Below are 114,404 nucleotides of genomic sequence, written 5' to 3' on the forward strand. Positions count from 1 at the left end.
CATAGGCATGACAGGGAAGCAGAGGGAGGGAGTCATAGCAAAGCTAGAAAATAACAGCATCAAATTCTTGACTGTTTCACTGTAAATGTCAAGTAATGTAAAGATTGAATTGAGAATGTGCTGGTAAACTTTCCCTCCTTCTGAGAAACAAGATTATAAAGGCACTACTCAAAATCTGTGTCAAGTGTACCTGTTCCAAACCTACTCTCTCATATTGTTCCTTCAATAATTGTGTCCAAAGGCCCCTCCCATTGTAGTTCTCCCAAGTCGATGGAAAAGCAACAGGACCCTAGAAAGGATCAGGGTTTTGAAAATAAATGAAAACTATCCTGTTGTATAAATTTTATTTATAAGTATAGATGTAAGAATACTAAAAAGGAAAAAATAAAGAATCAACAATACGACACCAGCAATGTACAAAATGATGGGGATACACTGTGATCAAGCGGGATCTCCTCAAGAGTACAAACCCAGGCTGGAGAGATGGCTCAGCCACTGTAAAGCCTAGGCTCACAATCTTATAACTATAAGAATACAAAGCCTCTAACACTTTGGAAAATTCTAGAATGACACCAATCAAGAGGAAATATTAAAGGAAGTAAGTCTTATAAGTTTTTCTTGGGAACTTGATATTACCCCAGAGAAAATTTGTTAAGAAACTCAAAGTTCCTGAGTTTATACTAAGGTTTACTCAGAAAAAATTTTCTTTAAAAGGCAAAAACTGAACATAGATTGCTTTAAGGGTCAGATTTTAGTCAGTTTTTTTTTTTAAAAAAAAATTATTGGCAAGTATATGAACGAATTCCCAGAAAATTTAAAGTTATCAAGGTTACCTTAGTTTCTAATGAAGACAAAATAAAAGCATAAAAACAAACAAAACCTTCTGAGGACAGCTGTCTGCTGTTTCTCCTTTCAGTCATCATTACTTTCATCTATCTCCTTGCTCAGGCCCAAACCACAGGGGTTAAAACAGAATATGGAGAGCATACTCATAGTCCCACTATGTAGGAGGATCATCACAAGTTCAAAACCAGCCTGGGCTACATAGTCAAATTAAGATCAAATCAGCCTGGGCTATAGCAAGACCTACCTTTTTTAAAAAGTAGGAGCTTTAATCCTAGCACTCAGGAGGCACAAGTAGGCAAATCTATGTAAGTTCGAAGCTAGCCTGGTCTACGAAATCTAGTTTCAGACAGCTAGGGCTACACAGAAAAACCTTTCTCAAAAAAAAAAAAAAAAGTAGGAGCCCCCATATAACCAAGTTCCAAATAGTTCATCAGCTACCTCCAAATCTACCTGAAGTTACTGCTTCCATCATTACCACCCCACCCCAAACCACTACTATTTCTCTTTAGAGTCCTAGATACTAGTAGCATCCATATTGTAGTAGCTGTGAAAAACCAGAGTCTCTCCAAACATTGCCAAATGCCATCTGCAAAATTAGGATGCACAAAGTCACTCCATGTCTGCATAGGTATTATTGCCCATTACTTTTACTAGTCTTCTTGTTCCATTCTTCCCCTTCTATAATCTGTACCTCTTATGGTAGCCAGAATAATCTTACTTCAGTTGCAAGAACCCTGAGAGACCAGTAGTAGCCAAGTACAGTGATTAGATTTGTCTCTTGTGGGAAAGAACTTGTGTGGTAGTGAGATGCATAGATGTGCAATCAAGAATAGCAGAAAATTGGAGAAGCAGGAATAAAAAAAAAAAAAAAAAAAACAAAGCTTTGGGGTTTGACAGAATGTTACCAGTTCTGGCTCTGTCATTTAATCACCCCAAGGCCACCTTGAACAAGCTCTTATGCTCCTTGGATTCTGGTGTTTATATTTGTGTGATAGGCATAATTATTCTTACCCCCAGGATGACAGGAAGATTAAATAAGACAACATGTTAAAACACTGCCTTGTGCCTGACACGCTGTAAGCAATGAGTGATTGACACCTATTAAGATGTCTGAGGTTGCAATGGTAAAGTTGAGAAAAGAGGGTAAACCTCAGAGATGTCAGGGATAAGCAGGCTTGGAAAACACTGACAATTTTATGTTTGGGGATAAGGAAGAAGTAAAGCACAACATTTAGATTCTTGACACTGGAAGCTTTGTGGGCAAAACAAAGCAGACACTGAACTTTCTGAAGCAGAAGCAAAGTCCCTCCCTCCATCTCTCATAGATCCTGTTCCCCACCGGCCCATCTTCCTTCCATCTCACAATGGACTTTGTGTCCATCGATCTCCTCAAGTGGTACATAAGTCAAATGTAAAGCTGTGCTTAGAAAGAAAAACTACAACTTTAATTTCACTAAACTAAATCTAGTGTTTTCACTGATTGCCAATTTGGGGAAAAGAGAAAACTACAGAAGAAGCTAGCCTTACCTATGATATGGAAAGTACATTTTGGGGTTGGTGAGATGGCTTTGCAGGTAAAGGCACTTGCCACAGTCTGATGACCTCATGTAGATCCCCAGCACATACATGATTGAAAGACAGAACCCAAATTGTTCTCTGATTTGGATGTGTTCATAGTAGTCTTAAAGCCCCTCAAATAATAATTTTAAAACTACAAATCCATTTTATATTATTATGAAGTTGCCACAGATTTCTCCAAATAACCAATTTTATGAAATTATAGTTGTCTGTATTTTTCATGTAAACATTATTGAAGGAGCCCCTAGATATCTCCAAGTGTATTTGACAGAAACAGGTTAAGACTTCCTGCTAGTTCATTACATAAATCACTCATCTTTTTCACTCCATTAATTTGTTGTTGTTTGTTTCTGTGTACTGCTGCCCTTACTTTTATCCATAAGCCTCAACTGTCACCCTATGTTCCTCCAGGGAAAACACCCACATGACTTTAACTGTTTGTCAACTGGTCTGACCACTCTTTGGACCCTTTACTTTTTCACTAAGTCTTAAGATGTAAGATTGATTCAAATGCTGTCCACTCACTTTTCCAACCCCACCAATGTTATTGAGCAGAGGGTACTATGCTACATGGCTTGCTATTTAGCATGGAAGCTAGCAGAAGTTTATCACTTGAGGGTTGCAGGAGAGAGAGAGAGGGGGAGGGAGGGAGGGAAGGAGGGGGAGAGGGAGAGGGAGAAGAAGAGAGAGAGAGGGAGACTTGTGGGGAAGTTGCCAGACAACATGGGAGTTACTTGGCTCAGGATAAAGTTTTATGGCCTGTGAATTCCCAGAGATTTGTCGGGAGGTGATACTGAGAAGAAGGAAAATTCCATTAAAGATTGAGTTTGTCAAGATTGGGTAAGTAACGTTTGTAAAGCTGTTCCTGGATTTTCTAACAATCTTTGAAACATTGGACAGAGTAAAGCATGTTTTGTTCTCTATCTTGATGTCTTTAGCACACTTGATTAGACCAGGAATCAGTGGGATATTTAGGATATTTTCATTCCTTCAGTCATTTGTGTAGAGATAAAATGTTGGTGATCACTGTAGATATAAATATTCGGCAAACATTCACTTTAAAAGCACTTTGTGATGAGTTATTGGTTTTTCATAAATGAATGTCTGACACCTGCTGGCTGATTGTGGAATTTTACTTGGCTTCTTGAAGTGGAGTTTGTGAATATTCCATACAGTGAAATCCATCAACTGCAAATAATTCTATGTGTTTTGGTCAGCGGGAAGGTAGATGCCTTGTCAATACACTGTTCCCTGTTGTTCTATTCCCAGCTTGTTTGAGGGCAACTATACTGTGTTCCACAATAGCCATATTAGTTGCATTCCTATGAAAGTGCTAAGAGCTCCAGTTTTGCATCCGTGTGTGTGTGTGTGTGTGTGTGTGTGTTTGTATTATAACAAGCCATTCATTGCTTAATTTTTAAATCAAGATGAGAGGATTATCTCATTGTGGCTTCGATTTCTTGGTGATGCTTACATTTTTTTCATACATTTACAAGTCACTGGGGATCTTCTCTTTGCAAAATGCCTATCAGATCATTTGCCCTTCTGAAAACTGGATTGTTTGGCCTTTTGGTGTTGAGTGTTTGAGTTTCTCGCACTATCAGAATAATTTTCTCCTACCTAGCAAATTGTTTGTAGTTCTCCCTCTCTTTGTATGCGGTCTTTCACTCCACAGTAAAAAGATAGAAATGTTTTTTTTCTTTGTTGTACAGAAGCATTTTAGTTCAATAAAATCCCATCGGACAATCTGTATTATTTTTAAATATATTTTTCGAAACATACACATATTCATATATGTATGTATGTATGTATGATCTCTGTCAGCCTATTTCTTAGTCTATAAAGGTATGTCAATTTTACCTTTTTTTTTTTTTTTTTTTTTTTTTTTTTGAGGCAGGGTCTTACCATGTGGTCTTAGCTGGTCTGAAACTCACTCTGTAGACCAGGCTGACTCATACAGTCATTAAAGGCATTGTGCCACCATACCCAGCTAAAACTTAATGTCTTGGTTTTGTTGATATTCATTTTTTTTTAAGCCTCAACTTCCTGTATTTACTGTGATCTTATTTTTTTGCTTCTTTGAGTTTTGGGGCTTAATTTTCTATTTGCTTTAGTCGTGTTGCTAGCTTGTTCATTTGAAATATTTTTACTTCTTTATTTGGGATAATCTTGAACTTCTGATCCTCTTTCCCTCACCTTCCAAGCACGGCACCAGCCTGCCCAGTGTATGTGGTGCTGGGTATTGAACCCAGGCATTTGTGCACACTAGGCAAGCACTCTGTCAACTGAGCTATTTCTCCAGCCCCAGAAGAGGCAGTTACCATACACTTTCCTCTTAGTGCCACTCCAGCTATATGACATAGCCTTGGGGATGATGGGTTTCCATTTTTACTCGATTCCAAAACATTTTTAATCCTCCTGTCATTTTCTTTCTAGAAGAATTTTTATTTCTTGAGATTATGATATAATTACATCATTTTCCCTTTCTCTCTCCAAAGTGTTTGTCAGAATCTTTGGATTCCTTCAGGGTATTGTGCTTCCCAGCTGTCCACATTCCCCAGCCACTCCAGCTGGAAGAGGGTTGTTCATTGATGCAAATCCTTTCTGGGGGACAAAAAGTGACAGGCTGCTCTATTCTGTCTTGATCATTCCATATCTGCTTTCAGCTCGTTGTGGCTATGAACAAGGTTTCGATAAACATTTGTGTCTTTATGTGCATACATATCTCTGTACGTGCTTGGTAAATACTTAGGCCTTACTTATAAGATGAATGCACATTTGACTTTACAAGAAACAATGTCTTCTACTTTTCAAAGGTGATTTTTATACACATTCCTTATGGCAAATGCATGTTTGATTTCTTTGTGTACTTCTCTTTATTTAATTGTTTTTGAGACAATGCTCTCCCTGTGTGACACTCAAGCCTGGAATTTATTATGTGTCTCTGACTGCCCTTATGACAACTCTTCTGCCTTTACCTCTTGAGTGCTGGAATTACAGATGTGCACCACTACACCTGGACACATGACTTACTTTATAGGAAATGTTTACTTTTGCTTTTCAAAAGTAATTTTACCTGCCATACCACCCAACTTTATCTCTGTTCTAGCATGCTTCTTCTGTATCTCATATCTTTGTTATAGAAATTCGTTGGGCAAATATATCTTTAATTTCATTTAAGACTCACAAGAGAGGTTTACTCGAGATTGTCCTGAATTAACACTTAAGAAGAAATGGGCTGTCACATAAAAGGAAGAGGGCAGCCTTGAAGCCGGCAGTGCGATGGTTGCACACACTTATTTGATAAACAAGTTATTTCTATGAACATCATCAGTTACTGTACCCTCATCTTGTGGATGGTACAAGGATCTACATTGCAGGCTTGTAACAAAAGGGATAAGTGTAGACTGGGACCAGCATGTAAGAGGCGATACTCCTGCTGTCTGTCATTAAAGTTAAAACTCTTGCTGTGGTGGGGCATGGAGTTCATGAGGCCCTGCCTCTAACTGGGAGGTCATGGCTGCTAGGGGAAGTACATTAATTTTCTTCACTTGTGTCACTGCCTACAAGTTTCTCAGGATCCAGTAAATAACCCTAGAACCAAGCGCATTCCAGCAGTTCTAATTATACTCAGTGGGTTTATTTTATTTTATTTTATTTTTTAAAGGCATGGAGGTAAGAGGGGGAAGAAAAGGATTCCAGAGAGTAGAAGAGGGGAAGAGACAGGAGAATGTGAAGGGGTGACGAGTATCAAAATACACTGGATACATGCATGAAATTGACAATGAGTGAACACTTATTGTGAAAAATAAAACTTTTGCTAAAAGCGAAAGGCTGCATTCTAAAAAGCAAATGATAGCCCATGATTTCGGTTTTATTGTTTGTCAGAAAAGTGTTTTTACAAGACTTATGCTTGCCAGAGATAAATGAATTTTTGTTCCTACTGTTTGAAATGTGAAAATTTTAAAACACTGTCCTATTCTGATACTTTCTCACACAGAATTTTGTGCTTAAATTATGCCTTTGACTTAATTGAGAAACCTCGTTGTCATGTAAATTATGTTAATGGATGCTATAGCTTATTTAATATGATCAACCTAGGATAGAATTCATTATAAGTTAATAACGCATTTATTCATTAATTTATATGTTTTCTATAGAAGAGGGCATGCATGTCATACTATACAAGAAGTGATCAGTGAACAACTTTAGGTAGTTGGTCTTCTCCTTTACTGTGTGGTTTCAGGATTTGAACTTGGGTCATTGGTCATCACGGCAAGCATCTTACTGATTGAACCAATTCACTCGCCCTAACTTAATCTCTCTATAATTTCACTGGAGAAGACCTTTGTAGCAAAAGCAGGAACAATGAGTTGATTTTAACAACATTGTTAATAGAAAGCTTTGCCAAGTTTACTGGAAGGCCGCTAAACAGACAGAAATCTTAGTTTATTGGGCTGCACTGACACCTGCTGGTAAGAAGGTTAATTTCTAAAAATCAAGTTTTATAAGTAAAACCTTACTTTAATCTTCAAAACTTGGTATTATATTCTAGGCTTAATACATTAATGACTGTAAGTAGAAATTTTTGATTCACAGTTAGCTTGTGGCAACTCTTGGTGGGCATCTTATAAACCGGCAGCTTCCAACCTTCCTAATGCTTCGACTCTTTAATACAGTTTCTCGTGTGATGACTCCCAACCATAAAATTATTTTCATTGCTACTTCATAACTGTAACTTTGCTATTGTTAAGAATCTTAACATAAACATTTGTGTTTTCTGATGGTCACAGTCCCCTGTGAAAGGGTCTTTTGACCCTCTTTGGGGGTCACAGGCCACAGGTTGAGAACCACTGCTATAAACAGAAATGATGTTAAGGCGTAAGTATCCTCAAAGATAACCTCTCCAGATCTACTTGTCATCATGACATTCCATCCTCAGACACTAGGGCACAGGACAGTGCTTAAGTCAGAGCCCACTCTGAGATACTGCTCCAGATAGATGGGCCTAGGCAGAGTGAGGGCACCTAGTTTCAAGAGGGAGACATTCTAGGGTAGTATTTTCTCTTGCCAGAAAGGAAAACATGGCTGCTACTGCTTTTGTTTAAGACAGGCCTTCACATAGTCCATGGGAGCCCGCGACTTGCCATTTAGACCACAATGACCTTGAGGTCCTCCTGACCCTCCTGTCTCCACTTTCTGTGTGCTGGGAGTGTAAGTGTGTATGGTTTATGTTGTGCCGAGGATTGAACCCGGGCCTTGGTGCATGCCAGGTGAGTACTCCACTAACTTAATTATATGTCCAACTCATGACTGCTACTTTTTAAGACCAACTAATTCAATACTCTGATTTAGGGCCATCAAATTTTACAATTGGAAAGAAATTTACTAATCATTTAGTTTGCCCCTCTCTTTCATAAATGAGGAAGGGGAGAAAATAAATTTAAATAACGTTGGTACCTGGAAAAAAGAAGCCCCTTCTGGTATCATTCACTAGGTGTATATTGCTTGTGTCTTAAGCCAAAAAAAAATTATCCATGTCAACATGCTTTACAATTTATATTTAGTTTTTCCAACTCCTTTATGCCAGCTTTCTCAAACTCGAGATACATTATTTGAATACACAGTGTATTATGTAACATTGCTATCTGGTACTTCCAAAACATGCTTCCCCCTCCCCCAAGTCCTTCTCAAAAAAGCAAGCACTATTGTGTATTTTTTCAGATGTGAGAGGGAGAGAGGAATGTGATCAGAGTGGGAAAGTCGGGCAGGATAACATTTCGCTGGTGGTCTTGTGGCTTTCTGATCCAGACTGTGCGTGCACCATCACGCTGGACGTCTTAGCAAACACAGTATCGCATTTCTCCTTGGATTTTTCATTCCACTAGACATCTTCACACAGGAAACATGTCAGAATGCAACTTAGAAGTGGGAAAGCACGCTGTGTAGATAATTAATAACCAAATGGCCTATGAAATGATGCCTTTTTTTTTTTTCAGCTTTGTTACTGTCAAATCTGCCCTGCTTGCTTGTGGATACTCAGCAACATTAACTTTAACATACCAGAGGTGAGGAGCATCTCTCTAGTTGTAACAACCAAGAATATTGCCAGATGTTCCCTGTAAACTGCACACACACATACACACACACACACACACACACAGACACACACACACATGCATGCACAGTTGGGTTAGGTTAATATCTGGTATAAAATAGGGATACCATAATAGAGGGAGCCATTGTAGGTTTGAAGAGAAAACTGACTCTAGAGAAATGTCCAGAGTCCTACAAGAATGACCCCAACTAACAATCTGAGCAACAGTGGAGAGGCTACCTTAAATGCCCTTGCCTAATAACGAGATTGATGACTAACTTATCTACCATCATAGAGCCCTCATCGAGTAGCTGATGGAAGCAGAAGCAGACACCCACAACTAAACACTGAGCCGAATTCCTGGAATCCAGTTGCAAAGAGGGAGGGGTGGTAAGAAAAGGGGTCAAGACAAGACTACAGAAACCCCCAGAGACAGCTGACCTGAACAAGAGGGAGCTCATGGACCCCCAGACTGATGATAGCTGCGAAACCAGCATTGGACTGACTCTGACCCCCTGAATGTGGCTCTCAATTAGAAGGCCTAGGCAGTCTAAGGGACCTCTGACAATGGAACTAGGATGTATCCCTGGTGCATGAAGGTACTTTGGGAGCACATTCCCCATGGAGGGATACTCCCTTAGCCTAGAGACAGGAGGGAGGGCCCAGACCCTATTCCAAATGACTTGACAGATTTTGATGATCCCTCCTGGAAGGCATCACCCTCACTGTGGAGTGGGGGTGGGTAATGGGATGGAAGGGGGATTGAGGAGCATGGGAGGGTGGGAGGGAGAGGGAACTGGAATCCATATGTAAACTAAGGAAATATATATGTGTATGTGTGTGTGTCTGCTTTCTTGTGATAAAACAAAAACAAAACAAACAACAACAAAAAACAAAGCAAAACAAAAAAGAACTACTTAAAAAATCCCAGTCAGGCTTTAAAAAGCCCAGAGAGATGGCTTAGAGGTTGAGAGTGCTGACTGCTCTTCCAGAGGATCCAGGTTCAATTTCCAGAACCCACAAGGAAGTTCACAACTTTCTGTAACTCCAAGATCTGACACCCTCATACATACATACATGCAGGCAAAACACCAATGCACATAAAATAAAAGCAAATAAATTATTTAAAAAACCTTAATCATGTATTTAATTTTTTTCTTAGAAATAAATGAAATGCTGAGATACAAAAATAGGTTCAGGAGTCTAGATAAATACTTCATTGAATTATCTCTTCTGGAGCCAGGCACGATGCTCAGGCCTATAATCCCAGTGACCAAGAAGAGGCTGAGGCATGGAGACTGTAAACTGAAGGCTAGCCCACACGATACAGAACTGCCTAGACTACATAGCAAGCGCACCCATGCGCGCGCGCGCGCGCACACACACACACACACACACACACACACACACACACACACACACGTTTGCTGTAATGGGATTATTAAAGTGTATTGTGGTATTTTCAGGATTCGGTTGATACAACCATACTTCATAACTTTAAAATTAACCTGTTGGTTGCATTGCCCTTTTGTTCCTGTGGTGCTGTCAAGTTCCTTCCCAAACAAGCGCAACATGTAAAGTCTCAGGGCAGGGGTATCATCCTCACCCTGCAGGAAAGAAAATTAAGGAGGGTCAAGTGTGTGTTGGAATATAATGTTATGTTGTGAGAGACTTTATAGAAGGATGGGTGGATAAAAACCAAGTGTGTGGGGGTGGGGGGGAGAGTGGGGGGAGAAATAACCAAGTTAGGAGTCTTAGTAAAACAAAAACTGCGATAGGATAGTGAACTACGTGTCTACACAGCAACCTTGAAATCGTTCCTAGGAGCCTTTCCAAAGCTTCCTGAAGCTTCTACCGACCTTTGAGCTGTCATTGGATAGTTCCTGACCACCCTTTCAATCTTCTCAACACAAAGTACTGTGAAAGAGAAGCCTTTAAGATCCTGTAGCACTAAAATATTTTATGTGGAATAAGTAGATGACAGGAAAATTGAAATGGCAAAGTGGGGAAGGCTGATGGGAAACAGGTGTGCTCGGAGAGGCTATTAATAGTGTCGTCATGACAACACTTCTGGAGGAATCTAGCAGTATGCATCAAAACCCATGAAAAGATGAGATGAATACTGGTAGACAGATGCAGGTATTCACTTTTGTTGGGCTTCATGTTAAGCAAGTAATCACAGGATATGCTCAAAGATAGGTTTGTGAAGTAGGGTTGCCGATCTATCCCATTATTGTAGAGTAAGAAGTTAGCACGTGACATGGGAGCACGCTAACTGACTACAGAATCATGGCTTACTCAAACAGTAAAATAACAAGAACATGGTGCTATTAGAACAACCATTCAGGTCTGTCGAGATGTCTTAGTGGGTATAAGCACTTGTCATGAAGCCTAAGAGTCTGATACCTCTAAGCTATGTGGTGGAAGGAGCTAATTGACTCTGGGAAGTTGTCCTCTGACCTTCACATCACACACACAACACACACACACATGTGCATACTATATATATATATATGTATACATACATACATATATATATATATACACACACATACATATCTTACTTGAAAATCATTATTTTGCTGACAGTAGAAACATTTTTATTTGTATTTAAAATATACAAGACTCAATTTCTCAGGCATAGGTAAAACTTCATATATATATATATATGTATATATATATATATATATAATTTTTTCTTATTTTACATATCAATCCCTGTTCCCTCTCCCTCCCTCCCTGCCATGCCCCCCACCCCCTCCCATCCCATCCCCTCCACACTCCACAGGGAGGGTGATGCCTTCCAGGATGGATCATCAAAATCTGTCAAGTCATTTAGCTTAGGGACTAGGCCCTCCCTCCTGCCTCTAGGTTAAGGGAGTATCCCTCCATGGGGAATGTGCTCCCAAAGTCCTTTCCTGCACCAGGGATACATCCTGGTTCCACCGTCAGATCCTGAGTTCCTCGGGAAAATGGGAATTAGTTTACCACAGGACCTGGCAATCCCACTCTTAGGCATATACCCAAATGATCCACATCCATGTGACAAAGACATCTGTTCAACTATGTTCATAGTAGCATTATGTGTAATAGCAAGAACCTGGAAAATCATTTTTTAAACCATATGCTCAGAAAGATCTATAGGAATACACATAAAGATGGCATTGTTAGTTATATAGTCATTTTTGATTCTGTTTTCTCAAAAAAAATCTCTTTAACACACACACATGTATACAAATATTCATATATATCAATACAGGGTCTTACTTGGTAGTGGGTCTGATCTTCACAGGAATTATCCTTCCTCAGCATTCCAAGTGCTGGGATTACAGATGTGAGCCACCATTTCTGTACCTTTAATCTCTTTCCACTGCTGCGTGTAAGGATTCAGGCATTACGCTGGCCTGCCCCTGTCACCTGGCAGAATGCTCTCAGGCAGTGCTCTGGTCACCCCAGGGTTGGAGGCAGGTGTAAGGGACCCCTTTAAAAGTCAGACCCCTGTCCACTTACACTCTTTTGCTTTCTCTTTTGCCTTCCAGCTCTGTACTCTCTCTCCTCTCTTTTCTTCTGTTCTCAGTGTCTCTTCCCTTCTCCCTCACTGCCCTTTCTAAATAAACCACTCATTTACGCTCTATCTGCCTGGCGTGTTATTCCCTCCTCCTCGCTCACCTCACCTGCTATAGAACCTGCTATGCATTCTCCCACGTGGTCCCTTCTTGGGACCCCACTCACTTGGGACCCCACTAGGGATCACCACCCTCTCCTTCTCCAGCTTTTATTCCTATAACTGTAACAAAAGAACAACACTGTGAATATTCCATAATTGGTTAGAAAAAATATGTATTGCCTTAATGTTAAAAAAAAAAAAAAAAATAAAGGCATTTGGCCTGATGTGATGGCTCATGTCTGTAAAACAGCATTTGGGAGACTCGGGCAGAAGGGCCATGAGTTTGAGGCCAGCCTAGATTATGGAATAAGACTCTCCAAAACAAACAAAGCAATGGAAAAAAGTATTTGAAATAAAGGAAAGTAATGAAAACAAGAAACAACCCCCCCCCCATGGTTCCCACACAGTGTGCCACAGACAATGCTCTGTATATCGCTTGGTGGACGGTAGATTTTTCTAGTATTAACTTTAATGATCACCCTAACAACTTCTGAAATGGGAAAGCCACTGTACTCTATCCAGGCACACCATCTTAGTCTTTAAATCCAATTACCAGTATAACCACGAATATCAACCTATTCTGAGCTTCTGAAGTTTGAGTATATATAGACATTATTTAAGAAAACTGAACAACGATTACACTTTGATGAGGAAATAGGCTCAGAGTCTAAAAGTTAAATAATGAGAAGACTAGCAAGGATTTGAGCTCAGAGTCTAAAGGTTAAATAATGAGAAGATTAGCAAGGATTTGAGCTCAGAGTCTAAAGGTTAAATAATGAGAAGACTAGCAAGGATTTGAGCTCAGAGTCTAAAGGCAGAGCCTGCAGTCTCATGCCTGAGCTATACATGTTTTGTGGGTGTAGTGCAAATGATTTTGGGTCATGTGGGATATGAGTAGACCAAAATGTATTTTTGTTGACCACTCTATAATATGTGAAACATTTTCTTTCTTTTCTCCCCGCCCCCCTCTGCCTCTCTCTGTCTGTCTCTCTCTCTCTGAGACAAGGTTTCTCTGTGTAGCTTTGAAGCCTGTCTTGGAACTCAGTAGACCAGGCTGGCTTCAAACTCATAGAGATCAACCTGCCTCTGTCTCCCAAGTGCTAGGGTTAAAGGCATGTGCATCACTGCCCAGTTCAAAACAAATTTTAAAACACCAATAGGAAATCAAATATGAAAATATTTTCTCGATAGGCAACTTAGTTCTGGTGAATATATCAAGTTTTCAATTTCATTGTCAGTAGTACTTTAGAGTATGGAGAAATATGTAAGACACAACAAAAACAGCCCGTTCGGTTGTTAACATCTGAAGAGCTGAAGTTTATTTATTTGATAGTAGACTACCAAGAGGCAAAAACGTACTGTCAAATTTGGAGAAAGACAACTGACATGGCATTTAATGAGGTCAATTTTAAGAAAAAAAAAATACATATGATTGCATTAAGACACACACAGACACTCTGTTGTCAGACAGACAGACCAACATTGAACCGACAGCAGGGAGATCTTAGAGTGGAACTTCAGCTGTCACTACTCTGCTATTTTCACACCTCTGAAAATGTGTAGGCCTCATATGAGGAAAAGAAAAATGACACACAGAGTCCCGATAGAGTATTCCTATTCAGTAGTAGTGAACAAGGACAAACTACAAAAACGCTGGATGGGACACAGACACTGGTTCCCATAGCAACGGGAGGATAATGGTAATAATGACAGGGAGCAACTGTGGGTAACTCCAGCCTTCCCACACGATGGCTCAGTTCTTTTATTAATTAATTAATTTTTCCTGAAAATATGTAATTGAAATTTTATCATGATGAATAGTGCCTTGGGACTTACAAAAAAAAAAAAAAAAATCCCAACAAAATCCAGGCTTCTGGATACAAACATTTTTTGTGAGACAGTTATTAAATATCTACAAGAAAACCTATGCTGTTAATAACAAAGGTCTTTGATACTAAGGTTTTTAATTTCCGCTAGCTTCTACTTAACCATTCTTTCAGAAGTTCTTTTATACTATTTATTAAACACATTCTGTAAAAGGTTAAGAAATAATGTACATTCTCATGGTCATACACAGTGACAGATTGCAGCAACACTTTTTTCCTAGCTGTATACAGGTTGCATATGAGAGACATGGGTTGCACATTTTAGTGATCCATGCAGTACAGGCTCACAGAAAAACCAAGCAAAACAAATTACACACTGGTCAGCCATGAAAACTTACCCATCCAGTTACAACAGGCAAAATTACCAGCACTGACAGCTTTGTTGAAACCATGCTGGGCAAAGTTAATTCTCGTTAAAAGAACCATAAAAACACTGGCAATGAGGAATTTTCCTGGTTCTCCACATGGGGTTCAGACTAAGCTCTCCTTACATGGCTTTCCCCTATCCTGCAAGCATTAGCTAAAGAAGCATTTCAGGCTTCAAATAAAAGCAATCAGCCTTCCGAAAAGCTGGAAACTGTCACTTTTGAGTCTCCAGTCCTGGAAACAGCTTGCTGTAGGTCTTTAAAGCAAATGCCAGGGATCAAACAAATTGGAATGCAGTTTGGAGATGTAAACAATACTATCACAAGCAAGGGTTACAATCTTGGACAAAAGGTTTTCACTAACAGGCCTGTCTGGGTAAGACGGACTTCTTGGCTTTTGAAGTTCATGTGTTTTATATACTAGAAGTACTGCTTTTTTTTCTTTTCTTTTCTTTTTTCTTTTCTTTTTTTTTTTTTCTTTTTTTTTTTTTTTTTTTTTTTGTAGAGACTTATGGACTAGATCAAAATTCACGGTGTTGCTTAAAAATAAAAAAATAATAATAAAAAAAAAAAAGCACAGCATGGAGAAGCCACTCAAAAACCTAGTAGTGTTTTGGGTTTGTTTTTGTTTGTTTCCTGTTCATATTTTACTTATGTGGTTAAAATATGGAAAACCGAACTGGGAAATCATAATGTTAGAGTATTTTAAGGGCATGCCATCGTAGATAGTAACAAGCTTATTTATACAGTAAGATCTTTGCAGGAAGTGCTCTGCCCGATGCCACATGCCAGAATGGCCACTGGTTTCTTTATCCAAAAGGGCCATGTTTACAGGTTTCACAAATATCCCCGAAGACTTCCCTGTGTGCTTGCTGATGATGAAATTCATAGCAATGTCATCGCAGTTTTGCGTCTCGTCTATCATTGCATGGACGGCTGTAGGCTGCCTCTGGAAGAGTTCAAGGTATTTGCTGTTGAAGAAGGAGACTCCAATGAGCACCATGGAGTACTGGTCACCGCTTCCCGCCCCTGGAGTCTGCAGTACAAAATTTCCATAATTGTAGACACCGGACGGAGTAGAGATGTGTTTTCTAGGTATAAATCCTACGATCTGGTCAGGAAATTGCTGAAAAGTAGGAGGAAAAGAACAATTAAATGTGGCATTTCTTCAGAGAAGAAATAGACAAAATGTATTTATTACAGAGGATCTGACTAATTGGTCAACTTTTCCTTATTCCTTACTTCTCCATTTTCTTTAAGTTCACACCCTAATCTCTTCTAACTGTAGACAATCTTATAACTTTGTCTCCTGGTAAGTTTATATTATCTTACAAACATTCTCCTAACATCTGGTCTAAACAAATTTTAGTCACCATGGAGTCTAGTCCTTCCAAGTTTACTATAAGAAAAATTGATGATGATAGGTGTGGTGGCACATACCTTTAGTTTCAGCACTAGGGAGGCAGGGGAAGGTGGACCTCTGTGAGTTTTAAGCCAGCTTGGTCCACAGAGTGAGTTCCAGGACAGGTAGGATTATACAGAAAGACCCTGACTCAAACAAATAAAACAAACCAAATAAACCAAAAAATATCTCACCCAAAAACAACAAAAATCCAAAAGACAAAAAGCAAACAAGAAAAGTTGGCCACATGAATATTATTATAGAAGATGGAAGTGATCACTTTGAAAAATTCTAATCCCTTAAGTATATATAAACCTATATAATCCATAGAGCTGACTTTTACTGCTTTTCCATGTTGATTTTTTCCCTTTGTTGATTTTAATGGTCTTGAAAGTCACTATTGATTTTAAATAATTTAAATATTGTTTAAATTTTAAATTTTCTGCCCTTTCAGATCGAGATACTTCCTTTTCAAAAATACGAATTTAAACAAGTAAATACAACATTAATTGCACATTTTACATATACATACAGGCAAGACAAAAGACAAGATCTTTGAAGGAACAACAGATAGTAGCAAAAACATTCATATTGAGGAGGAACAAAAAAAAAACAGCAAACAAAAGAAATCACTAAACTTATAGGATCAAAAGGGGTTTTTCTTTTTCTTCTTTGCTTTGATTTCTTTCTTTTTCCCCTTATTTTACAGGATCGAAAGTTTAAAAGTTTAATTCATTCTTGTGAATAATGTGAATTTCATCTAGTTTGAGTTTCATCTGCCAAGGCAAAGGGGCACGTTTACACGCGCACACACACACAGTCTAGGCTGAATTAAATTTCACTTCAAAGAGCTCAGAGTACAATGAGGGTATTCACACTTGTGAGTGGGGGTTCCCATACCCTGACCAGTCAGACAGCTATAAAGGTAGTTGGGTAAGGCAGATGGGTGCGTTGAGGATAGTGATAACTATGGCTGAAGGCAGACTGGATATTCAGGGATGGATGGATGGATGGATGGAGGATAAAGGCTAGTGGACTCCAAAGAAGAACCATTTACATCAGCCAAATACTGAAAAGTCTCACACATTAGAGAAAGCCAGCAAAAGGCACCAAGGTGGGCAGTGACAGGCATGTGTAGACACTGGGGCCCATCTTCTCCATCTTACTTGCATACATACCAAATTATGAAGAGATGCAGGACACTACCACACAATCAGATATTTCTGGTCAATGGTTTGAAGAGGTTTTTGATATTTTATGAATAAAAATTAAAATATCACTTGTTTTTCTTTATATTTCTACTCAAATTGTTCTAACTAATCACATTCTTTATATTGTACCTTATGCTATCTTAATATTTAGGTTGGATTGATTTATTTTTTAACCCTTAAATAGAAATCCCATAGCTGAAGTATTATATTAGAACTTCTTGCCTAAGATTTTATTTACATGGCAGGAAAAAAACAATTATAATGTAGAAAAAAGTATAATTCATTAATCAATATGTGAGGAATGAAATTAAAGCTGCAGCTGCTAGAAGTCTGGTACTGACAGGGCACAGTCACCACCTGCCCTTTACATCTCATGCAGCTCTTAGGGAGGACTTACTGTAAATCTGACCATCTAGGATAGTATAGTGTTTAATCAGAAGATCCGGCACACAGTTCTGGATTTAGGTAATTTGTAATGCAGCTTGCAAAGCCCAGCTATTACCAGTGGGAGAGCTATCCAGCAATTTATGCCTGCTCATTCAAGCTGGCATTTAGGAAAAACCAAGCCAAAATAAACACCTGTCACCTCACTCACTCACACACACACACACACACACACACACACACACACACACACACACAATTATTGCCTCTGAATTTTTCAACATGGTTTCAACTAGGATACAGTTTTGTCCAGGCAATAAATGCTTTCTTTTATTACAAGTTTCTTACATTGCTAATACACAAATACATTTTCCATTTGAGATACAAATGGTCTGAGGGAAACTTCTCTACATTGTAGTTTGGCTTTGCCAGATCATTTCATTGTTCTTGGGAAGCTAATTCCAATTTTTCTTCCTACGACACCAATATGTTAAGCCAACTTTCATGTTGTCTTAAGCTCAGAAACTCTTGACTGCCCTATGGCAAATGCAGCTATGTTTTAGACACTGCCTATACTGTTTGAGTTGCCTCCATGTTAAACTAAGCTGCTCTGGTTAGGTATTACATAGATAAAACTTTACCCATACAGTATCATGAAAGATATAGCAACATTACCTGCCAGACTGAGAAACCAAAAGCAAGGTCCTGAGAACTAATGAGTATGTCATCATCTATCATTAATACTGCTGCAATGGAAAGGAAAAAAAAATACATTGAACAGTTTGGAAATTAATGCAAAAATCAGCAAGATACAGTTAAGTCTATACAGACCATTCCAATGGAGGATTTTCAAACCCAGTTAGTATATTAAAAATGTATTCTTAAAGAGATTTGTTTACTAGAAAAAGAAGATTCTGCCTGAGGGGAAGTATCATGCAGTTAAAGTCCATCAACCCAGAAACTAATGATCCCTAAACAAAGCCACCCTGGAGAAACTGTTACATATGGGAAGAAGAAAGTGACACAAATATATCGGAAACTGTGAGGGCTGGCTTTATGTCAATTTGACACAGGCTGTAGTCATCTGAGAGTAGGGAGCCTCAACTGAGAAGATGCCTCTATAAAATTGGGCTGTAGGCAGGTCCTTAGGGCATTTTCTTAATTAGTAATTGATAGGGGAGAGTCCAGCCCATTGTGTGTAGTGCTGTTCCCTGGGCTGGTGGTTCTAGGTTCTATAAAAAGCAAGTTGTATAAACCATGGGGAGCAAGCCAGTAAACAGTGTCCCTTCATGGCCTCTGTATTAGGTCCTGCATCCAAGTTTTTGTCCTGTCTGAATTCCTGTCATGACTTCTTCCATGACTTCTTCAATGATTAACAGTGCTGTAGAAGTGTAAGCCAAATAAATCCTTTCCTCTCCAAGTCACATTTAGTCATAGTGTTTTATCACAGCAATAGTAACCTTGAATAGGAGAGTCATCTTTATGACTTTTTCTTAGTGAATAATATACACCATGTAAGTTCTATGCCACACAGCATATGTCTTAAAAATATTTTAACATTACCCGCCTTGTTATCAAGATGTATGTGATTTCCTCCTCAAGTGTTGCAAAGTGCTTTTTTATGATAACTTCCATGAAAGCTGGAAGTCCACCCACCCACCCATCCACCCACCCACACGAGACCTTGCCGACTCAGAACCCAGCTTTGACTCACCGTTGGTTTCCAGTTCAGGGAAGACCTGGAACCTATTCCTCATTCTGTTTGCTGTTTGTGATTTGAAGATGACAGGGACAGGATGAGGACCCAGAGAGTTCCATAGCTCCTCTGGTCCCTTCTCTCCCACATTGTTCCACACCACGATCACTTTGTGCAGGTTTGGTATTGCCTGGTAATGATTCAAGAGTCTCAGTAAGAGGTCTGTTCTGTTGTATGTCTGCATGATGAGAGTAAAAGAATCCAGGGCCGAAGTGCTCTGGGGCTTGACTTCCCTGCGTACAGAGAGCATCTTGTCTTCTTTGATGTTGGGGAGCAAATTGGTCAAAGCTCCAGCTACAACCAGTAGCACAAGGATGACCCCCAGGGAGAACCGAAGCACGGGAATCCCCATGACTCTGCCAGGAAGTTTGCAAATGTGGAAACACCTGGAATAGAGATCAGAATGCTCTTATCATGGATTTAAATTGATGTCTCTGTTCTTTCATAAAGTGATTTGCCTAATAGATTTTTAAATATAGTCTTACATTCTTTTATTCTTAAAGAAAAAACTTTTATCAATTCTTTGAGCATGTCATACAATGAATTGTGATCATATTCGCTTCCCACTCCTCCCTTGCCAGATTCACCTCCACTTTCTCATCCTTTCCTGTCTTCATTTTGTTTTTTAAAATAACCCACAGTGTCCAGTTTGTGCTGATCATATCTGCCTAAATTTGGGTCCATCCCTGGAGTGTACTGCACTTCCAAGGGCCATTCTCTTACTTTAAAAAACAAAGAAAGAAAGAAAAATCTGTCTCTCTCTTCACCCAGAAGCACCAGCCAATGTCGTCTCAGGGCCGGGCACTCAGAGCCCCCTCCCCCTCCATGTTAGAATGTCGGCTAGCTTGGTATTGTACAGGCTGCTTTTCCTCCTTCTCCTCTTCACCCGCCCCTTCTCCTTTCTCTCTACTCTTCCTTCATCTTTTTTTCTCATGTGATACTTTAGATGCTCACAAAGATTCTGTAACTTTTCTAGGACTATTAAACATTTTGAATTTTAGATCAGGAAAATTTTACCAGGCTGCTCATCACTGTGGGCTGTGCTGTTCTGCCTGAATTCACAGTAGGTTGAGGTAGAGGCTTGTGGTAGTTTGAATGAAAATAGCCCCCCCCCCCAGTCTCATAGTTGAGTGCTGAATTCCCAGCTGGTTAACTGTTTGCAAAAATTAGGGGTGTGGCCTTCTTGGAGGGGTGTGTGTCACTGGGAGTTTCAAAAGCCAACTCTTGGCCCAGTATCTCTGTCTCTCCCTGGCTTTCCATATTCGTCTCTCTCTCCCAGTCTGCTGACTACAGAGATCAGGATGTGAGCTCTCAGGATCCTCTCCAGCACCATGGCCTTCTGCCTGCCACCATGCTCCCCACTGAGATAATGATGGACTAACCCTCTGAAACTGCAAGCAAGACCCCAATTAAATGCTTTCTTTTGTAAGAGTTTCCTCGGCTGTAGTGTCTCTTCACAGCAGTAGAACAGTAACTAACTATGCTCTTCCACAGAATAGATCACAAGGCATGGTGCAATTCCAGCATTCAAGAGGCTGAGGCAGGGGGATTGCAAATTCCAGGCCAGCATGGCCTACATAATACATACTAAGACCCTACCTCAAATAAAATAAGACAAGTCTTCCAGAGCCAGCCAAGGAAAAGTAGGCGGGAACACATAACTAAAGAGGATAGCTTGGATATTCACGAGGCAGAAAGTTTAATCAACCTCTCAAATATATACGTGTGAAAGAAGGTTAAATCTTATTGTCAGATTTACAGCCGTAGGAATGGTTTTCTGCTCCCACACATTATCATTTCCAGGATTGCTACCTCCTGCTCTAACACGGATGGTTTTTAATTAGCCCTGCTTCTGATTCCAGACGATTTATTACTTCACAAACCTCTACTACACTTTTCAGACAAGTCCTTATGTTGTATTCTGGCAACTGTGTCTTGTATCCATTTTGTCAGTGTATGAATTCAGCTTGTCATAGCTGCAGCCATCTTCGGATGTAACCTCCACAGCCGTCCCTGAGTAGAAAGCTGGCCTTCCCTCCATAGTTTCCCAGCACACCATAAACAGATAAAACCATGGGAATCACCAGGCCTTACTACCAGACCCTGCTGTAAGCATGTACCTGAGTCTTTAATGTTATTTTAAGAGCTGGGTGATGGTGACACACACTTTAATTCCAGCACTCAGGAGGCAAAGGCAGGTGGATCTCTGTGAGCTCAAGGCCAGCCTGGTCTACAGAGTGAGTTCCAGGACAGGCTCCAAAGCTACACAGAGAAACCCTGCCCCCCCCCCCCATGAAAATAAAAATCAAAGAGAAACTATCTTAACATAAAACAATTACAATCTAGATTAAAATGGACTTTTTGTGACCCACACTTCAGGTGGTCTGGCTGACATTTCTGCCATCTAGTACCACACTTCCATGTCAATTTCCCAATAAATTCTGGATCTGTCTGCCTTTCTTCTTTTGGCCTCACAGCACTTGGGAACCTATTAAGTACAAAAGCCAGCAGTGGGGGGAAAAGGACTCTCCGAAGAAATTCACTAGATTAAAAACAAAACAAGCAACTAGGAATTTCTGGTCAACCTTATAAAAATACCTTTAAGTCAACAAAACAGATTTCTCAGCATCAGAAAGAATTTGAGCATCTGGGAGGGACAGCTCAGTGGAGGGAGTGTTTGCCATGTAAGTTTGAGGACCCTTAGAACCCCTGTGAAAAGCTGGGTGAGGCAGAAAACACTTGTAATCCAGAGGCAGGATGATTCTTGGTGCTTACTGGCTAACCAGTAGAGCTTACTGGGTGAGCACCACATCCCAGCGAGAGACCCTGTCTCAAATAATCAAGGTGAGTTAAGCCTGAGGCACATTACACCAGACGTTGACCTCTATCCTTCCTATATATAAGTGAACATGCACACACACACACCTACATCCCCACCCCTACATCCCTTACACACAGAGGAAAACAAACAAACAAACAAACAAAAACCCCGTAAGATTATTATTACCTGTTTTTTGCTTTGAGACAGGGTCTTGGGAGATAGCCCCAGCTGCCCTTGGGTTATGTAGCGCAGGCTAACCCCAAACTTGTGATAACTCAAGCCTCAGTTTCTTGTACTGTAACTGTTCATAATTCCCGATGACTTTGATCCATCCTCTACTCCCTTTTCTCTCCTATAGAAACAATCTTTCATTATTAAACAGGCACTCTCATTTGTTGCCCAGTACTGGTAGAAAAGGAAGACACTCTTAGGACTTCTCACTGAAAACCAACCCACAGCTAAGGCATGGCATCAGTACAGAGCACGGACATTACTCTTACTAACCAATCTGCCTTTATGTAGCATGCTCCATCTCTTTCCACCTTCGTAGAAAGGTATAGCAGTGTTTCCGCATGGAGCACATCTAGCGTCGCCATTTCACATCCATGGTTGAACTCAGGCAAGTGCAGTCAGGTCACTGTCTCACGGGAAACCCCTTAGACTAGTCTAAACAATCTTTCCTTCTGTGTATCAGACACCTTGCAGTGGCGTTGTGTTAAAATCGTCAGCACACACCCATGACCTTCGTTCACATACTGAAGTGTGTTTTATAATGGTAGACAGATTCTTCTAGTTCAAGGGCAGAGAAAAACCATATAGACTGGCTTTCACACCTCCCTTTTAAGCTTATGAGAAAACAGAACTCAGAGCATGCATTTCCTGATGTGACAGTGTGCTAAGACATGTGCAGCTTAACTTAGCTCTTTACTTTATGAGACAGGGTCTCTCTCTTTTTAGCCCAGGCGGACCCTGAATGTACAGTCCTCCTACCTCAGTCTCCTGGGTTCTCTGATTACAGGAATGCAATATAATGCCCACCCTTGGGAGTGCTTATTCACAAGGACAAGCCACAAAACCTCTCACCTTTCCAGCCCAGACTTGAAATACAGTATTACTTACACAGATTTTGGAAGAATTTTCAAGGGTATTTGTCTTGGACTATTTTCTGCAGTTCTGTCAAGAAAAGCAATTTTGTGTTTCTGCCTCTATCATGGCTCTATTCTAAGATATGAATAAAATTTGTAACCTCAGCTTTCATGTAACTATTTTTCATCAACGGTAACCTAAGGCTTTGGAGTACAACATTTTCATTCCACGTATTCTTTCAGTAAAACAACACATACTGGGGAGATAGTTGATCAAAGATAAGATGCAGAACTTTATAATCTTCATTCCAAGGCTTGAAAACCCTTCTAGCAGTAAATTTAAAAGTATGTCTCATAAAACATGCGTTCATTTCTGCATAGTCACTTATAAATACTCAGGGTAAAGCAAGGTTCTACCAACTACATTAAAGGACACCAGGGTTAAGAGCTTTGTACCACTGTATGGAGTTCAGTAGAAATGGCAAATTATAAAACTTAGAAGTGTTTCTACCCATTAACTACCTGGCAGTCTAGGCTGGAAAAAGGAATGGAGATTACTTACTACAGACAATGGTAAACTTTTGACAATATCCAATACACTCTGGCATGACAGCTTTATACTTTTAAGTTGGAACTTATTCCCTGTGCTGCCTTCACAAGTTTTCTCTTCCAAACAACTTCTAAGCTCCTACTTTACCTGTATCAGAAAGGTTTTAGGAGATCTAAATAATTTATATCTTTAGAAATAGATAATAAATATTTCATTTGGCATTTATTAAATAATGCACCTCAATTAAACTATGCAAATTTCTTAACTTGCATGAAGAGCAAGAGAGAAAGGACTCTCTAAACTTCAGTACAAAGGGCACAGGACATTTAGAGTGGCCAAAGTTGAGCACTCTTTTGTTGGCCCATTGTAAACAACCTTGATGCATTTTGGAGAATAGTTTCTTTTCTTTTCTTTTTTTTTTTCTAAAGAGGGAACCTGTTACCTAATCCGAAGCTTTGAATGGTACATAAAAGAGCACACCTGCAAGAGGTGAAGAAACAAGAAGGAAATAAAACTGGGCACCTTGCTCTTAACCTGGACTTTTCTCTGTTGTTTTTTTTTTTTTTTTCCATTTTAAAATCATGAAATCATGTCTGTGCAAATTTACTGCCACTGTCACTCCAAAGTGGATTTCATAGTTCCTCTCCTCTTTTTTTTTTTTTTTTTTTTTAATTTCTCTGTGTAGCCCTGGCTGGTCTGAACTTGCTATGTAGCCCAGAACGGGTGTGGACTATGAGATCTGCCTGCTTCTGCCTCCCTAGTGCTGGGAGTTCTCAGCTCAGTTCTCAGTCTATGTACTTTGTCTTTCTCTTACCCCCACAACCACATTAGATGATCGATAACTAACAAACACTGCAAACGTCAACACAATACAGCAAAGGTCCTTCTTTTCTTCATGTCTCAAAAACAAAACAAACAAACAAACAAACCCCACACAAACCGAGGTTCTCCCAGTGATTATTTCTATGTGCACCTACCTGGGCTCACATCTTAGCTCTGCATAGGTAAAGAACACATCCTTTTGGTTATTTTTGATAAACTGTTATTCCACACCAGAGGTTTTTCAAGCAGGGATGGTTGTACCATCCAGGGAAGAGTTGGCCAAGTCTGGAGACATGACTGATGGGGAGGTAACTATTGCTATCCAGAGAGCAGACGCCATGGGTACAGCTGAACAGAACACAATGAGAAAGACAGCACCCACAGCAAGGTATTACCTGGCCTACTATGCTCAAAGTGCCAGGGTGGAAAAGCCTTGCTCTGCGTTTTAGTTGCCTACTAAGATCCACTTGAACATGATGAGAAAGACTACCTGTGAGTTGTCTGCTATTTGTTATGCCCAAATAAGGGACAAAGATCGCCTGACATTTGTTCACCTCCCTGCAAAGACAAGTAAACTCAGAGCTGGACAGGAGGATTTTAGAGGTCCTTAAAGCCAACTTCTTCTTCCTATAGATCAACAGTGGGGAGTCCAGGAGAGTCACTTGCCTAAAGTCATGCAGCTGCACTAAACTAACTATGTAGCAGCAGCAGAGCCAAGACAAGCTTTTCTGGATAGCATTGTCCATGATTGCTCACTATGGCATGGCTGACACTAAAATACCTGGCAAGAAATGTAAAAATTGACTCCTTATGTATAAGAACATTTTCATAGCTTCAACGAGATGGTACATTGTACAAAATGCAACCATTTAAAGAATACAATTCAGTGTGTTCTTTTAATATATTCAGGGCTTTGGGAATATCATGATATTTTTGTTATTATTTGTTTGTTTTTAAGTTGACTGTAGCCCAGGATGGCCCTAAATTCTCAATCTTGTTGCCTCAGCACCCTGAGTGCTGAAAATGCAGGCAAGTGCCAAGAACTTCATTCATGACTTATTTTTTAAAACACTTTTGGTGTTCTCAAGTAAACTGAGACCTATGAACAGTACCTTCAATTTCCATTAATCTCATCCTTCCCTGGCCCCAGAAAACCACACATTTAATTTATGTCTCAACTAATTTGCCTATTCTAGACATTTCTGTGAATGGAACTACATAATAGATGGCTTTTGTATCATACTCCTTTTACTTAGCAAAAATATTTTTAATCTGCATCCACAGACACAGGCATGTCTTTTGACATGTACTTTGAATGTGGGTAGGCACATATGTATGGAAGCTAGGGGCCAACATTGCTTGTCTGCCCCAATCACTATCCACTTTATTAACTGAGGCAAGGTCTCCCTCTCTGCTTCTAGAGTGAACACAGGGGTTAGGGGGCCTGCCATGAGTGCCTGACATTATATTGGTTCTGGGGACCCCCCACATTTGCACTGCAAGCACTCAGTGTGCTGAAGCATCTTCCTCATGCCCCCCAACTCTACTTTCACTCCCAGATAGTGCTCTATTATCCAGCTATTTCACATTTGCATATCTGTTCATCAGTGGGTGAGCACTTTTACTGTTTCCATATTTGGGCTATTATCAATATTGCTGCAATGAACATTTGTGAGCAAATGTTTACTCAGACATTTGTTATCTTTTCTCTTGGGTAAATCCTAAGCAGTGGCATTGCTGAGCTGTGACGTGAGGAACAGTTAAATTTCTGAGAGAAATGATTTCTGGAAGATCGTTATTCGTTATTGGAAACTTTCTAAATGCGGACATGAGATAAAGAAAGTAAACAGTACACAGTAAGTGAGGAGTGAGTCAGCAATACGTGTATGTATTTAAACGGAAAGGGGAATCTGAATTTCCCAAGACAGGCTACTTATTAACAGTCCCCAGAAGCAGAGGTGCTGAATTCTTTTCCAGGGGCTATTTTCTTCAGACTGGAAGAGCAATCATTAGGCAGAGAGAAGCTGTAAACAAATATGTCAGAGTGGAGCAGGAACAAAAATAATGTCCTCTGGCTAGTCAGGTAGAAACACAGCAAGCAGCTTGGCACCAGACATTGCAGCTGTCCTCTTTCATCTTGATGCCACAGATGGTAGAAGAATGGTAACTATTCTGCCATTTCGCTGCAAGATCTGCCCAATATGGCACAGACTGTTTCTCTTTGGGCTCATTCTCCAGGATATGCACTGGCATAAAAACTGATGATTATAGACTACAGATGCTCAGAAAAAGGCGTTCATCTGCCAGCCGATAAAACCCTCCCAAGGTGGAATGCAAATTTTGATTCAAACCACGGGGCTTCGCTCGGTTGATCCGCCAAGACATGCAAGAGTGGGAAGAGACAGCTGCCAATTGCCTAGCAGTTTCTGGCCAGGTACATTGCATGCAAATGACACTGTTCAAATTGAGGCAAAGGGGCTGGTAACATACAGCAAGCTGATCTCTGACTCCTGTATTAGCCATTTACTGACAGAGCCCATCTGAACAAGTCTTTCAAATATCACCCACTCTCTGCAACTTTCCCTCAGTGCCCTCCATGCTGAGTGCTCCTGTCAACTCTAGGCATGGAGATAGACCCATGGTTCCAGGTATTACAGCTGTGCCTCCAGCACCTTTTCCAGAGTGGATGTATCTCTTTTATTACATTTATTTATTTTGTGTGGGTGGTGGCCCTTGTCACACATGCATGGGGAGGTGAGAGGACTACTCCTGGGAGTCACTGCTCTGCTTCTAGCCATGTGAGTCCTGGGCACTGCTCTCTCAGGTTGACAGGGTTCTCAGTAGATGCTTTTACTTGTGGGTACCATCTCCCACTGTCCCACTGTGGGGCAACATTTTAAGGAAGTCTCTGGCCCATTGAGTCCATTCAGTGACTGTATCTCCTAATAGTCTAATGGACTTAGGGAGTCACATTGCCCTAAATTTTGTAACAGATGCCTCAAATGTTAACAGAATAAATTCAAATGTAAACTAGGTTCAATTAAGAGAGTTGCACTGAAAAAACTTTTCCCTACATAAAAGAGCTGGAGTATCACCATCATTAAGACAAAAGAGTCATAAATGTGACTTCAAGCGGGAGTCACACAGGCCACCTTTCTGCTTTCAATACCAGGATACAGACTTGCTTTGATTAGAGACTATAGATACTTACGGAAGGGGGTTTGCCTGCCAGGACATAAATCATCCCAAGGTAGGAAGAGAGGTCAATTTAGAACCCAAACTTTCATTCTATACATATACAAGATGCAGCCAAACTACTTAAGTAATAAACACCCCCAAATCTCTGGATGGTTTTGTAACTCCCCCCACCCCCATCTTTCTGGGGTAATTCCAAAGTGAAACATTTTTTTAATAGCCCAATTTCTATAGAAGCTCTTGGTGAAGCTCTGTTTGTCTTGGGAGAAAACCACTATCTGTTAGACACTATCATCCTTTTCAGTTTCCCCAAGGAGGTGGAGAAGGTAATGATAACCAGAAAGCCTTATAGGTCACAGACCTTCCTGGGTCCAGCAGATCTTTCTGCCTCCTGGCTGGGTTCATGCAAAAGCAGCAGGGTCGAGCCGCCATGCAATCACTAGCTGCCATGACTTCCCTGCAACCAGTACCCTCCCAAACAACAAGCCAAAGTGAATCCTCCCTCCATTAAGTTTGTTTCTATAACCTAGAAAGTAATGAATAGGTTGACAAGTTAAAATTTAGTTTGGGCTCTTAAAAGTGACAAAACTCTAGACTTTATTGCTCCAAAATGAGCTTTTTTATTAAATTTTTAGGCAACATAAAACAAAACTGAACTCTGAGGTGTTTTGGATTTTTCAAAGATTTATTTATTTTTATGTTTATGTGTGTGAGTGTTTGCCTGCATGGTATGTATATGTACCACATGCATGCCTGGTACCCACAGAGGCCACAAGCACATCACACCTCTTGGAGATGGAGGTACAGATGGTTGCTAACTGCCATGTGAGTGCTGGGAACCGAACCTGGGTCCTCTGGAAAAGCAGCCAGTGCTTTTACCACTGAGCCATCTCTCCCAACCTCAGGGTAGATTTTGCCCATATTCAGGGGTCCATTCTTGTCACTGTTACTTCAGAGATGTCACACTGCCCTTCTATCATTCTGTCAGCTCTGTCCTCTCACTTTCTCCCAGAGAGCCCATCAGATTCTTCTGTTACTTATTTTGCAAGTCTAAACGTATCAAAAATACTTAAAGTTATTCTGTGTTAATAATAAACTTCAAAAGGCAGGAACACACACATATACATGATACTTTTGCCAGTCTAAACATATCAAAAACACTTCACAGATCCCAAACTGACAGCTGGGGAACCAGCATAAGACGGAACCAGGCTTCCTGAATGTGGTTGTCAGTTGGGGGCCTTGGGCAGTCTATGGGACCTCTGCCAGTGGAACCAGTATTTATCCCTAGTGCACAAATGGACTTTGGGAGCCCATTCCCTATGGAGGGATACTCTCTCAGTCTAGATACGAGGGGGAGGGCCTAGGTCCTGCCCCAAATGATATGACAGACTTTGATGATCTCCCATGGGAAGATGCATCCTCCCTGAGGAGTGGATGGGGGGTTGGTGGAGGAAGTGGAAGGACAGGAGGGAGAGGGAACTAGAATTGGCATGTAAAATAAGATTATGTCTAATTTAAATAAAAATTAATTAAAAATACTTAAAGTTATTCTGTGTTAATAATAAACTTCATAAGGCACGAATAGGTACACATGTGCACACAAAAGATACAAATAAAAGGTCATGTAGTGCATAGATGTGCCTTATGATCTTGCATGTTTATGAATAATCAATCATACAGTGAAATGATTGTTGATCAACTAAGTCATAGACTCTTAGAGCTAAATCACCCATCTTTTACAGTAACAGTATACACAGACACACACAATCACGGACAACCATGTAAAACCCCATCCTGTAGAAGGCCTAGTTCTGCCTTTACTACATTTTTGCAACTATAGTTCTGAAACAGAATCACTAAAGCCTTATTGTTGTAAGTTCCACAGACACAGCATCACATTTGACTAGGTGAGTGTGGCTATGCCCGGTCATTCCTCAGTGCAAGCCATGAAAATATCATTTCTGCACTGATTACATTACATTCAAGCCCTCTGCTTTGGGGCAGCCAGGTTGAGTGAGCCATTTCGTTATGGATAAATCAAGTTAGGGGGAGTAGCACTGGCAGCATTTGAAGCAGGACATCAGTCACTATATAGCAGTGGGCCCATTCCCTGTCCTAATCTCCCCTGTCTGTCTATACCAAAAGCAGCTCATCAGTCTTGGGCTTTCAGCTCCTCCCTCTTCCCTTTCCTGCTCAAAACATCATATTCTCAACACAGCTCCAGGGAGCTGCTATCAATAACTAGAACTTATTATCATGGATTTATGGGGAAATAAAACATAAATATGTATAAATTGTTTATATGCACAGCCTGCCTCCTTCAATCCAGCCATTTATCACTGAGGCACACAAGGGCGTCCTCTCAACTTTCAAAGTGCACAGGTGTGAATTATCATAGCTAAAGGCTCTTCCCAGCCTTGATCCTTTCTCTTGCAATTGTCAGTTAATTACAGATGATTGTGCTGGGAGATGGCCAGTTCAATGGAAGCACACCCAAAAAGGGTCAAGAGTGGCCTTATTCCTAAGAGGAACACTGTGGACTCTGCAAGGATCCAAGGCATCAGTGGACACTAAGAACAAAGCTAGAAATAGAAAATTGGTTTTAGCCAGCAGAGTCTAATGCAAAATTCATTTGAGAACTGGTTCAAAAGCATGTTAAGTCCACACGCAAATCTATTGACTTTGCCATTTGAGGACACAAGTGCTTTTCGGTTGAACTTCTGATGGAGGATGTCCTTCTGTATATATGTTTCTCTTATTTGCTGATGAATAAAACACTGATTGGTCAGTAGCTAGGCAGATACGTAGGCAGCAGGGCTATGAGACCAGAAGGCTGGGGAGACGATGGCATAGACACCATGTAGCCACCAAAGGAATAACAGGTCCCGGAATTCTTGGTAAGCCAAGACCAAATAAAAATACATAGATTAATAGAAATTGATTAATAATTAAGAGAGAGCTAGCTAGTTAGAAGTCCTAGCCATCAGCCAAAATGCTTAATAATTAATATAGCATCTGTGTGTTTATTTGGGGCTAAATGGCTGCTGGACCAAGTGGGACAGAAACCTCCACCTTCAAACTTCTACCTGTTTTGGTAATAGGAAGAGGGGGTGGGGATTGTTAGGCCACAAATCCCTGGACTGTCTGGTGGAACTCGTTCCTTTCTAGTTGAAACTGGTTTTCAGCAGCTTCCAAAGCCACTTTCTGAAGAGAAACTGATTCAAACATATGTATTATGACTTATAAGTATTTTCAGATACTAAGCCAAAGACAGGAGAAGCACCAATTCATGTCAGCTTGCTCACTTTAGTGGGGGAAGGTCACACAATCCATGGTGCTCTAGCCTATCAAGAAATATTTATAGGTTCTTATCGTGTGTCCAGCACCGTGGGAAAGGAGAGGCAGACATAGCTCCTACCCTCCCCTAGCTTAGCTGCAGCAATGGAAGTTGTCAGAGCTTTCCTCTTGTCATGTTATAAAACAGTTCCAACTGACAGCACTGAACTTTTGCAGAGAAAAAAATAAGGTAGGCACACTACACTGTGTAGATGGGACAGCTGGGGCAGAACAGGAAAAGCATTTCCTAGATCCCAGATGGAGCGGTGAGCCAGACTCAAACTCCAGACTCACTCTTGAGGAACTCCATACTCTCCCCTTGTTTTGCAGAGGCGCTATCTTCAGCTTTACTCCAGACTACAAGGGTATTTCATATATACAGGTAATGGCGCTCAGGGTGTAGGCTCAGTGACAGTGTGCATGCTTAGAGTAAGTGAAACCACAGAATCAACCCTTAGATTAAACTGATTAAAAAAAAAAAAAAAAAGACACTACATTTGATCTTATACAAAAGGCCAAGTGGCTCATTTGTAGACAGACCTCCATCTAACTGAAAAAAGAACCTACAAGCAGTGATTTTTATCCTGGAATCTGGATTATGACTTCAGTGTGTTCACCCTAAAAGAGGTCTTACGGTATTTTCTAACATACATCAAATTCACAGTCTTCATGGCCTAGTCTCCCCGGAGCTGGGACTGCTTCCACACCAGAACTTTTATTTTCAAGAAAACAAAACCACCAATGTAGAAAATTTGAACTGAATTAAGCCAGGTATGGAGATATACGCATTTACTCCAAGCATTTGGAGGCAGAACCAGAGGCTGGCAGATCTCTATGAGTTAAGAGGCAAACTTGGTATATACAGTGAGTAGGTTCTTGGATAGTCAGGGCTATAGAGTGAAACTCCATGTCAACAAAACAAAGCAAAACAAAAATCCAAAGAAAAATAGCCTCAGATAAAAATAGTGGTATTTCACTATTGTCATAACATATTAAGAATAGTGGGGGGAAAAAAAGCCATCTAATGAACCCATCCATTTGAGAAGTGATATATACATACAATGGACTTTCTATTCCGCCTCCAAAAGGAAGTTAAACCGTGTGAAACAAAGACTAACACAAAAAGAACAACTATTGTACCATCTTTCTTAACAAATGAAATTCATAGAAACAGGATGTAGACTCATGATTGCCCCCAGCTGACAGCAGATAGAAGAGGCTAGGTTTTTTTTTTTTTTTTTGGTTTTTGTTTTTTTCCCCTTGTTCGAGGGTATAAAGTTTCAGTTTTACAAGATGAAAAAGTTCTGGAGATTAGCTATACGAAAATATAAAAATACTTAAGATGCCATAACTACAAAAATTATTAAGATGCTATATTTTGTTATGTATTTTCCCATATAAATTTTTTAAAGAAACAGTCTGTTACTCACCTCATTGTGTTACTGATTTTTGACAGCAGTATCCCTTATGGTTTCAGTGCTCCACAGGAACGGGGCCCTCTTGGTGCTATTAAAAGATATCAAAGAGTTTTCTGTGATGTTTTGAGTGACCTTTAAACTAAAAGTTGTTATTCTATGTTCTCAAAATTACATTTGGGGAATAAGCAGACAGTGTTTCCCTGCTGGTTGATGCTGACAGTGGCTTTTGTATTTAGATCTCTAAAGGGTCCAGAAACAGAATAAACAGAGATCATCCCAACTATCCAACACTGGCACACTTGAAATCAGAGCAAACAGACCACAAAGTGCATCCAGGGGCCATGCACATAATTTGTATCTCTACTCAGTTCCTAGATTTACATGCATCTTCACCCTCAGCCACTACTGTAATTCCTTTTGTCCACTGGCAGTTCACAGGACATTAATCTGAAGCATCTAATAAACCACATGTCTAAAATAGGGTTGTGGATAAATGCAAGCCCAGATTACTGAGGCTGACAGATAGTGTCCTTCTCATCCATGCTGTATGCTATTGGAAACGACCTGGAGCAAGAGGAGTTTCCATCCTTTAATATTCTCTGCTTTCATTTCTCAGTCTTCAACCACATGGCTAAACGGCTGCATTTTTAGCCCCCCATCCTGCATGTAGTAAGCACAACTAATCACAAGCAACTAATTGATGTAAACAAATATTTAAAAGTTCACAGTAGGAACACATTAAGGAAAGAACATTTATTATTGTATATACCTATTTTATAGCCTTCCCTAGCCATTTGATCTTATAATACATGGAGGAATTAAGAATTATGACTGGAGACTTCCTAAATACCTCATCTGGTTGGAGACTTGCTAAATACTGACCACCAAAACAGCTGAGGAATTAAAAACATTTTTCTCCCTCTTTTCTTTTTCTTTTTTTTTTTTTAAAGAAAACAATAATTCTGGAGGTAAAAAACAAACAAACAAACAAACAAAAAGGGTTAGCGTACAGAGAAGGACTCACTGAGTGACAGTCTCTGTTCACTGTTTCCAATTAACCTTGTGCACAAACACCTTCACTACTATATAATCCTAAAGTACTGGACAGACTTATCTTTACCTCCACTTCATCTCTTTACATCAACTTGTCCTCTCCAGAAAACTGTTTCAGAAGAACTTTGCCTTATCTGCCTTTGTAGCCCCGATACCCAACACAGAGCCTGATACATACTAGATAGTCGCTAAATGATTAGTGAACCAAAGAGTCAAATTTTGACCTGACGATATACATACGGTAACATGTACAGGACAGATACGATGTTGAGATTAAAAGGAGAAGAGGGGCACAGTGGGGACAATTTCTACCCCTAGAACTTTTCCTGATTTAAATAGTGCCCTTCTGTGCTTTATACTGCAAACAAAATTCCCTTAATGCTGAATTGGCTATTATGCTGCCCAGGACTTAAGGATGGATGCAAAGCAACACTGCTACTTTTAGAAAGAAGACTATCCCCAAGAGGGCATCTACCTTGTCTCTTGGAGGGAGGGAGCTAAATCTAGGAGCCTCTGGAAACCGATAGAGCTGAAATTAAATTTCCTTAATGTATTTCAAAACTATCCAATAACGGGTAATGTGGGCTTCTCCCTAAGCCAGATAAGCAATTTCAGATTTATAGCAGTGCAAGCCAGAATACAGAATGTATTTCCAATGGCAGAATAAAAAAAAAAAAAAAAAAAAAAAAAACTTATAGGCTCAAATTGCTGCAGACCTTGATGTGAAGGCCGGAAATCAGTTGCTGAAATTTGATTATTTCTAGGTACCATTCCCACTATCATACTGAAATAACTGTCTTGAAAGAAAAAGAAAAATCAATTGCAATGGAAATATTTAGCCTTAAACTATCTAGACTGCTTCAGGTTAGGACTTCCCCAGCAATGCAGTAGGGTAAGATTCAAAGACTACTCTAAACATGAAAGTATCCTTTAAAAAGTAAATGCTATTAATTGAAAATAGTCTCTTAAATTAAATAATCAAATATAACCCAAGAAAAGCAAAGACAAAGGAAAAAATATTTTTCCCGGAACTCAATATATAGAATCAAGCCATTTTTACCAGCAGATTTTAAAGATGAACAATTTTTTTTTTTTAAATTACAAGGTATAAGTTTCAAAAACCAAGTTACAGAATAAACCCCTCCTACACACAAAGTTCCAAGAACGAGGACAAAACAGGCATAGATCCCAAATGGAAGAATAAAATCGACGAAAGAGCATTTTAAAGTCGCCTTACCTCCAGTGCAGAGGATTGCAGTGGGGCCAGCAGGCTTATTTGCAGTTTGGTATCATAAAACGGAAGGGGAGTCTCCTTGGCTTGTCTTTTCCCCGCCCCCTTTCTTAAACCAGGCTTCCAACCTCTTGGCTGGTGCAATTGATAACCTAGGAAATGAACTGCCCACAAAGTGAGTAACCGGAACAGGGGACAGTCCCCGAGTGGCCACCCCTCCTTCCCTTTAGGTGATGCTCCACTTCCTGTGAGGCAAAAAAAGCATTCCCAAGAAGCTCGGTTTTGTAGTTTCAAAGCCACCCCCCAAAGCCAGACCCTCTTTCTCGGTTTCCTCTCCTAGGTAACAACTTTTAATCATTCACGTGACGGGCCAGCTGACCTTGTCTAAACAATTCCCCAGAAAGATGCTGGAGTGTCCCTCTACCCAGCCCAGGCCTGCAAGGCTTATCCCCAGAGTCCCTCATCCAGCCAGCTTGTGACTGAACTTGCTAAAATGCACCATAGTGACAGCTACTGTCCTTGGTGGTGGGGGGGGCGGGGGGTGGGGGAAGCGTGCTAAAGGGACGTGCGTGTTTGCGTTTGTCTTCAGGGTTGCAACCAATCGAAGGAGGGAGAAATAGCATGACGCCATAAGCCTCCACGGCCCGCTCTCTAAAATAATTCCTTTAAATACCTTAAAGTGTTTCTTTTGTAAGGCACCCAACAATCGCGTCCCGCGTGGCAGTTTCCGCGGGTGGCGTGCACTCCCTCAGCGTTGACCTCGCGAAGCCATGGTCGTGCATCCTGCGCACGTGGCTGCCTGGGTCCCTCAGTGTAGTATGTGCTGCCTAAAGCACAGCGGGGACTTGAGGTCCTTAGGGGGTTAACGCAGAAGGGGCAGGCGTGGGCTGCACTGCACCCGGGAACGTCGGTGGTGGGCGATCGGGGTGGCGGACAGCAGGCCTCTAAACACAGGAATCCAAGTCTGCAGAGTCAGCTGGGGATCTCCTCCGTGGGTTCAGGAGACGGGACCCCCAGCTAAGCTAGAGATGCCCGGCGCCCAGCGGCCTCGGCTGTCTGCATCCCTCCGCAGCGCCGCCTCCTCCCTCCGTAAGCCCCGCCCCCGCCCGCGCACCCACCCCGCCCCCCGGCTTTCCCGTCCCAGGACGCGTTGCGCGGCCCGGGCCGGAAGTCCTCGAGTTCCCGGGTGTGTGTCTGTGTCTGTGTCTCGCGGCGGTACGCCGCCGCGGTCAAGCTCCTAGGGGGTCGGCGTCTGGAGCGTCACCTCTGTCACTGCCGCCACCACACCGAGTCACTTCTAGAGGGACCGAGGCCCGGCCCTTCGCCGGGTGGAGAAGATGTTGCCCCTGTCCATCAAGGATGATGAATACAAACCACCCAAATTCAATCTGTTTGGCAAGATCTCAGGCTGGTTTAGGTGCGGGGTGCTGTGTCTGCGGGGAGGGGGCTGCCCGGCAGGACACAAAGCCGGGAGCGAAGGGTGGTCTGAGGTCCAGGGTGGGAGCGTCACCCTCCCGCGGTGGTGGAAGGAGCATGTGGACTGGGTGGGTCTTGAAAGGGGGTGGGGGGACTCGATGTTAGGGTCCCGGCACCCCCTTGGCTCCTGCCTGCTTCTAATAACCCCGTGTCGTGCTCAGGTCCATCCTGTCGGACAAGACATCTCGGAACCTGTTTTTCTTCCTGTGCCTGAACCTCTCTTTCGCTTTTGTGGAACTACTCTACGGCATCTGGAGCAACTGGTAACCAAAGGGGAAGATGATTGGGGCGGAAGCAGAGGGTGAGGGAAAGTAGCCACTATTTGCTTAGTGCCACGTAGCTCCTTACCGGTTCAGGTCTTACCTTTGCCACTACTACTTCTGCTGGGTTGCTTTCTCTTAACCTTCAGCAACGCGGAAGGGAAGGGATGCTTTTCTAAGATCAGGGCCCTTAAAGTACAGCCTCTTTGATTTCCTGCGACTCCATCAGACAGCACTGACAGGCCCCCTCTTCCTCGCCCCCCTACCACCCCCCCACCCCCAGTTAAACTTAATCTCTTCTCTAACTTCTTGTCTTCGCTTTACCTCAGGAAAACTGGGAGGATCATGTTAGCTAACCTCGCGGTGGGTGTGGTGTATTTTGGATTTTACCCTTAAGATTCTGAGAGGGGAGGTCTGAGCTACCCTGTTGAAATTATGATTATCTTTGAGTGGCTTTTGAAGAGGTTTGTGAGGAGATCTGCGGCAAAGCATATGTCCTTCTCTTTTATAATGAAACTGTTTCATTATATTGCCTCTTATCTTCACTGCAGTAGAAGATTCCCATACAGTTTTCTGAAAGTGCCTCTTGATTTGATGGCTTTTGGTGTCGTCTTTGGGTTTTTTGCTTGTTTCTATTTTCTATGTGATTTGGGTAGAGGAGAGTTCAGTGTGACTAAGGAAATAAAGTCTCTAGCATTTAAGTATTCCTGTGGAATAACTCCTGGGCTTGTGAAATTGCTCTGCAAATAACACTATCAACACACTTCTCAAGTGTGCTAACTCTATCTATAGGTATTATCCCCTTTAAGAATCTGCTGGGGGGGGGGGGCTGGAGTTTAGAGTGCTTGCTATGGTTTCAGAGGCTCAGAGTTTAGTTTTCTGGAGGCTCACAATGACTATATAACTCCAGCTTCAAGGGATCTGACACCCTCTTCTGAACCCCCACAGAGACACACACACAGAGACACACACATGTGGCAGACACACATGTAAACATTTTAAAAACTGTTAAAGAAAAAGATATAAATCTTCCAGAATCTTCGAGGGTGAGTTATATAGGGTCTTAGATTAGCCTGTGCCATTCATGGTTTGCTTTTTGTTGATTCTATTAAACTAACTTTTAAAATCCATTTCAGACAGGGAAAAAAAAATGATAGTCTTTGAGCTCTAGCTCTGTTGAGGTTGAATAAAAGTAGTAATCTTTCACCTCCTTGTGGTATGTCTTAATGGTATAGTTCTTGCCTACTATGTGTTAGGCCCAGGATTCAGTCCCCAGGACTGTCAAATGCACACACATACACACACTCAGGACGATCTCTGGGAGTTTGTTTACATGGTTCCAGGACAGCCAAAATTAAGAGACCCTGTCTCAGAAAATGAAAAGCAGAAACAAAACAAAACCTTCAGTGAGTAGTAGATTACAAAGATTATTGATTTTGTTATTGTTTGGGGTACAAAAGTCAAATTGACATTATTAAATCTTGATATATTTAGTAGCCATTTTGATTCCCCTGTATCTGTATATTTTGAGTGTACTCCATAACAGATATTTTTAATCTCCTAAAGTTTGTACCCTTCAATATATTGTATACGCGGAAAGCACTATAGTCTTAACTTGTATGTGAATTTAACACTTTAATCATTAATATATACTATTTTTAATATATATTTTCCTCTTTCTGAACTATGTAATAATTTTGGCACATGTGCTGCTTATTCTGTGACTACATTGTAGCTTGTATCACACATTTTACTAATTACTCTAGTAATCACACACACACACACACACACACACACACACACACACACACACAGAGCAAGACAGCTGTAAGCCTATGATCCCAGTATACTGAAGGTGGAGGCAGGAAGATCAGAAGTTAAATACCATCTTCAGCTACATACTGTGTTTCATTATGACCTTTCATTGGCATAAATCACTTCATGGATTCATATCTTAAGTGTCCGAGCCACTTATTTCATGGGAAGTTGGGTGTATGATACCTTTTTGATCATAGAGTTGAGTTGAAGTACGAAAACCATTATTGCCCAAACTGTTAGTATACATCATTGCATAAGGAAAATACTGGCAGTATGTGACTTTTTAATATGTCCTTAGGTGTTTTGCTCTTCTGCTTTTGGGTGACTTTCTGCTGTCCTCCAATGACTTGTTCTTCTGTACCCTAATTGTTTATTCTCTCATTTTGTTGCTAAATCCTTCAGACTTGACATGCAGCTTTATTGCCTGTCTTGCTGCAGTCGTTTATCTTATACCTAGGTATATCAAGTTATTCCCCAATTTTGATTTGTTTCAGTGGATATGAAACATAAATCATTTGGTGCTAGAGAGGATTTAGAAATTTGTTGAGACTTGTGGTATGGCCTAGTGATATAGTTCTTGCCTACCATATAGTAGGCCCTGGATTCAATCCCCAGTACTGCCAGATACACACACACACACACACACACACACACACACACACACACAGAGCAAGACAGCTATAAGCCTATGATCCCAGTATATTGAAGGTGGAGCCAGGAAGATCAGAAGTTAAATATAATCTTCAGCTACATACTGATTTCCTAAGAGCTAGAGCCCACTTCCAAAAGGAAAAGAAAAAAAGAGAGAGGATTTTGTTTTTAACTTAGATCTTTTCATAATGAGGCTTCCTATGTTATTTGGACACCAAAGTTTTCAGTTTTTTTGTTTTTTTTTTTTTTTGGAGTGGACATATTTTATGAGATTGGATTGTCTCTGTGCCTATTTCTTACCTAGACCTACTGTGTCTTGGTCATTTTTATCTTTGACTTTATTCTTTAAAAATAAGTTTCAGGGGCCCTATGTGGCTCAGAGGTTAAGAGCATTGACTTTCTTCCAGAGGTTCTGAGTTCAATTACCAGCAATCACATTGTGGCTCACAACCATCTATAATGAAATCTGGCATGCAGGCAAACATACAGACAGAACACTGTATACATAATAAATAAATCTTTTAAAAAATACATATTTCAGGTTGTTGAACCTGAAAAATCAAAAAGTTGTTTTTCCCAATGTAGGGAATTAAACCATAAATGAAACACTCCCCTCACAAAAAATGCAAAGAAATATTTAATAGAGTTGAAACAAATATTAAGTTGTTCTGATTTCATTTCCAGTGCCTCCGTTTTGAAGGAAGAGTTTAGCTTTAATTAGGCTGTGTGTCTTTTGGTGAGGAGGAAGAAGAACTCGGTTCTGCCCACTTCCCCCCACTGCTATCCACTCTTTACCTTGTAACTAATGGTCACTTTACTTAAAGCTCAGTATATGTGTCATGTGTTCTGGTGCCATAGTCAGGCATATTGGCACTTAGTACAGTGTAGGGGCTTATTTTGTGTTTGCTGAAGGAAAGAATGAATGGTTGTATGTGTGGATGTATCTGTCTATATTGATAACTGTTCTGTCAGGGGAAACACAAATAAACACTGGAAAGAAAAAGTTAACCTCCTTTGGTTCTTAGAAGTTGGGAGGAAAGTGTAGGGCTACTATCTATGTATCTGTGTTTTTTGTTTCCTTTGAGAATGCTTTCTTTCTGGTATTTTCTTTTCCTCCCCCCCCCCCTTCCTATTATTGAATATAGCTTTTTTTTCTTGTATAATGTATCCTGATTATGGTTTCCCTCTCTCTGCTTTTCTCAATTCCTCCTTACTTCTCCCATCCAGATCCACACCCTTTATGTCTCTCATTGGAAAACAAGTGGGCTTCTAAGGGGTAAACTGAAATAAAAGATAAGATAAAACAAAACCTAATACATTGGTATTGAACAAACCAAACCCACAGAAGGAAACAGGCTCGAGAGATGACACAAGAACCAGATACCCACTCATTCATTCACACAGGAATCCCATAAAAATGCTAAACTGGAAGCTGTAATACATACACAGAGGACCTGATACAGGCCCTGTTAATTTTCATTCATTTATTGTTGAGTAACTACATAGTGAAAGAATGTAGTTTTGTATCATCAAGGATAGTTTTTTCAAGTTACAGAAAAAAGCAAAGCCAATAATTGTTTAGACAGACAGTACCTTCTTCCACAGTCCCTTGACGAAGTTCCAGAGAGAACAAGGCAAAAAAAGAACAGAGACTTCTAAGACTTAATCTGGATGCTAACACATAATGCTTTTCCTCATACTTTTATCACATGGTCATGCCTAGAAGCAATGTGATGTATTCCACAAAATCATGTAGATTGATACGAGCCACAAGAGCATATGTACTGGAGAAACAGACCAACCCACAACATAGAAAGTCAAAGTGCAGTGTTTTTGTTTTCTTCTTTCAAAGTTCCAGCAAGGCTTCAGCACCTTTTATCTGACTTTTATGCTGATTCCTGCCCCCATATATTCTAGTATACCACTGTGTTTGGCTTTATGCATTTTCATGCTGTTCTGTTATGCGTTTACTTCATCGGTTTAAAAACTTAATTTCAATTGTATCATACACTGAAAGTGTTGAAAATAGTTTCACTGAGACCAGCGGTTCTCAACCTGTGGGTCACAACCCCTTTTTCAAAGCTCTTATTTCCAAAAATATTTGCATTAGATAGATTCATAACAGTAGTAAAATTACAGTAACAAAGTAATGACAAAATAGTTTCATGTTTTTTTTGGGGGGGGTCATCCCAAATGAGGAACTGTGTTAAAGGGTCACAGCATTAGGAATGTTGAGAACCACTTGCTTTAGACACTGAAAAAGCTTATGAAACAGACCGAAAGTTGATGTTTCTGTTTTCATAAACATTTGTTCTAGAAATGCTAATGGCTATATTGGAGGTTTTTATGTAATGGATATAGAAGATGTTTATTAATTGGTTTATTAATGAAAGTGCCCTCATCGTTAATCACGTATTTTTCTATTATAAATTAAAATTAAATGTTATCAAGCTGGGAAACTTGTATGACAACTCTTCAGCTGTGATGGAAGCCTTTGCCTTCTCACCTTAAAAACTTACATGAGTATTTCATTTTGATGAACATTAAGGATCATAGAATGTCATGGAGTTGTAAGTTATTTAACTACAGTTCATTAGTTTACTAACTTTACAAATGTCATGATCCTAACAATTTTCTTTTTTGTTTTTTTTTTTTTAATGTGTTTGTGTGTGATTATCTTTGTGTGCATGCATGTATGTGTCAGGGTACCCGAGGTCAGAAATTGAATTCAGTAGCATCCTAGATCCCTTCATTTTTGAGACTGATTGATCTCCAACCTAGTTTTCTAAATTTACACTTAGCCCTCTTATTACATGTTATGGAAATCAGCTGGACAGGGGTTTGTAGTTATAATGAACCCTTGTCTTCAATTGTGAATTAATATTTAACAACCATTGTGAGTACACTGTTAGCTCAGAGGCCTTTTTAGAAACTTTTTATAATGGAAAATCTTAAGCATGTGTAAAAATCATAATGAACACCTTGTACTCACCACACATCTTTACAATCCATTTCACCCATTTTGTCACCCCTGTCCCACTGCTGGATTGACTTAAACAGATACAAGAGCCAGTCTTTCATAACTGCTTATGGCTGATTCTTTAAAAGACAAGAGCCATGCTTAGCAGTTCCAAGTGCCTGATGTCCTTTCTTGTTTCATGTATTCTTCTTAACATTATAGAATGTTTGTTTGGCTGATAGGGGAAGATCTTACACCTCTTAGAACTGATAGCTTTTTCTTCCTGCCTTTATTTTTACAAGTGGACCGTAAATATTTTTTTCTTTTCTTTTTTAAAAGCTGGTCTTAAACTAGGGCAGTCTCAAACTTCCCAGTGCCATAATTATAGCTAGATTCATGCTGCCACTCCTAGTGTTAGGTAAAATCCTTCTCAAGAATTTCTTACCCTTCCCGCTCCCCTCCTTCCTCCTTCTTTACTGTTCTTTGAAGACAGGATCTTACACTATAGCCTATGGTAGCCTAATATGCATTGGGTAGTGATGGGAGATGTCATTCTGTATATGTTTCTCATACTGGTTAATAATAAAGCACTGTTGGCCAATAGGAAAGGAAGATAGGAGGGACTAGGAAACAAGGAGGAAATAGGAAGTAGTAGGGAGGAGTCAAGATGGAGAGTCTGGAGAGAGCTGGACGCCAGCCGCCTCCCCGGTAAGAGAAGGCCATGTAAAAATACATAGATCAGCAGAAATGGGTTAATAATTAAAGGCAGAGCTAGCCAATAAGAAACAAGTAACCGGGCCAACAGTATTGTACCAAATACAGAGTCTCTGTGTATTATTTGGAGCTGGTGCGGCGGCAGGACAATACCGGCGGCGGGCAGAAAAACCATACTCGTTACAGGGTAGTCCAGGCTGGACTCACTCATAGGGTTACTCTTGCCTCAGGCTCTTCAGTGCTGAGATTATTCTGTGAACCATGATTAGCTTCAAGTGTTTCTTTTGTTCGTAAGTGTTAGGATTTCTCCTATACACCAAAGGAAATTTCCCTTATTCAAATGTCTTTGGCTAGTCACATGGAGAAAGTATCTTAAAACTTTTTGAAAGAAATTAGTGTTTAAAGAGGAACCCAGAGCAAGTATGCTGATTGGAGGAAATACTTTTTCTTTAGCACATTTTACTTGATGTGCAAATCCATAATTTTAGGTAATATCTATGCCACCTGTATGTTTTACTTTTCATTTTTCAAAAGTTTATGTTACATTTTATTTGCCGTGTGTGCATGCATGCACATGAGTGCATATGTGAGGGACTACATGCCTTGGAGCACATGTGGAGGCCAACGGATACCCGGATGGAATTGGTGTTCTCTTTCTACCATGTGAGTCCTGGGTCTTGAACACAGGGCATCGGATTTAGTGTCAGGCATCTTTCCCTCTTGAATAACCTCACTAGCCCCTACCCTTAAGTTTTAAAGAACTTTGTGCCACTAGTCAAAGTGATAATTCATGATGGGTAACACTTGCTAGTACTGAAGATGAGAAACCAACGCCACATTTTCCCAGCAGCGTTTTCCCAGTGAGTTTGAATTCAAGGCTTTTCATGTGGGTTTATCTACTCATCTCTAGCTAAGTAACTTTTACATCATGGTCCTCAGTTCAGGGAGATGGCTTCATATCATCTGCTGTAAGAGAACATGGTGCTCTTGCATCTCAGAAGAGGAAGTAAATTTTCAGGTTCGGTTACATTTTATTAAATGCTAAAACTGCCCTGGGAATATGATACACCATAAAAATAAATACAAGTATTAAAGAGAATTTGATTGCTACAGTCTACAGGACTTACTCTTTTATGTTTCCCTTAAGGCAGTGTTTTGTATCCATTGAACATATAGAAGGCAGATTTGCTGGGGTTCCTGTAAAAGCACTACAAGTTAAGTGGCTAGCACATGAGAAGTTTCTAGTCTCACATTTGGGAGGGGATAAATCTGACTTCCAGGTGTCCACAGGGATTTGGGGAAGAATTGCCTAACTTCAGGTGGTTTGCTGGTAATTTTTAACATTTCCTTGGCTTGTAGAAGCATTTCTCTCATCTCTGTCTTAATGTTTCTTGGTCTCCTGTGTGTCTTCCTCCAAATTTCTGGGCCTTTTAAATAACGATACCTGTCAGGACCCATTTATGATGTCCTAACCAAGCATATCTGCAGGGAGCCTGTCGCTAAACAAAATCACATTAATTGTACAGCTAGATAGACAGATAGATATATGCATGCATGCATACATAAATACATACATGCATACTTACATATATGCATACTTACATACATAATGTGTGAGCAGTGGTGTCCCTCATTGCCGTAGTAGCAATCACAGTGTCTTGATTCACTTAATGAGGTGTGTAGCTGAGTCCAAGATGGCTGCCCAGAGGAAACTTCCTTGTATTAAAGAGGAAATAATTACAACAGAAAAGGGACCTAAGAATAACCCAGAAGGGCTAGGAAAGGAAAGGGAAGAAAGGATAAGTTGAAGTGTTGGCTTGCCACTTTGTATGGCTCTGGGAACTAAAGGTAAAGAGAATACAGCCTAGGCCTATGTTGGGAGCTCTTCCTGGGATCTAGAGCCTTGAACCTCAGAGGAAGAGTTGGACAGTAAAGAGGTAAAAGTTGAGGTGAAAGTGAGAGATGGTGGATGAGACCCAGTTCTCCAGGCAAGACAGGACCATTTTCACCGAGAAAGGCTGGTTCAGTAGTGAGTTTGGGACTGGACAGAGCATTAGTGGCTCTGATGAGCCATACTCTGCCTGCTGCTGTGGAAGGAGCTCTTGTGGGATGGAAACCAGGACAGTCACTTCTCTGATAAGGTGGCCAAAGTACTGGTGGGTGAGGCCTGCTGTAAGCTCAGTGTTGAAGTGTAGATGCATCCGTTTGCTGTTTGTGTGGTTGTTATTTCTGACATAAGCTTTTAACTGCTGAGCCATCTCTCCAACTCCCATGCTTCATGCAATAGGAAGTTTAAGGTGAACTTGACACTGTCTTGAATGAAGTGAAAGTGTAGCGTATTTGGGGACATATGTCTTCTGATCCCTTGCTCTTGTGTCACATGTACTGAAATGGAAATGGTGCCGAGGCTAGCCCTGGCCTGAACAAATGACTTACATCCATGAAGCTTCATTTACATCTAAGTGAAGGCTATGGCGTATTGTTTCGCGGGTGTGGGGTGCAGCTCAGTGAAGAGCATAGATTTAGTGTGTCTGAAGCATGGGTTCACCACAAGCACTCAAAAGGTTTTGGTCTTTTTATTTATAACCATCAACATCTTTCCATTTATTTAGGTCATCTTAATTTCTTCAGTATTTTTCAGTTTTCAGAGCATACGTTTTGTAATTTGTTAAATTTATCTTTTAAAATGTTAACTTTTCTTTTGAGTACTATTGTAAATGGAAAATTTTTAGTTCACTTTTGTTCTTTGTTACATGTAGGGGTGCAAATTATTTTGATGCTTCTTATTTTTATCCTGCTAAATTACTGAGTTAATTTACTAATTCAATTAGGGATTTGGGATATTCTTTAAGGTCTTCTGTATATAATACATCAGTAAATATATATAATTTTATTTCTTCCCTTATCTGAGGAATTTTGATTTCATTTCCTATTTTATTGCCTGGTTCAGACTCTCCAGTAAAATAAGTAAAACAAATAAAAAGGGACATAATTTTCATATTCCTGATCTCAGAGGAAAAAACAGCCTTTCACAATTAACTAGTCTATTAATTTCACCATTTACTGATGATATCAGCTATATGTCTTTGTAGCTGATGTAATACAGAAAGTTAAAGAAATTCCTTGTATTCAAATTTGTTGTGTATTTTTATCATCAGGGATGTTATATTTTATGCAATATCTTTCATCTATTGAAATATTTTATCCTTTATTCATATGATACATTACAGTGATCGATTTTCATATATTAAACCATCCTTGCATTCTTGGATTCAGTCACAGTTGGTCAGGGTATGTTTACTCTTGACGTGTATGTAGTACTGGGTGTGCTTGCTCTTGTCTTGTTGAGGGTTTTTGGATTCATTTTACCTCTGCATAATAGTTTCTCATAATAGTTCATCTGGCTTTAGTCATAAGGTACCACTGATCTTATCCTAGGGAAGTATTCTCTTATGTTATATTTTTTTCCCCAAGTGTTTGTGAAAGATTGGTATTCATTATGTTTTAAATGCTTGAGAATTAGCTAGTGAAGCCAGCATTGGAAGTATTATTGGAGCTTATTGTTGCTGGAACTTTCGAAACAACCAAGTCAATCTTTTCTCACCGTAGGCTTCAGATTATCAACTTTCAAACAGCTTTGTGAGATTAGTTGCCCTTTGGTACTTGTTTTTAGATAATTTGTTGACATATGGTCGATAATTTTTCCATATTATTACCTTCCATTCTTTAGGTCAACAGTATCCTTCTTTATTATTGACTTTTAGTAGTTAAGATTTATTTATTTATTTTGCCATTGTTATTTTAACAAAGATTCTCACTTTGTAGCCCAGCTGGCCTCAACTACTCCCTGAGCTTCTGAGTTCTGGCATTATAGATTCACAATGGTCCTTAAGTCTATTTCAAGGATCAGTTGATGCAAATGTTGCCAATTTCTTTGATCTTTTCAAAGAGTCAACTTTTGGTTTTGATAATTTTTTCCCTTAAAAAATATTCTCAGATGTCCTTAAAGAGAGTAGAGGCGAGCAAACTTCCTTCTTATGTTCTTTGAACATGGTGCCATATTATATTATGACTTGAACCATTTCCAGTAAGAATAATCTGTGACTTTTTGTCCTTTCTTCTTTCTCTTTGGTGTTCCCTGTAAAGTGTGAAAGTCCCCCTCCCCAGTGGGTACTCACTAATTATCCTGGACTGTGATTGGCTGGTCCCTCTTCCCAGTGCCAGTGGGTACTCACTAATTACCCTGGACTGTGATTGGCTTGTCTTTCAAGAATTTTGAAAAATCCTAAACTACCTCATTTGATTCCTTCATGTAAAGTTTCTGTCTATGGAAATTCTCCATTTGTTCATGGATGTTCCATGAATGCTCTGTACCATATCCTTTAACCTATTAATTACTTTTGTATTTGTTTTGGCTGTATGTATGTCTGTGTACCACATGCATGTCAGGTGCCCACGGAGGCCAGAAGAAGAAATGACTCAGTGGTTAACAGCTTTTGCTGCTCTTACAGAGGACCAGCAGCTCACAGCTGTCTGTAAGTCCAGATCTAGGAATCTGACACTCTTCTTTTGGCCTTCACAGGAATCGGGCACATGTGGTACACAGACACACATGCAGGCAGTCATGTACATAAAATAAAACAAATAAATCTTAAAATATAATAATGATAGCAGACTTCTTTGCCTCTAGATAACAGCCCATCCTCCAGCAACAGTGTTTTTTTCCAGCCTTCTTATCTTAAGAGCAGTTGGCCTTTGTGAGCAGAAAGAGAGCAATTTCTATTCTACAGGACATGGCTGTTTTTGTTTGTTTGTTTTATTGGTGGTGGTTTTTATTTGTTTGTTTTTACCATTTTTTAGGCACTAGACTTTTAAGTGAACAGGATCTTTCTGTGTGTCATATTTCAGTGCTGCCTTAGAAGGTAATTCCAGATGACCTTTAGCTTTTAGGGAGAGTGTTTTACTGTTTGCTTTGTTTTATAATGTACTGTTATATTTGTTCTTTTCCAGCCTAGGCTTGATCTCCGACTCTTTCCACATGTTTTTTGACAGTACTGCCATATTGGCCGGATTGGCAGCTTCTGTTATTTCAAAGTGGAGAGATAATGATGCTTTCTCTTATGGGTAAGACTTTAAAATACTTTTCTTGAACTACAAGATACACAGAAAAATATACAGCTCTAAGGCCATGAGTTTTTATAAGTTTGCCTGTGTGGTTTGAGCCTTGAAACCCCCCTGAGGCCTCTTACAGGTCCTTCTTATTCATCTCCCTCAGGGTTACCCTTTAACTTCCTGGATTAAATGTGTCTGCTTTAGAAGTATATAGAGGAAGGAAGGGAATGGAGAAGTGATATAATTGTACTCTCAAAATAAAAGAAAGAACTTTTTTTTAAGTATATGATCAGAATGTGTAATGTAACTTTATTCATATACAGAATCTTTTGTTTGGCAGATAAGCTCTTAGTTTTACCAAAAAGATTTAGGAGATACATTGTTGCTGTGTAAGGATTTTCTCGTAGCCTATTTTTCGACAAAGAAAGTCGTATGAAACTGATCATATTTTTTTTTTTAATTTTTTTAAACTGGAGATACTCTGCTATTATATATTTAAAATTATTTCATAAGATGGTCTTATTGGTCTTTTTAGCTTTGTTTTTATGTACAGTGATCTCTATCTCCCCGCTTGTACACTCAGCCCCATGCTATGCAGGAACCATTAGAGACCCAGATTAGAGGCAGAGTTGGCGTCCTGCCCCCATGGACTGGAGAATCAACAAGCTTTCATTATTTGACTTAAGCTTCCCTATTTCCCTGACCTGAGCTCGTACAACATTTCATGGTATAATTCTGTTCATGTGTAAGCAGAGATGAGGACTGATGTCCTTTCCAGCCTTCCTTGTGCATGCTAATTCCTTCCTTGTTTACCCCTGCTTTATCTCTTTTCTTAGTGCTTTCTCACAGCACTCTTTAGCTGCCCTTCCTCTTTCCCCTTGCTCATGCTCACCTTTCCTGGCTCTGCCTCTGCCGCCCCCCCCCCCCAATCTCTTCCTCACTTTTGCTTATATCCCTCATGTTCTCCTGTCCTGGCTTTCTCTCTGGCCCTACCCCCTCCCTCCCTCTCGGCCTGTTTCCTCCACACCTTTTCAGTCTGCATACTGCTGTTGCCTTGGCTAGTTGACACATGAGACGTGCTCAGTCAGTTCTACTTTCACAAACTACAAGTTCTAATTCTAAGACTCCCTCTGTTCAGGTAAATAACCATCTATGATCTAGCTTTCTTCTTCGCTTTAAACCTACAAGCAGGCCCAGTAACGAACTAACTAACACTAATCCAGCAGTTTATGAGAATGCATGAAACATATCTACCGAGCTAGAAATTAGGAACCAAAAGATTCCTAAAATATTTTCTTGCCTTTGATCTTGAAATTCAGTAAGGATGAAAAGCTTTCTGTCAAGCATTAACTATAGGACTAGAGGGAGAAAATGATCTGTTTTGAACAATAATCCTGCTGATTTAGTAGATAAACCCCTTTCAAGTATAAATTATAGAAAAATGACTGTGTATTTCTTGAGTTTAGTACTTTTCTCCAAAACATACATGCTTTGATGAATAATAGTTGAATTTAATTTACTTGTATATATTTGAAAATGGAGTGTGAAATTCCTGTTCTGTTAGATCTGCTTGATAGGATGAACACAAACGTAACTGGGGAGAGGACCTATAAAGAGTTTGTTCAGCCTGGCATGATCACACATGGTTGTAACCCCAGAACTTGGAAATAATTTGAAGCCCTCATAGGTTCCAGAGTGAGTTCCAGGGTGTCCTTAGAGTGTCTCTACATAACCAGAAAAGAAAATGTCCTCTTTACTTAAAAGAATGTTTTTATAACAAAAGTTTTGTGTAGCATTGACTTAGGAAGCTGGCAAAAGCATTTTTTCTTAAAGGCAGCCTCCTTATAAAGTTTGAGTCAGCCTAGAACTTATAACCTTCCTGGCGCAGTCTCTGTGCATGCCACCACACAGTGTCTCAAGAGCAGTTCTCATGTTTGCAGCGTTGGTGAAGGACTAGCTGGCGTGAACACACATTGAGCTAACGTTGTTTCCGTGGCCTCAGCCAAATATGCCTTATGGAAGCACGAGATCTCTCTCCAGTGCTTCTCCTAAGTAGGAAGCCCAGAGACAGGGATGGACACGTAAAAGTGGTTTTATGTAATGATATGAAGATCGAGTTAGTTCTAAAAATAAATAACTACAAGTTTAGGCTGAGTATATTAGTTTAGAAAAAGATAATAAACATAAATCTCAGGGTTTCTCTGATGTAATGCAGGGATAATTTAACTTTACTTGAGATGAGAGCTCCATTTCCTAAAGATTTCATAGCCATAAGGTACAAAGTGAGTTCTCAGGATAGGAGAATAACTACTGTAAAAACCCAGTTTCCTGGACATTTTCTCTTGCTTTCTTTGTCCCCTTCTTTGTACACTTGCCTGGTCTTGTCCTCTCTACAGTGGCAGCTTAAGATTTACATTTCTGTGGCTCTCTAAGCCTACTTTGTGTTTTGTTTCATTTGCTATCAAATGTAGTTCATAGTAAATTAATCTCTTAATCCATCTTACAGTATTATATGACTGTAAATATGAAGACTTTGCTGGCACTTAAACATGTAACATGGTTTACAGTCTCTAAAACATACATTTATTTGGATTTTAAGAAGTGTAATTCACTGTTTGTCTTGTTCTTCTTTAGGTATGTTAGAGCAGAAGTTCTGGCTGGCTTTGTCAATGGGCTGTTTTTGATCTTCACTGCTTTCTTTATTTTCTCAGAAGGAGTTGAGGTATAGTAGATAATTATTAGAGTCAGGAAATGGCTTTTCTCAATGAAAATGTTTTAAAGATATAACGGAGATATAACGGAAATAGAGATCTTTTCAACTGTCGTTTATTGAGAGAAAATGTATGTGTATATGAGGATTTATGAAGTAGTGGAAAATTACATATATATATACATATACATATACATATTCACACACATATATATATATATAGATATAGATATATATAAAGTATCTTGATGGGAAACAATGGAATGGTAGTGCTCTATAAACTGTGAATCAAGTCCTGCCATTGAGAAGCAGAGGTGCGGTTTGAGTAATGGGGTCCTGTGGGAATTGTCTTTAAAACACCTAGGAGCTGATAGTTTTGCTGCTCAGCATTTAATACTTGGTGTACATTTTCTAAGAGTAGAAGGAGAGTGGGAGGATTAGTAAACATAGAAACAGCAAGAGGAACAGGTGTAGAAACAAATATCACGCATATTTACATTTATTTAGAGACAGTAACTGTTACTTTTTTGGCAGTATGTGAATACTTGCTTTAGCTGTCTCAACTTTGGGCAGGTAGTTTTGAGCACTTTTACTTATGATAATGACTAAAAATTTTCATATCGCACTATACTGCCAGCAGTTTCAATCAGGAACCGTACCAATGCCGTCTCTTTGTATTGTGTGTTTTCAGAGGGCATTGGCCCCCCCAGATGTGCACCACGAGAGACTGTTGCTTGTTTCAATTCTTGGATTTGTGGTAAACCTAGTGGGAATATTTGTTTTCAATCATGGAGGTCATGGACATTCTCATGGCTCTGGCTCTGGTATGATGGTTAGAACTATTTGTTTCTTCATTTTGTTAACATTTATTTGGTGTGTACGTGCGTGCATGCGTGCATGTGAGTGTGTGTGCATGTTTGTATAGGTCAGAGGACAATGTGGGAGAATTGGTTTTCTCTGTCCACCAAGTTCTGGGGCTCGAATTCAGGTCTTCAGTCTTGGGGGCAGATATCCTGGCAAGTCCCCATTGTTTTCCTCTTCTTTTTACTATTTTGCTTGTTTCTGTCATTAAATATTTTAGAAAATCATTAATTTTAAAGTTGCAGGAGTATGATATCTAGATACTCAGAAATGTCTTCCTGAGCCAGCCCTTGTTCTTCTCCATAGCTCTGCTCCAATGCCATTCAGACCTCTTATGCACATTATCATACTGGTATGGACTTCTCCAGATCTATGTAGCTCATCTGCTTTATGTAATATTTAATTCATAATAAATAACAGGTATCAGAAAACCACAAATCTGGTTGCTTAAACAAATTGTGTATGTGCTTGTAAGTTAGTGTGTAATACATTTTAAAGATCCTTCCATTTGTAGATGTTGGTCTACTATATATTTATGAAATCACTTTAGTATAATGAACTCACAGAAAACTCCATGGTATGAAGCCAGGCCTGGTGGTGCATGTCTGCTACAATCTCAGCACTTGGGAGACAGAGGCAGGAGGATTAATTCAGCCTTTCCTGTTCTACATAGTGAATTCCAGGCTATCTAGGGTGCATAGTGAGACCCTTTCTCAACCACAAAGCTAAATAAAGGCCAAAACAAAACAAAAACACAACAAAAAACAGAGGGAACAAGAAAACATATGAAGCTGCAGTGTTGCCTAGTTCAGACCTAGACCATTTCCATCACTACAGATAGTTCTTTTAATTCAGTATGTTAATGTAGCAGTAGGATTTATAAAACATGGTATATGTACATTTTTAGTAGTACCCTTATTTTTTTCAAGTTGCCTTCTTGCAATGACAGTTATATCCAGAAGTAAATGTATTCATTTTCTCCCCAGACTATATCAACCTTTAATATTAGAGATTAAAGTGGTTTTGTTCACATTTAATAAAGGTGGCTTCTTTTTCTTGTCTCTGGTTAGTAGGGAAGTTGGACATTCTACTGGTGTGTTTCTAGGCAATAACTGTCTCTCTGTTTTTGTTTTTTGTTTTTTTGTTTGTTTGTTTTTTCCACTTGTTGCTACCTTTGTTTTATGTGTTTTAAATATCTTTTCCAAGTTGATGCTTTAAGTTTCATATAGAGGTTAATTTGTAGGTAGTCTTTGATGGTTAGCGTTGATTGTCGCTGACACACCTGTGGGCTCCTGGGGAGAAAGACTCAGTGAAGTGTTGTCTACATTAGGTTGGCCTGTAGGCTTTCCTGACAGGGACTATCTCAGCGTAGTTAACTGAAGTGGTAGCACCATTGCCTAGTCAGGGATCCTGCAGTTGAGTTCAGCAGCAGGTAAGTGAGCTTGATGTTGGACATAGTAAGAGTAGCTGGATGACGTTATGTCTTGACTGAAACCTATAAGTGCAATCTGAAATAAGCGCTTTTTGCTCCAAATTTGCTTTTTTTTCTTCCAGGGTATTTTGGCACAGCAATAGAAATGAAAGTACAATATAGTCTGATTTTTGTCTTACATTTTTTTCATATGTATTTTCTTCTCTGTTTCAATGATTTTTCTATTCCAGGGCATGAACACCAAGTCCTCTGTGTTAATGCTCTCATTTTGGGTTGATGGTTTCTTGTTACCCACTTTGTTTTTCCATCTATTTATAACTTTTTTCTTCATAATGAGTGAGTTTGAGATATTTCCCCTTTAGGAAAAATAAGCATTTTTCCAGTCATTCTCCTAAGAGAGTTTTTAGTGATTGTCTTGGGAACATCAGCATCTAGTTCAGATGCTTAGTAAATTAATTCAGTAATACCCCTGTCCCAATGTACTCTTGTTCTCTTCCTCCTTTATTGTTATTGGAATTCATATTTATAACCCATCATTTTAGTTCTGCACTAAGTGGTTTGTGTGCTATCTTTTCAAACAGAGTTGTGAACACAAACTGTCTTTGTGATTATCTGTCCATTGTTTATTTTTTCTTTGTGTGGGTTTGAACTACTCTTTAATCTCCTTTGATTTATCCTGAGAACGCTTCACTATTGGAGGGGACAAGCTTTTGTTTTTCTGGATTGCCTCAGTTTCTCCTTTATTTTAAAGGGAATTCTATAGATTATAGAATTTTTCAGTTTTGTACCCCACCACTGCCATTTTGATATCCATCCACTGCCTTTTGGCCTCTAGGATTTCTTTCTTCTGTTTGTTTCACTTTGAAAGAGTTTTTTTTTACTATGTGTATGTACACATGTGCGCATGTGCCATGGCATGTGTGTTGACAAAGGTGGCATTCGGCATTGTGGAGGAGCATCCCTCCTTCTGTTCACTCTCCATCCTTTTGTTTCCTTTCTCCTTTTGTTCCAGAAGCAACCCCCTTGGAGCAGATTGTAGGCAAAGCATCAGGCTACATATACATGTACACTTGCATGTATTGTGGGGTTTCAACTAAGACCCTGAGTCAGCTTGAGACCTATCTGTAATTCCAGCTATTGGGAGGCTGAGGCAGGAGGATTGTTTGTTCTAGACCAACCTGGGATACATGATGAGACCTTCAGTTCTTGGGCTTTGTGCCTCCCTCTAGAAGATCCACCTGAGTCCCTCTCTCAGTGCAATGTGCTGGTGTTAACTGAACCGGGAACTAGGAGACGACCCACCATGGTCTGGTCTCCCTGAGGGCTGCTCTGTGAATCTGGAATTTCTCTTGAGTAGTGAGCTCTTAGTATTTGAAGTGCCGGTGTATATCAGCTATGCAGCAAGAAAAGACCGTCAAGATTTTCTCCTTAGTTTGCTTTCATCACCTGTGATGTCTCTGATACGATTGCGTTTATTATACTTGGACTTTAATGGATTTCTTGACTGTATGGTCATCAAACTGGGCCAATTTTCAGCTGTTGGTTCCTATTTTTCTCCCCTCCTCTTGCTCCTCTGGCTCCTTTTTCTTTCTCTTTTCTTTCTGCTTTTGAGGACATGGTCTCTACTTACCTGTTTGTATAGCAGCCATGGTTGCTGAGTCCTTCTGGTGTCTATTTTACTGTTGTGCTTTAATTCCAGAATCTCTGGTATCTAAAATTTATTGTTTTGAGAAAAACAAAAAACAAAGCAACGACAACAACAACAACAAAAAAAAACCTTTGCTTTATAGTCCGTGCTAATCTTTTAATTGCTGCCCTCCTGCCTCTACATCCTGAGTACTTAACTGGAGGCATGAGCCCACAACCTGGTTTTATAACTTCTATGCTGTTTTTCTTGTTGACTTACAGACTTTAGACAGACTTACTGAGTCTTCAGACCTGGTTTCTTTTTGCTCATTGAATATGTTTATATTAGCTGGTTAAAATTTGCTTACCAAGTCTTTGGGGCCTCTTTAGAAGTATCTCCAGTTGGTGTATGGCACAAGTTCCTATACCTTTGCTTGGCTCATTCCTTGATGAGAGCTGGACTTTAGGTCGTGTATTTTGAAAACTCTGACATCAAATTGTGTCTTCCCTTTAGAGTTTATTGTTTCTGGTGTTTTGTTCATGTGTTACTTTTGAGTCTTTCTAGATTGGATGACAAATCATGTGTTTCTTGTAGGATGTGGCCATTAAGCGGTCTGATAGTTTTTACTTTAGGATCTTCCTTCTGTTTTTTATCCTGTCTGACTAGTAGTCATTAGCCTGGAATGGCTTAGTAGTCACCCAGAATTTAGTCAATTTCCTCAAATGGCTTGCTTACAAATCTCCCACTTTAGGCAAAGGGAGAAAGTACATCTTCCAACTCTACTTCAAAGTTACCAGAGAGCCCTAAGTTTTATCTCCTGCTAGCTTAGAAGTTGCAAGGTCAATGAAAGACGAATGGCAGTTCTTTCTTTTTCAGATTATCTTAGTCTGTGCACACCCTTTTACATTCCCAGGAGTGTGTTGTTATCTTGCAGACTTCCTTGTGGAATCTGCCTCTCTGAGGTTTCCTGAAGTTCTCAGAAATCTAATGTCAGCAGCTGACTAACTGCTGGGAATTCCCCACTATTACCTTAGTGCCTGCTGAGCTCTCAGCCTAGGAGTCTCATGGAAACTAGAGACTGTGCCAGTGAGTTGCACTGATGGACAAATACTAGCTAACCAGAAGGTGGTGCTGTATCAATGTACCAAAAGCAACCTCATCACCCTGTTATCTACAGCTTGGTGGCTTTGAGTTATTTTATTTTGCTCCTGGGCTGGGAAGGGAAGACTGTGTTCCTTACAAGGCCTAGTAGATGATGACTTTCTGTGTATTCTGTGGTTCTCTTCGGTTGGCCAGAGCTCTGACATGGTTGCTTTATTACTTGTTTTCTTTTTTTTTTTTTTTCTCCCCCTATAGTCTTGGCACTTAGGAGAGGGTTGAGATTCTCTTTGCAGTTGTCTGGAAGGTGATCTGGAGATCCTGAAGGATTTGCATTTTCTGGCCTTCAGAGCTTATTCCTGGGCTCTGTGGTAGAACTCAGAATTGTTTGAGTACATTGATGGTATTTATTAGAAGCAAGTGTTATCTGCATTGAATGTGGAGACAGGATTCTTCTAACTAGTATTATTGTAATCAGTTATGAATTTTTACATCTCTCCTGTTCTAATATTGCTTGTTTTCTAGGTCATGGACACAGTCACTCCCTCTTTAATGGTGCTCTAGATCATACCCATGGCCATGAAGATCATTGCCATAGTCATGAAGCCAAACATGGAGCTGCACACAGCCATGACCATGCTCATGGACACGGACACTTCCATTCTCACGGTGAGTGCAGCCAGGGCACCAGCAGAGGGCTAGCCTTCCAAACCAACAACATGTGTGAGGTGACTTTCCAAGCTGGAATGGTCTATTGAGAGGACCTTAGCCTCAAGTGACTCTGTTTAAATGGCTTCCAGTGTTAGTTTCTTTTTATTGTACTGTCATATGAAGTTAAGGCAGTGGATTTAATTTTTTTCTTTTTTTTTTTTTAGTGAATATAATAATAAAATGCTAGTCTTTTTATTGTGTAAATGGGAAACAGTTGACGTTTAGCAAATTAAAAACTATGATTATTTTAAGTCTGACAAGGCCTTTAGTATATGTTATAAAAATACTAAAGATTTTTCAATTTTTATTATAACTTTATGTTAACTGCCTAATATTCTGTGCTTCTTCAGAAATCTTTATGTAATAGTAGTAGATGCTAAATTACAATGTATTTATCAACATATTATTCATATGTTGAGAGTATAGATTAATAGGAACTGCTTAGGTAACAAAATCTACCCATGTCTTAAATAAATTATGCATTTAGATGTTTACCGGCACTGGCCATGCGGACAGAATACTAAAGCTTTACATATGAACAAAGTGAGAAGAGCCTTGAGGATTGAACATTCCAATTTTGTAGTCTTCCAATTTTCAAAATACCTAATTGAAATATGATTGGTAAACAAAATGCTGTGCATATTCAATGCTTATGCTTTGATCTCAGGGACTAGTTTACCCTTGTGGAACCATTACTTCATTATAATGTGTAGACCTCGTTCCCATGACTTTCCTCCCACTTCTTTATTATTTATTCATTATTTAGATTAGAGCACAGCATAAATCCTGCCGTCCTGACAGCTTGAATTATACAGTACAGTGTCAGCTATAATTACTCCAGAGTTGTCCAGCTCTCTGGGCCTTATGCATAAATAGTGTAATTTAACGTTTGTACCCTTCGACACGACACTTACTTCTCCCTAGTGTCTGGAAAGGGCCAAGCTCTTCTCTGTTTCTATGAGTTTGACTCCTCCAGCTTCCTCATATAAATGGTAGCTGGTGTTGAGTTTTTCTTGCTTCACATGTCTTCTGAGTTTATCCATGTTGTCCTGAACTTCAGCTTTCTCTTCTAGAAGGAGGAAGGATACCCCCGTCACCCATCAGGCACATTTAGGTTGCTTCCCTGTCTTCAGTGTGGAAAGTCATGGTGCAGTGAATGGAAGCAGGCCTGCATCTCAGGGTCTGGGTTCCAGCTCCTTTGGTTTTGTGCCCAGAACTAATACTGGTGCTCTTGCTGTAACCACTTACCACTTTTTGTAGTGGTTGTACCAGTTTATATACCAGTTTACATTCCTATTAATAGTGTATAAGGGTTCCCTTTTCTCCACACACTCGCCAGTACTTTTTTTTTTTTTAATAGCCATGAGTCTTCCTAACAGTTTCCTTGAAATTGAAATTTGTATTTGTATTGGAATTTCTCTGCTGAGTACTGATGTTAAATTTCTTTCTCTATACCAATGGGACATTTTTCAATCTGACAGATATTTTCCTTTGAGTTGTTTGAGCGCTTCATATATTTTGGTATTAACAGTCAGACATATACTTTGTAGGTATTCTCTATACTCCTAAGGTTACCTTTTCTTTTTGTTCTTTCTGGTTTGGGGTGGTAATCCCATAGGTCAGCTTGCATTACCTCCTTCAATCTATAATATGCTATGTTTTGAAGCAGTTACACTGTCAGATCTGAAAATTAATTTTTTGAACACTTTTGTTCACATGCATTATCCCAATATAATTTTGAAAAATTGCTTATCCCTCGCTAATTTAACATGATTTCTGAAATGTTCTTGCAGTTATTAATTTCTGGCACATAATACCTTAATTAATTAAACAAGTAAAATATACTTATTTGATTTGGCCTTTTGAGACAGGGTCTCAGTATGTAGCCCTGAGTGGCCTGGAATTCATTATATAATCCCAGGCTGATACAGCAAGTATACTCCTTGTAAATAATATTTTAAGATGAAAGTTCTATGTGATTCTTTTGGTCACTGTCCTAGTTTGCTTCCTATTGTTAAAAACACTGAGCAAGTCTAGCAGTGTAATTCCAAATCCCAAATCTTGTACCTAAAGTCTTGCCACCTTGGACTCACTATCTTCTGGGCTCAAGTAACCCCACTTCCCCGCCCCCCGCCCTCTCATCCACAGCACACACAGCTTGTCTCATAGGCTCAGGCCTGCTCTTCTTCACACCTGTTATTGTCCTTGTCAGATGTCTCGTTGTCATCTCCCATCTGCTGAGGTCTCTACAGGAACTGAGGTTGTACCTTCACTGATGGCCTAATGTTTCCTCCTCAGAGTCCACAACCCTACTGCATGGTGCCAAGGCTCAGCTTCATCCCATAACCCCTTGGGTCTTCATCCCATAAGTCCTTGGATCTTCACACAACTAAGGCCACACCTTCATCAATGGTCTCCCCTGCCCTTTCACAGTGCCAAGCCAAAGCTGCTCTCATCCATTCAGTCCTGTAGCTTTTGGTGTCAACAAAATCAGTATATGTGCTTACACATTGCCGAGTTTGGCAGTCAGCTGGAGAATCACAGCTGCACAGCACCATCTGTATGCTGACCCTGAGAAACCTTCCCAGAAGATTTCATCTGTGCTGCTGGTCTCTTGTTAGTCAAAGCTGAGTCTTCAGCCCTAGCTAACCAGCATCAGTTGTGCCAGTAAAGCAACAGTGCCAATTCCACAGACTATTAGTCCAAAATATCATGTGAATGGTCTTTATTTCCCACTGTAATTTCACAAGCCAGGCCTCCGACATCTGCACCTCTGTCCTCAATCTAACCTTCCAAGCTCCTATAACAGTGGAAGCTCTGAGCATCCAGCAGCCTTTTGAGCCCAGAGTTTCACAGTCCTCCCTAAACACGATTAAGCTGCAGTTTATATTCCAGTTTGTTTTCTGTGTCTGTGATAAATACCATGACCAAAAGCAACTTGGGAAGGAAAGGGTTTATTTTACCTTACAAGGGAGAGTTCATCATCAAGGGAAGTCAAGGCAGTAACCTAGAGGCAGGAACTGAAGCAAACAAACACAGTGAATTCTCCCTACCTTGGTGACTTGAGGCTCACTAGTCAGAGCCATAGATTACTATAAAGTTCCCATCATTGATTTCTCTTTATTGTTCCCATTTTCCTGCCTTTCCAGAGTTTCCTGTTAACGGAGTATGCTTGCATGCATTCTTAACTGATGAGACAGGAATGCAGGGCTGTGGATGGCTCAGTTGGTAAAGTGCCTGCTTCACAGGCACAAGGACCTAGCTTGGTCCAGAGTACCCACATAAAAAACTGGGGAGCAAGAAGTGGTGGGGTGCTCCTAGAGCTCTACCCCGTGAGCAGATACAGGTGGATCCCTGAAGCTCATCAGTCAGACAGTCTAGCTGAGTAGATGGGCTTCAGGATCAACAAGAAACCTTGCCTCTAAAAGTAAAGGTGGAGTGCGATGGAGGAATCATGTCAGCCTCGGGCCTCACACATGTTCACATCCGTGCTAATATGTGTACACATCACATACAAAAATTAATATAGCCAATAGATTAACATGAATACAAATTTAAATTTATTCTTCTCTGTGAACTTAATATTTTACATTCAGGGATTTCTTTAAACCAGAATTATTGGAGTCATTAAATACAAAGCAATTAAAGTAGTTTTGTCTCAAATTTTGTTAGTTATGAACTGTCACAAGATAACATTTTACTTGAAATATCTTTCTGAATTAAAGTTCTTTTTTTTTTCTGTTTTGTTTTTTAAAACAGGGATTCACTCTGTAGTGCAGGTTGCCCAGGACTCACCATGTAGCCCAGGCTGGCCTCCAACTCACAGCAATTCCTCCCTCAGCCTCCCAAGTGCTGAGGTTAAAGATGTTAGCCATTGCTACCAGCTTTTGTTTAAAAAAAAAAAAAATTTAGATAAATAATGCTGACATAAACTATAATTCTTACAATAGGATCTATTAGCTAGTCATTAGAATTTAACTGTGACACTAATATTTTCAAGTGACCTATTATTCTTTGCTCTAGTATTCTTTTTTAAATACCCAGTAGTGAGTCCATACAACTTTTCTGGTCACGATGGAGAAGGGTATGAGGTGGAGAATGTCTGGCCTCTGTGCCCATTCTCAGGTTGATTACTTTTACTGTTTCCAGCCTGGGGCCCATGGGCTGCATAAAATAGCTATTAATGTAGCCCAACACAAAATAGCAAACTTAAACTTTTTGTTTTCTCTTTTGGTGTGTAACTTGACTCTACGGTCCTGAAGTATGAATTTTACAGGTGTGAACATTCTGTGATAATGGGAAAAGGCTGAACATGCCTCATGGTCTATGAATTTAGAAGCTAAATTGCTTATGTGGTAGCACTCGTATTAACCCCCGACAGCTCTTTTACTTTGTGGCATCAGAGCTGTGGAATGTGTAGCATGGCCCGATCAAGTGACCAGGATAGCCATTGTTTATGGACCAGCATTGAAGCCTGTGGTAATGCAGTTGACGTCTATACTCTTGCTCTTCAATAGACTGAGTTTCTTGTGTCACACTGATTTTTGTATAAAACTCTGCACGGCTCTAGCACACAGAAGCAACTCATTAGATATTTATTAGGTTCCCATATGTTTACTTGTGTTTTCAATGGCTGGGTGAATTTTCTCCAGGGTTCCCACTCCTACTATACAGCAAGGCTTGAATACCCCTTATCAAAGTATCTGAACTATTTGGGTTTTCTCTGTATTTGAGATATTTGCAGTAGGCTGTACTAATTGAACATCTCTAGTTTAAAGTCCAAAATGTCCCCAAACCTGGAACATTTTGACTTATTAATCTGATACTCTGAACTCCAGGAACTTTAGAGAGAGCATTGTAGGTCTTGAATTGTGGCTTTTCAATCAGGTTTGAAAGAAAAGGATAGAAATCTGATTCTCCTTGTTAGGATTAATTGATTACAAAAAGGGTTATTTTTTTCCTAATTTACTAGAAAAGACATCTTGTGTTTAGATTTTAATAAAAATATATATTTTGGAAGATTGAGAAAAACTTTAAAAACTACTCAGGTTCATTTTGTGAGAGTTCAATTAATATTTGTGGCATTGTAATTATTTTCATAAGCATTCTAAGAACTTTATATATGTTTTATATTTTTTTCATCATCTATTGGAGGAGATAATAGCTGTTGTCCCTGTTAACTGAGGCACAAACAAATCATAGTAAATAATGAATTAAGAAGCTAGGATTTCTGACCAATGAGATGGCTCAATATGTAAGGGGCGCTTGCTGTCAAGTCTGATGACCTGAGTTCAAACCCACCTGGTGAAAGAAGAAAACAACTTCCTCAAGCTGTCTTCTCATTGCCATATGTGTGAGTGCATGCACACATGTAAATAATTGAATAAGTAAAACAGCTAGGATTTGAACATCAAATCATACGGTGGGGTATGTAAGAAAATGGGCCTGATTTCATCTTGTCTGCGACCCATATCCGTCTCTGAGCTTCTATTCTGTTTGCTGGAATGCAACACTATGAGGGAGCTGTGTTGTTTTGAAAGTGCTTACGTCAATGGTGCAGCAATCAGGAGCTTCCTTTCTCTAGAGCATTATGTCTGCTTCAGTCACCCAGTGGCTCCTCCAGTTCTCATGTTGACATTCTGGCGAACCTGAAAGAGGCTTGTATCTTTCACACTTTATCCACAACTCACCACAGCACACCCAACTCAAGGAAAGGAGGAAACAGTGAAGTTGTAGACTCAACAAGAAGTTTCAAAAGAAACAGGTTTGGAGAGCAGCTATCCAGCCAGCTTCTGCCACAGATGCCATGCAACCAAGAGGACTTTTACTGTTAACTTAGTTGGAGTTAGGTTTTATAATCATGTCATCAAACTATCCCTTTTAAAGTGCTGACATCAAAACACTTTTCGAGAGATACTTCGCGCATGCAGAAAGTTGGTGATTTGCTCAGGAGCTGTCAGTAGGATTTCTGTATCAGCTGCATCTTTCAGGAGAGAACCTTAGCACTATGGAATGCACTGTGCCATCTCTTGCTTTTGTGTCTTTGTTGCATATTGCCCTGCACTGTCCCAGTGTGATTCACTGTTGGCAATGCTCAGGCGTGCTTCCAACTGCAAGCCAATGACTATTCAGTCACCGTGCTTCACATTCACAAAGCTTGTCTGGTCTCCTTTTAAACAAATGCTGCCCACCTTTTGCCATTTATGTATCTTTTTGTTTCATTGCAAAACTAATTAGTAGTCTCTGATGCATTTAAGTATAGAAATTATAGTACTTTTATCTTTTCATCATAAAGAGAATTTTATTTCACTCTGCAAAAAAAGAATTTCATTAAGAGAATGAACACCCTCCCAAAAGTAACATACTAAACATGTCACTGCTTTAAAATTTGGGAATTTGGCAGCACATATTATTATGTCACATGTTATCCATTTTCCACCTCACCCTTTCCCACAAAATACTCTATGTTAGCAGTGAACATTACACCTTTTCAATTAGTGCTTGCTTGTTGACGTAGCTCACCTGCAGGCCTGTGGCACACTGCCTTTCTGTCCTTGGAGATCCAGGCAGGGTCCATCTGTGGCACACTGCCTTTCTGTCCTTGGAGATCCAGGGTTCATCTGTGATTGTAACTTTGCTTTTGCCCTGTGGACAAGGGGAAATGCATCAAGGTCACACGATAAAAGGCAGGATTTTAGTAAAGTGACTGTTTTCTGTACAGCAAGTGGCACAGTCATACAGATGCTGCTGGAAGCTGATGTTCCACGGTTACATTACCTTGTTGTCAGTTCTAGCTTTCATTCATGGACCTCTTCAAATGTTATTAGTACAATATTGGTAGATTTTCGTAATATTTTGAATTTCCTGTGATTTTTATTTATAGTACAATAAATTGCAAAATATTCTATACCTTTGTTACATTTCAAAATTGCCCTCTTTAAATTCGCCTGTACTTGATTACTCGGTTAAGTTAAAAAATAATTTTGTAAGTTTAATATGACTGTATACTCACACCTCCATCATACACTTGAGCAAAAAGGACTCTGAATTGCAAACATTTGGATCAGGAAGGGAAGTGATGTTTAAATAACTTAATTGAATTCTCCACAGATGGCCCATCCTTCAAAGAAACGACAGGACCCAGCAGACAGATTTTACAAGGTATGACAAACAGTTGTGTGTTTCTTGATTTCATGAAACTGACTTCATAGTTCTCAGTTGTCCAGAGTTGTCCTTAAAAAAAAAAAGAACTTGGTTGTAATCAGAGGTTTCTCTCCCGCCTTCCAGTTGCAGAGTAACTACTTAGAGGCTTAATATTACTTATAAATATTTGGCTGATGGCTTGAGCTTATTATTAGCTAGCTCTTACATTTAAATGAACCCATATTTTTTTAATCTATGTTTTGCTACATGGTTTGTGGCTTATTACTTTATTTTTTACATGTCTTGCTTCATTGATGGCTGCCTGGCATCTTCCTGACTCCACACTTGTTCATCTCCCTTTTCAGTTTGAAACTACTGCCTAACCTTATTCTGCCTCGCCATTGACCAAACAACTTTATTATCAACCAATGGAACAACACATATTCATAGTGTACAGGGTCCCACAGCAGTTGGTAATCATATTTAAAATGTTATCCCTCCTAGGAAATGTGTGCACACACAAACACACATACTGTGTTGGGTATTTAGCAGTATTTTGTCATGTGGCTGATTTCTCAGATCTAATTAAGAAAACAAAAAACTAGAAATTGGAAAACCCTGCTAAAGGTAAGTACTAGACCTGACCTCAGCAATTCCTGGTATGTTTGCTTTCCTAGGATTATGACGGTTTTTCCGGGAATAATGTTCAATATGTTTTGAAGATGTGGGAAAATTTAGAGCTAAAAACAAAATCAAAATCAGTGAGATCTTTGTCATATGTGAAGGCATCAATTAATGACACCTCAACAGAATCTTAATGCTGCATAAACAGTATCAGCTAGAGAAAACCGATCTGTCTATGAGCTCTGCTACTTTCCTTTGAGGGATGTGAGCCAGTCTTCCTCAGTTTTTGCTGAACTACATCATCCAGATTCCCAGCTTCCGGCTTCCTGCTTTTTTTTTTTTTTTTTTTTTTTTTTTGTTTGTTTGTTTGTTTTTGTTTTTTAATGTTAACCCTACTTTATTCTGGGTTTTGAAGTGGCCTTTTGATCCTTTTCTCAACTGTTTCTTGATCTAATTCTTACTTTTCTTACTTTTTGTGTTTCTCCATAGGGAAGATTTATTTTCAAAGGTCTTTAGGCTACCTTCTAGCCATCAACTTCTGTTTACAAAATATATGGAATTGCTTTAAAAACAGTCTTCACATTTTTTGATACAACGGTATCAAGTTCTATCATAATAATTTATATTTAGTTATGAAAAATTACTTTTTACATCTTTTGTACACGCTATAATGAAAATGAGTTTCTGTTTCTGAAATACATGAGTTTCTGGATCTCAAGACAGCCAGGAGGAAGCTAAAGGGCATCTGTGACTGCTAAAGGACAGCTGTGGCTGCCTGGTGTAAAAGCCGTCCTGGCCAGCTGCTCTGCGAACACGCAGACGTGAGCACTTTGAGCTAATGCAGTTTCCACTTGCTTGCTGGTCCTCAGTTTGGCCTCCACTATACTAAGTTTAGAGGTATTAGATCATTGGTGTGTTACAAATCTTGCATGGTTTCAGTTTTATATGAGTTAAACATGCTTTATATGTGTCTTTAGTGATTTCTTTTTTCATAGTTACTATAAAATAGAGTAGTTAATGATGTGTACTAATAAAACCCATTTTCTGCCTAGGAAATTATATGTAGGCAGGGACTTTCCAACCTTAGGAGAAGCAAGAACAGATTATTTCACCCCCCCCCCTTTTTTCATTGTTAGAACTGTTTTTATTTTGTTCCTACCAAAACACTAATGGAAGAATATAAAAGCTTAAAGCTATGTTATCACATTTCCGCACACATCCACACACAGGTGTGAAAATTTCTGCAGAGTAGTCTGCACAGATGAAAAGGAATAGGGGTGTAAGGATGGGTGCCATGTGCTGTGGCCGCTATAAACTATAGAAAAGACATTGTCTTTTCCCAGCAAACATTAAGATTTAAAGGACTAGGTGGTCAGAGTTTCAGCTGCTACAAAGTCTCTTTCAGTTTAAAAGGCACATATTTACCTTTTATTGTTCAGGGAACCCAGCATAAATCTCTAAGCTAGTCAGTCTGCCATGTAGAGCAGTCATTGATGGTGCTAAAGACTTACGGGTTTTTTTCTGAGCAAAGTACACTTAAGTTTAACAACTATTTTGCTGTGTGGTGAGTTTTGCTCATTAAGGATCTACATGTTGAGTGAGTTACTGTCTTAGGTATTTTCAGAAAGAATTGTGTATGCAATTTCTTTCTTGAAATTGTAATGGTTTTCCAGACAAATGACTCTTAACAGTATATTTGAGTTAACCAGTGACCTACTTAGTATTTAATAGTAAAGGTTCAATATATGTTTTCTAGTCATTTAAAAGTATTCAGATACCTGCTTTTTTTTCTGCACAGTGAATTTGATCATAGTAACAAATTTAGGTAGTGAAAACCTTTTGAATAATATCAGGTTAAGTAGTGTTAGGGCCCATATGACATTCTAGTCTTAAGGCAATATTTTTAATCACCAGCAGAGGGCAGTGTGTGTACATGTTTTCAAAATTAAAATGCTTTATTAACCTTTTTTTTTTTCTGCCTGATGCTCTTTTCCTTCCCAAGCAAATGTTTTAAACTTTGTGCTTTTTAAAGTAAAGGTAAATGTCATAAACAGTGTTTAAAATTAATTTTCTCTACCTTTCGTTTGTATTGTTCTATTAAAGTTGTGTATAATTATAATCTACCAGTTAGATGTTTACACTGGCGGTCATGAAAACAGTTATGTCAGTTCATAAGTGTTCTGCTATGCAGTTACTAGGCAGTCAGTACTCCTCTTGTTTTTTGTATTGATATGTAATGTTTTATGTATGAAATTTTGAGGATAGTCCTAAGGAATATCACTATTTTACAGTTTTAATTTTGATGATGCTTTCTTTCTAGGTGTATTTTTACACATTCTAGCAGATACACTTGGGAGTATTGGTGTAATTGCCTCTGCCATCATGATGCAAAATTTTGGGTTGATGATAGCAGATCCTATCTGTTCGATTCTTATAGCCATTCTTATAGTTGTAAGGTAAGTGGCATATTATGTTATTGTCTGTTAATAAAATGAGAGGGAGGCAAGTCAAAACTGTGTGATTAGAAATCTACAGTGCAGATTACCATGTGGGTTTTCCTTTGGTCTTTAAAAAAAAATTCTGTCCAGATTATCTTTTCATCTTCACATTTTCATGCATTTTCCATTTATATCTTGCCTGGAGTTTTAATGTTTCTTTTTGGTTTTTGACATTAAAACCTTTGATCATAGTTCAAATGTTAAATCATACACCATATCTATTGAAAAAATTGGCAATATAAACTACATTAACTAGAATGTTATAGTTTATAGCTACATGTAACAATGTCAAACTCTAGTATCAGTGTTGCCCCTGCTAGAACTATCTTGGAGTATACAATTCTGTTATTCTTTTTTCTTTCTCTCACCTACCATGGTGCTAGGGACTCATAGAGACACTGTAGGTAGAGATGTTCAGTCTCGGAGACTGTTTGCTATATAGTGCATTGTTCAGCTGATATTATTGTCATCTCAGACCCTTTGTCCTAAAGCATACTTTGTTGTTGGCTTCATTTTTATTTTAAAAATAGAAATACCATTCTTTTATCTTGCAGCATTTATCTTTAAAATTTGCATACTATGCCTTAGTTGGAGTGTTATCATTTCTCCATATGTCTGCTTTCAGTAGAAGCTCTTGTAATGGAAATGAAGACTGATGAGAAGTGAGGTTGTAATGACTGTTTATAACTCAGAGCTGACTAGGATCGATGTAATAGGTTGCAGTACTAAAGTTAGGAATGGTTGTTTTTCACTTTCTGCCCTAAAAATAGCATATTTATTTTAAACATGCAGATTATTCTTTAACTGTTTGCACATGGAAGCAGGTGGTGTATGGAAACCTTTCTAAAGTTCAAAATGCCTTTCCTCATCTTTGGAGGTCTCAACCAAGCTCTTCTACTAGTGTAGATGTGCCAGACTCCTGACAGATCTGCTAAGATCTATAACTACCTGTGTTGGTGGTGGTGCCTTCGGTGGCACTCTGCTTTATTGATGTGTTGTAGTCTTCGTTACTCCAGTTGGTTTTTTAAGTTAATGATCTTAGTTTTCCCTGTCTCCACTCGTTGCCCAAATTCTGCTGTGGCTTGCTTGGAAAACTGATGGCCTCTTTGTCCTCCCTGTCTTCTTCTACTTTTCATGCTGCAGTGACATTTCTTTGATGAGGATTATGTGGCATACTGCGATTATCTTGCTTTAAGTCCTTCTCCAACTCTTTATTTCAGAATAAAGATCAAGACCCATAACAAGTCCCCTGATACTGTTTAATCCTCTTAGCCTCTCCCTCCTTCCCTCCTGACTCACCTCTTCTGTGACAGTCCCTTACTTTCAGTTTCCTAAATACATTATTGAACTTTCTGCTTTCCCATTCATATTTCCTCTCTCCAAACTTACATGCATTTAGCGATACGCCCTTTCACTCAGCCCTACAGATATGTGTATCCCAACTCCACATCCTTCTATGAAACTTAATTCAAATAGCACCCCTTCAGGAAACATTTCCCGATTTGCCCCTCTAGCTGTGTGAAGTCCTTCCTTGTAGTGACTTCTACCAAAGTTCCCCTCCAATGCATCTTTTACCACATTGTCCAGAGTCTGCCTCAGTGTCTCTGCAGCTCTGTGAGGGCAAACTGATGTCTTATGAATTTAAAGTGACCGTGTAGGGAGCTGGAAGGGTGGCTCAGTGGTTAAGAGCACTGGCTGCTCTTCCAGAGGACCCAGGTTCGATTCCCAGCACACACATGGCAGGTCACACTGTCTGTAACTACAATTCCAGGGGACCTGACACTTTCACACCAATGTGCGTAGAAAATAAATTTAAATAAATAATTTTTTAAATTAAATAAATAAATAAGAAGAAAATGCTATTAGTTAAAAAACAAAACAAAAGTGACCATTTGATTCTCCTGGCAAAGAAATTGGCACACTTCAGATTTGAGTCAGAATAACTTAGGCTTTTTCATCCTAAACAGTGGTATTTTCTAGCTGGGCAGCGGTGGTGCACACCTTTAAACCCAGGGCTCTGGACACAGAGGTAGAGGCAGAGGCAGGCAGATCTTTGAGTTTGATGCCAGTTTGGTCTACAGAGTGATTTTCAGGACAGCCAGGACTACACCCTGTCTCAAAAACAAAACAAAACAACAAAAAACCCCAAACAACAACAAAAAGAGTTATATTTCTTAACTCTAAGTTGGAAATTCTTTCTTTTGTTCTTACTTATTCTTCAAACAAAAATAAATAATAAATGCATATATGCGCACAACAAACTGATCTTGCCACAATATCCAATATATTTTTAAAAATCTTTATAAGCCATCTTCAGCAAGGAGCTCTGAGATCCCTACTCTTTTGATCTTTCTTAGCACAGGGGAGAGAAAGTCAAATCAATAAATCGATACTCTGGTATGAAATGAGTATTTATTGTGCAGAGCTAAGGGAGGACGTCACGGTAGTTGCTGTCACCTGGGGTGGAATGATAAGGCAAGTCTGCGAATAAATGTCACCAAGAGCTTTCCAGCCTAGGGACCAGCTGATAAAAAAAAAAAAAAAAAAAAAAAAAAAGAAAGAAAGAAAAAAGAAAAAAAAACAGCTGCATGGTTAAAAACAGCTACCCTTAAAGGAGGCCAGTGTGGCTCAAGCACAGGGAATAAAAGGAGAGTGGTTTGGGATGAAATTGAAGAAGTATACCAGGGAAAATTACAGGGCTTGGAGGTCGGATTTAATTTCAAGCTCAGTGGGAAATCATAAGAGTGACCCTTGGTCCATATGTTTTGTTTTGTGGTGCTGGGGATGAAGCCAAAGCCTGTACATGCTAGGCAAGTACCCACACTTAGCCACACTCAGCTACATTCTCTTACCCTAATTTGTACTTTTTAAATTTATTTTGTATGTGTGTGAGTGTTTTACCCACATGTATGTCTATGTACCATGTGTATGCCTGGTACCTTCTAGAGGTCTGAAATTTTTGTTGGATCTTCTGGAATTGTAATTTGAATTTTAAAAATAGTTGGTATCTGGGTATGGTGATTCCCTTAATCCCAGCACTTGGAAGGCAGAGGCAGGTAGATCTCTGTGACTTTAAGGTCAGCTTGGTTTATATAGGAAGTCCCAGGCCAACCATAATTACACAGTGAATTCCTGTCTCCAATAAATTAATTAAAGATAAAAAGAAACATTTGAATGAAGCAGAGGTTACAAGGGGGTACAGATAGCAAACAAGTCTAGGAGCTACCATAATGGACCAAGGGAGAGGTCGTAATAGGTGGGTCTAATCTAGCAATGGAGCAGACTGAATAAAGCCAGGAAATGGGGTAAAACTAGTGAGATTTGCTCATGGATATGGATGTGTGGTCAGGGTTAAGCAAATGGGAGCCTCAGAAATGCTTAGAGCCATGGCAGTCCTTAGTGCTCTTACCCAAAATGGATGGAGACGTTGCCTAGAGGAGACTAGAAGAAGAATGGAGTTTTTTCTCCCCTTGGAAGGGCACTCTAGAACAGGTCTGGTCCTTGCTGGTTTGAGATGCTGTGTTAGTTACTCACGCAGAGGCTCATGGTAGGCAGTGATTGTATTGGTACAGGCTAACACAGAGGAGAGTTTAAAATCACAGAATGGTGGCCAGATAGCAGCAATGCCACCTCCCCCAACCCTTCCTTTTCCCTGGAAATGTCACACAGTCTGTGGCCATTTCCCGCTTTAGCATCAGGTCTCTTCAGTATAGTGCTGCAAGCAGCCTCAGCCAGCCAATTACAAGTGTAACGCCTTTTTATTTTTGTTTCTGTCCTACTGTTCAATTTCCAAACACTTTTAGTGTCTGTATACTTAACATCCTGAAAAACACAGGAAGGCATCCTGATTATAATATGGCTAATTACTGAAATGTATGTTGTGCCTCTTGAAATGTGTCATAGTCTTGTCTCTTTGAGACAGTGGATAACTTCAGTATTTCTGAAGGCCATTCAGCAAATGCTGCGGTACTTACTTGTCTGGGCAGTTGATCTCATAGCAAATACCTTACCTCCATAGGGGAGCCAGTAAAGCAAATGGGTTTACAAGTAGATAATAAGACACGCGTAGCCCAATACAGCAAGGCAGGAGGAGAGACATGAACACACTCCTCTAGAGGCCTTCCAAAGAAGGTGTTTCCAAAAGGAAGGAATAATCAACCCCCTCTAATGCTCTTGGGATGATTGGTCACTTACACCAGGCACCAGGGAGAGTGGGGAGAGTGAAAGCCTAGCAGCGAGAGACGCGCCGTGGGGTGGGGGTGTGGCCATGGTCAGCTGCCTTTCAAAGCCTTTCACTATAAAGGGGAAAAGTGTGATTGCCTGGCAGCACCCAGGACCCACTTTGAGGTTTGTGGTCATGTATTTGGTATAAAAACAACTAGAATGGGGTATGTTTCCTCTAGTCTTATTTAGCTACTTAATATAAGTTATAGAACGATACAAAGAATTGGGTTTAATAGGTGTGCAGTTTTGTTAGATGAGTGCTATTTGTGATGGGCTAGGTAGGAATTATAATAGGGCAAAATTAACTGAATGCTTCAGCCGTACTCTGGAGTAGGCCCTGCTCAGGAGTCATTCACCAGAACAAATCATACTCCACTGTGTGTGTGTGTGTGTGTGTGTGTGTGTGTGTGTGTGTGTGTGTGTGCGTGTGCGTGTGCGTGTGCGTGTGCGTGTGTGTGTGCGTGCGTGTGCGTGTGTGTGATATGCAGGTAGAGTATTAATACAAATAAAATGAAAATAGTATAACATGCTTAAAATCAAGATCTGAGGTCTAAGATTTTCAGCAAGGTGGAGAAAAAGCACTGTAACAAGACCAAAGAATGAATTGTGACAGGTAAAAAGCCGCTGGCTCAGTTCTTCAGTGACTGAAAGGAGTGACCAAGAACTCCGCCCCTAGTTAGACTATCCAGTGATTTGATGGGCTTGGCCTTCAAGGGTGGTGTGGTGTGTGTGGTGGGAGGGTGTGGGGTGAACAGAGAACTGAAAGAAATAATTAGCAAGGGGTCTACCCCATCCAGTCTCCCCATGAGCTTACCTAAGAAATTCTAAACTTTGTAAACACTTAGTATTGTCTTTCTTCTATAACCCATGGTTGGATGAAGGAGGCCACACTCAGCAGTCAGGGTATAAGGGAGTTCCAGTCCACTCACAAGACTTACTTTCTAGTGTAATATTGAGCCTGACGATGCCACATGGTGACAGGCGCCTGTGATCCTAGCACCTGGGACGCCAAAAGAGTAACCCTCAAGTTTAAGGACAGTCTGGGTTAGACAACAAGACCTTGTCTAGAGGAACAGAAGTATTTCTTTCCTACCTCTTGCATGTTTTCTGTGTCATTTTGCCCAGGTAAAATGTGTTTTGGAAACCTGTGCTGCCCTTTCTCATCTAACTAGACTCAGATTTCCCTTCAACAGTGAAAGTTGTTTCCCATGGTTGGTGGTTTTCTCTTAGTATTGTCTGGCACAAGCAAAAGTAAGAGTTTCTGGGTAGAACTGGTTTGTGCTGTGATAAATTTTGTTTCCCAGTGAAAAGCAGGGCTTGGAATGTAGCAGGAAAGAAAGATTTTATTTCCTGGAAATGGGCCTCAGTGAGGCTTACAGTGGTTTTCTCCCTTCTCCCTTGAGTAAAGCTGGAATTGAAAGGAAGCCGAAAGCCAAACAAAGCAGTTGTGTCATTGCAAGTTATGAATGATGCCACTGACTTTGTTTGGTTGTGTTAACCTCTTAAATAAAAAGGAATCCCTTGGGCTTGATGAAAATATATAACAGGACACAGCAATGCACGTTATTACATGTGTGTTTGAAGCCTTGCTAAAGCTTTTTAAAGTTTCTTGAAGTTTCCCAGTTAGCATCCTTATTGTGCTTTGTACTTATTTAAAAAATCATGTACATGTACAGATAAAAGATTTATAGCCAAAAGAATGTCCTCTTCTTTAATATAAAAGTTCTTAAATAATATACTTATTTCTTATCAGGTCAAGGGAAAAATACTCCAGTTTTCGAGGCTTTAATATTGACAAGCAATGATCATAACTAGAAGCTAGAAATAGGAAGGCTATGCATGAAGAAAAACAAGTTATGCAGGTGCCATTCTATTGTCAGTGGCCACGAGCATTGTTATATATAAATGACTTGACTGTGACTCCAGTTTTGGTAAATTGTAATTAAGCCTAATTATTTGTGGTTTATAACTGGCAAACAGCACACATAAGAAGCTACTCTATCTTCATGTAGTCATGTATGAGAAATTGCAGGCATTTTATCTTTTTCAGAAATGTTTTTGGGTGTTCCCTAACAATTTCCGTTGTGGTTTGCCTTTCAAGTGGCTACATTTACTATTCTTTAGGCACTGTGAGGTAGAAGAAAACAGTCTATCAGTATTTTAACTGCTGCTTGTAAAAGTTTTCATGTTGTGAAACTGGAGGAATTGGAACACTATTACCCAGGAGCTACATTTTTAAATCATATCTAAATCCTATCTAAAGCCACCATGCTGAGAGATAAAGATTGACTAATCAGCCTACCACCCTTTCTCTAGCATTCTGGGAAAGTTACCATAAGACATCTGTTTAGGGTAATGAGCATTTCTCACCTGTGCATCAGAACGGGCTGGGCCTGTGTTATTCTTGGGAACTAAGTTGTCCTCACTCCAGTCATGTGTGTCCAGCGGTTCTGATGAAGAACCCTGGTTGGGAAATGCTGGCACAGAGGATGTTTAGAGATATGAAAGAAACCCAAGGACTCAAGAATGTTAAAAATAAATTTTCAGTTAAAGATTCTATTATGTAATGCTATCATTTACAAATATTCAGTCGTGTTTATGGACCACCTTTTCTAAGGTTCTAAGGACACTATATAGAGCACGGATTCAGTCAGATTTTTGTCGTTGTCAATAAACCATGATAAGCACATTTAGAAATTTGTAACTTAAACAAACTCTCCATTCATTTCCTTTTTTTTTTTTTTCTCTACACACACACTTATACCTACACAGAGAGAGAGAGAGAGAGAGAGGGAGAGAGAGAGAGATCATATATATATTCCTCAACTATTAGTGTATGTAAAGGGTTCCAACTACCTTTTCATGAATTGACTATGTCAGGATAGAGTTATGTCCTGGCCAGTGAAGAGGGAGAAGGGTTTTGGCTAATAGGATCATAGTACAGGAGTGAGTTTTGTTTTTCATTTGTAGCTCACTAGATTTTTCTTTTAAAGAATATTGCTAGCTCAGTTGCCATATTTACCATCAGTTGCCATATTTACATTAATGTGTGCTTCTATTACAAATCCTAGAGCACACATACCTTTACATTTTTCCATGAGGAAAATGGTGGCTTTTTTTTTTTTTTTTTTTCCCACATAGCAATTAATGCCTTAAGACACAACCAGTTTGTAGGTTAGGAGTCACTGTAACTCCTCGTCTGTCAAGTATTTGTTCTTTACTGAGGGAAGGAAGCATCAGGCCACAAATGTAAAATGGTTATTGTGTGTAAACGGAAAAGGGGAGAAGAGTCCTGTGAGGTATAGTTCTCTTCAGTGAACTTTCAGTCACCCCTTTTCCCTTTCAAACCTCACACACATCATATTATTTTCCTCTGTCCTAAAGTCATGTCACATGGATAGAGCTGCATACCCTTACATACAAAATATATATATATATATATATATATATATGCGCGCCCCAGTGCCTGGACCGTAAGTGCCACCTGAAGAAAGGTCTGTGTGGTAAAGGCTTGGTGTTGACAGGAACACAATTGGGAGGTGGTGGAACCTTTGAAAGGTACAGCCTGGTGAGGGGTTCTCATATCACGGGGTGTATGTCCTTGAAGGAAGTAGTGAGACTCCAGCCCTTTCTCATGGGCTTTGCTCTCCAGGCTTTCTATGAGGAGAGTGGTTTTGCTCTCCATCCCTATTTTGCCATGAAGTACTGCCTGCCATGGGCCAGAAAACAATTAATCTGCCCATGACGGCTGTGAGCCAAAATGAACCTTTTCTCTTTATCATTTGGTTATCTCGGTATATTTGTTACAGTGATGAAAGGTTGATTTACATAACAGAGTTCAATACATTAAGTAGACATTTCAGAAAGTTTCTAAACCTATGAGTACCTTACTGATGCTTCCAGAATAAATCTCTTAGGATCAAAATGCTCTGTTATCTGCCTCTTGCCTGCTTTTCAAGCCACAGTTGTTTTCCATAGTTTTTCTCACATGTAATACTACACTTTAGCTTGTTGTTTATGGGAGACACTCTGCTCGTGGTTACCTTCGTTCACAGTGTCCTGATCTGTAATTCCTTTGTTTCTCCTATTTCTTGTCAGTCCTGAGATTCTCCAAAGCTCAGCTCTGATGTCCATACATCTTCCCCATCCCCATCCTGACACCCAAATTTAGCATCCTCACTTTCCAGAACAGTGGTGCTATGTGTGGCAGTAGACAGACCCTCACTGTCAGCCTGTCACCAGTGTTCTTTGCTCATGGTAGTATTTTGAATTCTGGAGAACTAAGCTGAGGATTGAGAAGCTTGGTTATGCTTCTGCTTTGCCATTCTTGAATGTGAACTTATTGTTGCTCCTTTCTAAGTTTCTATGTTATTAGATGCCTTTTCATGGATGTTGACACAGGCTATTCCCAGCAGGTCAGTAATATTAGTAACGTTAGTAATGGAAAATAGGAATTGACATTCTATAGATTGCTTTACGATGCCAAAGAAATTTTCAGAACCAGAGGGCAAAGATTATTTAAATAGCAAACAAGTCTGATGATACAGATTCAGAGGCCATTTAGGTTTGAACTGCAAAATGTGAGAATTGCATCTCAGCTTTATAGGCTGTATGAAAAACTTAGTTTCATGTCACAATAAATATGAAAGTCAGAGGTTACACCTTGTTCAAGTATTTAGCTGAAGTGTTTCCTGACCAAGGACTCAGATGGCCTCATCTTGTACATGAAAGAAGCAGAATCCATCTAGTAGGGTTGCATCCAGATTCTGCATGCTGTGTGAATGTTTGTGTAGCCATTTCACATGTCCATGCCTGACCAACATTAATCAGGGTTAAAAGTTAATAAAAACCTGCTATTCCAGACTCAACCATATACTCCATTATGAAGCTGCTCAATTGCAGTCTTTTGTCATTTGCGTCATTGAATACTATGGTTTTTCTATTTGTAACTTGTATTGGAAACTTTAAACTATGTGTATAATGCATTTTAATAAAAAAAAAAAAAAAAAAACCTTTGTAGCTCAGATTCAGCTCATTTGATTTGTGGAAATGTCTTCTATAAGATCTGTCAAGGCTCATCTTTACTGACAACCCTGTTGGTCAGATCACACTGTCAGAGATAATCCTGTCCATGCAAGAAAGTCTTATTTTGATTTTTACACTTGACCTTTGTCCAAAGGCTAAAAAGTAGTTACTTTAAACAAGAATGTGTTTTCCCATGATAACACTTTAATTTTGACAGTGTGAAAACCTAGGCACAGCAGTTTTTCAGGCAGGCATTATGTAGATGTTTAGTAACGGCATCCAGTGATTTATAAAATTCAGTTTCTTTGGCTTGAATTTTGAAATTAAACAGTGTTTCCAAAGGAAACTAGAGCATGATGCATCAGGAGAAGCAGCAAGAAACCTTTCCTGCTAAGTCATCTCAAGCTGTCAGTGTTCCCTAAGCAATGAAACAGAAGTACGCGCACTTTGAACATCTCTTCCCAGGTTTGTTCATAGGTGTGTGGTCACAGTTGTGCCAGGGCCGTCAGTTTTTGTTTTCACTGGAGGAGCTTGTTAAGTTACCGGCTTATCAGTTGGTCAGAGATGTTTTATGTGTCCTGGTTTGGGGCTCAGTCTGGTGAGCTGCCTCCTGTGCCACTTTCCGTGTTAGGATGCAGCCTGTGTCTGAATAGGGATTGAACCACAGCCGTGTGTGCCATCTGCCTTCCTTCTTTCCTTTCTTTGTGCTGTCACCTGCAGTTAGGAAGTTCTCACCATCAAAAATGATTGCCTAACTGTCACAACAGTGTTTCATGAGGATCCTGATGCCAGCCATAGCAGCCTGAAATTCAAGGCTTTTACTTTTCAAAATCAACCCTCCCAGCCTTCCTCATTTGAACAGTTCGCAGCTTTGTGTGTTGCATAAATAAATGGCATTGCAAGAAGTGCAGTTTTACTATTATTTTAACAGAAGATTCACTCTTCCCCCAAGAGTGACCCATTCTTTTTTTTTTTTTAGAACCTGCCAGACAGGAGAGATCATTAATGAAATATAAATATGCAGTATATCCAAATCCAGACAACCCTAATGTAGGGCAGAATTCTTTACTTCTGACGACTTGTCACTCCTAAGATTTATTACAAGGAAGGCATAAAACTCTACCTTAGATTTGTTGCTTTTATTAAAGGTTTATAAGGTACCACTATTCTCTCTATCTCTGTCTCTCTTTGCCCTCCTCCCTCCCCTACCCAAAGATTTTAAATGCCGGTATCCTATTTTCCTGCAGTTTTATTTGGGATGGATGAGATATCCTTCTGTGAAGCAGCTGAGGACCACATATGAAATAGGAAGGTGGCACTGAGGAACTATGCTCACATGCATTGTCTCAGGCCACTTAGCTATCTCACAGTTTCCATAATCAGTATTCTGGGCATCGCCTCTCTGGCTTCTCTGCTCAGGCCTCACAAAGCTGTAACTAATGTGTTGGCTGGGGCTGCAGCCTCATCTGAGGCTCAGGGTCATCTTGCAAGTTTGTGTGGTTGTCAGCAGAAATCCTCAGCTTGCAGCTGTTGAGCTCATAGTGGCTTAGTTCTTCAGAGTCAGCAGAGAGCAACTGACCTCAACCAGTGCTCCAGTCCTTCATTTAAGGGCCTGGCTCCGATTGTCAGCATGCCCAGGTGTAGTTCATTTCTTTTTTGATTTTTTTTTTTTTTTTTTTTTTTTTTTTTACTCTTTTGGGGGCCTACCAGACAGCTCCCAAATAAATACATGGAGACTTATTTATGAATGCCTGACCTTAGCTTGACTTGTTTCTAGCCAGCTTTTATAACTTAAATTATCCTGTTGCTCTTTAACTATGTATTGCCTCTGGGCTTTTTTTTTTTTTTTTTTTTTTTTTTTTTCCTTCTTCTTTATTTATTCTATATTTGTTTCTTCTTAATTCCTTTCTGGCGTCCTCTTCTCCACCTTTTCACACTCCTTCTCTCCCTCGAGCACAGATCTCCTGTTTACTCTTTCTACCCCGCCTATCCATTTCTCCTGCTTAGCTATTGGCCATTCAGCTCTTTATTAGACCAATCAGGTGTTTTAGGCAAGCAAAGTAACACAGCTTTACAAAGTTAAACAAATGCAACTTAAAAGAATGTGACACACCTTTGCATCATTAAACAAATATCCCACAACATACATGAGTTAACACATCTTAAGCTAATATTCCACAACACCCAAGATTTCTCTCTTGATGAACTAAAAATCAACTTATTCAAACCTTAGATACACCTGTAAAATCACTTTGCCTTAAACCTAGTCATATCTGTTGCATTGAAGCAAGCCACGCTTGAGAGTGAAGGGTTCCATATCTCAGTGATTCACGGAGGGTCACTTTAAGGTATGTGTCTCACACTTTTTCTTTCTCTTCTGTTTTCTGAGTGTCCAACCCTGAACTTAGAGAAGAGCTAGTGTTCATTAGTGTAGACTGGAAAAGTAGATGGTGAATGGATGAACAGGAGCAGAATAGAGCACAGGGCACCAACCATGTCCTCAGGGTCTCTGTCATGTTTCACTGTTCCGCTGCATTTTCCTCGGCAGGATTTGCATCGGCTTAAGATACTTTCTTGTTACAGCAGTAGTGTGACTGTGTTTCCTCATAGCGAAGCAACATAATGGTATCATTCTTCAGCGTCTGTCAAAGCCACCAGAAGTGATTGGCAAATCTATCCCTGGAGGCCTCAGATTTGTAATTTGTGAAATAACTTTTAGGCTACAAGAGTTAGGAATTATCTGATATTTATTCAGTTGCAAATTTATTACAATTCAGAATATCCAGTGCTGTTTTCAAAAAGTTTTCTGGAAATCATTTGCAATTTGTGTTCATTCTGAGAATGCAAAGATAATTCAGTATTACAGACTTGATGCATATTATTTGTCATATTGAACAATGTAGAGAGAAAGCTGCAAGATCATTGCCCAAGATGCCAGAAAGACTTTTGAAAAAATACAGTGGCCTGCTCTTCCATCCCTCCTTCCCTCCCTCTTTCCTTCGAGCCTGAACTACATAATGAGTTCAAAGCCAGCCTGGGCAACTTAGTGAAGTCCTGTCTCAAAACATAAAGTTATAAAGGGACTGATTACAGAGCTTAACTATTGAGCACTTCCTCCATCCTCCCTTCTTTCCTTCCTTAGTTCCTTTCTTTTTGATGGTTTGCTTTTGAGACAGTCTTACTGTGTTGCCAAAGCTGGCCCAGAATGTACTCTGTAACCCAGGGTGACTTCAAACTTGTGGCAGTACTCCTGCCTCTCTGGCAAGTGTTGGAGTTGTAGGTGTGAACTCCCTTACTGTACTGGATTACCAATTTTTTATTAAAAAAAAAAAAAAAAAAAAAAAAAGACTCAATGTGCAAACCAGTGTGTGATGTCAATGGCTGGCACCTTAGTCACCTTAACATGAGTTACATACATCACAGCCCTAAGCCACTATCATTGTTGAATAGACAGTGCTAGAGACATTCCTACCTGTCTTCTAGTTTCATTTCAGTTGCTATGGTGAAACACTGTGACCAAAAGAAACTTGGGGAGGAAAGAGTTTATTTGGCTTACATTGCCAGGTCACAGTCCACCTTTGAGAGAAGCAGGGGGTGAACTCAACCCAGAACTCAAGCAGACTGAGTCACTGAGCACTTGCCTAACATATGTGAGACCTAAGTTACAGTTTCCAGCACTGAAAAAGCAAACCAACCCCTCAAAACAATTGAATATCATAACTAAGAAAAAGAAACCTTTTCAAAGGTAATGTGGAGATACAATATCTAAAAATTACATGAGGAGATTAGCTTTTCTAAAAACCATGAGAGTAGACTGCAGCAGACCTGCAACACTACCAAAGAATCAACATCATAACCATGCCAGTTGTTCCTATGCTTATTTACAAATTTGAAACTTCTTGTCACTAGTACATTTTCATTGGGATCTCCAGCCTGCAAATAATGACACGTGAAGACTTATTATTAATTATGAAAATTTTGCCTTTATCTTAAGGGCTGATCCCCAACTAGCTCTTATAACTCAAATCAACATGTTTCTATTAATGTACATTCTGCCACATGGTTCTGTTACCTCTGCTCTGTACCATATGTCTGACTTCTTGAGAATCTCTTTGGCATATCCACTTCTTTTCTTCCCAGAGTTCCCCCTCTCTCCCCAGAAATCCCGCCCTTTCTCTCCAGCCCAGCTGTCGGCCATTTGGCTATTTAACCAGTCACAGTGATACGTCTTCACACATGGTAAACAAATATTCCGAAACAACTTCTCATAAAAAAATTCTATCAGGTTTCTCTCTCTCTTTCTCCCTCTTCCCTGCCTCCTCCTCCCTCTCTCTCCTTCCCTTTCCTTCCTTCCTTCCTTCCTTCCTTCCTTCCTTCCTTCCTTCCTTCCTATCTTCCTTCCTCTTTCCCTCCCTCCCTTCCTTCCTTCTCTTCTGGGGAAGAGTTGGTAAAAGTTGATTTTAAGGTCAGGGAAAAAAAAAATGCACAGAGAACTAAGAAAACTCTTCAAAAGAGTAAAGTGAGGTTTTTTATAACTAAACGTGACTTGCCTGAAAAAGCAGATAAACTTAGGGAGCAGATCAATGAGTTCAGAAACAAATGACTCATAAAATAACAGTAAAGACAGATTCAAACTGCAGTGAGACAGCATGTTTTACTCTTCAGGATAAATTTCCAATCTTGTAGTAAGGATATGTAGTAAGGATAGGTCTTTTAACATACTGCTGATAGGAATAAAAATGTCCTTGTAAAGAGATATGTTGTGACACTGGCAACTGTGTAGTAATCAAGTAATTCCACTTCTATGGATATATCCTAAAGGTAAATTGACAAAAACATAAAAAATTATATTCCTAAAATTATTCTTGTGGCTACATTTGTAAAAGCAAAATATTGTAAGTTCTGTGCTAGAGAGTTCTAACAAAGAAAAACTATAGATGATGTCTGGTAAAGTGATATGGTTGGTTTTCAAGATAGAATATTCTGAGAACAAGATATTCCCTGAAAATCACTGACTGTTGCCATGTGTGAGATGAATAGCATATGTTCTGCAAGAGCACTGCAGTCATTTATATAATAAATAAAATAACAAGCATAATCTACAAGATTTTATGAAAAAATAGCAATAGAGGAGGAAAAAAAATCCAAACCAAAGTAAAAATAGCTACCTCTAGGATGACAGAAGGGAGGGTGTGTGAAATGAGACTTCAAATACATTTTAATTTCCTTTTTCTGTACACATTTTATTTATCGTACATTTGTATAATGTGTGTAAGGTAAGTGTGCCACTGTGTGACTGTGATGAAGGTCAGAGGACAAATTTATGGAAACAATTCTCTCCTGCCATTTTCCTGTGGGTTTCAGGGTTCAGACTCATGTCACTGGGTTTAAGTAAGCACATTTACCTTCTGAGCATCTTGGTGGCCCTGTGGTGTCTCTTGGTGGTCCTATGATGTCCTTTTGACATAAGAATTATCAACAGTTTTAGCCTCTGAAAATAAGCAAAGTTTAAAAGGTAGAAAACACATTGCTGTGTCCTTCATTCCTTTAGCTCTTCAGTTGTAATGTTTGGTGTTAGTCTATATGTAATTGAAAGTCATCTGCTGCTTAGGTACAGTCTGCATGAATGCTACCTTGTTGTTTTGCTTAATTAGTCCTTTGAAAGCATGATTTCATTGGTACCTCTGCTCCTCAACGTTGCGGGGTAACCAGCACCCTACAGGATAGCTATTAGAAGCCCACTTTGAGAGTCTCTATCACACACACTCAAGGTGTTTTCCTATTTTTAGGTAAAGAATTAAAAACAGATTCATTTGCTTTTTACTTCATGTGTGATCTTCTAGCCAGTGTGCAGCACTGAGCGTTTGTCACAGAGTTGGGGATTTGCTTCTAATTTTACTTCATGTGTGATCTTCTAGCCAGTGTGCAGCACTGAGCACTTGTCATGGGGTTGGGGATTTGCTTCTGATCAATGCTCAGGTGTGAGAAGAGCCCCACATTGCTGTCACTGCACACTGCCAAGGTTCTCTTGGGTTACAGCTCCATTCAAATGCCCCCAAGCTGTTTTATTTCTTTTAGTCATCCAGGCCTCATACACATTTGAAAGTCATGTCTTTTCTGTAGAGAAAGATGCCTTAGAAGAACTAGAAAGCTATTCCTGTGACATATCTCAGACTGCTTAAAAGCACTAGAAGTGCTTTTAAGCCTGCCTGAAATTTTTACATTTGGATACGTGACCTTGAACAAATCACTTAGCCTCTCCATGTCTCAACTTTTTTACTTTCAAGGTAGAAATGATTATATCTACTTTGTAATTTGTTATATGCTATTCAAATGAGTTACTATTTACACAGTCTAAAACCTGCTACACTGGACATGGTTAATGGCTTGCCTACCTACAAAAGAAAGCTGTTGTGAAGCTTGACAGTGGCCCCTTCCATATCTGTGTTCCCTTACTATTGGGGTGTGTTGGTTTTCATGTTTACTGGTTCCATTGAGCTCATTATCAAATGGAAGGAAAGTAAGGCAGAAGCCACTACTTAGTTACAGGTGGCTGGTTCCTCCAGGTCTCATTATCTTTTTGATACATATGTCTCCTAATGTTTAATACACACAGATGGAATTTATTCTGGCCTCTTCTTGTAAAGTTATTTGTATTTTGGGGAGTTTTTTGGATCCCCTTGTTGATTGTGTTGTCTCTTAGCATCTATAGATTTCCTTTTTATTATATTGATGGTTTGGTAGCATGACTATCAGTTTCTCATTCATAAAAATGAAGGAAAGATATGTTATTAAAATAACAAGTTAGGTTTAGTACTTAATAGCACGCGTTGCTATTGCAGAAGATCCTGGTTTAGTTTGACCACCCATATGGTGGCTTATAACCATCCATAATTACCATAACTACAATGCCCTCTTCAGACTCCATGGGCACCAAGCACAAATGTGAGTGCACATACATATATTCAGAAAAAAAGTAAATAAGTCTAAAAAATAACCTTTTTCAAAAAGGTAATAAATTGAAGTGGGGTATTAGTCATGCCTGTAATCCTAACATTTAGGAGGTGGGGACTGGAGGGATGCTGTTCAGGATCATTCTCAGCTATATAAGGAGTTCCAGGCCAGCCTTGTCTATTTGAGACCCTGACTCAAACATACAACGATAATAAATATTCATCAAGATCTGAAAGTGCTAAATATTCCTAAATAGAATTCTTTCTCTCCTGTATGTAAGCACACAATAAAAGGCTGTCTTGCCTTCTGTTTACTAGAGGTTCCTTTTTGAGAGTCCCAGAATTGGGGGTACTTGATTCTTATTTTGAAGGGTTCAGTGCCATATAAATAAAAGATATCTTGTGTTCCAACTATTCTCCATTAGCAATTGAATTTTTACCTTGTGTGTGTATTTTGCATATATTCAAATGTGGTATATGTCTGTGTTTGTGAGTTTGTGTATGTAAAGGCATGTAAACACTTACTACACATCCATATGGGTGTCAGACCGCAGCCTCCTATGCTGGTCCTTGCCTGATACTTTGTTGGAGCTGGGTGTCTTTGTTGCTTGCTCCTGTATATCACAGACTAGCTGGCTCACAAGCTTCTGGTGACTCTCCTGTCTCTACCCCCATCTTATCTCGGGGTCCCTGGAATTATAGATATCCTCTACTGCATCCTGCTCGATGTGGCTTCCGGTGATTCAAATAGAAGTCCTCACACTTGCATCTGTCTTCTTTACCCACTGAAGCCATCTCCCCCAATGAGTTATCTGTTCAATTCATAATTAGATGGGTGATAAGTGCTCACTGTGTTCAGACCACAATGCCAGGCCTTGGGAATAAAGTCTTTTCAGAAGTCAGCAGGCTTTTCAGAAGCTTGGGCTTTGGCTTTCTGTCACTAACAGCTTCTTACCCAGCTCTAACAAACCACAAGCTGTTCTAACCTCCCTCGGTTGTTTTTCCCATCAATAAAAGGAGAGAGTTGGGTCTCAGTGATTCCCCAGGATCTTGCCTTCATCTGAGATGCTGTGATCCCAATATTTTCTTAGGGTTACTTTGGACTGTTGTGAGAGTGAAAATGGAAAGTTTTCATGAAATCACTTTAAAAACTATTAAGTGCTATATAAACAAAAAGAATAATTCTTTACTAATTTGATGTTATATGCTGATATTTTTGTTCCAAAAGGCAGAAACATGAAGTGTTATAATTATGTCCCAGGTGCTTAAGGAAAGGGGCAACCTCATCATGCCTTGAGGGGTTCCATAATGTCTGTTATTGTCCTCATTACTGAGTAAGAAACATGCACTGTACTGTGCATTGATTTAGACCCCAGGGCCCAGAGGTTTGGTGTAGTTACATGTGAACCACATCCCCAGATGGGGCACTTTGAGGGATCTGTTCTGTGCCAGGTTTATGAAATTCAAGATTTAACAGTAATCATCCATGGCCATGGATTTGTTGTTTAAATACAACTACATGTCTTCATGTACCATGCAGAGATTGGATGTCTGTCTTTTGTCCATTAAAAGGTTTTGGGTGGGACTAGAAAGGTGGTTCATTAGTTAAGAGAACTTTTGTTCTTGTAGAGGTCCCACCACCTCTGTAACTCCAGTTCCAGAGAATCCAGTGCCCTCTTCTGCCCTCTGGGAGCACCAGACATGCATATGGTACAACCACACATGAAGGCATTCACATACATGTTTTTAGTTCTTTTACTGGACAGATATATACACTTCACCTATTGATTTACATTAATTTAAAATTTTCACTTTTCTCTCCATATTTATAGATTATAAAACCCTTAATGATGAGAAGGAAACATTCACTAAATAAACCAGTTCTCAAGGATGCCTCAAGGAACTTTTGTGCGTGCTCTCTCTCTATCTCTATCTCTCTATCTCTCTCTCTCCCTCTCCCTCTCCTACTCCCTTCTTCCCTCTCTCTCATGCCTCCCTTTTCCTCCCTCCCTCCCTTTCCCTCTCCCTCTGTTTCTCTCTCTCCCTCCTTCCCTCCCTCCTTCCCTTTCCCTAAGTCAGAATCTTACTGTATAGACCAGGCTGGCCTTGAACTCATAGAGATTTAATGCTGAGATTAAAGGTGTGCACCACCACACACAGCCTAAGAATTGTGTTTTAATTATTGCTGGATATTTATTCAACTCTGAAGCTTTTAATTAAGTATGGTTGTTCTTCACAAGTTTTTGTGTACCTTTTAAAAGATTTCAAGAGTTCTTTATGTTTTAAGTGTTTGAGTGTTTGCCTACATTTGTATGTATGTGTTTCCCATGCATGCCTGGTGCCCAAGGAGGCCAGAAGAGGGCATTAGAGTGTTGTGAGCCACTGTGTGGGTGCTGTGAACTGGTGCTAGTATTTTGCAAGAGTAACAAAGTGCTCTTAACCTTTGAGTCATCTTTCCAGGCCCCCTACATTTTTTTAATTTGTATGTATCTAAGTGTGTCGGTGTATATGTCCACATTCATGTGAGTGTGCCCAGAAGTGGGCATCAGAGCCCCTGAGCTGAAACTATAGGCACTTGTGAGTTGCCAGCATAGGTGCTGGGAACTAAACTCAGTTCTTCTCATTCTGCATGCTAATTGCTGAGCCATCTCACCAACCCCAATCCATTGTTTACTTTACTTATAGCTACTGATAGATTATTTAATTTACTGTTGAAATATGATCTTTCCCTAAAAGCTCTGTCTGCAATAAAACTTGGATTTATTTTCATTGCAAAGTTACTTGCAGCACAGAGTAAATGCTGCTCATTTAACCTGTTAAAAGGCTTTGGGATTATAGATTTATGTCCAGCTTTTGAAGAATGAAATCATTACTTTGTTTTACTGGTAAATCCATGCGTAATGAGTCATCCCTTGTCATTTATGAAAGGAAAATAGCATTCCATTGTGAAAGCTAGAATTGAGTTAGTCAACCAGAAGCGAGCCTCTGACTGTTTCCAGATGCTTGCTCTTCCTTTCCCTGCAGGGTTTGGATGCAGCTCTGAGTCTTACCTCAGTCAGGAATTTGCTAAGCTTGCCTTTTCCCCCATATCCTTTCATTATGGCTAGATAGATCCATGCTGAAATCCATTTTATGATTCTCCGTTATGGTAGTTAATCAGAAAAACATGGACAGAAACTCATGAGCTAAACACAATTTAGAAAGCTTCTCTTACATTTTATGGACTTCGAACATGACCTTGGTTCTGAGTTGCATCTCCTCCTGTGAGCAAGCAAGTGCTATTTTGCCCCAGCTGTTTGGTATCCTACCATAACTCCAATGCTGACACTCTGACACCATTTCAAATCATTGTTAGGAAAGCTATGTGGTGTGCCTATGTGCTGGCTGTGACTTGGTAGCCATTCCAGTTTTCTTAGAAGAGCCTGATTAGTAAAGCTAACGGTTGACCCTTTAAGTATGTAAAGCCTTTTCTCACTTACCCTTCCTTTCTCTTGAGAAATGATGATGGAGGGAAGAAAATAATGTATAGATTAGTCATATATTAGTCACTCTCATTTCTTTGCCCCTACTCCTTTATTTTGCCCAGGGAATCTTCATATATCTTAATAGTGTGTTTGATAGATGGAAATAGGTGTTGCTCTGAAGTTTAGATGAATTAATTAATAGCCAGTATTCTTAACTGTCCAGCTCCTCAATTCTTCCTCTAATTACTTTTCTTCTCTGACCTAACCATTACTCCCAAAAATGTGTTATGAGCAGTATTGTATTGTTTTATATAATGGCCTTCTATTTATATTTTCTTCCTTCATTGTGATGTGTAATCTACTGGAGATAACTTTTCCTGTTGCCATGTGTTTCATCTACTGAGCTTTTCCTGTCTGCACTAGTACATTTTTTCCTGTTGCTAATTTCAAGCATTTTTAAAGGTTTAGTAATTTTCCCTGACCTAGAGTGTACTCCTTGAATTAATTTTTTCAGTGGTTTTAGCTGTAAATTCTGTTCCGTACATACTTATATATCAAACACTGAAATGCCTTTCAGTATATAGAGCAACTTAATGATTTTACAGTACAATAATCCCATAGATACCATTGATATTTTTTTCTTTCTTTGTCTGAGATAGTCTTTGTAGGTGTCCCAATCTGGCCCCAGACTCGTGAATGCTGGGATTACAGGCATGTGCCACCATGCCGCACATCATTCATGTCTTATAGTTCAGAGGACAATTCATGATCAGGAAATATACCCTGAAGGAAGGCAGGCTTGAGTTTTAAAGAAATAATAGAAGCTGGGGAAAAAAAAAAAAAAAAAAAAAAAAAAAAGGCCACCTAAGAACATTCTAGGCAGAGATGATAGCATTAGCCAAAGCATGACAGAAGTACATGGTAAAGTACGTCTTCATGTTTGAAGAGCTTAAGTGTGAAACAGAGATTGAGAGGATGTAAAGGTAGAGGGATCAGAGACCTCCCTTCTCTCCCCCCAAATGGTACCATGTTAAAGAGCACATTTCATCCCCTAGGATGTGGAGCGCTTTTGAGCCAGTGTTTTGTAGGGAACATAGGATCCAATGCTTGTTGTCTGTGGGTTAGCCTCTTAGCTCTATAGAAAGTAGCTGCTATGTATAGAGGTATGATAGATCCCATAAAAACCTAGTAGCTAACATAAATCTTCTAGGCCCTGTAGCTCAGGAGGCTTTGGGCATAACTAACTGGAGTTCTCACAAGGCAGCAATCAAGTTGTCAGCCGGGGCTGCAGTCATTGTGGGGTTGGCTGAGAGAGAAGCTTTTGTAGCCTTTCTCAAGCAGCTGCCGACAGCCTTCTGTTGTTGGGGGCTAGTGGACTGTAATCTAGTTCCTCTGTAGAGGGGTCCCTTCTTCTCTTGCTCTGTGGGTCTCTTGGTAAAAGAGCTCACAATATGGCGGCTGTGAGGTAGCAAGGGAGAGTGAAAGTGGGAGCTAGGCCAGAGGCCAGAGTGCTGCAGCTTATCAGGAAGCCACATTTCATCATGTGTCATTCTCTGCCCATTAGCAAACTGTTAGGTCTCCCTGTATCCTAAACACATTTTAGAGGGAAGGTCACATAGGAACATGAATCCCTAGGGGCTTGGGAGCCATCTCTGAGGCTGCCTGCCAAGTGAATTTAAGGAGTAAGATTAGGTGACAAGGAACACTTCGGAAGCTCAGGTAACGATGCAGCTGAAAGATCAAGAAAACACTGTGGCTATGGACTAGGATAAAGTAGTTAAGAGCTGTCTTGGGTGTAGTGTCAGGACATCTTATTAATTTATAGAGCACGAAGGCTCAACGGGTTAAGAAGGAGTCACAGCTGATATTTAATTCCTCATTCCTGTAGCTATCTTACTGAACAAATATGTTTTACTTAAATGTGACAAAAACTCCTATCTAGGTTGAAAATGTCACCCTTGCTGCTCCCGTGCCTCCATATGTTAGTAAAGTAGCCTGTCCTCAAGCTGGCTGTCGCCATGTGCTTCACTATATTGTAAGATCCCAGTTATTTCTGCCTGCTTAATCTCCTTCTGTCTTTGCTCCTATTGCTGTCCGTCTTTACTCAAGAATCGCTCTACTTGAAAGTTTGGGAGCATACTTCTAATTCTTTTTCTGTGTCCTTTTCTTTAATCTAGATTCTAAAATGCCTGGTATCTGTATCTTTCAGTCATTCAGCCAACACTTATCACGGGCATACTTGGTGACCAGCACTTTACTAGGCCTCCTTGGGAATATGATGGTGAGCAAGACAAAGCCCCTGTTCCTTTGGTCTCCATTAGTAGTTCCTCTCCTTCTCATCTGTCAGAAAGATCTGGAATCCTTTAGGCACACTTCTGAATATGATCATGAGCCAGATGTTGCCCTGTTCTTCTTGGTCTGCTGTAGCATCTCTTCTTATGTTAGAAATATCACGGATCCTTAAGGAACAGTTCTGCTTCCATTTTTCTGTGAGATGCTTTGAGATCACAGACATGAATTCCCGTGGTCCCCACCTCCTGCAGCTGCTCCCAAGAGAACTCTACATTTGACGCTTAGAGAGTGCCTGAGTTTCAAGTGAGCAGTGGTGGCAGTTGTTAAGGGCAGTGAAGTTATTTCTGACCTCTCCCCACAGTCTGTAACAGTAGAGCAGAGTGTCACCCTCTGACTCACCGGAATCACCTGCAGAGCTTTGCAGACCTGTAGATGTCTGGACCTTCCTTGGATATTCTGGTTCAGCATGTCAAACTAATGAAAATGAGCTCCAAGGTGAATCTGGTGTCCAGCTAGATTAGAGGGTTATTGCATTAATATTACCATTGTGCTGTTAATTGTTTTGTTTAAACATGGTCATCCAAATAACCTGAAGCAGTAATTTGAGTGTTGGGTGAAGATCACCTGTGTCAACCCATAGTGACCTTTGCCCTCCATTCCTAAAGGAGTCCTCATCCATCTGTGGGAGTAACCAGGCTGCTCTATATTTTAAATAATGAAAATTTGACTGATAGGGCTGGGGTAATGGCTTAGCTGTTATGAGTACTTGCTGCTCTAGCAGAGGAACAGTGTTGAGTTCCAGAGCCTACATTGGGTGACTCACGACTGACAGCCCCAGGGGATCTGAAGCCCTTTTCTAGACTTCTCAGGTATCCACAGGCACAAGTACATGAATACACACACACACACACACACACACTCTTTTTTTGAGCTATGACTGATAAATAACCAGATTTAGGGATAATAGATCAACAGCTACGTTGATGTTTGTGTTCTCTCTAGCTCCTTCACTCTAATAGCTTTCTGGGTCTATGAAAAATTTGACCAGTAATTATTTTTTCCTGAAATTCTAATAAATCATATTATGTTCTTTAAGGAAGTATATTATTACCATATTATAAATAGGAATTTTTGTTTTGTTTTGTAAACAGGGATTATTAAGATGTGGCTTAATAAGTTTTTTCTCCCCTTTAGTGTTATTCCTCTTTTAAGAGAGTCTGTTGGAATATTAATGCAAAGAACTCCTCCCTCGTTGGAAAATATACTTCCCCAGTGCTATCAGAGGGTAAGTTTTATTGGATTGTATGTTGTTTCCAAAATGTTAGGGTTTTCATCTTGTATAAATATGTGTAGCGTATGCATATAATTTAATCTTTCTTCTAAGACTGCATGTTTACCATGAATGTCATTCATATAAACCCAAGTAAATTCACTAGAAAATATTGGTAAAGAAAATGTGGATACTGTCCTCATCTAGATATTTAGCTATTAAAAAATACAGAATGTAAGTAATTGATGGAATAGGTATAGAAGCATATAACTGTCTTATTCATTGTTCTTTTGCTGTGAGAGACACCATGACCAAAGTGCCTCTTATAAAAGAAAGCATTTAATTGGGGACTTGCTTATAGTTTCAGAGGCTTAGTCTGTTATCATTATGGCAGGGAGCATGACAGCAGGCAGGCAGGCATGGTGCTAGAGCAGTGGCTAAGAGAAAGCTACATCCCCATCTGCAGGTAGAGACAGAGACACAAATACACACACTGGGTGTGATGTGGTCTTTTGAAACCTCAAAGGCCACTCCCAATGACATACCTCCTCCAACAATGCCACATCTCCCAGTCCTTCCACACGGTGGGGACTAAGCATTCAAATATATGAGCCTATGGGGACCATTCTCTTTCATACCACCCCACCAGTGTATTTAAAAATACCAATTTCTGTGTGTATGTGTGTATTCCTGTGTATGTATGCCACATGCATGTGGGTGCCTGTTGAGGACAGGAGGAACATCAGAGCCCCTGGAGCTCTCGGTGTGTTCTGTTTGTTGCATTTTATTTTGTAGCAGATCCTGTGCTCTCAAGGAACCCACAGTGTAGTAGACACACAAATGTTAAGTGGTGCTCATGCTAAGAAAATGTCAATGATGTGAACTATGAGAAATGAAATGAGAATGTAGTAGATGTGGATGGCTACATCATATTCAGCAAGGAAGCCATAGCCAAGGAAACTGAAACTCAGATGACCAGAAGTGTCCAGTCATATACAAATCCTTAAGAAGAATGCTCCAGAATGCCCCTTACACACACACACACACACACACACACACACACACACACACACACACACACACATATACAGAGAGAGAGAGAGAGAACCACTAATGTGAGGCAGCTATGGCAGGAACACTAATTTAGTGTATTTGGAGACTAGCAAAACAGGTTTTGTGGCTGCAGCACGATAAGTACAGGGAAAAGTGATTGAAAGGTTGGAAAGAAGGCAAGGACCAGATGTTAGAGGTTGTGCATATGCTAAGAGGCTTAGACTTCACTCACAGTGGGAAGATCTGGAATGCCTTGGCGCAGCGGGAATGTAATGAATTTTGTGCTTTAACAAGATTGTCCTATGTAGAGAACATGTTTTGAGAAAAGCTGGGTGAGACTGCTGTCACTGGCAGCAAGATGGAGGCAAATACACATTTGTGGTGCTTTTGGAGGAAGATTGCATTAATGAAGGGGAAAGGGTGTTGTCTCACAGCCTGGTAAATGGTAATGTGACTGTTGAGGCTGAGACTAGGCTGGGAAGTGTTTGAGAGTGGGAAGTTAATTCCAAAGTAAGATTCTGTTTGTTATATATTTAGGTTGAAATACTGGACAGACATTTGGGGGGATGACAGCTAAACAGCACATCTGGCATCTTGGGCACTGATTAGGATGAAAAGGTTTAAAGTCAGGCCAGCAAAATGGCTCAGGGCGAGAGTGCTATCCAGCATGGGCAGGCCAGGGGTCAGGTTCTCAGGGGTGGGGACACAGGGCAGAAGAATGTTGAAAGCATGGAGAAGGCATGTGGTGGCCCTGACAGAGGACATAGTTCTGTTCTCTTGGCTGATTTCACCTCCACATCCAGAGCACAGGTAGAAGAGCCAGAAAAGGAATTGAGGGGAGAGGGGAGGCTGCAAAATCAGCAAACAGAGCAGTCATCTCACCTTTATGCTTTTTCTTAACTGCATTTCCTGTGTTTTCAAAAATATGTCCATTTTGTGAAGGTATTCAAGATTATATCTTTAATAAAAGAAATGCCCCTCTGGCCTATTAACCTTTTCAAGGAACCTTTTCTGTGTAATGAATTCTATCATTTCTAAGTATGTGTTCATTTCTGTCCTTTATTTCTTCCCCCCTTTTTTGTGGTCTACTTTGTCATTCTTTTTCTAGCTCTGTAACCCGGCTGTACTTCTGATCAATTTGTGAAGTTATGATCAATTTGTGAAGTTATAACTTCCCTCTAGATACTCTCAGATGTCCTGACAGATTTTGATAAGTGTCAATGTCACCAGAACATGAGTACTCCATAGCATTTGTTTGGGCATCCCTTTTTTCTGTTTCTGCATAGTTGTATGTGGGCGGGAGGGTGCTGTCTTGATCTTGATACTGACATCTGCCCGGTGTTTCAGGTGCAACAGTTACAAGGAGTTTACAGCTTACAAGAACAGCACTTCTGGACGCTCTGTTCTGATGTTTACGTTGGGACCTTGAAGCTCATAGTCGCCCCTGATGCTGATGCCAGGTGGATCTTAAGCCAAACACATAATATTTTCACTCAGGTATGACTTGTTACAAGCCTCTTTTAAGACCCTTACATTTCTCTGTATCTGCTAGCTTTAGAAGTCTTATATTTAACATATCAAATGTTGAAGCTACTAAAGTAAAAAAAAATAAAATAAAATAAACATTGTTCTCCAGTATGAGTCAAAATTCGTAAAGTATTTTTCTTGACAGCATTCTTTCCTCCCTCCCTTCCTCTCTCCCTCCTTTCTTTCTTATTTTATTTTTTTCCAGTGCTGGGTATTGACCCAGGGCCTTCCACTTTAGTTAGTATTGTTACTGAAGTCTAAACAGTCCTCTAAGCAGAGTGACTTCTGTGATGTATGTGTCACCGGGTACATATTTCTGTTCCTTTACATCTTCTTCAGACATGAATATAATATGCAGTCTAGTTAAATTCAAGGCATTCCATAAATTAGAGATTCTGCCTCCTGATGAGAGACACACATGCTTAGGTTCCTTATGAATGAATTACTGACAGATCTAATGTTAATTAGGATTTACATAATCCCAATCTTAGATTCAGCAAAGACTCTGCTGTAGTGTGTGCTGGTACCACTTGTTCAGAATTTTAACCACTTTCTGAGCAGACACAGTATATAAATGCATATCGTCTCTGTAAATATGTATCATCATAGCTTTCATAAGGAAGCCTTGGAGGCCTAGACCGTATATTAGAATATTTCTCATTCTGGCTCCATGTTTCGGGGACAAAAGGAGAGCAGTACTGGCCCCTCCAGATCGGGTCTTCTCCTTCACCCAGTGTCTTCTAGTGTGGCTCCCACCCTTGTAGCGGGGCTTCTGTGAGCTTCTAGGACACCCCGCACGATCATGGCTTTGTCACTGCATCACATTTTCCCTATGAAAAGGGATGCATTTTCTAGTTTGAGAATCATGCTTGAAGTAGTAGCCATCTGTTGGGGCTGCTGGAGCTGTAACCACAGGAGCAGGGAGGCTCCCAAACCCTTAAACCTGGCCTCTGGAAATGGCTGCATTTTAATGTTCCTTCAGCTGCCTCTTCTGTTTCAGAAACTGTGTTTGGGCTTCGAATACTTAAAGCCTTTTTTTTTTAATCAGCTAAGGTCCTAACTAGTTGATTTCATTCCTTGTAGTTATCAGGAATTCCCTTTGAGGCTTTCTGTAAAGGTATTCAAAGCCCTTTCCCATCCCACCCCGGAGAAGTAGGGGTCTTGTCTCTAAAATAACTTGTATTCCTATACTTAGTGGTTTAAATTTTTTTAACTTTTTTGTTTAAATTCTCACATACCAGAATAGAATATTTATATAATGCATTTCCTTTTTCTGCTTATGCAGTAGCCTGTCCTTGTAGCATGAGTAAATGTCACAGCTTGCTGTAACTAATTTCATTTCATGAAATGCAAGTCTGTAAATTACTTTGTATTTTAAGTTACATCTTACTCATAACTCTCACTTATCAAAGTGAAACCCAGGTTACTGCTTTTTTGAGGGAGGAAAAATTACACACAGTGAGATGTCTCAGCAGGTAAATGACCTCAGTGCCAAGCCTGGTGGCCTGGCCTTTCATGATGGGGGGGGGGGGGCGGGGAGGTCAGAGAAATGACTGCTTTGACCTCCACAAGCACCCACACACAAAATAAGTGATGTAATCATGAACAAAATCCATTTGTTAAACCGCCACTGATGCTTTCTCTCATCCAAAGTGTCTAGTCTTGGTTCTAAAGAAGGAGGACTTCCTGCTGAGTTTCCTCTGTGTGTTGGTGTCTTCCGTACACCTGACCCTGAGTAAGAATGTAAAGAACGGGCTTTGGTTAAAGGTGTTTCTTGTGAAAGCTTGTGTTAAGGTAACTTTAAACTGAAAGAAACAGAAATCAGAGAATTGTATGTTTCTATCTGGTTATCCAGTCTATGTATGTGATGATTTTAGAACTATGGGATTTGTCAGTTTTAATATCATTTTCTAGAGTCACCAATTTGTCTTGAGCTGATATAGACATAAGCTTGTGCCTGAGTGTGGCATGGAGAAGGAAGCTGCTGGAAGTCACATGGGTGCTCGGACTCCGCTGGGAATAGTAGTCCAGCAGTTGATGCTCTAGGTTTTCTTGTGCAGCTCTAGGTTTTCAATGTCCATCTACACTAATTTTGAAATTAATTATTAGTTGATAATGGCAAGATGGAAAGTTTGTTTTTGTGTTTACTTAGAAATGGAAAGTGAGACCTGTAAGAAGCAATTCAGTGGTGCATGGCTTTTGTTTAAACTGGCCAAGAGCTCAATGGTATACTGTACAATTAAAATTTCAGCCTTAACAGACTTTGTATTGTTAGAAATAATATTTGAAGAAAAAATCTTAAGTATGTTCAAAGAAAGATCTAGAATATGCTTGAGGTTCATTATCCTCTGCCATTCCACAAAGCATAAAAGACAGCCAATTCTAGTACACATTGTCTCCTGGCAGAACCCCTGCTCCATTTCCCAGCTCACACTCCCTGATATGCCTCTTAAGTCCTAAGCCTGCAGCATCCTGAGCCCCCAGCTTCCTGAGTCCCTAGCTTCCTGCTTCTGCCTTTTGTGCTCTGTTCTTTGACCTCAAAATAGAAGTGAACAGTTATATCCAGGAAGGAATCAAAAAGCCTCCTCCCAACACAAGTCCGAGTCCCTAAATTACAGAAACACTCCACCCCCTCCTGTCTCCTGTGTTCATGCTCCCTTTCTTTTTTCTGAGCACCTGCGTCACTTAGACATTTTCTCTGCTTGAGTGATATGCATAGAAGAAAGCTCATCTTCCCTTCTCTGAGTGTGTTTCTAGTTTTCATCCTTTCCAACCTTTTCCCTCTTTGTAATGGGCTTTAACCTTTGCTGAGTGTTGATTTTGTTTGCCTGCTCTGCAGACTTATTCTTAGCCATCTTTCTCATCTTCACTTATCATCTGAACCTAAAATATAGCAGGCTGAGTAGCCAGCCATGGGATCTTACTTATCCCCAAGTTTGCTGCTTTTCCTTAAACCGTATGGTGTTTGTGTTCAGAGACTGGTTGGTACAATAATGATGGCATTGCTGACACTTACTGAGAGCCCACTGGGTATCAGTTTGAGTCTTAGGAGTTAATGTATTCATTACTACAGGTCAGTTTTACAGAAAAAGAAATCAGGTCTGTGCTTTTTGGTTTTCCTCTTGGTTTTGTGGTATTAAGTAAACACTGAGTTGTATCCCCAGTTCTTTGACCTTCTCACAGTGTCATTAAGTAACCCAGGCTGGCCTTCTTGAACTTGCTCTGTAGCTAGGGCAGCTTCAGAGTTGTAGTCTTCCTGCCCCTACCTATTTCAAGAGCGCTGAGATAATAGGTGTGTTGTGATAACCAGTTATATTGTTATTCTTAACTTATAACTTATTCGTATTTATTTACATTTCATTAATTGTGTAGTTTCATTAATTCTCTCTCAAGGAAAAATAAAATAGTTTTTCATGACTTCATTTTATATGTATGGGTGTTTCACCTGTATGTATGTCTATGCATCGTATGTGTCTAGTATCAGCAGAGGCCAGAAGAGGGCATCAGATCCCCTGGGATGGGAATTACAGATGGTTGTGAGCCAACATGTGGGTTCTGGGAGAACCTGGGTCCTCTGGAAGAACAGGCAATGCTCTTAACCTCTGGACCATCTCTCTGGCCACCTCCCTCCCCCTTGCATTTTGAAGGGATAAAGATTAACATGATGAGTCAAAAACCCAAGCAAAAATGTGTCTCTATGGTTTTGGTCCATAGAGAATACAAGTAAAACTACAATTTCTACAGTTATATTCTAACTTTAACTTCTTTCTGAGAGCTTTCCCAAGCCTGTAGCACCAGGCTAACTTTTGAGGTGGAGACAGGGGCAGTGAACTTACAGGGTTAAATTGACTAGTTCTCTGTCGTTAAAGAAGGTACAGACTACTGGGATAGCTGTCATGGCCTCCTATGCTTAAACTCGGAATCTCTTTGTATCAGGCAGAAGGTCACTGGCCAGAAAACTTCCTGGAAATTTGGCTTTCCCTTTGCTCTGAAGGAAATTGAAATGATCATGGGGAACTGGAGAACCAAGCTGCCCATCCCCACAGGGACAGGGGGATGCAGCAAATGACTTCTTTATCTTTGCTATTGGACTGAGCTTTTGTGGAAAGCTGTTATCCCCTCAGGGGACTGATACCAGTTTGAGTAATTAACTCATGATTATGCAAAGATAATTTATCTAGCCTCTTTGTTTTTCTCTTCCCTTTTCATCGCCTTGGGCTACTCATTTCTTATTACTGTCTTCCCCATGTTAGGACTGGGGTAATGAAAATGGCAAGAAATAAAAAAGGAGCCCAACTGTTTTGCCCATTTTACTTTCATTAGCAATTTTGTTTAAAATGAAAAGATATTAAACAATATGTTTAGGCAATATTTTTACTTTCTATTAAGATTATACATAGAAGAACTTTGCAAAAATAGTTTCTCAGTCATCCCAGAGCCATCTGGATTGAGTTAATCAATTCCTATTTGCAGTAAATCAGAAGAATTTATAGTAACAGCCCTTGTAGTAAGTGAAATATTTTTTCTCATACATTCACACATGATTCTGACAACAGTAATAAACTCTAGCAGGTTTATTAACTACTTGTTAAATATTAGATGAGCATGGAACACGCCTGCAAATCAGTAGCACTGATTTCGCCAGCACTGTTTCACAGTGAGGAAAACGGGGCTTCAGTTTTAATTTGTAGGTAAAGATCATACAGACACTAAGTTCTTCCCCACCAGCCTGTGAGCCAAAAAGAAGTAGGAACAAGTACATTTTTCTGTAGGTTAAGTAACAAAAATTTGAGCTTGCCATGGGAAGGCTTTCAGAGGGAGGCAAAAGGTGGATTTTCTATGCTGACAACCTAGGGATTGTCTAGTTTTTTATTCTACTAGAATAGGTCCTGAAGCTAGCTCATGCGTTCATCAGTATTGCACAGAATCCTTCCACCTAAGTTCCAGAAAAATGAGCCATAACAGAGATGAGTGTTTTGAGCCAGTGATTACTGTCCTAAGGTCACATTAATGCCTCTTTATCCCCTACTGAGAACCTCTCCTTGTAAAATATTGGCAAGAGCCATCTTCTTTCTTTCTTTCTTCCTTTCTATCTTTCTTTCTTTCTGTCTTTCTTCCTTTTCTGCTTCTATTTAATAGTGGGTTTTGTTTGTTTGTTTTTGTTTTTCGAGACAGGGTTTCTCTGTAGCTTTGGAGACTGAACTGGAACTCGCTCTGTAGACCAGGCTGGCCTCGAACTCACAGAGATCCACCTGCCTCTGCTTCCCGAGTGCTGGAATTAAAGGCGTGTGCCACCACCACCCAGCCTAATAGTAGTTTTTGGTTGAAAGAAAAGAACAGGATTTTAGTTCATTCAATAATATTTATTGACCGCTTGCTTTCTGTCAGATACTACAAAGGTTCTGGGACTCTGGAATGCAAAAAAAAAAAAAAGTCAAATATGTTTCTCCTGGAGAGATTACATTATAGTAGAAGAACAGAAATAATAAACACACCGAATAAGTAATCTTTCTGATCTTAAGTGACAGGGTAGGTGTGTCTGTAATGTGTAATGTACTGGTCATAAGTTGACCTGACAAAGAGGCAGGTATTTGGGTAAGAGCGAGAGGAGACTGGGGGTGTCTGAAGTATCTGCCTCCTCTTAAACAAGCTTTGCTTTTCCTCTCTGGCATTACATCTGACAACAGGTGTTTTCTTCTTTTGTCATTCCTTCTGCTTTTCCAGTGCCTGATAGAATATAAACTCTGTGAAGACAAGGCTGTTTTGCTATGTTCCCCCCCCACCCCCTTTTGTATCCCTAGGTGAGATGCTCTTGCTTGGAAAAACAATAAATGCAAGAGTAAATACTTGTTTTATTAAAAAAGTGAATGCATTTTGTAAGGGTTGTGAGGATAGGCCTCACTGATGTCTGGTAAGGGTGTGACGAGAATGTCTTGTATTACAAGTCTTTCTTTGTACCACCAGCTCCCAAATAACAACCCAGAGACATTAATTATGAAAGCTTGGCCTTAGCTTAGGCTCATCCCACTAGCTTTTATTTACTAGTTAAATTAAATAATTTATGTTGTCTAAGTTCTGTTGCATGCATTGTTACCTCACTTCTCCGTACTGTTCATGTCGCTTTTCTGAGTCTGGCTCGAAACCCTGTCTTCCTCTCCGAATCCTCTCTGTTCCCTGAAGTCCCATTTAACATCTTCCTGCCTAGCTATTGGCCATCCAGCTCCTTAGTAAACCAATCAGAGTGACACCTCTTCACACAGTGTAAAGGAATATTCCAAAACAGTCCTGTGGCAGTCTTAAAGAACATAGTTCACAGGAAGGCTGAATGGCTAAGGGGAATAGCTAAGTGAGATCAAAGGCAAGTCGGGAGCCATATTCCATGCAGCATGGTGGCCATTGTAAGGACTAAGGGAGATCTGCTGATGGATGGTTGGAGTCATAGAGGGATGCTTGTCATTCTAGTTATTTGCTCAGAATAAGCAGAAATGTGAAAACCAGGCAAGGGGCATTGATAAAATCTAGACAGGAGCTGATTGTGGCTAGGGTAGTTTCACAGTGATGGAGATGATGTAAAGTGGTCAAGTTCTGGGTTTAGATAATATTTTGGATGGGAAGCCACCAAGTTTTGCAAGTAGGTTGGATATTAGATGTGAGAAACAGAATATCTTTAGAAGGAGTAGTACTGAGGGTAGGGCAACAGGATTGATGGGAAGAGAGAACAAAGTAGTCCTGTGCTGCTTCTTAGATTCCCCCAGTAAAATGTCAAGTAACAGTGCAAGTTGTAGGTGCAGGCTCCTGTCTGGACGTATAAACAAGGAAGTGTGAATACATACAAGGTTGATTTACAGTTTGTCTTTGAGATGGGAGCATTAGAAAACAAGTGTAGATTACAAGGACTACGCTTTTGGGTTTGTCTGTGTTTATTGCACAGTGATAGGATAGAAGACACAGTGAAAGAGACTGACAGTTTGGCAAGTGATTGACCAGTGAATATTCTCTGGCAGTGCCACAGGGAACAATGCTTTGTGTATTATTCCTGATAGTCAGGACTGAGAACTGGGTGTGGAATGGTATGAGCAGTTTGCAAGTTGCTTGGCAGATCATTTTAGAAAATGGTGAGTTGTAAAATCAGGGCTGAAGTGACTGCAAGAGCAAAGGAATTAGAGATTGTGACTAATTTGGGATTTAATTTTGGGACACGTTTGGGATTTTTGACTTTCTCTGTCCAGGCAGGAAGGGGTGCTGGACTAAGTAAAAGGTTTTAAGGTAGAAGAAAGTATAGTATGTTGACACTAATAGAAATGACCCAGTTGAGAGAATAGAATTGATAATATAGAAGAATTTAGAGAGCAGTGTTCTTGAATAGCACGTTTATATTCCAAACTGGAGCAATTGAAATGTAAAGTAAGTAACAAGTTGCTGGCTGTGATTATTGAATAAATGCAGATGTCATGGGAATGTTTAGCCTTTGGTGAGCTGGTTTCAGTAGTGGCTAACTAATCAAACATTGTCTTGTCCTTACTGAGAATAAACAAAAATGTGAAAGCCGGGCAACAGGCATTGATAAAATCTAGACATCAGTGATGACAAATGGATAATTCCATCTGATAACACGTGAGAGGGCATGAGACTAATAGCGTGGACTTTTTTCTTTTTTTCCTGTAATGGTTAGACAACTTACAATGAAAATAGATTGTTTCTTAGAAGCACAAGACAAAAATAATTCCATTTTCAAAAACAAATGAGGTGTTGTTTTTGCTTTCCTGCCACTTTTCTAGAATGTTCATCTGTTTGTTACCAGTTTTACAGGTTTGGTGTTCTAATTTTTTTCTCTCTATTTTTCAGGCTGGAGTGAGGCAGCTTTATGTACAGATTGACTTTGCAGCTATGTAGTCAATGAAAAGAAACTGTTTGAGGACCAAAATTTTCCAGTACTGTACAATCCAAAGCATTGTACTACCCAGTGCTCTAAAATAGGGATGTCGTCTCTACAACTCGGAAGCACCAAGTAGTGCAGGTAGCATCCGCGTATGCTGGGGACCACAGCTGGATCCTGCCTAGACTGTGGCCTTGTGTGCTCTTCCCTCCAAGCCATTCTGATTGCTAAGGTTTCTGGGTTTGTTCTAGGGTGTTGGGTTGTCTTCTTTTTCCCCTGGGGGTTCTTGCTGATCACCTTCAGCCCATCCTATCATCACACCAAGCTAGTGAGAAATTCAAACCGTGGGCCGCCACGCTTCCTAATGTCTTCACTAAAGCTGCTGGAAACCACTGCTTTTATCCCCACAAAACCAGTGTTGTTTTAACAAGCAGAAGTCTGTTTTCTATGTAATGTCAGTGTTGACATTCTTCAGTGTAATCATACGTTTGTAAAATTGTTTGTACCTTGCAAACTTATGAACCAAACCATATTGGGTTTTCAAAGTGCCTTTGTATCCGAAAATATATTTGCCAGCACAGAAATGTACCATCAAAGGTCAGGTCATATGTATGTTTTTTTTAAAATGGATATTCTACAATTTGTACAAAATAAGACTTGCTAGTAACATATATAACTGTCTTTTGCGTATTTCCAGCATAGGTTTAACTATATTAAATTTCTTGTCTTGTGAAAAAGGACATTATTTTGCTTTATAAAAAATTCAGTGATCACATTAAGATACTTTGTAGATCACTTTCAAAAGTGTAGATACACTAGAAAAAAAACTCATCTAGACCAAAAAAAATCTGCTCTATTTCAGATTCTATAAACTCTTGGCCTGTGTGGTAAATCTTCCAGTAGCTCTCCTTGCCATTTTTACAGATTCTGTTAATGATGAGAGAAAGCACCACAGAGTTGGCAGAAAGAGCAGTGGCAGTGACATTTTACATCTTCATATTTTTTTGTCAGGTGCCAAGCAGTACAGTTTCTTTTTCTAGTTTTGTTTGCACAAATACAAATTACTTCCAGGAATTCTAGGGCAGCATTTGATTGAGTGTGAACTGTTACCACTATGGAGCAAATGTGGTGATATAGAATTCTTCCTAAAATTGGAGTCTTATAAATAGTTGATTTTCTAGGGTCTTGAGTACGAGAAAAATAAAATTGTGATGGACATGATGTTGCACACTACTCCCAGCACTCAGTAGGCAGAGGCAAGCAGATCTCTTGAGTTCAAGGCCATCTTGGTTTTCCAGGACAGCCAGAGCTACATAGAGAGACCGTGTCTTAAATTATAAATAAACTGTAATTTGAAATGACAGGTGCTTAATACTCAAGTACTCTTGGTGTTTTCTTTGGGTGTACATTTTCCCATTATACTTCATTTATCCCTACAAATATTCCCTTTAGTTTAAGTAAGTTGTATTGTTAAGCAGAATTTTCAAAACCTTGAAAGGCAAAAATTAAGAGTGTAGATCAGTGACAGACACTTTATTCGTAAGGGGGCAGAATTTACTGTTAATTTTTGCCTGAGCTTCTGAGTGCTTTTTCTCCTACTTCTGACTACAGCCTATATGAAGAGAGCTGTACCAGTCTCAGCTGCAACAGAATACCATACAATGTCTGTGGTACCCTTTTATAAATCAAGTGGGATTTCAAAACCTGTCTGCTTTCCGCCAGGCTGCAGTAGATTGGGTTTGATTGATAAAGTGCCATAGTCTTTCAGGAGGAAAAGTAAAAATGGTGATGTCCTGGCCCCCGAGCTGCTTCTTCAACTCCGTGTGGAGTAGCTAAGTCTGACAGACCCCAGTGGGTAGGGGAATACTTCTGGAAATGACAGGTCTAGATAAAGGCACAGACTCGGATGTGGTCACCTAATCCTGGTGACTCCATCGGAACTGTGTATGTGGAGTCAACTTAGGTGGTTCTAAGATTTACCAAATCTGCTTTCCACTGGGCCCTTAATTCCACATGGAATTTTTGTCCAAATGGATCATTCTGTGTATCTAGACCCTGAGTGCACCAGCGCAAGAATGTTGCTTTTTCCTTTGATGTGGCATAAAATATGTTTGATATGAAACTAATTTTGCACTTTGTTCCAAGAGTTTTCAAGCTCATAACATTTAGCAGGTTGGCATTTCCTTTTTGCTTTAATTAAATGTTTGCAGACCTGTGTGTCAAAAAAAAAAAAAAAAAAAAAAAAAAAAAAAAATGTGAGCAGAAACTACTTTTTATAGAAAAAAAGCTTGTCTTCTAGTGTTCTTGATGCAGGCTAATACTAACCAATGGTCCTATGAAGAAATACTACCTGGTAATGGTAATAAAATTTATTTAAAATATTCCTAACGTTAGGCTAATATTCTTAAAAAAAAAAAAAAAAAAAGTCAAGGCCAATCTGAGTGTAAATTTGCCAATCTATGAATAACCAAAGTGTTTTCCTCTGAATAATAAACCTACTTTGTTCAGGGAAAGTTTACCTTACCAGACAAACATCCCCAACGAGGTGTATTTTAAAAATTCTTTGTATTAGTTGGTGAAGAACTTGGCCGAAGTACACCTTCCTCATTTTGGAAACTCTCTGTATGTCTTTCTGAAGGACAGTATCTGGTTATGTATAGGTTAGTGTTCCTCTACTGTCATCCACCCCCTTTTGTAGTGGAGGTGTAAGATCATGGCAACAGATGTCATTTTGATGTTCCTTTATCTAGAGTCTTCAAAGCCTACACATATATACTGGTAACCAAAATACTGTGACTTCTGTGTACCTCTATCAAGCAGCCAAATCAGTACCCTGAAATGTAGCCGATCAGAACTCTCATGTTTTTACAGATAGTAACATGGGAACCAACCTGGTATAGAATGCTGGGATTTAAGAATAGCGCATTATTTACTGTAGAATTCCACACCTAAGCAAAGACTGTGCTGGGAGCAGTCTGTTTCTACCTCTCATGTTCAGATGAGAAACCTGAGGTCCAGAAAAGCGTCATTTCCTTAAGGTTACAGGGATGAGTGGTGGCGAAGCCAATGCTCAATGGTGATTATCCAATGCCCACTTGCGAGTTCTGTACACTGTACTGTGCTGCTTCCCTGTGTGGCGTTGCCCTTCTGTAAATGTGACTAAATATGGCTTGTAAATAAAGAACTCTGACCTCTAGTTTTGGTACATGAAGGCACTTTACAAATGGAATGTTGTCTCACTTTTCATATATAATTGTGAAGTTTATATTATTTCCATAGTGTTTGTTGCAGAATACATTATAATGATTATTTTTTATTCTTCCAAACCCAACTCTTGACTTGAAAAAAGAAAACATTTACTTTAGATACTTTTAACTTGTGAATTTTTATTAATTGCCCAAGGCTCGGTCCAGTTTAATGCTGGGTCACTTTCCTAATTTTGCTTATATACTGGAAACTGGTTCCTTTTAGATAGCAGGCTGATTCATGGGTCATGCATTTTTCAGCCCTGCCTGCCATGTTCTTTTTCAGTCCCTGGAGAGCATTTTTCCTTTAAAAGATTCTCAAAGCAGTGTAAATGGGACAGTAAATATATGGAACACATTTTTTAAATCTTAATCAGGACTACAAATACTAGTCCACTGCTTTTGACTCTTCGTAAATGTTTTACCTTGGCCAAGTTAAGGTCTTTTTGTTTGTTTGTTTGTTTGTTTTACAAAGAGTCACCACTGTTGAAACACATTATTTTCTAATTCATAAGAATCTTGGGGAGGGGCCTTTCATTCTCTGAAGAACATTCATTAAATGTTCTGTGAAAGATGCTCAAGATACTATTTACAGAGGCCTCTTTATTGATTCAGATCTCTACCACAGAAACAAGACACTGAAAAATCGTTCATCAAGGAAAGTGTTTGCAGAAACATAGCAGAGAGGTGTAACTCCATTTAAAGGCCAACTTGGGCAAGACTTTTTTGATGAGCTCATCTTGGTTTTGTGTTCAGCTTCAGGCATTTCCTAACTGCAGATAACACAGAAAACAAGGTAGATAACCTCTGCTAAGTATGTAACCGGGCACTTGGTGACTTTTCTCATGTTCCCACATCTAGTTCTCACATTTTTATAAAGAGAAGGTTGCATGGTTTTATGATTGACAGCATCTTAAAATTTCATCCATGATCCTTATAGCATGAGGGGGTCCTTATCTGGGGACAGTCTGTGCTACAGCAGCAACTCCGTCTTTTCTGATGACTGTTTTTATAAGGCCCAAGAACTTGTAGCACACCTATGTAGACTCCTGGAAAATCAGTGAACACTCAAGGTGCCGTTGCTATGGGAACATTTACAAACTGCCTCTGGCCTGTTTCCTCTTATGCTCTATATGTCTGCTTCATAACTTGGCCACGGATCGAAAGCCGCACTGGGGAAGTGGCACTAGAACTTCCTGAGTATTTACAAGCTGTTAGAAAGTTTCATTGGAAGTCATGGCGGAGCTGTTCACTGTGCCTGCGAACTCTGTTCCAGCATGAGTGCCTGCCTCAAGAACATCACTGGGGAGTCTTTTGCCAAAAGCACACCCCAGTTTTCAGAAGTGTGAAGTGGTCTCTGATTTACACACTACATTTTGCACAAACTTTTTTCAATATAAAAAGTCTGTTTCATGAATAGAAACCTGAGCTTCCACCAGAGCTTTGAATACGAATTTGGAATTTTGACTGTTCTATTGTAAAGCATAACAAACTGAAAGAAGTCTTCTATGTCCTTCTCTGCTTTGATTCAGTGGGTTTATGCCTACAGGGTCATGAATATTTGTTACCAGTAACTCTTCAACTGCAGCAGACACAAGCTGAAGGGCAGGGACAGGAGGAAGCTGAGACTCACTGCAGAAAACGTCTCGGAGTTCTGGTATTTCTGTCCAGGCTGGATTTCTATCCGTTCTGTCCATTTCTCCCCAGCTAGTCTGGGAGTCGCTCAATCTCTGCTTTCTAGTCTCCATGTCGTTGGGGATTTGGTAGAACTGAGACTATACGCTATGGCCTTCTGCACTACACAGCCACAATGGGGATTGTGTCACATCCTGTGTTTTGGTGGAGAATTGCCATATTGCCTTTTAAGGACTGTCTCTACACCCCCCCCAAATATTTTGTCATCCAAAACACTTTCGGAGAGATTGCTTAAAGGTGTTTCTAATGAAAACACCATGTGTATTAAATGATCTAAATGTCCCTAGAATAAACTTAACCATTTTTGTCTTGTTTCTCCTCAAATATTTTTTGTACATTTTCTCCCCTAATTCAGACATAATGTGACTGAAAATTTGCCAGATCCCTTCTTCATACTTTCTGAACATGCCCACACTTTACTTTCCTGCTCTTAATGGTTTTAAACATGGCTAAGTCTCGATTGGAGGTTGATGCCTTTGATGAAGATGGTAGCACCAAAACATTTCTACAAATGTTTATATACAAGGCCAGGTAGGAATGTCACATATAAGCAACCTGGATGGTTTGAAAATGCTGCAGTGACCAATTATGACTTACCCAAGTGCACTACAACAGATCACAATGTATGTATCTTTCACGTTTTTTACTCGCATATGTTCACATACATATTTTGTTTAACCACAATGTATTTTAAAATGATCATATGCAGCTGTATTAAAATTTTGTTTTCAATTAAATTTCTGTTTAAAAATCTTCCTGGGTCATGTCTGAGTTGAATGGACCAGAATGAACGCTTGCAAAATCTAGAGACTGGGCGCTAAGGTGTTGATCCAGAGCCTCTTCCTCCACACTTGTCCTTTAGCTCAGATTCCTTTAGAATGATCTTTTGAGATTCCCACCAGCATCGAGTTGTTCTTATCTCACTGTGGGTGACCTCATCTACATGAACTTGACCTAGCCTACAGGACTTCAAAGCTTTCTTGTCAGCAGTAATTCCTTTTTAAAGTAATTTTTGCCAGGTATGGTGGTGTACACCTTTAATCTCAATACTCAGAAGGATACAAAAACAAGTGGATCTCTGAATTCGAGTCCAGTCCAGTCTACACAGTGAGTTCCAGAGCAGTGGGAGGCTACAAATTAAGACCCTGTCTCTCAAAAAATATTTTTAAACTAAAAAATTTCCAGAAAAGTCTCATGCCATCTTTTCAAAGGGATTCTTTTGCTTTCTTCTCTCACATATTACATCCCGGCTGCAGTTTCCCCTTCCTTGAGCCTCTCCCCTCCCCACCTTCCTTGTCCCCCAGACCTATCCACCTCTACCTCCCCTCAGAAAAGATCAGGCCTCCCAGGGACAGCAACCAAACATGGCATAACAGCTACATAAGACCAGGCATATCCCATCACCTCAAGGCTGGACCAGGCAACCCAGCAAGATCAAAAGGGTCCCATAAGCAGGCAAAACAATGAGACTGTCCCTGCTCTCACTGTTACCCACAAGACTAAGCTACTCAGCCATAACATATGCAAAGTACCTAGGTCATACACCTACAGGTTCCCTGATCTCTGAGCCCCAGTGAGTACTGGTCAGTTAAATCTGTGGGCTGTGTTCCCATGGTGTCCTTGTCCCCTCTGGTTCCTACGATTCTTCTTCCCCGTCCTCCTCCTAATGTTTGGCCATGGACTCTGCATCTGCTCCCATCAGTTGCTGGATGAAGTCTCTCTGGTGTCTTTGATGAGGGTTCTTTCTGCTAGGCTCCTATCCCAGAACACTCTGCAGGAAGGACAAAGTAGGTTTAAGGTTTTGTGGCTGTGTTGGTATCCCAGTCTCTCCACTTGAGGGCTTGCCTGGTTACAGAAGATGGCTGGTTCAGGCTCCCCATCCCCTATTACTAGGAGTCGTTGCTAGGGTTACTCTTGTTGATTTCTTGGAATTTCTAGTGCAGTGTTTCTATCTCACCCTAAAAAGGATTGTTATCAAGACAGCTTCTTCACCAACAGCCTTGCCTATACTGTACTCTAGGGACATTCTCTACCACATCCCCACAGATCCTCACAGTGCGGGCACATGCTGCTTGTTGTGTCTGAGTCTCCACAGCTCCTAGTACTGTGGCTTCACTTCAGTTTGACCATGTTGTGTGAAGGCCATCAGTCGCACATGTATTATCATGTTCATGGCAGAACTGCCAATGTATGAGAACAGAAACAAAATTCTTCCATCCTAATTGCTTCTCAGGGACAATTCTCTTCGATTCTCTTCAGACTTATAGAATCATAAGAAATTGTAACATGGCCTTGACCATCTCCCCTTCCTCCTACCACAAAATCCCTTCCTTTAAAATCTTTTGAATTCTCTTTCCATTCCAGGACCACTACTGTGTCCCAGGACTTACCTGAAAGCACGATCTCATTTGAGACCTGCTCATCTTCCCACTTAGTCCATGCCTATCTTTGTCATGTCTTCAGCCCCTCATAGCATCATAGAAAGAGTTGGTGCCAAGGCAGGGAATCTGCAAGGCTGGACTTCCACATCAGTTGCTCTACAGACTTCTTCTCACCTTGCCTGGCCCTGCTGCACTGTTACTCACTAGGTATGTAGCATTCCGGGTATCCCTGCCTTTGCTATATTTCCTAGAATTAGCACCCAAGCCAAAGTCCCCAATAGCCTGTGGACAGACACAACGTTTTCAGCTCTCACACAGGTTGAGGCAAGCTGTGTTGTCCAGGCCCACACTATATCAGTCTTACATTTAAGAGTCCACTGCTTCCCCAGAAGTCTGCCTATGTTGCCTGGCTACGAAAGCAAGCTTCCCAATGTTCTTTCCGTCCTCTAGCTTAGAATGCTGGTTCTTCTTTTTCATTGCTTCCTTTCTACTTGATTTGGTTGTTAAACATGACCATTATTATTCTTTTGTTTTACACTCTGAATCTACATTTGTGATTAGTCTTTGTGGTGGGGAAGTGCTCATTCCTGGTATATAGTGTTGACAAGCTACCTATCAATTATGAAACGCAACTTTCTATGAATTTTTTTGTTGTTGTTTTATTATTTTGTTTTTGTCTTTGGTAGTTTTGTTTTGTTTTTATTTCTGAGACAAGTGGCTGTCTTGGAAATTACTATGTAGACCAGGCTGGCCGCGAACTCCCATGGATCCACCTACTTCTGCCTCCTGAGTGCACCAGGCCCAGCTAAAGGTTTATTTATGTGGTTTATGTACACACATGCTTTGTCTCCACACCAGAAGGGGGCAATGAACCCCACTATATATGATTATAATCTAACATGTGGTTGCTGGGATTTGAACTCAGGACCTCTAGAAGATTTGGGCAGCCAGCCAGCACTCTTAACTGCTGAGCTATCTCCAAACCCTTCCTTATTTGGTCATATGTCTCAGAGGGTAGCAATAAGCTAGCTTTGCATCTAGACTGGAAACACAACAGAGATGAAAAGCAAACACATCAACAAATGTAAACACAATGGCAGCACTTACTGTTGTGCATTCCATTTCAAGGGAAAAACAGAAAATTAACAGCACTTGGATGGTTCATTTGAACATTTTTCAGTTCCCCTAACCCTACCGCCAAGCTTTGAAAAATCTACCATTGGGGCTGGAGGAATAGGCTATGAGCACTGGCTGCTCTCCCAAAAGATCCATGTTCAATTCCCCACACCCATGTGGCAGCTCACAACCATCTGTTTAGTCCTGGTGTCGTCTTCTGGTTCCCATGGGTACTGCATACATATAGTACACATATATGCAAGAAAACCATGTGGCTTCTTTTAAAGTATGCCATGAAACTCATGCTTGACTGTATTACCAACATTCAAGTAAGCAATTAATTCAATTATATTTGCTAAATTCCTAAAACCAAGAGGAGCTTCATGAGGTACCATTAGAATGCATACAGCCTAGCACAATAGGCAATCAAAATTTATTGAGGGGGAAAAAAAAAAAACAAGCTGGAGAGATGGCTCAGGGGTGAGTTTTGCTGAACAAGCATGCTATCATGAGTTCAGATCCCAGCATCCATGTAAAAACCTGGACATGGCCTCACAGGTGTCTGTAACCTCAACTGAGGCACATCACTGGGCTGTATGGACCAACAACCTAGCTTCAAGTTAGGTGAGAAATTGTCTCAAAGGAATAAGCTAGAGACACCCATGTCCTCCTCTGGCTCCCATATGTGCGCGCACGCACACACACACACACACACACACACACACACACACACACACACACACACACACATATATATATCACATACATACAGATGCCCAACATAAAACCATTGTTTTTTAATAGAAACTTGAATCTTTGAAAATAGTACTGTATGAATTACTAAGGTCAACCTTATATTTTTGTAGGCCAGATATTGCTAAACTTAAAAGACTAAAAATATGATAATACAGAGCTAAAACATTCCCGACAGTATTTCCTGAATTTTGCAAGAAACATTCTCTTTGCAAGTACAACATTTTACAAACAGATTCATATTTCCATGTAAGCATAGGTATAGTTTCACAGCAATTATAATTTTGCCATCTTTTAACTTGTAGAAATGTGATCATCTAAAATTATAAGAACATAGGGAATGTCCAATTAGCCTTATGTTGTCTTCACCCTAGGCACTGAGTTAGATAATCATGTTTCAACTTTACAGGAATTCTCTACGTCATGCTACTTCCCCTTGAGTAGTAATTAGTATATAGGTCACATTGGCTTAGACAGACTCCAAAAGGTAAAGTTAACACATCTACAGTCCTATTAGCTTGAGGAAACTTGTTGGAGGCAGTACTGTGAGGAACAGCCAGGAGCTATGGAAGCCAACAGAAACTCCAACTTGTGGAGAGGGCAGATTTTATGATTGCAAAAGCTATGGCTTCAAAAAGGCAAAGCAAATTTCTCTTTCTCTTCGACACGGATGAGGATTAAGTCACACTCGTGGAAGTATGAAATAAAGAGTAATTAGAATGTCCGGTCCCTGGCCAGAGGTTAAAGCGGGAACCCAGGAACTATGATGTAGGGGAAAGACGGGGGGGCACAGAGCCCAGGAGAACCATATAAATAATGTTACAAACCACAAGGATCACTTTCAGATCATTGTATTTTGATGCCGATCCTATTCAGCAAACTAAAAAGCCCTGTAACTTCCCAAGTTCCACACTGAGCACGACAAATCACACAGGCTTTGACCTGTGCCTTTGACCTGTGTCTTTGACCAGTGTATGGACAAGACAGACTAGTGGTCACACCCTGCCCTTTACCCCATTGTTTGTTTCTGGGAACAGAAAGGCTCACTTCACAGTAGAATTGGATGACGTGATCTCATATATGATATTCAGAATGTTAAATTCCTTGTTAAATTCCAGGCAGGTTGACCAAGCATGGTAACAACATCAACACTGGAATAACCTAATAAAGACCTTGAAGTAGCAACTATAAAAATGCACAACCACACAATCATAATAATTTTCCAACAAAGGCTAATGTAAGAAATTGGAGATTAGGGCTGGGGAGATAGCTACTGTTCTTGCAAAGGACCCAGGACTGGTTCCCATGTGATGGCTTCATAATGCTTTGTATCTCTAGTTTCAAGGGATCCAACATTCTTTTCTAACCTGTGTCTCCTGCATGCACATGGTGCACATAAACTCATATAGTTGCACACATACACATACAAATAATAAATCTTAAAAATGGACATTTAGGGCAGTAACCAAAACTTTAAAAGCAGACTAAATGAATTCAATAGCAGTATAGAAGAAGCAAGAGTCGATAACCTTGAAGACATATCAGGAAATTTTACTTAGAATACACAAAATGTTTAAGAGTGAAACAACAGGAACAGAACAGAACTTAGAGACTTGTGGGACGAGAAATGCCTGCTGTTCCTATTACCAGATTTGTCAAACAGAGTAAAGCGTGTAGTTCGAAAATACTTTCGAAGAATGGCTATATGCCTCCCACATTTGGTGACATAAACCTATAGATTCAAGAAGCTGATTACATCCCAAATGGGATAAAACCCAAAACAGCCACACTGTATGGAAGACTCAGTCAAAATCTCACAGGCATCATTGCCAAGTATCAATAAGGTTATATTATCATATATGTAAAAACACAAAGGAGCTAGAAAACAATAATTTTGAAGAGACTTAAAGGAAGTGCACTCCCTCTTAAGATTTGATACAAAACTAAAGAAATCAAGAGAGTGTGACACTGTGCTTCCTGTCTCAACAAAGGCCAATGGGCACACAGAAATTGAGTTTATGTTCTACTCTACTAAAGAGTGTGTGATCTGAGAAGGTAGCAAATTAACAACCATTAAATAAACCACATCTTGTCTTCTGCTAGCAGTGTTTGGGGGAAGGGTTGTCTTGCTAGAGACAAGCAAAAAGTACTCCTATGCAGTACTGTGACAATGCAAACCAAAAGTGCCAGTTTGGAAGTCATTTTAGTAGTGTTAAAGTCACTCTTGTCATCGCTGGCGTATTCAATGTGAGGGGACACCCAAAAGTGTGCCTCACTGGTACCCTAGGCATTTCTTAATACAATCAGGCTGATAAGCAAAATCAACTAGCACAAGCAATTTTCTTTTCAGAATTTCACATATGTGTACAATGTATTTGACCACATTTGACTCCCAAAACCCATCTTCAACTCCTTGTTGATATTCCCCACATCCCCTAACTTGTCTTTAAAAAACAAACAAACTAAACTAAAACAAAAAACCAAGACAGAGTTCAATTTGCACTGCTCATATACACACGGATATGTCATTCCTTCCGGAGTATGGGCCAGGAACTACACTCCTACTAGCCTGTAACTATCAATAGCTTTTAGGCAAGAGTTGGGGCTGTGTGCCCCTCCCCTATCCATGTTGGAAGGTTGACTGGCTTGATGTAGTGTAAACAACTATGCCAAATTCATGGGTGCAATGGTCATGTCCAAAGGACAGTTTCACTATGACCCTTTCTGATCTCTGGCTCTTAGAATGCTTTTATTCCCTCTTTCTCTATGTTCCCTGACCTTTGGCAGGAAGGATGTATACTAGAGATGTCCCATTTATGTCTGAATGCTCCACACACACTTGTCTTTGCACTTTGACTAGTAGTGAATCTCTGTATTAACTAAGGACTTTTCTCTGATGAAAATGGAGAGTTATGCCTGTCTATGGGTATAGAAATACCTATTTAGATGGCAATTTGATACTGTGTTCATGTAGCAAAATAATAGTAGTAACTTCACCCATGGAATGTACACATTTCTCAGCCCTGCATTCTTAACCAGATTTACAGTACAAAATAAGTATTTCTTCCTGTGGAGAAGGCCTTAAATTCAATCAGAAAGTCGTTGTTTGTCTGTATAACATTTATGTCATTATTGTATCCAGAGACACATCTTGCTTGGCCAGTAACAGGCACTTTCTTATAGAAGTAAATGTACTCCTACAATATGAACCAGAAATCCCATTCATGGGTGCCTATTTAGAACCACACAAAAGCCTTTATGTGAATACTCATTACTACTAAGTTCTCATTACTACTAAAAAATAGAATGTAGAGCAAATATCTGTTAGACGATCAGTGAATAAGCTAACTGCAGGCTCTCCATGCAAGCGAACTCTAACCAGTAAAAAGGAATACACTCTTGATACCTGGAACAGTTTGCACAAATCTCAAGAATACCCTACTTAAAGAATCCTCTCTCTCTCTCTCTCTCTCTCTCTCTCTCTCTCTCTCTCTCTCTCTCTCTCTCTGTTTTACATTTTCAAAAAGACAAAACTATTGAAAGGGAAAAGATCACTGGCTTCATAGAGGAGTAAATGGACAGAGGAAAGGGATTCTTCTGGATGATGAAACTGTTATGTATTAAGACTATAAGACGTTTCACTGTATCATAACTTTGATTCATTTAAAACCAGCTAGGCTGGAACAAGATAGCAAAATACTTCCCAAGCATATACAAGGTCGTTGGATTAAGCATCCTCTGCCCCACAACTGCAGTAAAAAGCTAAAAGAGACCAAAAACCAAGACATCAAAATCCATTAAAGAGCTAAAATGTACTAAACATTAAATGTATACACCTTTCTAATATTTCTATCTTCACCTTGGTATTTTCATACAGTAGTCCCCAAAACTAATCCTCTTTCTTCATACTGATTAAAAGTTTTCATTTTACAATTTCATTTATATTGAGGTTGAATTACATACAGGTGTGCCAGGTTGAACAATAATAAATAAACCTAATTTTAATTTCAAATTACATTTGGTGAGCCTCCCATTCTCCTTGTTAGTTTTCCCAACTAACTTTGGTTTTTATCAGTTTTACCTGGCAGTTGTGGGTTTCCTACTTGTTTTGCTTATAATTCATTGAGTATATTGGATCAATGTATTGATTATTTTACTAAATTTGAAGAAATTTTGGCTGCCATTTCCATTTTTTAAAAACTGCCCTATTTCTCTTCATCTTTGAGAATCTACTTACATGTTCATTAAAACTTGATATTGGAGCTGGTGAGATGGCTCAACAGGTGAAAGTGCTTGCTGCCAAACCTAACAGCCTGAGTTCATTCGCTATAACCCTTCTACAAACTGTCCTCTCACCTGCAAACAAAGCACTGGTGCACACAGACACACAGACACACAGACACACACACACACACACACACACACACACACGTCTTCTTCACACGAAGTGTAGATCTGATTACTTTTCTGCTTTAGTCTTCTTTAGGTTGGACAATTTCTCTTCCTCTGTTCTTTGCCCGATTGGGTTTTTCTTTTTGCTGTTTCCATCTCTTGGATGGCAGTATTCATTATATTCATTCATTACAAGCACCTTTGTTTTTCATCTGCGCACAGTTCTAAAATGCCAGTCTTTCATATCTACTAATTCCAAAGTCTAGGCTATATTAACATCTTACCCCAGCATTCTTCCTTTCTAAATCATAAAACCATCCTCATATTGTGTTCTATAGCCATTGTTGATATTACATTAATTTTTCAGAATGTTCTGAAACATCTTAAATTTGTTCTAATAGGCATTAAACTACTTGCTTGTCACCTATGTAGGCCTAATTTTACATTATATGAAATGCTCTGTCCTTAATTTAGTCCCAAGCCTGGTCTTTACTAGCACATGGCTATTCTGGGCTTCTGATAAGAAAGCATGCACATTTCTCATGCCGTTCTAACTTGGAATTCAAACTTGAAGCTTTCTTCTCTCGCAATAGAGAACAATGTCTGTTTCTTTGGGCCCCTGACCTGACTTTTCACCTGGATCCAGGATCTTCCTACACATACACACAGTAAGGGTGAGCTGAGAATTTAGGACACACCGATTAGATCATTAGAGCGTCTGAACTTCTAAGGGAACTT

General features: G+C 39.8%; 2 protein-coding genes across 3 annotated transcripts; one reads left to right on the plus strand and one right to left on the minus strand.

The window, feature by feature from the left end:
• Nucleotides 1–14,978: 14,978 nt before the first annotated feature.
• On the minus strand, nt 14,979–35,658 carry Extl2 (exostosin like glycosyltransferase 2). Of its 2 annotated transcripts, XM_051185629.1 has the most exons (6): nt 35,380–35,657; nt 32,435–32,510; nt 22,200–22,365; nt 19,151–19,578; nt 18,112–18,182; nt 14,980–15,565 (listed from the first exon to the last, which is right to left on the minus strand). In XM_051185629.1, the coding sequence occupies exons 4-6, from the start codon at nt 19,542–19,544 to the stop codon at nt 15,080–15,082; spliced, it is 951 nt and encodes a 316-aa protein (XP_051041586.1). In that variant the 5' UTR covers nt 19,545–19,578; nt 22,200–22,365; nt 32,435–32,510; nt 35,380–35,657; the 3' UTR covers nt 14,980–15,079. The 2 variants fall into 2 exon arrangements, with proteins under 2 accessions (XP_051041585.1, XP_051041586.1); XM_051185628.1 differs by lacking the exon at nt 22,200–22,365 and having other exon boundaries at nt 14,979–15,565; nt 35,380–35,658.
• A 198-nt stretch (nt 35,659–35,856) lies between these two features.
• Nucleotides 35,857–105,777, plus strand: Slc30a7 (solute carrier family 30 member 7). The gene is made up of 11 exons (XM_051185627.1): nt 35,857–36,123; nt 36,344–36,445; nt 47,595–47,708; nt 50,331–50,418; nt 51,098–51,230; nt 55,950–56,093; nt 63,246–63,296; nt 66,223–66,358; nt 89,553–89,643; nt 92,029–92,178; nt 100,054–105,777. The coding sequence occupies exons 1-11, from the start codon at nt 36,044–36,046 to the stop codon at nt 100,099–100,101; spliced, it is 1,137 nt and encodes a 378-aa protein (XP_051041584.1). The 5' UTR covers nt 35,857–36,043; the 3' UTR covers nt 100,102–105,777.
• Nucleotides 105,778–114,404: the final 8,627 nt, after the last annotated feature.

The sequence above is a fragment of the Phodopus roborovskii genome, unplaced genomic scaffold (genome assembly GCF_943737965.1).
Source record: "Phodopus roborovskii unplaced genomic scaffold, PHOROB, whole genome shotgun sequence".
In the NCBI taxonomy this organism is placed as follows: Eukaryota; Metazoa; Chordata; class Mammalia; order Rodentia; family Cricetidae; genus Phodopus; species Phodopus roborovskii.

Excerpts from the sequence above, each read along its gene's own strand:
- Extl2 (XM_051185628.1), bottom strand. Across the intron at positions 18,183-19,150 it reads CCCTGAACTGGAAACCAACG|CAGTATTAATGATAGATGAT; the intron begins GTGAGTCAAAGC and ends TTTCCATTGCAG. Across the intron at positions 15,566-18,111 it reads TTGGTTTCTCAGTCTGGCAG|CAATTTCCTGACCAGATCGT; the intron begins GTAATGTTGCTA and ends CCTACTTTTCAG.
- Slc30a7 (XM_051185627.1), top strand. The coding sequence starts at position 36,044 with ATGTTGCCCCTGTCCATCAAGGATGATGAATACAAACCACCCAAATTC. Across the intron at positions 36,124-36,343 it reads AAGATCTCAGGCTGGTTTAG|GTCCATCCTGTCGGACAAGA; the intron begins GTGCGGGGTGCT and ends TGTCGTGCTCAG. Across the intron at positions 92,179-100,053 it reads CACATAATATTTTCACTCAG|GCTGGAGTGAGGCAGCTTTA; the intron begins GTATGACTTGTT and ends TCTATTTTTCAG.